General features: G+C 56.1%; 1 protein-coding gene, 1 long non-coding RNA gene and 1 pseudogene across 5 annotated transcripts; all 3 read right to left on the bottom strand.

Moving 5' to 3' along the window:
- Window positions 1-34,062: 34,062 nt before the first annotated feature.
- Window positions 34,063-38,316, bottom strand: LOC134433425 (low affinity immunoglobulin gamma Fc region receptor II-like). Of its 3 annotated transcripts, XM_063182271.1 has the most exons (8): window positions 38,245-38,316; window positions 37,651-37,763; window positions 37,332-37,562; window positions 36,806-37,063; window positions 35,731-35,814; window positions 35,324-35,345; window positions 35,157-35,236; window positions 34,063-35,070 (listed from the first exon to the last, which is right to left on the bottom strand). In XM_063182271.1, exons 3-8 carry the CDS (start codon window positions 37,522-37,524, stop codon window positions 34,961-34,963), a joined length of 747 nt encoding a protein of 248 aa, XP_063038341.1. In that variant the 5' UTR covers window positions 37,525-37,562; window positions 37,651-37,763; window positions 38,245-38,316; the 3' UTR covers window positions 34,063-34,960. The 3 variants fall into 3 exon arrangements, 2 of the variants coding, with proteins under 2 accessions (XP_063038341.1, XP_063038340.1); XR_010031554.1 differs by lacking the exon at window positions 34,063-35,070 and having other exon boundaries at window positions 35,219-35,236; window positions 35,731-36,200; XM_063182270.1 differs by lacking the exons at window positions 34,063-35,070; window positions 35,157-35,236; window positions 35,324-35,345 and having other exon boundaries at window positions 35,642-36,200.
- Window positions 38,317-39,913: 1,597 nt separating this feature from the next.
- Window positions 39,914-97,266, bottom strand: LOC134433328 (titin-like; annotated as a pseudogene).
- Window positions 41,593-42,776, bottom strand: LOC134433480 (uncharacterized). Of its 2 annotated transcripts, none has more exons than XR_010031564.1 (3): window positions 42,711-42,776; window positions 42,437-42,530; window positions 41,593-41,816 (listed from the first exon to the last, which is right to left on the bottom strand). It is a non-coding gene; the product is annotated as an uncharacterized LOC134433480 (long non-coding RNA). The 2 variants fall into 2 exon arrangements; XR_010031563.1 differs by lacking the exon at window positions 42,437-42,530 and adding an exon at window positions 42,058-42,138 and having other exon boundaries at window positions 42,711-42,774.
- Window positions 97,267-141,817: the final 44,551 nt, after the last annotated feature.

Genomic DNA, 141,817 nt, shown 5'->3' on the forward strand with positions numbered 1-141,817 from the left:
ACTGAGAAGAGCTCTGGGAGGGAGAGTGGGGGGGGATTTGTGAGCCCGAGTCCCTGAGGAGGTGCTGTGGGGGGTGTTGGGGTGGGGGCTGTATGGTGCTCACCCTGCACTGTCAGTGTCACAGGCGCTGACTTCTTCCACCCCCAGGATTCCACCCAACCCCTGCATCTGTAGTGGCCACTGTGGCCCAGCTGCAGAGGGGACTGGGACAGCTCTGTGGCTTTGGGGAACACCTCCAGCTCCGTCTTCTCACGGTAGAAGGACACCGAGTTGACCGTGCTGTTCCAAGACTCTGGCAGTACAGTGTCACCGTGTCCCCCTCCAGCAGCACCCGTGCCGGCACCTGCAGCACCAGCCAGTCTTAGGGACAGAGGGGTCCTGTCACACCCAATGGCACCAGCATCCCCTCACTGGTTCACATCCAGAGCACCAGGGATCCCCAAATCCAACTTGGGGATCCCTCCAAACCAGGATACTCTGGGATGTCCCCAGAGAAGGGGACAGGCTCTGGTTACGGAGGAGGTGACCCATGGAGCGGAGCCCATTCAGAGCCCTCGGGGTCCCTGCGAGTGCCAGGTTGGGGATTCCCAAACATCCCCTCACCATCTAAGATGCTCACGGGATGTCTGAGCCCAGTGCCAGGTCTGTCACACATGTAGGTTCCTCTCTTGAAGACAGTGAAGTGATCAGGATGCTGCTACCACCAGGTCTGCATGTCCTTGTACCAGGTGGCGGCACCAGCAGTCCCCGAGCCCTGGCAGGTCAGTGTCACCCAGTCCCACAGCACTGCCGGCCTCCAGGGGGGCTCCACAAGGAGCTGGGTGGTCTGGGCACCTGTGGGTGACAGGGGACACCAGCCTACCAGGGCCAGCATGGGGCTGGGGACAGCAGGGTGGGGCCATGGCCTCCCCCGAGGACTCACCAGCGAGGCCGAGGGTCTGGGCTGGAAGGGAGAAGGGAGAGGGCTCAGTGAGTGTGGCACCATGGGAACAGAGGCAAAGGGATGCAGAGTGTGGGGACTATCCCTAACTCTCCCCATCGGGTCAGCAGTTCTTGTGAGAAAGTGTGTGTCAGTGGTCCCCAAGAGATTTGGAGTGGCAGGGGGACATGTCTGTGCCACAGTCACCCATGCACCACATCCCTGTGGCACAGACACCTTGGAACAGGGACACTGAGGCCACCCTGGGCTGAGGCTGAACAAGGGGACACTGTGGAGACAAGCCCTCTATGGACACAGCCCATACTGGCCCAGGTCACCGCCACCAGCTCATGATCCCATCCCCATGATCCCATCCCCATGATCCCATCCCCATGATCCCATCCCCATGGCCACATCCTCACTGTTGTTGTCCACTTCTGTCCCTGCATCCCAGTTCCCTTTTGCCTATGCCCAGAGCCACCTGAACCCAAAGGTGCCAGTCCCCACATCCCTGTCCCCACATTTCTGACTCCTCTTCCTGTCCCCAAAGCCACCCTATATGTCCAGTCCCACCAAAGTCCACTCTAGGTATCATGGACTGGCACTGCTGGCATTGGAGACCTCAGGGGACCCCACAATCCCCTTGTGCCCCCTCCCCTCCTTATCCCTGGGGTATCAGGCCCGTGCCCGGGGCATTCACCCCACAGGAGCAGCACCACCTTCCCAGCCATCCCGGTGTCCCCAGCCATGTGCACTGGCTATTACTCACTGCTGTGGCCACTGCTCCCCTGGCTGGCGGCTCTTTGGACGAAGGGGAAGGAAGTGAGGTCAGGTCTTTCCCCATGTGTAGGTGGCCCTTGGTGGGGATGAGGTGGGCACAGGATGGGCACAGGCTGGGGACAAGGCTGCATAGTCTGGGGACATGGTGGGTGATGGTGTTTGCAGGAGTGGGGGGCTCAGGGGATGTGGGGAACCAGGGATGGGTGTCCAGGAGAATGAGGGTCCAGGGGAATTGGGGTCTCCATGCCTGGAGGGATTAAGGGTTGGGTGTGCTGTGGGAACATGGTCCCCAGGGATCTGGGGTCATGGCATGTTGGTGCCAGGTTTGGGGGTGCAGGAGGAAAAAGGGGACCCTTGGGAATAGGGGTTTAGGGGGAAGAAGCAGCTCATGGGATGGGCTCAAGTCAATGGTGGTGCTGGGAAATGGCAGTCCTGGGATGGGGGTCCCTGGGAGGAGAGACCAAGGCAATGGGGGTCCCATGGTTGGGTTCCCAGGGGAATGAGGGTGCCAGGGATTGGGCAGTTGATGGGTGGGCACAGGGGAAAACAGCTTCTTCCCTGGGTGCTGCAGATTTTGAGCTGACCCAGAGCCCAGCAAAGCCCCCACCCCGAGGCACCTCAGGGCTGTCCTGGGAGCCTCTGTTCCCCTGCCCCACACAACGCTGGGTCAGGTCCCCCAATTTCCTGGCTCAGCCATCCCAGACAACACTTGATGCCCAATTGGTTGAGACAAAATTACACATCCATAGAATAAAAGCAAACATCTTTCCCACACCATTATTTTCCCAATAAAGGACAAACTCATCAGAAATCAAACTGACAAGGTATAAAATTACCTGGGTTTGTAGAATCCATTGATTTCCCAACAAGTCACTCACAATAAAAACACAAACAAACCACAATGGAATGAGACTTTTTCATTCCGTTTAGCAGCCCCTTGGTGCATTCCCCAGTAGCATTTGCTTGTGGATAACAGAGTGTGGATTCTCCCTGAGTGTCCAACAGCTCCATGGAATTGCTCCCTGCCTGCTGAGCAGCAACCCAGCCCAGAAGGAAGCCTTTTCTTCGGCTTTTAGGAACTCTCCTCATTTTGCTCATTCCCACCCTGAAACTTGATTGACTTCCCATGGAGGAAGGCGAGAAGCTCTGTCCATCCTTGGGACAGTGCATAGGAATCTGTGGAAATGCCTGTGTGTGCCCCAGGGTCTGATTCCCTGGTAAATCCACTCCAGCCTGCCCTGAATTCCCCTGCCTGGGCACTCCCTACTCCTGCTGTGACACCCCTGTTCCCCAGCCCCTTGTGTGCAGCCCCTGCTCAATATTTCCACATTTTCCCTCTCTTCTGCTGTGAACATCCAGATCACAAACATTCTCTCTGTGAGGTTCCAAAGGGCTGCAGGTTTTGTTCAAGAAGGAGGGTCCAGGTCAGGTTGTTGAGCAGATTGTTCTGGTATTTGCAGTAGTGCTAGGGCTCTCTCAGTCCCTTGCTGAGAGGGACAAAATTATCAATTGCTGCATTTCCGGGCAGGTTCCCACACAGCTGCCTTTGCATGGGGAATTTCCAACCAGCCCTGCTCTGAAAAGCATGAAAGGCCCTCACAGAGCCACTGCTTGGGCTCCCTTTGAGGTTTGTGCTTCTTGCAGGGCTGAGCAAACCACAGGCAGGCCTTTTTCCCCAACAGAATTCTCACCTTTGCAGCAGCTCTAAAGTTCCCAGAATCAAAGCCAGGGGGGCAGAGGGGAACACTCAGGTGCTGGCTGCCCCCTGGGGCTGGCCAGAGCAGAGCTGGGCAATGGCCATCCCTGTGCAGTGGAGCTGGGCCATGGCTGGGCCCCACCCTAGCATTGACAGGGCTCCCCAGGACGTGCCACTGCTGGGACAGGCACCCGGCCAGGAATGTGCAGGGACATTTCTGGAACCGCCACCCCCTGGGACAGGACCCCCCCACAACAGGATGTGTCACCCCCTGGACTGGTTTCCCCCAGCTGAACTCTGGAACAGAGACCTTAGAGGACGGGATGCCCCTGGATGTGCCCCCAGGAACAGAGACTGAACGCTCCATTTCCCATCTGACTCTCAGCACAAATGGCCTCTTCCCTCTTGTCCAGGATAATGAAAGTGTTGAGGGAGCACAGCCCAACACCTCCATACCTCAAATCCTCCTCACCCTTCCATGCGCCCCCTGCTCCCCAATTCCTCCCTCCCCTGGGTGCCCCAACCCCTTCCTGCTCAGGTGCACCCCAGGATTCCTGAGCCAGTAACTGGGGGTGAGGAAATGTGGCAAAAAGTAAGGAGAATAAGGAAAAAAGAGAAATAAAGAGAGGAAAAAGTCCAGGGCAGGGGAGGACACAGATGCAGAGGTACCCAGGACCCCCATGCAATGCCTGTCCAGGAAACGAACACTACAGGGGTGATTTTGTGGAGCCCCACCTTAACCCAAAATCTGAGGCACTCAGGGAAGGAGCTGTGACCCCCGTGCCCCCCCAGCACCTGCCCAGCCCTGGCACCCCCATTCCCCTGGGACCCCAACCTTGGGACCCAATTTCCTTCAGCCCCCTGTTCCCTGGGACCCCCATCCCTAGACTGCAATTCCCATGATCTCCAACCCCAAGGAATCCCGTCCCAGTAATTCCACTTCCTGGGACACCCCTTCCCTTAGGGACATTGATTTCCCCAGGGCCCCCATTCTCACAGGGCGCCTCTTTCCACTAGCACCTCCATGCCGTGGCCCCCATCTCATGATCACAAATCCCTGAAGGCCACAATGTTTTGGGACCCTCATCCCCTAGTCTGAGTCCACCCAATCCTTGCGACCCCATTCCCCTGGGACCTTGACCCTGGGCATCCCATTCCCCTGGACACCCATCCCTGGCTCCCTATACCACCTCAGACTCCAAATTCTGGCAACACCATGTCCCCACAATGTCCCACCAGCACCCCCATGTGTCACAAGGTCCCCAAAGCCTGCCCCCATCCTGTCCCCACCCTGCCCCCACCAAGGGCCACCTACACATGGGGACAGGATGGGACCTCGCTTCCTTCACCTTCATCCGAACAGTCACCAGCCAGGGGAGCGGTGGCCACAGCAGCGAGTGACAGCCAGTGCACATGGCTGGGGACACCGGGATGGCTGGGAAGGTGGCACTGCTCCTGTGGGGTGAGTGCCCCAGGCACGGGCCTGAAACCCCTGGGATGGGCCCTGGTGAGGCACAGACTGGTGGGGAGGGGGCACAGGGGGTCTGCAGGGTCCTCTGAGGTCCCCAATGCCAGCAGTGCCAGAGCAGGGCATGGAGCCAAGTGTGACCAGAGTTTTGGGGTGGCTGTAGAGACAGAAAGAGGGGAACTGGGATGTGGGAACAGGAACAGGAGGATAGAGATGTGGGGACAAGGATGTGGCAGAAGGAGCCTTGGGGCTTGGGTAGGTGTGGGGACAGGGACAGGGGAACAGGGATGCAGGGACAGGGACAAGGACCACGTAGCATGGGGATGGGCCAGGAGGACAGGTACCATTGGAATGGGATCATGGGTACAGGGCCATGGGGATGTGGCCGTGGGGACAGGTTCTGTAGGGCTGGTGGAGGTGGCCAGTGCAAACATGGGATGTCCACAGTGTCCCCATGACCCTCACCCAGCCCTGTCCCTTGTCCCTTCCAGCTCAGACCCTTGGCTTTGCTGGTGAGTCCTCAGGGGATACCATGGCCCCACCCTGCTGTCTCCAGCCCCATGCTGGCCCTGGCGGACTGGTGTCCCCTGTCACCCACAGGTGCCCAGACCACCCAGCTTCTCGTGGAGCCCCTGTGGATGCCGGCGGTGCTGTGGGACCGGGTGACAATGACCTGCCAGGGCTCAGGGACCGCTGGTGCCACCACCTGGCACAAGGATGGGCAGCGCTGGGGGCGACAGGGACGGGGCTACTTCACTGTCAGTGAAAGTGACTCCTATGAGTGTGACAGACCCAACAGTGGGCTCAGCTCCCCCGTGAGAGTCTTAAATGGTGAGGGAGGTTTGGATGTGACCAACCTGGCACCCATGGGAACCCTAAGGGCTCTGGGTGTGCTGCACTCCATGGGTCACCTGCTGTGTGACCAGTACCAGTCCCCTGCTCTAGGGACGTCCCAGAGCATCCCAATGTGGGGAAAACCATGCTGGAATTGGGGATCCCTGGTGCAATTGGTGTGACACAATGGGGGGATCCCCATCAAAAGAGGATACCCTGGTGTGACAGGATCCCTCGGTCCCGCAGCCCACTTGGTGCTGCAGGTGCTGGTGCAGGAGCTGCTGGAGGGGGACACCGTGAAACTGTGCTGCCGGTGCTGGGAGAACATGTCAGTCACCGGGGTGCCATTCTACCATGGGGACAAGGAGGTGGAGAGGTCCCTCAATGGGACCGAGTCATCCCTGGCCCCTCTGCGGCTGCACCACAGCAGCAGTTACATTTGCAAGGGCTGGGTGGACTCTGAGATGTCATCATGGGCACATTCGGCACCAGTGACAGTGCACAGTGAGAACCCCCACACCTGGAACTCCAATCTCCTGACAGCCCCAAAGCCACTTCTCAGCAGATTCAGAGCCACAGTCCTCATCTCCCCTCTCCTTCCCTGAGCTTTTCATGGTGCCGGTGCTGGAGGGTCCCTCTGAGCCCACCGAGGAGGCCCCCCTGACTCTCAGCTGCCTCAGCACTCCCAGCCCCCTGCGGCCCCGAGCCCCCCTCCTGCACGTGTTCTAAAGGGATGGGCAGGAGGTGGGGGGCCCACAGGGGTCCCTCCAGCTGCTGGTGCCCACCGTGGGGGTCTCCCACTCGGGGAATTACAGCTGCCAGGTGCGCTCTGAGGGGGGGGCCATGTGGAAGAGCAGCACCTGGCTCCGCGTCACGGTGTGCAGTGAGTGCAGGGATGGGCACAAGGGGCCACCACAGCTTCCTCGGGTATCCTGCCTGTGTACATCCATGACCCCCAGATGCCTTTCTCGTGTCCCCCCACCTCTGTCCTGTGTCCCCGCACCCCTCCTTGGTGTGACCCCATCCCCGACATCATCCATCACACCCACTCCTTCCATCCCTATCCCTCCACAATGCCTGCCAGCCCATACCATTGCCCTCAGCCCTGTCTGTGTCCCCACAATGCCACCATCACGCCTGGTCCCCTGGCACACCAGATGCATGCAGGTGACAACATGACCCTGTGCTGCTCAGTGCAGGTGGGCTCAGCCCCGTCACCTTCACCTGGCTGCACAACGGGCAGGAGGTGGCCCGGGGTCCCCTCTTGGAGTTCAGGGACATTGATGTGGGACATTCAGGCACCTACCAGTGCATGGCCAACAACCAGCTGGGACAAGACGGGCACCGTGTGTTCCAGGCACTCAGCCCTGATCTGGCCCTGGAGGTGAAAACATGGGGACACAGGGACACAGGTGGGGTCACACAGGGTCACCAGGGAATGCAGGCCCCCTGGGTTGATGAGGGACCCTGATGTGTCCCCCTCTGTTTCTTGCAGTCACTGCAGGGGTTGCTGGGGTGCTTTTGTTCCTGCTCCTGGTCGTGGGTGTCATTGTGGCCTGGCACTGGTGGCACCGTGTGGGTGGGTGACAAATGGGGGAATGGGGGTCCCAGGGAGCAGTAGAGGGTCCCAGAGTTGGACAGTGATTGGGCAGCACCCACAGCCCAAGAATTGTGGCATTGCCTGGGGGTCCTTTAGGGTTTGGGGAGGTTCTGGATGGTCTTGAAAGGATGTTGGAGATTCTTCCAGGGGCCCTGGGGGGGTTTTGGTGGGTCTCTGTCTTGCTGGGCTTTGGTTTCTTGAGGCTGAACTGGGGAGGTTCGTGAATTCTGGGGGGCTTCAGGGATGCTTGAGAGTTCTGTTGTAAATTGAGGGTCAATTGAGGGGTCAGGAATCCTGGGAGGGTTCATGGTTCTGCAACCCCAAAGTCACATCTCCCCTCCTTCCTCTGCAGCCACCAGAAAGAACCAGGAAAGGTGAGTGGGGGGCTCCAGACATGAGTCCCCTTTTACCCCACCCCACAGCACTTCATTCCCTCCCCCACATTCCCTTTATTACCACAGGGCCCCCCCGGATCGCCTGCCCCCCCAGAGGAGGGTGAGGTGCTGTACACCCACCTCGTGGTCACCAAGAGGGCAGGGGGTGAGTACAGGGGGGGACACACACAGAGGGACACAACACCCACGAGTGTCACCCCACCCAGATCCCACAGCCCGTGTCTCTCGCAGTGTCCCCCCATGCCACCACCCTCCAGGATCCCCAGGTGACCTACACGGAGCTGCGGGGACCCCAGTGGTGACTGTAGGAACCTGGTGACATCTACGGGAATGTGCTGTGACACTGGGGGGAACTGGAGGGCACTGGGGGTCCCCACCCATGGGCACCCACTCGTGTGTGTGCTGCCACTAAAAACTGCCCCCCTCCTTCCCCATGAGGGCACAAAGATGCCAAAGGGCTGAGAGAAGAACAATTTCCTGCAACAGCAATGAGAGAGAATAAAACCAACAGTAACAACAACAAGGTTCAGCGTCCAAATGGTCCCACAAGGAATGATTTCCAGCGAAAGCCACCCAAAAAGGAATAAACCCCAGACATTTCCCCCAACACGTTTCCTCCACCAGAGGAACCCAGAAGGGTCCTGGACCTGCATTACTCTGATGGCCAAATCAGCTTTCAAAAGGCTCTAGATTTTCTTTTCCCCTCTCCCAAACCCCTCCTCTGCCATGCTCCCCACACAAAGATGTCAGAAATGCTCTGTGGGGATTCCAGAGCCCATCGCTTTTCCAAGGCTGTCAGGATCAGGCCATGACAGAGAGTGGGGTGTGAGAGACAGGAAAAGTTTGATGTCTGGAGACATTTTGGAGCACCTGTGTGTCGCTGGGGTGGGTCAGGCCTTGCTTTTGATGAGACAGTGCCCCATCTGTCCATCAGTCTGTCAGCCATGGAACACTGGGGACAGGGTGATGCTCTGCCAAAGCCAACTTCTGCGTGGCCAGGTGACCAGAAGTGCCAGCTGGGGAGAGGGCCCTTGGTGTCCCAACTGGCTTAAAAGGCAGAGCATGATGTGACAAAGTCCCTGACCCTGCCTCCTCTTGGGGTGTGTGTCGCATCCAAGCTGGAACCCAGGAGTTGGCAACTCATTTAAATGCAAAATATCTGCCAAGGAAATTGGGAATGTTCCTGGAATGGAAAGAAGACCCATCCCTAAATTGATTTTTAATTTCAAAAATGATGGGGCTTCCAGGCCAAAGTGTTGGATAATGAATAACAGCTAATTACTGGGAAATTTATGATCCAGAACACAACAAACAATACAAACCCAGAACTGTCCCTTCCGCTCAGCACTGTTGGTTTTTGTGGCAGTTATAAACGCGGCCAGCAGTGGGCGCAGCAGGGAGCAATCCCGACCAGCAGGGGGCGCCGCGGTCCAGCTCCATCCCCTCAGGGGCCATGGCGGCCTTGGACGGGAGGGAGGAGGGGAAATCGCTCTTTTTGCAAACTCACGGGCACCAATTGGTCCCGACACCACCACCTGCAGCGGGCAGAAGCCGCCAAGGCAGCAGGTTGCATCCCAGTGCCCACTGGCAGTGTAGCAGTGTCCTGGGGCCAGGCACACACCCTACACAACACCTGTGACTGCTCTCCATTATCCCGAATGAAAGGAAGGCAGTGCCTGACCCCAGGCAGGTCTCGGGTCCACAGCAGCATCTCTGGTGGCTTTACAATTCCTGCAAACCCTCAGCCTTTCACTCAGGTGAGTAGGGTATGGATGGAGCAGCTTTGGGGACACCTGGAATCCAGACAGGGTCACTCCCCACAGCTAACTCATGTCCCGGGGCAGAGCCCCAACTCAGTATTCCCACAGTTTTCCCTCTTATCTGGCGAACACATCCCAAGCCCAAACATTCTTTCCATGGATTTCAAGAAGGCTGCAGGTTTTGTGCAAGAAGGTGGGTCCGGGTCAGGTTGTTTAGTGGATTGTTGTGGATTGTGCAGTAGTTTTGTGGTTCTCTCTGTCCCTTACAAAGAAGAAAAAATGATCAATTGCTGTATTTCTGGACTGGTTCCCTCACAGCTGCCCCTGCAGGGGGTGTTTCAAGCAAGCCCTGCTCTGAAAACCATCAAAGGCCTTCCCAGAGCCACTGCTTGGGCTCCCTTTGGCTTTTGTACTTCTTGCAGGGCTGAGCAAACCACAGGCCGGCCTTTTCCCCCACATAATTCTCACCTCTGCAGCCGATTCACAGACCCAGAGCCCCTCAGAATTTATCTGGGGTGACCCCCAGGCCACAGGCACCTTGTGGGGGCTCTTCTGGGCTCTGGTCACCCCAAAATCTGAGGCACCCAGGGAAGGAGCTGAGACCTATGGGTCCACCCAGCCATCGCCCATCCCTTGGACTTCCATTCCACTGGAAATCAAATCATGGGAGTCTCATTCCTTATGATCCACCTTGCCTGAGACCCCCATCCCAGTACTGACATTCCCCAGGATCTTTATTACCCAGCATCCCATTCCCAAGGAACCCTCTCCTGTCCATTCCATCCCTTGTAATCTCTCTTCCCCCAGCACCTTGATTCTCCCAGGACCCCCATTCCCATGGGAACCCTCATTCCCCCAGCATACCCATCCCATGACCCCAGTCCATGGAGCCCACGTTCCCCTGGGACTCCCATCCCTGTGGCCCTCCTGCCCTAGGGACCCCCATTCCCATGGCCCCCCCATCGTCAGTGATTCCCCATTGCCAAGGACCCCATTCCTCTGCGACCCCCCCATTCTCCTGACCCCCTCCCCAGTTCCCCAAACCCTCTGAGCCCCCCACTCCTGGGAACCCCATGTACTACTGTGTGCAGCCCAGCCTTGTCCCCACACTGTTCCCACCCTTCCCACAGCCTGTCCCCAAGGTCACATCCCCGTAATCCTGTGCTTGTGGCCACCCTGCTCCCACCAAGGGCCACCAACACGTGAGGACAGACATGACTTCGCTTCCTTCCCCTTAATCCAAAAGCCACCACCCAGGGGACAGCCACCCCTGGCAGCAAGTGACAGCCTGTCCACATGGCTGGGGACACCGGGATGGTCGGGAGGGTGGTGCTGCTCTTGTGGGGTGAGTGCCCCGGGTATGGGCCTGACATCCCAGGGATGGGGAGGGGGCACAGGGGGTGGAGGGGTCCCCTGAGGTCCCCAATGCCAGCAGTGGCAGTCCATGTTACCCACAGTGGACTTTGGTGGGACTGGGGATGTAGGGTGGGTTTGGGGACTGATACAGGGGGCAGGAATTGGGGATGGGGATGTGGGGACAGAAATGGGGGACTGGCACCTTTGGGCTCAGGGAGCTCTGGGGATGGGGACAAGGGAACGGGGATGAAGGGACAGAAGGGGACAAGAACAGTGAGGATGTGGCCTTGGGGATGGGATCATGAGCTGGTGGGGGATGACCTAGGCCAGCATGGGCTGTGTCCGTGGTGCCCTCGTGCCCAGAGTGTCCACAGTGTCCCCATGTTCTGTCTGCCTCAGCCCAGGGTGGCCTCAGTGTCCCTGTTCCCAAGGTGTCTGTGCCACACAGATGTGGTGCACAGGTGGCTGTGACACAGACATGTCCCCCTGACTCTCCAAATCTTTTGGGGACCACCCACACACAATTTCCCACAAGAACTGCTGACTCCATGGGGACAGTTAGGGACAGTCCGTGCACCCCATGTCCCTGTGCCTCTGTCCCTGCAGTGCCACCCCCACCCAGCCCTGTCCCTTCTCCCTTCCAGCCCAGACCCTCGGCCTTGCTGGTGAGTCCTCAGAGGATGCCATGTCCCCACCCTGCTGTCCCCAGCCCCATGGTGGCTCTGGCAGGCTGTTGTCCCCTGTCACCCACAGGTGCCAAGAGCACTCAGCTCTTCATGGTGCCCCCCTGAAGACCAGCATTGCTGTGGGACCTGGTGACACTGACCTGCCAGGGCTTGGGAACCGCCGCTGCCACCACCTGGTGCAGGGATGGGCAGCGCTGGTGGCAGGAGGGACCTGAGAAACTCACTGTCACCCAGAGTGGCACCTACACATGTGACAGACCCGGGACTGGGCTCAGCCCCCCTGTGACAGTCTCAGACGGTGAGCGGGGTTTGGGTGTCCCCAGCCTGGCACCCACAGAGACCCCAAGGGCTCTGGGTGGGCTCAGCTCCATGGGTCACCTCCTGTAAGAGCAGAGCCCATCCTCTGCTCTGGGGACATCCCAGAGTTTCTCAGTATGGTGCACCCCTGTGTTGAAACTTGGGACCCATGATGGGCTGGGTGTGACCCAATGGAACCAATGTCCCGGTGATATGGGCACCCTCCAGATCTCTGTGATGTGTCAGGACCCCTCTGTCCCCAGACTGGGTTGTGTTGCAGTTGCCAGCGTGGGTGCTGCTGGAGGGGGACACGGTGACACTGCGCTGCTGGGGCAGGTGGAACAGCTTGGTCAGCTTGGTGTCCTTCTACCACAAGGGGAAGAAAGTAGCGTGGCTCCGCAATGGGACAGAGCTGTCCCTGTCCCATCTGTAGCTGAGCCAAGGCGGCAACTACCACTGTAGGGGCTGAGTGAGGTCCTGGGGCTGGAAGGAGCCAGTGCCGGTGAAAGTGACAGTCCATGGTGAGCATCCCAGTGTACCCCGGGGTGGGGGGAGCCCTGTGTTGGAATTGGGAATCCCTGTTGATTTGGATGTGACCCCACGGGTGGATCCCCATGCAAACGGGACACCCGGTTTGAAAGGATCCCTCTCTCCTGCAGCCCGGTTGGTGCTGCAGGTGTCGACATGGGAGCTGCTGGAGGGGGACACGGTGACACTGTGCTTCCAGCACTGGCAGGACATGCCGGTCACTGGAGTGAGATTCTACCATTGGGACAAGGATGTGGAGAGGTCCCTCAGTGGGACTGAGCTGTCACTGTCTCCTCTGCAGCTGCACCACAGCGGCCACTACTGCTGCAGGGGCTTGGTGGTTTCTGAAGTGTCATCATGGGTACTTTCAGCGCCAGTGACTCTGACAGTGCACGGTGAGCATCCCTGCGGTTGGAACATCAATCTCCTGAAACATCCAAAGCCACTTCCCAATGGACTCAGAGTCACAGCCCTCACCTCCCCTCTCCTTCCCAGAGCTCTTCTCGGTCCTGGTCCTGGAGGGTCCCCCCAAGCCCACTGTGGGGTCCCTCCTGACTCTCAGCTGCCTCAGCACCCCCAGGCCCAGTCCCCCTCCTGCACATGTTCTACCAGGACAGGAAGGTGGTGGGGGGCCCACAGGGGTCCCGCAGCTACTGGTGCCCACCGTAGGGGTCTCCCACTCGGGGAATTACAGCTGCCAGGTGCACTCCGAGGCGGGAACCGTGCAGAAGAGCAGTGCCCGGCTCCACGTCACGGTGTGCCGTAAGAGTGGGGACAGGCACGGGGAACCCCCACAGCCTCCTCAGGTCCCCTTCCTGGGCACCTCCATGTGCCCCTGACATCTTGCTTGTGTTGCTTCACCTCTGCCCTGTGTCCCCTCACCCCTTCCTGAGGTGCCCCCATCCCCAACATCCCCCATCACACCAACCACCCCGTCCCTATCCCCTCACACCACCTGCCAGCCCTTCCCTGTGGCCTCAGCCCCATCTCTGTCCCCACAGTGCCCATGGCCAATGCCATCATCACCCCCGGTCCCCTGGCACACCAAGTGTGTGCAGGTGACCCCATGACCCTGCGCTGCTGGTTGCAGGTGGGTTCAGCCCCTGTCACCTTCATCTGGCTGGACAACGGGAACGAGGTGGCCCAGGGTCCCCTCCTGGAGCTCAGGGCCGTCAATGTGGAACATTCAGGCACCTACCAGTGCGTGGCCACCAACCAGCTGGGACAGGACGGGCACCGCTTGTTCCGGGCACTCACCCCTGGGTTGGCCCTGGTGGTGACACCTGGCTCACCCTGCCTCACAGGTGGGGTCACATGGGGTCACCAGGGTGTTCAGGACTCCTGCAGTTCAGGATGACCCCAATGTGTCCCACTCTGTCCCCAGCAGTGGCTGTGAATGTCGGCAGGACCCTCCTGTTCCTGCTCCTGCTCCTGGCTGTCATCGGGGGCTGTCGCTGGTGGCACCGCCGGGGTGGGTGACAATGGAGGGGATGGGGGTCCTGGAATGAGGGGAAGCCCCCAGAGTGGGGTCAGAGATTGGCAGCCCCCAGGGCCTCTGAGCTGGGGGAAACTGAGCCTGCAGTGACCTCGGCTGGGGGTCCTGAGGGATTTCTGGGGAATTTGGAGGGTCTTAGTTGGGCTCCAGGGCCTTCCCTAGGTGGATTTTGAGGAACATTGTGGTGGGACAGGGAGCTCCTGGAGGGCTTGGTGAGGTCCTGGAGGGCAGTGCAGGGATGTTGGGGGATCTTTCTAGGGTCCTGGTGGAGTTTGGGGGTGCCTGTCCCTGCCAGGCTTGAGGTTCTGGGGACCCAGACACTTGGGGGCACCAGGGGGCGTTGGGGATCCTGCGGTGGTGCAGAGGTTCAGGGGGGGGAGGTTCAGGTGTGCTCAGAGTGTCCGGGGGTTATCAGGGTTCCATTGGGAATCAGGGCTGCAGTGGGGATTTGGGGATCCCATGGGTGGTTGGAGCTGCTGAGGTCCCAGGAAGGTTCAGGGGTCCCGGTGTCCCCACGGTCACCCCCTCCCCTTTCCCTTGCAGCTGCCAGAAAGCTGCAGAACAGGTGAGTGGGGGGTTGGGCTGGGACTCCCCTTTCCCCTTCCCCAGACACCACCCAGACCCCCCCATCCTCCTCAAGACCCCCCCAGAGGAGGGGACAGTGCTCAACACCCACATCATGGGCACCAAGTGGGCAGGGGATGAGTACAGGGGGGGACAGGGACACATCACCTGCAGGTGTCACCCCCCCAACTAGGTCCCCAGAACCAGTGTCACTCTCGGGGCCCCCATGGGTGTCCCCCAGCCTTGCGCCACCTCATGATCCACAAGTGAGAAACATGGAGCTGTCAGAACCCCATGAGGGACAGTGGGACCCCCGTGAATACGAGAGCATGCTGTGACTCTGGGTGCACTGGGGGGCATCGATTCCCCTCAGGGGTCTCTTTTTCCTCTTCACAGGATCCCGCGGGGCTCCTCCATCCCTCTCCCAGTGCCACGGAAGCACACGACATTTTTCCCCTCTTACTGTACCCAAAATGACACTTTTTCATTAAACTATTTGAGAAACAAGGCTCACTCTTCATATGTAAAAAATGTTTAATAAGTGATAAAAGGGACAGTAAATAGCGTACTGGGTTCTTGGCAACTGCCAGAGGCACACGGTTAACCACAACAATTCTTCTTACATAGCTTTTCATTGTATTTGTTAAATACATACTCAGGAGGGTTATACATATTGAAACATTCTTTCAGTTCACACGTTCTGGAAATTCTTTCATTTGGTTTGACCCTTGATTAATTTTTTTAAAGTCCATGCAATATTACAGATGAAATTTATATATTTTATTCCCTCACAAGGTCCCCCTGTTCTATGGTTTGACAGTTCTTGATAGCCAAAGAGTCAGTGGCAAATTCCTCTTTGCGGTCTTTCTTTTATTGTTTGTTTACTTGTTTCTTTTCAATGTGTTCTTCTTATACAGATGAGATAGTCCACCAGTACATTAAATCAACATTAGCTATTTCACAAAATTATCTGAGTTATTATCACCATTGTCACTTAGTTACACAAATAAAGGCTTTAGCTACTTCTGCAACAGTTAATGTTGTAATAAACAGCACATTGTCTCTATCTTGATATTTTGGGTGAGGCTAAACTATAATATATTTATCACATTGAAATATATATTCTACACAGGGATTAGGGTAAAAAGGCTGACAAATTGTATCAAAAGCAGTTAAAAAGTGATTACAAACTTTATTGTATCAAAAAATTTACAAACACAAATATAATAGTGAAAACCAATGACTACATAGCTATTCATAACAGGGGGAAGCTGGATTGAAGGGTTTGACTTCTCCGTATCCTGCTCTGATTTCATCAGCAATAAATTCAATTCATATCTCTAATTCCGAGGCAGTTTTGCCCGTGACAGGATTTGATGATTGATCTCTCCTGGTCCTTGTCTCAACCCAGGAACCTTTTGCTCAATTTTCTCTCCCCATCCAGGTGCGGAGGGCAGTGAGAGAGCAGCTGTGGTGGGTGCGGGGCTTTCGGCCACTGTCCATCCATGGCAAGGCAGGGGAGAGGAGGAGGGTCCAGGTCAGGCTGTTGAGCAGATTGTTGTGGGATTTGCGGTAGTGCTGGGGCTCTCTCAGACCCTTGGGCAAAGGAACAAAGGGATCAGTTGCTGCATTTCCACACTGGGTCCCCCACAGCAGCCCCTGCAGGGGTGGTTTCCAGCCAGCCCTCCTTTGAAAACCATCAAAGGCCCATGCAGAGCCACTGCTTGGGCTCCCTTTGGGTTTTGTGCTTCTTGCAGGGCTGAATAAACCACAGGTCTTTTACCCCACATAATTCTCACCTCTGCAGGAGCTCTAAAGCTGACAGAATCAAAGCCAAGGGGGCAGGGGGAACATCCATCCCTGGCTCCCTACACAGCCTCAGACTCGAAATTCTGGCAACACCATGTCCACGCCACCTCCCACCTTCACGCCCGTGTCCCACAAGGTCCCCACACTTGCTCCATCCTGACCCTGCCCTGCCCCCACCAAGGGCCACCTACATGTGCAGACAGATGTGAGATCCCTTCCTTCCCCTTCATCCAAAGAGCCGCCAGCCAGGGCAGCGGTGGCCACAGCAGTGAGTGACAGCCAGTGCACATGGTAGGGGACACCGGGATGGCTGGGAAGGTGGCACTGCTCCTTTGGGGTGAGTGCCCAGGGAATGGGCCCTGGTGAGGCACAGACTGGTGGGAAGGGGGTAGAGGGGGCATGCAGGGTCCCCTGAGGTCCCCAATGGCAGCAGAGCAAGTGCATAGGCATGGAGCCCAGTATGACCAGAGATTTAGGGTGGCTTTAGAGACAGAAATAGGGAAACTGGGATGTGGAGACAAGAACAGGGGGATAGAGATGTGAGGACAAGGATGTGGCAGAAAGAGCCCTGGGGCTTGGGTAGCTGTGGGGATGGGGACAGGGGAACAGGCATGCAGGGACAGGGACAAGGGCCACTTTGCTTGGGGATGGGCTGTGAGGACAGGTGCCATTGGAATGGGATCATGGGCACAGTGCCATGGGGATGTGGCCATGGGGCAGGTGCTGTAGGGCTGGTGGAGGTGGCCAGTGCAAACATAAGGTGTCCAGAGTGTCCCCATGAACCTCACCTGGCTCTGTCCCTTCTCCCTTCCAGCCCAGACCATCAGCCTCGTTGGTGAGTCCTCACAGGATGCCATGGTACCACCTCACTGTCCCCAGCCCCATGCTGGCCCTGGCAGGCTGGTGTCCTGGGAGAAATGGGGGTCTCAGGGAGCTGTAGAGGCCCCCAGAGTTGGGGAGCGAAAGGGCAGCACCCACAGACCCAGAACTGTGACCTTCTCTGGGCGTCCTGTAGGGTTTGGGGAGGTGCTGGGGTGTCCTGTAGGGATGTTGGGGGTTCTTTCAGGGGCCCTGTGGTTCTTTGGGGGTTCTCCGTCCAGCTGGGCTTGGGTTCTTGATGCTGACTTTGTTAGGGGCACTGGAGAGGTCCACAGATTCTGGGGGGCTTCAGAAATGCTTGGGCATACCATGGGGGTTCAGGAATGCTGAGAGGGGTCAGGACCCTGGGACCACACAGTGACTTCTTCCCTCTTTCTTTTGCAGCTGCCAGGAAGTAAGAGGAAATGTGAATGAGGGGCTCAAACCACACTCTCCCCTCTGCCCCAACCCCCAAGCCCTTCCATCCCCTCCCCCACATCCCCTATATACCCTCAGGGCCCCCCACCCCCCGATCCCCTGGCCCCCTCAGAGGAGGGGGAGGTGCTGTATGCCCACGTCGTGGTCACCAAGAGGGCAGGGGGTGAGTAGAGTACGGGAGGGACACACGCAGAGGGACACATCACCCACGAGTGTCACCCCATCCAGATCCCACAGCCTGGGTCTCTCGCAGTGTCTCCCCTTGCCACCACACTCCAGGATCACCAGGTGGCATACGTGGAGCTGTGGGGACACCAGGAGTGACCACGGGAGTCCAGGGACATCAATGAGGTTGTGCCATGATACTGTGGGGAACTGGGGGGCACTGGGGGTCCCCACCCATGGGCACCAACTCGTGTGTGTGCTGCCACTAAAAAGTGCCCCTCCCCATGGAGGCACAAAGATCCCAAAGGGCTGACAGAAGAACAATTTCCTGAAACAGCAACCAGAGAAAAAAACCAACAGCAGCAAGGTTCAGAGTCCAAATTGTCAAAAAAGAAACAGTTTCCAGGGATATCCAGTGAAAAAGAGCAAACCCCAGACATTTCCCTCAGCACGTTTCCTCCACCAGAGGAACCTGGCAGGATCTACTTTGCTCTGATGGCCAAAGTGGCCTTCAGGAGGCTCTGGATTCTCTTGTCCCCTGTCTCAAATCCCTCCTCTGCCCTGTTCCCCACACAATGGTGTCACAAAGGCCCTGTGGGGATTCCAGAGCCTCCCCCTTTGCCCTGGCAGTCAGGATCAGGCCATGGCACAGGGTGGGGTATCAGAGATAGGAAAAGATTGATGTCTGGAGTCATTTTGGAACAGCTGCGTTTGGCAGGGGTGGGTCAGGCCTTGCTTTTGGTGAGACAGTGCTCCATCTGTCCATCAGTCTGTCAACCATTGTACACCGGGGACAGGGTGACGCTCTGCCAAAGCCAGCTCCTGAGTGGCCAGGTGGCCAGAAATGCCAGCTGGGGAGAGGGCTCTTGGTTGCCCAACTGACTTTTAAGAGCATGAGGTGGTCAAGTCCTTGACCCTGACTTTCTTGGTGTGTGTGTCCCATTCATGCTGGAACCCAGGAACTGAAAACTCATTTAAATGAGGAATATCTGTCAAAGAAAGTGTGAATCTTCCAAGAATAGAAAGAAGACCCATGCCTAAAAGTCTCCTTAATTTCAAACATTACAGGGTTTCTAGGCAGAACTGTAGGAAAAGGAAGAACAGCTCTTTACTGAGAAATTTATAAACCAGAACAGAACAAACAACACAAACAACACAAACCCAGAACTTTCCGTCCTGCTCAGCACTGTTGTTTTTTGTGGCAATTATAACCACGGTCAGTAGGGGGCGCTGCAGGCAGCACTCCCGGCCAGCAGGGGGCGCTGCAGGGAGCACTCCCGGCCAGCGGGGGGCGCCCCGGTCCAGCTCCCTCTCCTCAGGGGCCATGGCTGCCTCAGACGGGAGGCAGGAAGGGAAATCACTCCTTTTGCAAACTCACGGGCACCAATTGGTCCCAGCACCACCACCGGCAGCAGGCAGAAGCCACCAAGGCAGCAGGTTGGATCCCAGTGCCCACTGACAGCGTAGCAGTGTCCCGGGGCCAGACACACGCTCTGCACAACATCTGTGACTGCTCTCCATGATCCCGAATGGAAGGAAGGCAGTGCCTGACCCCAGGCAGGTCTCAGGTCCACAGCAGCACCTCTGATGGCTTTATGCCACAATTCCTGCAAACCATCTGCCTATAACTCAGGTGAGTAGGGCAGGGATGGAGCAGCTTTGGGGACACCTGGAATCTACACAGGGTCACTCCCCACAGCCCCACCATGGGTGCAGGCAGAGCCCCTGCACAGTATTTCCACAATTTTCAATCTTGTCTGGTGGCCACGACCTGAACCCAAGCATTCTTTCCATGAGGTTGCAGAAGGCTGCAGGTTTAGTTCAAAGAAGACAGTCTGAGTCAAGTTGCTGAGCTCAGTGTGGTGGATTGCACAGTAGTTTTATGGTTCTCTGGGTCCCTTACCAAGAGGAACAAATGAACAATTGCTGCATATTCGGGTTGATTCCCTCTCAGCTGCCACTGCATGGGCAGTTTCCAGCCAGCCCTGCTCTGAAAACCATCAAAGACTCTCAAAAGAGCCACTCCTTGGGGTCTCTTTGGGTTTTGTGCTCCTTGCAGGGCTGAGCAAACCACAGGCTGGGCTTTTTCTCCGATAGAATTCTCAACTCTGCAGCAGCTCCACAGGCCTAGAGCCCCTTAGAATCTGTCTGGAGTCACATCCAGTCTGCTAGCAACTTCTGGGGTTGTGCTGAGCCCTGGATCACCCAAAATCTGAGGCACTCTGGGAAGGAGCTGGGATGTATGGGTCCATCCAGCCACTGCCTATCCCTGGGACCTCCATACCCCTGGAAATCAAATCAAGGGTACCCAATTTCTTAGGTCCCACCTTGCCTGGGACCTCTATCCCAATATTTACATTCTCCGGGATCTCCATGGCCCAGAGCCTCCCTCCTAAGGAACTCTCTCTGGTTCATTCCATCCCCTGAAATCCTCCTTTCCCCAGGACCTTGATTTTCCCAGGACCCTCATTACTATAGGACCCCTCATTCCCCCAGTATCCTCATCCCATGACCCCAAATCCCTGGAGCCCACATTCCCCTGGGACTCCCATCCCTGAGTCCCCACATGCCTGGGGAACCCCATTCCCATGGCAACCCCATCCCTGGTGACTCCCCCTCTTCAGGACCTCCATTCCCAGGGACCTCATCCCTGGGACTCCCCATTCCCCTGGACACCCAGCCCTGGCTCCCTAAAGTCACTGAGCCCCTCATTCCTAGGAACCCCATGTCCCACTGTGTCCCATCCAGCCTTGTCCCCATCCTGTCCCTACCCTTCCCACAGCCTGTCCTCAGCTTGTGGCCACCCTGCCCCCACCAGGTGCTACCTATGCATGAGGATCAGACCTGACCTTGCTTCCTTCCGCTTTGGCCAAAGAGCCACCACCCAGGGGACAGCCGCACCGGTAAGGAGTGACAGCCAGTCCACATGGCTGGGGACACCAGCATGGCCAGGAAGGTGGCGCTGCTCCTGTGGGGTGAGTGCCCCGGGCATGGGCCTGACATCCCGGGGATGGGGTACAGGGGGGCTGCAGTTCCCCAATGCCAGCAATGCCAGTCCATGTTACCCACAGTGGACACTGGTAGGACTGGGGATGCAGGGTGGCTTTGGGGACTGGAAGAGGGGGCAGGAATTTGGGGATGGGGACAGGAATGTGCGCACTGGCACCTTTGGGCTCAGGTAGCTCTGGGCATAGGGACAAGGGAACTGGGATGAAGGGACAGAAGGGGACAAGAAAGGTGAAGATGTGGCCATGGGGATGGGATCATGAGCTGGTGGGGGTGACCTGGGCCAGCATAGGCTGTGTCTGTGGTGTCCTTGTGCCCAGGGTGTCCACAGTGTCCCCATGTTCTGCCTCAGCCCAGAGTGGCCTCGGTGTCCCTGTTCCCAAGGTGTCTGTGCCACAGGGATGTGGTGCAAGGGTGGCTGTGACACAGACATGTCCCCCTGACTCTCCAAATCTTTTGGGGACCACCCAGACACACTTTCCCACAACAACTGCTGACTCCATGGGGACAGTTAGGGACAGTCCCCGCACCCTGTGCCCCATGTGTCTCTGTCCCTGCAGTGCCACCCCCACCCAGCCCTGTCCCTTCTCCTTTCCAGCCCAGACCCTCAGCCTCGCTAATGAGTCCTCAGGGGATGCCATGGCCCCACCCTGCTGTCCCCAGACCCATGGTGGCCCTGGCAGGCTGTTGTCCCCTGTCACCCACAGGTGCCCAGACCACCCAGCTCCTGGTGGAGCCCCCCTGGAGGCCGGCGGTGCTGTGGGACCGGGTGACACTGAGACAGAGTAGAGATCCATTCTGAATTAGGTGAAGTGTCTAGGAGAGGTGAAAAGTCTGTGAGGCCAAAGCTGAGGGAAAAACTCACATGCCGGAGACAGCGAGGAGACAGAGAAAGAAAAACAGAAACGAGGAGACAGAGAAAGAAAAACAGAAACGACCACATGGTCGATTTTCCCCCGACCTAGGAATTCCTTTGATAAAGAAGAACTGGCGAAAAATGTCACGCGGAATGAATATGTATGAACCAATTGTGAAACTGTATGCATATGTATTTGGAAGGGGGATAAAAGGAGACTTGAAATCCTCAGGGGTATGCATGCCTTTTGGGGAGGCTTACATCTGATGACGCACGCGCGTCATAACAAAGGCATACCGGGCTTTACAACTTTTATAAAGTTGTGAAGTTTCTTCTTTTCTCCGCAAAACAGAGCAACAAGGCTGGTGAGGGGCTTGGAGCACAAGCCGTATGAGGAACAACTGAGGGAGCTGGGGTTGTTCAGCCTGGAGAAAAGGAGACTCAGAGGTGATCGTATCACCCTCTTCAACTTCCTGAAGGGTGGCTGTGGTGAGCTGGGGGTCGGTCTCTTTCTCCAGGCAACAACAGACAGAACAAGAGGACACAGTCTCAAGCTGCACCAAGGGAGATATAGGCTAGAATTCAGGAGGAAGTTTTTCACAGAAAGAGTGGTCAAATACTGGAATCATCTACCCAGGGAGGTGGTGGAGTCACCATCCCTCAATGTGTTTATAAAAGAACTAGATGTGGCACTTGGTGCCATGATCTAGTTGAGGTGTTAGAACATGGGTTGGACTTGTTGATCTTAAAGGTCTCTTCGAACCTAGAAATTCTGTGATTCTGTGATTCTGTAATTTCTTGCATCCTTCATGCACACCTTCCATCCCCAGGGATCTCCATCTCCAGGATGCTCCTTGCCCAGTTCCTCAGAGTGAACTCCCTTGACGGACCCCAAGTCAGGGAATTTTCCCAAATCCTGGTGGGAAATGATTCAATCCCTGTCAGAACAGGAACCCCAGAATGTTTTCCGTGTCATGGGGCCCTTGCTCATCCATGTTGGAGTGATGGGAATTCTGCTTCATCCTCACGCTTTGCCAGCAGCTCTGCTCTTCCCAATGGAAGATTCCTAGATTCCAGGATGTGCCATCCTTTGCCAGCAGCTCTGTTTTTCCCAATAGAAGAATTTCAGATCCCGGCCCAGCTGGTGGATGAGATGTTTTCCACACTGCCTTCATTATATCGAGGTGTCAGGGTCCATCCTAGTGGACAGATGACCTGATGGTTCGTAGGAATGATTTCAGAGTGCAAAAAACCAACACGGTACAAGGGTGTTTGCAGTGATAATCAAAACAAATGCAGTTTTATTGAAATAATCACAGCAAAAATGCGATAGAGAGATTAAGGGAGAGAAAAAGATATATATAGAGAGAGAGAGAGGGAGAGAGAGAGGGGATATAGCTACCAACACAGTGACAAAGTCCTTTGGTGCAGTCCAGTCGAGGGTCCATCTGCTACGCTGGGGAGATCTCAAAGGCTCTAGCTAACTCAGAGGTTTTTATTATTGAAAATTGTGAGGGGGGGAAACAGATACAATAGGGAACAGATGTAACAGGTAGTCCATGTTCTCAACAGTAAATGAGAGCCATTGTTTTCTTGCTCCAGTGGTCACAATCTGCAGGCAAACATCTCGCTTTGGTCAGCTTGCCTCCCCCACACACCTCCCCCGGGCTGGGGTTTCCGTCCCAGTCCTAGGAAGGAGAAGAGGAGCCTTTTAGGAGTTTCATGTCTCAGTCCTTGATGGAAAAGCTTCTCACATCTCTGTCTGTCTGTCATGGTGGTTGTAAAACAGATGAGGGTCTTCTGTGGGAGACCACCCGAAACTCAGGAGAAGTCCAGCCAGGGCGAGAGGTTGGACAGCTTCCAAAGCTGCTATTGTTGCAAACAGAGCATGGTGCCCTCTTCTTAGCACACAGCAAACACACTTGTGAAAACAATAGCTTAACACTGAGCTTTCAGGTCTCAAGGCCCATGGCATGTGACTTTTCTCCTTCAGAACCAGATATAGACGGGCGGGTCTTCTCTTCAGTGATCTCCCAAGGACAATTGTGAGGCAGATGAGGGAAAATTCTGACAAACTCTCACACCAGGGAATATTGCACTGGGCTGAGGAGTTTCTTCCCAACTCCCTGGAAAAGGGGTGGTAGAGGAATTCCATAAGAAAGACAACCTCCAGCTTCCACCCACTGAATCCAAAGCTTTTCCCATGGTAACCTTCCCATGGAATGAAGTAAAAAGAGGCTCTTCTATCCTGTAGTGGGAAATGTCAGAACTTCCTGCTCTGGGTAGAGCCCCTTCCACATTCCCAAAAAAAGGGATTTATCAGAGGAAGTTGCTTCTGGAATGCTGCTGGGAATGGCTCTCCTCAATTTCCCATCCAGCCCTAAAGCTGCCAGAATCAAAGGCAAGGGGGCAGGGGGGGACCCTCAGGTGCTGGCTGCCACCTGGGGCTGGCCAGAGGAGGGCTGGGCAATGGCCATCCCTGTGCAGTGGGGCTGGGCCATGGCTGGGCCCCACCCTTGGATGGCCACCCCAACATCAGCCACGCCACAATGCACATCACTGTCCCAATAACATCACAATATTTAATCAACAATAAAATCAATAATGCAATATCAATTTGTATAATATCACATGAAAGTCAACTTACATTAACTTGTTTCTCACAGCACATACTAGTAAAGAACTGTTATTCCTGTTCCCACATCTTTGCTGAAAAGCCCCATAATTTCAAAGTTACAATAGTTCAGAGAGAAGGTGTTTGTATTTTCCATTTCAAGGAACATTCCTACTTTGTTCAGCTTCCTTGACAGAGCTGAATATAGAAACACCATTTCTGCCAGTTTAACCAAAAACTGCATTTTTTTCCCAGGAGCAGGGAACCAGGTGCTGTGCCACCTTGGATCTGGGATGGGCACCAGTAAGCCACCTTAGTGGGAGCACTGGGAGGGGGACTGCAGAGCCACTAAGCACATGGGGGTTAGGAGGAACAAATCTGATTTGGATTTATGTTTCAACATGTGCTACACAGGAGGTGAAAAATGACTCTGTGGATTGTACATGTGCTAAGAACCCTGTCCCTGGCAAGGCTTCACACAACAGAGAATCGGGAGAGAAAGCTTCAGTGATTGGGCTGTTGGTGACCCCCACTGGCTGGTGGGAGAGATGCCCGGGAAAAATGTGTGGGAAAAATGGCTGGGAAATTGTGCTGTGGGAGGAGCCGTTGCAAATAAAAGCAGCAAACTGTGACACAACAGGAGCGTTTTGCTTTCGGTTTCTTGGAGGGATCAGGGGCTCGCTCAGAGGGTCAGCTTGGCCATCCTCCCCTGTGGGATTGACATTCTCTGAACCTGGGAGAAAGCAGTGAGAGAGGCAAAGCATGATCCAAACAATTCTTATCTCATTTACTGCGCCTGTGTTGTTCCCAAGTTGAATGCATTGTGGAAGATTGTTTACCTGAAGGGAATTGTTAATTGGATTCTGTTGGGAGTGCTTTGATTCAGTGACCAATTGAATCCAGGTCTGTGTGTGTCTGGACTGTCAGCTGACAGTCATGAGATTTTGTGCAGTGGAGTGCAGTTGAGTGCTTGGCAGATTCAGTTTAGATGTATTGTAGTAAAGTATAGAATAACATAGTATAATAAAGTACTTAATAAGCCTTCTGATAAGATGGGGTAAGTTGCATCATTCCTCCTGGACATCAGGTAAAAATATCATCGACACTCCACTCCCTTGCCTTTTCCTCTGGTGGTCCTTCTTCCCTGCCTGCATCCATTCTTCCCTGCTTTGCTGCTTCCCCAAGGCAGCTCATGCTTGCATGTCCTGGACGTTCCTTCATTGCTCCCCAATGGAGCGGATGCTGCCTGCACCCCCCCCCCGCCGCCTCTGCCATGTTTCCCACTCTGCCCACAGCACCGAGCCTGCTGCACCTGCCCACCGCAGCCCCAGCCCCCACAGCCAGCCCAGACCCACCAGTGCCGCAGCACCAGCCCGCAGCCAGCCTGCAGCAGCCAGCCTGCAGCCATCGCTCACCCGTGCCAGAGACACGCAGGTGCCATCCTTGGAAATCACACCCAGACAATCACAAAAGCAATGTGGGCTCACCCTGGCTTGCAGCACACACACTCCATCTGCTGAGCTGGTGCCCACAGAGCACCCGGGCTCCTTGTGGTAACGCTGTCCCCGTCTTTTGTTTCTCTCTCTATCCTTTTCCCTTTCTACTCCCTTCCCTCCTCCTTCAGTACGAATGCTTATCTTCCTTTATCAATAAACAGTTCTCAGATATAATATTGCCAAGTTTTTACTTCATTTTCATCTCAGAAACCTTTCAGCAAGAATCCTCCCCAGTTCCCCCTTTTACAGCAGGATGGGACAGGGGTAGTGGGAGGGGGAATGGGGAAGCCCTGGGTGTACTGCAAGCAGTGTGGGGAGAGAATGGGGCACCCCCTGAGGGTACTTGGGCACTTGGATGGGGCTGGGGAGCCCCTGCAGGTACCAGAAAAGAGATGGGGGAGCCCTTGTGGGTACTGGGAGAGGAAATGGGGAGCACAGGGTGCCCTGTGTAGCCTTCCCCTGACCCATGACCACCTCCCTTGGAAGGATGGGCAACCACAGGAGGCATGGAGGGAGCACCCCCAGAGTCACCCAGTTCCTCCCGCTTCCCAGAGCATCACAACTTTTGGTGTAGATTGTCATAGATGTCACTGGGTTCCCATGGTTGCCTGTGCAGCTCCATGTACGTCGGCTGAGGATCCTTCACTGGGGGTGCCAGGGGGTCTGAGGGGGGCCTGTGGGAACAAGGGGGTGTGTGGAAGGGGATGGGAGGTGCTGGGGGTTTGAGTAAAAGGTGTATCATGGCTGGAGGCTGCACTCACCTTTCCTGGTGCTTCCTGGCATCTGCAAAGAAAACCGGACAGGTAACTTTGGAGACCCAGGGGCCTCCATCCACCCTTGGCAATGCTGAACCACCACCAGACAAACAATTCCCCCCAAGCCCCCCCAGTATACCTGTAGGCCCCCCAGTATCCCTGACCCACCCCACTTGCACCAACACCCTGAGCCCCCAGAACTCTGAGCCTGGCAGGGAGGGGTACCCCTGATATAACCCCTAAAATCCCTGCAGGACCCTCCAACAGCTCCCCAGGCCTCTGAGCCATGGTCACTGGGGGCTGAGCCCCTCCCTGGTCAGGGGCTGTGGGTGCTGCCCTATGGCCCCCTTTCTCTGGGGGCCTTCCAATGTCTCTCCATGACCCCCGTCCCCCCATTGTCACCCACCCACACGGTGCCACCGGTGCCAGGCTACAATGACACCCACAAGCAGGAGCAGGAACAAAAGGGCTCCACCGACTCCTGTGGTCACTGCAAGAAACAGAAGGGGACAAAATGAGGTTACCCATCACCTCAGGGGTCCTACACTCCCTGGTGACCAGGTGTGATCCCACCTGTGACCCAGGGTGAGCCAGGTGTTACCACCAGGGCCAGCTCAGGGCTGAGTGCCCGGAACACGCGGTGCCCGTCCTGTCCCAGCTGGTTGGTGGCCATGCACTGGTAGGTGCCTGAATGTCCAACATCAATGTCCCTAATCTCCAGGACAGGACCCTGGGCCACCTCCTTCCTGTTGTGCAGCCAGGTGAAGGTGACAGGGGCTGAGCCCACCTGTACCGAGCAGTGCATGGTCACGTTGTCACCTGCATGCACCTGGTGTGCCAGGGGACTGGGGGTGATGGTGGCATTGGCCACAGGCACTGTGGGGAAAGAGACAGGGTTGGCACCTGGCAAGGTGTGATGGGGGTGCAGTGGGTGGAGTCACCCCCAGCCCGAGCATCCCGCTCACCCAGGACAGTGACATTCAGGGGGTCACTCTCAGCCACGCTGTCCCCATCACTGACGCGGCACCGGTACTGGCCGCTGTCATTGCCCCCAACGTGGTTCAGCTCCAGGTGGGGGCCAGTGCCCAGCGTTTCCGCTGTGCCCTCCCGGTGCCAGGAGAAGGACAGGGGACCTGTCCCCGCAGCCACCATGCAGCTCAGCACCAGGGGGTCCCCGAGTGCCACCTGTTCTGCGGGGGGCTGCCCCAACAGTGACATCCCTGAGAGTGGGACACCTGTGGGGATACAGGAGGGGTGGGAGACATGGGAGGGGAAACAGGGGGATGGGAGGGGAGCCGAGAGGATCCCAATGAGCAGAAGGAGACCCTGGAAGGCATTTGGGACCTGGGGACAATGGCGAGACCCTGAGGGAAGGGGGAGAGACCCAGGCAGTGATGGAGAACCAGATGAGAGGCTGAGGAGACGCGGAGAAGGATTTGGGGTTTAGAGAGGGGTGGGAGGAGCCAGGGAGGGAAGGGAGAGCAGAGGGTGGAGCAGAGACCTTGGAAGGGGTGGGGAATCCAGGGAGGAATCGGGAGGACAAAGAGAGGGAGGAGGGATCTGCAGGGGGAACTGGGCAGGCCTGGGGGTAACCAAGAGGGACTTGGGAAATTTTGGGTGAGCCAGGGAGGAGAAAAGGGAGGGATAAAGGATTCAGGCAGTGGTGGGGAAACCCTTGGAGGATGTTGGGCTTCCCTGTCCCCATCCCTGCACTCACTGTGCACTGTCACTGAGACCAGCTCCGACTCCTTCCACAGTGACACCACCTGACCCCTGCAGCTGTAGCGGCCGCTGTGGTGGAGCTGCAGAGGAGACAGGGACAGCTCAGTCCCATCATGGGGCCAGTCCAGTTTCTTCCCATCATGGTAGAAGGACACATCCGTGAGCTCTTTGTTCTGCCAGCCCCGGCAGCGCAGTGTCACAATATCCCCCTCCAGCAGCACCTGTGCTGGCACCTGCAGCACCACCAGATCTAGGGGAGAGAGGGGTCCTGTCACACCAGGGGCATCAGGAGAGTGATGATGGCACCGGAAGGCACCAGGGGCCACCCATTTTTAGAGAGAGGTCTCCTTGCACATTGATCCTCTGTGATGTCACCAGAGCAGGGGATAGGCTCTGGTCACACAGGAGGTGACCCATGGAGCAGAGCCCACCCAGAGCCCTTGGGGTCCCTGTGGGTGTCAGACTGGGGACACCCAAACACCCCTCACCATCTGAGACTCTCACAAGTGGGCTGTGCCCAGTGTCCCTTCTGAAACAGGCGTAGGTGCCACTCTCGGTGACGTTGAAATGTTTGAGTCTCTTCTGCCACCAGCTCCACCCGTCCCTGACCCAGATAGTGTCACCGGGGGTCTCTGAGCCCTTGCACATCAGTGTCACCTTGTCCCACAGCACCGCCGGCCTCCAGGGTGGCTCCATGAGGATCTGGGTGGTCTGGGCACCTCCGGATGACAGGGGATACCAGCCTGCCAGGGCCAGTGTGGGGCTGGGAACAGCGGGGTGGGGCCATGGCATCCCCTGAGGACTCACCGGTGAGGCCAAGGGTCTGGGCTGGAAGGGTGAAGGGACAGGGCTTAGTGGGGGTGGCACTGCAGGGACAGAGGCACGGGGGCATGGGGTATGGTGGCTGTCCCCAAAGTGCTTTTGTGTGACATGGACCCCTTGTGGATAGAGACACTGCAGCCAACTCTTCTCAGGCACAACACCAATCACACTGCGGACACCACTGAACTGGGGATACCACAGGCACCCCATGCTGGCACAGGTCACCCCCACCAGCCCCATGATGCCTCCCAAAATCTTTGCCCCAACATTTTTGTCCACATATTCCTGTCCCCAAAGTCACCCTATGGCTTCGGTCATCTCATGCACTGACTCTGCTGGCCTTGGGGATCTCAGGGGACCCCTCAGCCCCCCTGTGCCCCCTCCCCTCTCCATCCCCATCCCTGGGGTGTCAGGCCCGTGCCCAGGGCACTCACCCCACAGGAGCAGCGCCACCTTCCCAGCCATCCTGGTGTCCCCAGCCATGTGGACTGGCTGTCACTCACTGCTGGGGGTGGCTGCCCCCTCACTGGTGGCTTTTTGGATAAAGGCGAAGGAAACGAGGTCAGGTCTTGTCCTCACGTGTTGGTTGCCCCTGGTGGGGGCAGGGTGGCCACAAGCACAGGGTCATGGGGATGTGGCTGTGGGGACAGACTGTGCAAAGGGTGGGAACAGGATGGGGACAAGGCTGGGTGGGACACAGTGGGATGAGAGGTTCTCACGAGTGGGGGACTCAAGGGGTTTGGGGACCCTGGGATGGGTGTCTGAACAAATGGGGGTCCCAGGGATGGGGACCCTGAAAATGGGGATCCTACGTAGGGGGAGTCACCAGGGATGGGGGGGCCATGGGAATGGGGGTGCCCAGGGCTGGGGTGCCTCAGAGATGGGAATCCCAGGGGAGCATGGGCTCCAGGATTTGGGGTCAGAGGATGGGGATGCTGGGGGAATGGGGGTCCCTTTGGGATTGGCGGTCCTGAGAGAATCAAGGTCCTGAGTGAAGGGAGATTTCAGGAGATGGAATGAATAGGAGAGGGTTCCTTGGGAATGGGATGCTGGGCCATGGAGATCCAGGGGAATGGCATTACTGGCATGGGGGTCTCAGGCAAGGTGGGACATAAGGAATGGTGTTCTGAATATTTGATTTCAAGGGGAATGGGGTGCCAGGCATGGGCGGTGGCTTGGTGAGCCTCTGGGTCAAAGCTTCTTCCCTGGGTGCCTCAGATTTTTGGGTGATCCAGGGTCCAGCAAAGTCTCCTCAGGGTACTTACGGTTTAGGAGCATAGGAGCATCACTGCAGGTAGATTCCAAGAAGGTCTGGGTCTGCGATCAGAGACCTTTCGCCTCTTTATTTCCATTTCCATCATTTTACCCCTCAATTTCACAAGCTCCCAGTTCGTGCCTTGATGGACCCGTGGATGCCTTGAGCAGGGAACCGGCTGGGGGAAACCCAGGATGGGGGAAGCAGGGATGAGGGGTCTGCAGGGAGGGCTGGGGAGGCTGTGGGGTATGGGGGTGACTGACAGTGCCCCCCCAACATTTTCACTTTCTCTCTCCTGCAGCAGAAGGCAGAGGCCATTTGTGCTGAGTGTCACATGGGGGGGGAGGGGTCTGCCCTGGGAGGGGGCACATCCAGGGGGCTCCTGTCCTGGAGGGATCCTTTCTCGGGGGGACACATGCTGGACAAGGGGGTCCTGTCCTGGGGCATGGCAGCTCCTGGTGTTTCCAGACTTCTCCATTCTTGCTCATCCCCTGCAGGATCTGAGCCAGCGAGAGCAGCTGGGAAATGGAGCCCTGGCCAGGAAGGAGCTCCCAAACTCCTGCCCCTTGAAGCCAGTGGCCATCCAAGGGTGGGGCCCAGCCATGGCCCGGCCCCACTGCACAGGGATGGCCATTGCGCAGCCCTGCTCTGACCAGCCCCAGGTGGCAGCCAGCACCTGAGGGTCTCCCTGCCCCCTTGGCTTTGATTCTGGCAGCTCTAGAGCTGCTGCCAAGGTGAGAATTCTGTGGGTAGAAAAATGCCTGCCTGTGGTTTGCTTGCAAGAAGCACAAACCTCAAAGGGAGCCCAAGCAGTGGCTCTGCATATGCCTTTGATGGTTTTCAGAGCAGGGGTGACTGGAAACTCCCCTGCAGAGGCAGTTGAGAGGGAATCAGTCCAGAAATGCAGCAATTTATCACTTTGTCCCTTTGCCCAAGTATTGTAAATACATATTATATTACTGGAATTTTACAAATTTTAAAATGGAATTTATATATGTAATGTTAAAGTAACTTTGTTACAAAGATATAGTTTTTATTTCTGTTGTTCATTAAGCTTTGTGAAATAGCTGAAATAAGTATGCTTGTCTTTAAATGCCTGCTTGGATGGGATACATCTGATGAAGACAGGATGAGGACATCTGCTACAGATATGCCAGCTATCAGCTGAAGACAGTGTGGACCAAAGCCCAGAAATGAAGATGATGACAAGAAAGGACTAAAAGCACAACCAAGGAATAATTCTCTAAAAAGGCAGATCCAAGGATGAGCCATGTTAAACAATTCATGGAATATAAATTAGTTTGGGGAAAAAGTTTTCTATGCATAAGGGTATATGAATATGCATCAGGCTTAACTAAGGCAAAAGGTATCTAAGAGGTAAACCAGAAGAGAACAGTGTGCTCTTGGCTGAGTGCCAGGATGCACCCACCCATAACAACGTTTGCTCTATGGTCCTTGTCTCCTATTGTCCTTTATTAAACTTTAAAATTTTCCACAGGAGACAGAATGTGTTTATCACATGCTTCAAAGATTAGAATTCTGTGGGGGGAAAAGGCCTGCCTGTGGTTTACTCAGCCCTGCAAGAAGCACAAAATCCAAAGGGAGCCAAAGCAGTGGCTCTGAGGCGGCCTTTGATGGTTTTCAGAGCAGGGCTGGCTGGAAACTCCCCCTAAAAAAGCAGCTGTGGGGGAACCAGTCCAGAAATGCAGCAATTGATCATTTTGTCTTTCTAGGGAAGGGACTGAGAGAGATCAAAAAATCCTGCAAAGACAACAACAATCTGCTCAACACGCAGACCCGGACCCTGCTCCTCCTTCCTGTCTCAAACCTGCAGCCCTTTAGAACATCCTGAAAAGTATTTTTGGGTTCTGGTTCGGTTGTGAGACAAGAGAGAAAAGGATGGAAATGTCAAGCAGGGGCTCTACTCCGCGGCTGTGCGGGGGCTGTGAGCAGGGAACCTGTCTCAATTCCAGATGTCCCCAAAACTGCTCCTTCCCTGCCCTCATCACCCGCACAGGGCACTGGGAATAGACAGGGCTCTTCCCTGCCCCTGCCCTGCTTCACTTCCCAGAGCTGTGAGGGCCTTACCCTGGCAACGCTTGGTCCTGACACATCGCGACAGTGGCTTCGGGCACGCTGTCACAGTCAGTTTGGACACCCCGTGTCCGTCCCGGCACTCGCAGCACAATGGCAGCTGGGCCCCTTCCCGGTGCTCCGGGACCACCATTGCGGTCCCTCCTTTCCGCAGACCCCACCGCAGGGTCTCTGCTCTCCCCTGTCCCGGGGTCTCCCCTCCGCCGTTTCGCTCTCTCCACGCTCAGGGCTCCCCAGTGGGGTCCCGGTCCCTCCATCCCGGCCCCTCCCACCCGCTGCCCCCCGGCCCCTCCAGCCGCGCCCCCCGACAGCCCCGGGGCCGGCACCAGCAGAGGCTGCCGAGCCCCTGAAGGATGAGACGTTCTTGGGGCCGCGCCAGCTGAGCGGGGCCCGGGTCCCTCATGCCGTCCTTGCCCACAGCACTCGGGCTCCAGCAGCTCCGGGCTGCTCCTTCGGGATGTGCCGACCGCTCCCGGAGCGCTGCTCTTTGTCAGGAATGAGCCCAGGAGCACCTGAATCACCCCAGGACCTCCTGTGAGGCTGTGCCCGAGCCCTGAGGGGTTTGGGAGCCAATGGATGTCACTGTTCTGTCCCAAAATCTGGGGGGAGCAGGAATGGCAAGTGGTGCCCCAACATGAGCGCCTGTGGGCCTCACCAGAGCACCCTGCGGAATTCCCGGGGCTCCAGCTCCACCTGCATGGCCAAGTGATGTTCCTGTGGGCCACCTTATCCAGCCGCTCCCACCTCAGCCCCTGCTCCAGCTCGGCCTTCCTGGCCGATCAGTGGGAAGCAGTGGCCACATGGCACAGGCACTGAATCATCTCCAGCAGGAGCAAAAACCTTCCCGGCAGCCTAAAAACTCCTTGTGGGCAGAGCTGGCAGCATCTGATCCCCAAATTGTATCCAGTGCTGCCTTGTGTAGTCCAAAATCCCCAGGAGAGGCAGCAGAGCCCTGTGTTTGTGAACCAGGATGCTTTAGGAGCATAGCTGAACTTTGGGACCCCAGTCTTAATTACAATGCCTCCTTAAGGGTCTGCAGCACCCAGAGCAGAACAGGGGCATTGGCCCAATCAGCTCCAATTTTGCCCCATTTTGCCATCCCAAGGCACTGCTCCCATCCCGGGCTGTCCCTGTGCTCCAGATACTGCTGCAGAGCCCTTCGGGCTGTGCCTCTGCTCTCTTCTTCCTCCTCCTCGTCCCCTGTGGCTTCTGTGTTGGGACCAGCAGTGGCCAGGAAGAGCAGGAACTCCAAACATGCTCTGCAGTCCCCTGAGCTCATCAACATCCCAGAGGAATTCAGTATTCCCAGAGCTGCTGTACCCAGGCTGAAAGAGGAAAAGGGAGTGAAAGGCTGAGGGTTTGCAGGAATCCTGGCATAAAGCCAGCAGAGGTGCTGTGGTGGACCTGAGACCTGCCTGGGGTCAGGTTCTGCCTTCCTTCCATTTGGGATCATGGAGAGTGCTCATGGGTGTTGTGCAGGGTGTGTGCCAGGCCCTGGGACACTGCTACACTGCCAGTGGACACTGTGATCCAACCTGCTGCCTTGGTGGCTTCTGCCCGCTGCCGGTGGTGGTGCCGGGACCGATTGGTGCCCGTGAGTTTGCAAAAGGAGCGATTTCCCCTCCTCCCTCCCGTCCGAGGCCGCCATGGCCCCTGAGGGGATGGAGCTGGACCGGAGCGCCGCCTGCTGGCCGCAGTTGTAACTGCACAAAATAGGAACAAAGCACTGAGAAGGAAATGTTCTGGTTTTGTATTATTTGTTCTATTCTTTTTTATTAATTTCCTCAAAAAGAATTCTTATTTCTTTTCCTACACTTTTGCATGCATGCCCCATCATTTTTGAAATAAAAATGCTTTTAGAGACTGGTCTTCTTATTCCAGCAAGGTTTCCACTTTCCTTGGCAGATATTTTCCCATATACCAAGATGCTTAACAACTCCTGGGCTTCAGCGTGGATAGGACAGACACTCCCAGAGGACACATGCTCAGGGTCTTGGCCACCTCATGCTCTGCTTTTTAAGCCAGTTGGGTCACCAAAGGCCCTCTCCCCAGCTGGCATTTCTGGTCACCCAGCCACTCAGAAGCTGGCTTCGGCAGAGCGTCACACTGTCCCCAGTGTACAATGGCTGACAGACTGATGGACAGACGGGGTCCTGTCTCTCCAAAAGCAAGGCCTGACCCACGCCTGCCACATGCAGCTGTTTCAAAACATCTCCAGACATCAAACTTTTCTTCTGACACCCCACCCTGTGCCATGGCCTGATCCCGACTGCCCTGGCAAAGGGGAAGCTCTGGAACGTCCACAGGGCCTTTGTGTCATCCTCGTGTGGGGAACATTGCAGAGGAGGGGTTTGGGACAGGGGACACCAGAATCCAGAGACTCTTGAAGGCCACTTTGGCCAATCGAACAAGGAAGGTCCAGGGCCCTGTCCTCAACAAACAAACCCTGGAAACTCTCCCCAGCAGGTTTCCTCCACCTTTCCAGGATTCCTCCTTCCTACCCTTGGGACTCTGAACTGTTGCTTTTGGTTTTATTCTCTCTGGTTGCTGTTTCAGGAAATTGTTCTTCTCTCAGCCCTTTGGGATCTTTGTGCCTCCATAGGGAGGGAGAGGGGCAGTTTTTAGTGGCAACACACACACGAGTGTGTGCCCATGGGTGGGGATCCCCAGTGCCCCCCAGTTCCCCCCAGTGTCACAGCACATTCCCGTAGATGTCACCGGGTTCCCATGGTCGCCTGTGGGATCCCCACAGCTCCACGTAGGTCTCCTGGGGATCCTGGGGGACAGTGACATCGGGGGACCCTGCAAAAGACATCAGTTGTAGGGACCAAGCTGGGGGTTAACACAAGTGGGCAACGTGTTACTGTCCCCCCCATCACTGTACTCACACCGTGCCTGTTTGCTGCTCACACCGTGGGTGTATGGAACCTTGCCCCCCTTGGGGGGTGCCGTTGGATCTGGGGGAGGCCTGTGGGGATAAAGACAATGTGTGGAAGGGGCTAGAGAATTGTGGGTTGGGGTAATAGGAGACGCATGGCTGGAGAGCCCCACTCACCTCTCTTGTTGCTTCCTGGCAGCTGCAAAAAAAAAGAGGAGAGGGGTGACTGTGGGGTCCCAGGGCCCTGACCCCTCTCAGGAACCCTGTAACCCCTGAGACCCTCATTTTCTCTCAGGATCCCCAAGCATGCCAGAAGCCCCTCAGAATTCATGAACCTGTCAAGTTCCCCAGGCCGATTTAGCCTCAAGAACCCAAAGCCCAACAGGAACAGAGACCCTCCAAAAGCCCCCAGGGCCCCTTAAAGAAACCCCAGCATCCCTGCAGGACACTCCAGCACCTCCCCAAACCCTACAGGACACCTGGGCAAGGTCACAATTCTGGGGCTGTGGGTGCTGCCCTATTGTTCCCCAACTCTGGGGGCCTCTACAGCTCCCTGAGACCCCCGTTCCCTCATTGTCACGCACCCACACGGTGCCACCGGTGCCAGGCCACAATGACACCCACAAGCAGGAGCAGGAACAAAAGGGCCCCACCGACCCCTGCTGCCACTGCAAGAAACAGAGGGAGACACATCAGGATCGCCCATCACCCCAGGGGTCCTGCACTCCCTGGTGACCCCGTGTGACCCCACCTGTGTCCCTGTGTCCCCATGGTGTCACCTCCAGGGCCAGCTCAGGGCTCAGTGCTTGGAACACACGGTGCCCGTCCTGTCCCAGCTGGTTGGTGGCCATGCACTGGTAGGTGCCTGAATGTTCCACATCGATGTCCCTGAGTTCCAGGAGGGGCCCCTGAGCAACCTCCTGCCCATTGTGCAGCCAGGTGAAGGTGACAGGGGCTGAGCCCACCTGCACCGAGCAGCGCAGGGTCACATTGTCACCTGCATGCACCTGGTGTGCCAGGGGACCTGGGATGATGGTGGCATTGGCCACGGGCACTGCAGGGACACAGACAGGGCTGAGGGCACAGGGAGGGGCTGGCAGCAGGTGTGAGGGGATAGGGACGGGAGGGGATGAGAGTGATGGGGGATAGTGGGGACAGGGCTAAGCGATGGATTTGTGGAGACAAGGGGAGTGGTGGAAGGACCCAAGAAAGGTCTCTGGGGGTCATGGAGTATCCCAGGCAGGGGTCCCTAGGAGCATGTGGGGGGCCCTGTGCCCATCCCCACACTCACTGCAAACTGATGCGGAGCCGGGTGCTGCTCTTACGCACGGTCCCCTTTCAGAGCGCACCTGGCAGCTGTAATTCCCTGAGTGGGAGACCCCCACGGTGGGGACCAGCAGCTGCAGGGATTCTTGAGGGCCCCCCACCACTTGCCTGTCCCTGTGGAACACGTGCAGGAGGGGGGCTCGGGGCCGCAGGGGGCTGGGGCTGCTGAGGAAGCTGAGAGTCAGGGGGAGGTGAAGGATGGCTCAGGGGGACCCTCCAGCACCTGCACTGGGAGGAGCTCAGGGCAGGAGATTGGAGGCAGTGGGGACAGTGACCCCAAGTCCTTGGGGAGGGGCTGTGGGGGTGTTGGGGTGGAAGCTGTGGGGTTCTCACCATGCACTGTCACTGTCACCGGCGCGGACATCACCCACTCCCTGTCTTTCAGCCAGCCCCTGCAGCGGTAGCGCCCACTGTGGTGCAGCTGGAGAGGGAACAGGGTCAGCTCTGTCCCATTTCGGAGCTCCACCAGCTGCTTCTCCTCATGGTAGAAGGACACCCAGGTGCCCAGGCTGTTCCGCCGGTCCCGGCAGCGCAGTGTTACCGTGTCCCCCTCCAGCAGTGGCCGTGCCGGCACCTGCAGCACCAGCCAGTCTGGGGAACAAGTGGGTCCTGTAGCATCAGGAGGCCTTGGAGGGTCCTGAAGGCACCACCCAATAGGAACCCCCCATTGGGTCACAGCCAGCACACTGGAGGTCCCCAATTCCAATACAGGGGCCCCTCCACACTGGCATGCTTTGGATTGTTCCCATATGCAGGGGATGGGCTCTGGTCACAAAGGAGGTGACCCATGGAGCGCAGCCCACCCAGAGCCCTTGGGGTCCCCGCAGGTGCCAGGCTGGGGATGCTCAACCCCTCTTACCATCAGAGACTCTCACGGGGAGGCTGAGCCCAGTGCCGGTTCTGTTACACTCATAGGTGCCATTCTCAGTGACAGTGAGGCGGTCATGTCCCTGCTGTCCCCAGCGCCGCCCATCCTTGTAGCAGGTGGTGGCACTGGAGGTCCCCAAGCCCTGGCAGGTCAGTGTCACCCGGTCCCACAGAACTGCTGGCATCCAGGGGGGCTGCACGATGATCCAGGTGGTCTGAGTGCCTGTGGGTGACAGGGGACACCAGCCTGCCAGGGCCAGCGTGGGGCTGGGGACAGCAGGGTTGGGCCATGACATCCTCTGAGGACTCACCAGCAAAGCCGAAGGTCTGGGCTGGAAGGGAGAAAGGACAGGGCCCAGTGGGGGTGGCTCTTTAGTTACAGCAGCACCAGAGCTTGGGTTTTGGCATCACTCCCAAATTTCTCCTGTGGGGACACCAGAGTGGCACAGACCTCTCAGGAACTGGGGCTCCAGAGCCACCTTAGGCTGAGGCAGGACAAAGGGAAATGATGGACACCATGGGAATGGCGATGCCAGGACCATCCCGTGCTGGCACAGGTCACCCCCACCAGTCCCATGGTCTCTGTACCCAGGGCCCATCTGCACAGTGCTTTTCCCCTAATTCCTGTCCTGGTCCCCCAGGCACCCTGTTCATGTCCCCACATCTTCACCAGTCCCACGATGCCTCCCTAAATTCCATCCCCCTGTTATTGCCCCCATGTTCCTTAACCCCCTCTCCTGTCCCTAAAGCTTCCCCACGACCCTGGTCACCTCATGCCTTGACTCTCCTGGCATTGGGGACCTCAGGGAACCCTGCAGCCCCCCTGTGCCCCCGCTCCCCTCCACTGGTCTCTGCCTCACCAGGGCCCATCCCCGTGGTGTCTGGCCCCTGCCAAAGGCACTCACCCCACAGGAGCAGCGCTACCTTCCCGGCCATCCCGGTGTCCCAGCCTTGTGCACTGGCTGTCACTCGCTGCTGTGACCACCGCTCCCCTGGCTGGCAGCTCTTCGGATGAAGGGGAAGGAAGCCAGGTCACGTCTTGTCCCCGTGTGTAGGTGGCCCTTGGTGGGGGCAGGGTGGGGACAGGATGGGGGCAGGGTGGGGACAGGATGGTGGCAGGTTGGGGAACTTCTGAGAGATGGGGGTGATGGTGCGACATGGTGTTGCCAGAATTTGGAGGCTGAGGCTGTGTAGGGAGCCAGGGATGGGCGTCCATGGGAATGGGGTGCCCAGGGATGGGGTCCCAGGGGAATGGGGATCCCAAGGGTTAGGTAGACTCAGACTCAGGAATGAGGGTCCATGAACAACGTGGCCTCCAGGTATTTCTGATCATGGGATGGTGGCCAAGGATGTGGGTGCCAGGGTAAAAGGGGGCCCTGTGAGATTGGGGGTCCTGGGGGAATCAATGTCCCCAAGGGAAGGGGTGTCCTCAGATCTGGAATTACCAGGATGGGATCCCATGGAAATTGGGGCCCCAAGTGTTGGGTGGACTCAGACTCAGGAATGAGGGTCCAAGAACAACTTGGCCTCCAGTGATCAAGAGGTGGTGGCCAAGGGATGAGGGTGTCAGGGGAAAGGAGGGCTCTGTGAGAATGGGGGCTCTGTGAGAATGGGGGTCCTGGGGGAATGAATGTCCCCAAGGGAAGGGAGGTCCCAAGGGCTGGAATTAACCAGGATGGTGTTCCTTGGTGTTGGAGATCCTGGGGAATTGCAGTCCGGAGATGGGGACTCCAGGGAAGGGGCGACTGAAAGAAATGGGATGCCCATGTTTGGGATCCCAGGGGAAAGGGGGTGCCAGGGATGGGCAGTGGCTGGAGGGGCACAGGGGTCACAACTCCTTCCCTGGGTGCCTCAGGTTTTGGGGTGACCCAGGGCCCAGCACTGCCCACCCACTCTGCTTGTTTTCTGGGCAAGCATCACATGGGGGTTCTGGATAGCTCTAACTCTGTGCCCTCCCCTGCTCTTGACTTTTACCTCTCTTTATTTCTCTATTTACATTATTTTCTTCACTTTTGTGCCTGGTCCCCTCAGCCCCAGTTCCTGGCTCAGCAATCCTGGGGAGCACCTGAGTAGGGAACAGGCTGGGGGGACCCCGGGGGGGGGGGGGGGGGAAATGGGGTGTGAGGGGTGCAGGGAAGGGTGGGGAGGCTTTGGGGGATGTCTGCTTGTGCTCCCTCAACACTTTCACTTTCCTTTTCCTGGACAAGCAGGAAGAGGCCATTTGTGCTGAGAGTCAGATGGAAAAGGAGGGGGTTCTGTCCTGGGGGGACACATCCAGGGGGGTCTTGTCCAGGGAGCATCTTGTTCTGGGGGTGACCTGGATGAAACCCATCCGGGGGGTGGCACATCCTGGGGACCCCTGTCAATGCAAGGGTGGGGCCCAGCCATGGCCCAGCCTCACTGCACAGGGATGGCCATTGCCCAGCCCTGCTCTGGCCAGCCCCAGGTGGCAGCCAGCACCTGAGGTTCCCCCCTGCCCCCTTGGCTTTGATTCTGGCAGCTTTAGAGCTGCTGCAGAGGTGAGAATTCTGTGGGTGGAAAAAGTTCTTGGGTTTTGTTCTTCTTGTGGTTTTCTCAGCCCTGCAAGAAGCACAAAAGCCAGAGTGACACTAGCAGTGAGCCTGTGAAGGCCTTTGATGGTTTTCAGAGCAGGGCTGGCTGGAAACCCACCCTGCAGGGGCAGCTGGGAGGGAACTAGACAGGAAATGCAGCAATTTATCAATTTGCCCCTGTCCCCAGGGTACTGAGAGAGCCCCAGGTCTACTGGAAAGAAAGCAACAACAATCTGCTCCTTAACCTGACAGGGACCTGGCTCCTTCCCAAGCTGAATTGACAGAGCTGAACAAACAAAACCATTTCTCCCAGTTTAATCAAAGAGCTGTATTTTGGATCCAATAGGAGGGACAAGGCTCTGGGGAAGGGAATGGGGAGCCTTTGGGGGTACTGGGAGCACTGGGAGCACTGGAATGGGGAGCTCTGGGCAGCCCCACATGGGACCCCCACTCGTGGCCACCCCACAGACACGGTGAGCACCCATGGGAGCTTGGGGGGACACATGGTGGGTGCCCTGAGGCAGGGACCCCCAGTGCCCCCAGCGTCACAGCATGTCATCGTAGTCACAGGGGTCCCGCTGTCCCTCGTTGGGTCCCGACAGCTCCGCATTGGTCACTTGTGGATCCCGAGGTGGGGCAGGGCTGGGGGAGACCCATGGGGGCCCTGAGAGTGACACTGGTTGTGGGGACCTGGGTGGGGGTGACACCCGCGGGTGACGTGTCACTGTCACCCTTTGTACTCACCGTCTGCCCATTCGGTGCCCACGATGTGGGGGGTTCAGCACTGCCCCTTACTACCAGGGGATCCTGTGGGGATGGGGGGGGGGTCTGTGTCATGTCTGGGGAGGGGGAGAGGGGAGTCCCAGCCAGAGCCCCCCACTCACCTCTCCTGGAGCTTCCTGGCAGCTGCAAGGGAAAGGGGAGGGGGTGACTGTGGGGACACCGGGACCCCTGATCCTTCCTGGGACCTCAGGAGCTCCAACCACCCACAGGATCCCCATATCCCCACTGCAGCCCCAAATTCCAATGGACTCCTGATTCCCCCAGGACACTCTGATCACTCTTGTACCTCCTGGAACTTCTGCAACACCGCAGTGCCCCCAGTCCCCCTGGTGCCCCCAACCCTCTGAGCCCCCAGAACCCCAAGCATGGCAGAGAGGAGGGCCCCCAAACTCCCACAGGACCCACAAAGATCCTCCAACATCCCAGCACAGCCCTCTAGGAGCTCTCCAAACCCTCCAGGAACTCCCAGTGTCATGCCAATGTTCCTCAAAGCCCATCCGGGGATAGCCCTAGAGCACTGCTAAGACTCTCCAAATTCCCCCCAAATCCCCAGGAACCCCAGCTGAGGTCACTGCAGGCTCAGTGTCCCCCAGCTCAGGTGCCCTCGGTGCTCCTGATCTCTGCCTCCACTCTGGGGCCTCCTCCTTACTCCAGGACCCCAATCCCCCCCCATTGTCACCCACCCTGGTGGTGCCACCAGTGAAAGCCTCCGATGACAGCCAGGAGCAGGAGCAGGAACAGGAGGGTCCTGCCAACATTCACAGCCACTGCTGGGGACAGAGGGGACACACCAGGGTCAACCTGAACCTTGGGGTTCCTGAACACCCTGGTGACCCCGTGTGACCCCACCTGTGACCCAGGATGAGCCAGGTGTCACCTCCAGGACCAGCTCTGGGCTGAGAGCCTGGTGTCCTTCTGTCCCAACTGGTTGGTGCCCACGCACTGGCAGGTGCCTGAATGTTCCACATTGACGGCCCTGAGCTCCAGGAGGGGACCTTGGGCCACCTCCTGCCCGTTGTGCAGCCAGATGAAGGTGACAGGGGCTGAGCCCACCTGCACTGAGTGGTGCAGGGTCACGTTGTCACCCGCGTGCACTTGATGATACAGGGGACTTCAAGTGATGGTGGCATTGGCCATGGGCACTGTGGGAACAGAGACAAGGCTGAGGGCACAGGGAGGGGCTGGCAGCCAGTTTGAGGGGATAGGGATGAGGGGGATGGGTGTGATGGGGGACTTTGGGTATTGGGTCACACCACAGAGGAGTGAAGGGTCTGAGGGTGGAGGCAAAGGGGCACAATAAAGGTGTCAGGGGGACATGGAGGTACCAAGGAAGGGGACCCGGGGGGTCTCTGGTGACTTCCCTGTGCACATCCCCACACTCACTGTGCACTGTGATGCGGAGCCAGGCGCTGCATTTCCGCACTGATCCCTCCTCTTGGGGTGCACCTGGCAGCTGTATTTGCCCTAGTGGGAGACGCCCACAGCGGGCACCCGCAGCTGCAGGGACCCCTGTGGGCCCCCCAGTACCTGCCCGTCCTGGCAGAACGCGTGCAGGAGGGGGGCGCGGGGCCACAGGGGGCTGGGAGTGCTGAGGCAGCTGAGAGTCAGGAGGGACCCCACAGTGGGCTTGGGGAACCCTCCAGCACTGGCACCGAGAAGTGCTCAGGGCAGGAGAGGGGAGCTAAGGACTGTGACTCTGAGTCTGCTGGGAGGTGGGTTTGGGGGTGTCAGGAGATTGCAGTTCTAGCCGTGGGGTGCTCACCGTGCACTGTCACTGTCACCGGCGCTGAGAGCACCCACGAGGACACGTTGGAGCTCACCCAGCCCCCACAGCAGTAGCGGCCACTGTGGTTCAGCTGCAGAGGGGAAAGGGACAGCACAGTCCCATTGAGGGACCTCTACACCTCCTTGTCCTCATAGCAGAATCGCACCTCAGTGACCGACATGTTCTCCCACTCCCTGTGCCGCCTCCCCACTGGTCTCTGTCTCACAGAGGTCAATCCCCAGGGTGTCAGGTCTATGCCCAGGGCACTCACCCCACAGGAGCAGCTCCACCTTCCCGGCCATCCTGTGTCCCCAGCCATGTGCACTGGCTGTCACTCACTGCCAGGGTGGCTGTCCCCTGGGTGGTGGCTCTATGACCAAAGGGGAAGGAAGCGAGGTCAGGTCTCTTCCTCATGTGTAGGTGGCACCAGGTGGTGGCAGGGTGACCACAAGCTGGGGACAGGCTGTGGGCAGGGAGGGGACAGGATGGGGACAAGACAGAGTGGCAGAAGGTGGGACATGGGCCTGGCAGGAGTGAGGGGCACAGGGTGTTTGGAGAGCCAGGGATCGGTTCCAGGAGAATGGGGAGCCCAAGGTATTGGGTCCCTGGGAATGGGGGTTCTGAGGAGGGGGAGTCACCAGGGATGGAGGTGCCATGGGAATGGGGGTGCCCAGGGCTGGGGGAACTAAAGGATGGAAGTCCCAGAACAATGAGGGCTCCAGGGATTTGGGGTCAGGGGATGGTTGTCCTAGGGATGAGGGTACCAGGGGAATGAGGGATCCAGTGGGCATGAGGGTTTCTGGGAGAATCAAAGTTCTGGGGGAAGAGGAATTTCTGGGGATGAAATGAATGGGAGAGGGTTCCTTGGGAATGAGGTTCTGGGCCATGGAGATCCTGGGGAATGTGAGTACTGGGATGGGGTCCCCAGGACAGGGGGACTGAAGGAATGGGGGTCCCATGGTTGGGTTCCCAGGGGAATGAGGGTGCCAGAGATGGGCAGTGGCTCGGTGGGTCCGTGGCTTGGAGCCCCTTCCCTGAGTGCCTCAGATTTTGGGGTGACCCACAGCCCAGCACAGGGCTTGAAGTGTGCCAATGGCCTGGGGGTGACGCCAAGGAAATTCTGAAGGGCTCTGAGTCTGTGTGCCTCCAGCTCCCAGGGGCTTTTTCCACTCTTCATTTCCATTTCCTCCCTTTGATCCCTAAATTTCACAATGCCCCAGTTTGTTCCTTGATTATTCTGGGAAACAACAGAGCGGCGAATGAGTTGGGGGAACCCCAGAGTGGGGCTAGTAAGGGTTAGGGGTCTGCAGGCAGGGCTGGGGAGGCTGTGGGGCATGGGGGTGTCTGGCTGTGTCTCCCAACACTTTCACTTTTTCTGTCCTGCAGAAGAAGGAAGAGGCCGTTTGTGCTAAGTGTCAGATGGGGGGGAGGGGAGTTTTCTGCGATGGGGGGATCCTGTCCCAGGGGGGACACATGCTGGACAAGGGGGTCCTGTCCTGGGGAATGGCAGCTCCGGGGGGCTCCAGATTTCTCCATTCTTGCTCGTCTTCTGCAGGATCTGAGCCACCAAGAGCAGCTGGGGTATGGAGCCCCAGCCAGGAAGGGGCTCCCAAATTCCTGCTCCTTGAAGCCAGTGGCCATCCAAGGGTGGGGCCCAGCCATGGCCCAGCCCCACTGCACAGGGATGGCCATTGTCCAGCCCTGCTCTGGCCAGCCCCAGGTGGCAGCCAGCACCTGAGGGTCCCCCTGCCCCCTTGGCTTTGATTCTGGCAGCTCTAGAGCTGCTGCAGAGGTGAGAATTCTGTGGGTGGAAAAAGGCCTGCCTGTGGTTAGCTCAGCCCTGCAAGAAGGACAAAACCCAAACGGAGCTCAAGCAGTGGCTCTGAGAGGGCTTTTGATGGTTTCCAGAGCAGGGCTGGCTGGAAACCACCTCTGCAGAGGCAGCTGTGAGGGAACCAGTCTGGAAATGCAGCAATTGATCATGTAATCCCTGTCTCCAAGGGACTAAGAGAACCCCATAACTACTGCAAATGCCACAACAATCTGCTCAACAACCTGACTGGATCCTCCTTCTTGAACAAAACCAGCAGCCCTTTGGAACCTCATGGAAAGAAAGTTCGGGTTCTGGTTTAGCTGCCAGACAAGAGGGAAATGTGGGAAATATTGAGCAGTGGCTCTGCCCTATGGCCATGATGGGGCTGTGGGGAGCGATCCTGTTTGGATTCCAGGTGTTCCCAAAGCTCCTCCTTCCCTGCCCTCCTCATCTGCACAAGGCATAGGGAATAGACAGGGCTCTGCCCTGCCCCTTCTGCACACCTTCCAGGGTACCCCTCCACTTCCCGGAGCTGTCCGAGCCTTACCCTGGCAACGCTCGGTCCCGACACATCTCCACAGTGGCTTCGGGCACGCTGTCACAGTCAGTTTGGACACCCCGTGTCCGTCCCGGCACTCGCAGCACAATGGCAGCTGAGCCCCTTCCCGGTGCTCCGGGACCACCATTGCGGTCACTCCTTTCTGCAGACCCCACTGCAGGGTCTCTACTCCCCCCTGTCCCGGGGTCTCCCCTCTGCCGTTTCGCTCTCTCCACGTTTGGGGCTCCCCAGTGGGGTCCCAGTCCCTCCATCCTGGCCCCTCCCAGCCGCTGCCCCCCGGCCCCTCCGGCCGCGCCCCCCTGAAAGCCCCGGGGCCGGCACCGGCAGAGGCTGCCGAGCTCCTGCAGGATGAGACGTTCTTGTGGAAGTGCCGGCTGTGCGGGGCCTGGCTCCTTCACACCGTCCTTGCTCGCAGCACTCGGGCTCCAGCAGGCCCGGGCTGCTCTTTTGGGATGTGCCGATCGCTCCTGGAGCCCTGCCCTTTGTTGGGAACGAGCCTGGGAGCATCCGAATCATCCCCGGGTCCTCCTGTGAGGCTGTGCCTGAGCACTGAGAGATTTGGGAGCCGATGGGTGTCACTGTTCTGTCTCAAAATCTGGGGGAAGCTGGAATGGCAAGTGGTGCCCCACTGTGGCCCAGCCCCTGGGGGCCTCATCTGACCACCCTGCAAAATTTTCGGCACTCTTGCTCCACCTGCATGGCCAGATGCTTTTCCCATGGGAAACCTCCTCCTCCAGCTGCTCCCGCCTCGGCCACTGCTCCAGCTCGGCCTTCCTGGAAGGCTAGCAGGAAGCACCAGCCACAAGGCACAGGCACTGAATCATCCCCAGCACCAGCAAAAATCTTCCGGGCAGTAAAGAAAGGTCCTTGTGGGCAGAGCTGGCAGCATCTGACGCCCAAATGGTATCAAATATTGCCTTGTGTAGCCCAAAATCCCTGGAAGACGCAGCAAAGCCATCTGTTTGTGCACCAGGATGATTTAGGAGCACAGCTGAACTTCAGTAACTCCAGCTATAATTACAACACCTCCTTAAGAGTCTGAGCTTCCAGAGCAGAACAGGGGCATTGGCTCAACCAGCTCCAGTTTTGCCCCATTTTGGCCTCCCAAGGCACTGCTTCCAGCCTCGGCTCTCCCTGTGCTCTAGCTGCAGCTCCAGAGCCCTCAGGGCTGTGGCTTTGCTTTCCTCCTCTTCCTCCTCCCCCTGTGGCTTCTGTGTCAGGACCAGCAGTGGCCCAGGAAGAGCAGGAACTCCAAAAGTGCTCTGGAGCCCCCTGAGGAGCCCAGGCAGAGTCAGCACTGAGTACCAGCTTTCCTCAACATCCCAGGGCAATTCAACGTTTCCAGAGCGGCTGTGACAGGACTGAAAGAGGAAAAGGAAGAGAAAGGCTGAGGACTTGCAGGAATTGTGGTTTAAAACCACCAGAGCTGCTGCTGTGGACCCGAGACCTGCCTGGGGTCAGGCACTGCCTTCCTTCCATTTGGGATCATGGAGAGTGGTGGCGAGTGTTCTGCAGGGCGTGTGCCTGGCCCCAGGACACTGCTACGCTGCCACTGGGCACTGGGATCCAACCTGCTGCCTTGGCAGCTTCTGCTCGCTGCCGGTAGTGGTGTCGGGACCGATTGGTGCCCTTGAGTTTGCAAAAGGAGTGATTTCCCCTCCTCCCTCCCGTCCGAGGCCGCCATGGCCCCTGAGGGGATGGAGCTGGACCGGGGCGCCCCCTGCTGGCTGGCAGTGCTCCTTGCATCGCCCCCTGCTGGTCGGGAGTGTCCCTGCAAAGTCCCCTGCTGGCCGCAGTTATAACTGCCACAAAAAACAACAGCACTGAGTGGAAGGGAAAGTTCTGGGTTTGTGTTGTTTGTTCTGTTCTGGTTTATCAATTTCCCAGGAAACCGCTGTTATTCCTTTTCCAACATTTTGGCCTGAGAGTCCCACAATCTTTGAAATTAAAGCAAGCTTTAGATATGGGTCTTCTTTCCATTTCAGGAATATCCCACTTTCCTTGGCAGATATTTCTCATTTAAATGGGTTGCCAACTCCTGGGTTCCAGTATGGATGGGTCAGAAACCCCAAGAGAAGACCCGATCAGGGACTTGGCCACCTCATGCTCTGCCTTTTAAGCCAGTTGGGACACCAAGGGCCCTTCTCCCCAGGTGGCATTTCTGGTCACCCAGCCGCTCAGGAGCTGGCTTTGCCAGAGCATCACCCTGTCCCCAGTGTGCCATGGCTGACAGACTGATGGACAGACAGGGCCCTGTCTCACCAAAAGCAAGGCCTGACCCATCATACACAGGAGTTCCAAAATGTCTCCAGACATCAAAATTTCCTGTCGCTGACACCCTGGCCTGTGCCATGGTCTGATTCCGTGTGCCCTGGAAAAGGGGGAGGCTCTGGAATCCCCACAGGACCTTTGTAAGTTCCTCGTTTGGGGAACACAGCAGAGGAGGGGTTTGGGACAGGGGACAAGAGAATACAGAGCTCCTGAAGGCCGCTTTGGCCATCAGAGCAAGGAAGGTCCCGGAACCTGCCAGGTTCCTCTGGTGGAGGAAAACTAGAGGAAATATTTGAGGTTTATTCGTTTTTGGTGACTTTCCCCGGAAATCGTTCCTTTTGTGACAATTCAGACTCTGAACTTTGTTTCCGTTGCTGTTGTTTTTATTCTATCTCATTGCCGTTTCTGGAAATTTTTCATTTCTCAGCCCTTTGGGATCTTTGTGCCTCCACAGAGAGGGGAGGGGCAGTTTTTAGTGGCAGCACACACACGAGTGGGTGCCCATGGGTGGGGACCCCCAGTGCCCCCCAGTTCCCCCCACTGTCACAGAACATTCCTGTGGATGTCACTGGGTTCCTGTGGTCGCCCCTGGGGTCCCCGCAGCTCCATGTAGGTCACCTGGGGATCCTGGAGGGTGGTGGCACGCAGGGACCCTGCGAGAGACACGGGCTGTGGGATCTGGATGGGGTGACACTCGTGGGTGATGTGTCCCTCTGTGTGTGTCCCCCCCGTACTCACCCCCTGCCCTCTTGGTGACCACGACATGCGTGTACATGCGTGTACACCTCCCCCTCATCTTGGGGGGCTGGGGCATCCGGGGGGGGCCCTGAGGGAATAACAGGAATGTGGGGGAGGGAATGGGAGGTCTTGGGGGTTGGGGTAAAAGGGGAGACTGTAGTTTGAGCCCCCCACTCACCTTTCCTTCTCCGTCCTGGAGTCTGCTGAGGCAAAAGTGGTAGGGTGACTGAGGGGACCCTGGGCCCTGACCACTCTCAGGATTTCTGAGCTCCCAAAGGACCCTAAATTTTCCACAGGACCTCCAAGCATCCCTGATGCCCCAGATGAACATCCCCAGTGCCCCCGACCAACTCAACCTCAAGAACCCAAAGCCCAGGAGGGACAAAGACCCCCCAAACGCCCCCAGGGCCCTTGAAAGAACCCCCAATATCCCTGCAGAACCCTCCAGCACGTCCCCAATCCCTACAGGACCCCCACCAATGTCACAATTTTGGGCCTGTGGGTGCCAACCTATTGCACCCTCTTCTTTGTAGGCCTCTACAGTTGAATGGGACCCCCGTCCCCCCATTGCCACCCACCCACACGGTGCCATTGGTTCCAGGCCACAATGACACCCACGAGCAGAAGCAGGAAGGAAAGGGCCCCACCGACCCCTGCGGCCACTGCAAGAAACAGAGGGGGACACATCAGGCTCACCCATTACCCCAGGGGTCCTGAACACCGCGGTGACCCCATGTGACCCCACCTGTGACCCAGAGTGAGCCAGCTGTCACCTCCAGGGCCAGCTCAGGGCTGAGTGCCCGGAACGCTCGATGCCCGTCCTGTCCCAGCTGGTTGGTGGCCATGCACTGGTAGGTGCCCAAATGTCTGCCATTGATGTTCCCAAGATCCAGGAGGGGACCCCGGGCCACCTCCAGCCCGTTGTGCCGCCAGGTGAAGGTGACAGGTGCTGAGCCCACCTGCACCGAGCAATGCAGTGTCACGTTGTCACCTGTGCCCATCTGGTGTGACCGGGGGTGATGGTGACATTGGCCATGGGCACTGTGGGGACAGAGATGCGACTGGCACTGGGCAAGATGGGATGGGGATGCAGATACTGTGGGTGGGGTCATCCTTAGCCCAAGGGCTCTGGTCTCCCAGGACAGCGACATTCAGGGTGACACTCTCTTCCACGCTGTCCCCGCACTAGTGCTGGCCGCTGTCATTTTCGCCATGTACCCCATCTCCAGGTGGGGGCCAGTTCCCAGTGGTGCCCCCGAGCCCCCCAGTTCCAGGAGAAGGACAAGGGACCTGTCCCCATGGCCATTGTGTAGCTCAGCACCAGGCAGTCCTCGAGTGCCACCTGTCCCCTTGGGGGCTGTGCCCACAGTGACACCCCTGAGAGCAGGACTCCTGCAGGAGGGGGGGCACCGGAGGACAATGAGGGACCCATAGAGGGTGGGTGGGAACGGGGAAGGGGGATCTCACTGAGGGAGAGGGGGTCAGAGATTGAAGGGGGCTTGGAAAGGCACCCCCAGGAAGGATGGAGGGTTCAGGGACCTGTTAACTGGAGAGGAAGATGGGGAAACACCAAGAAGGGTATGGGGACCTAGGAAGGGGATGGTGGAACCTGAAGACCATGGGAGAAATCAGAGAGGGCTGTGGTTGAACCAGGGACAGATGAAGGGACCCCAGTGAGGAATGGGGGGACACAGAGGGTGACCCCAGCAGTAACGGAGGGACATGGAAAAGGATTAAAGGGAAAATCGGGGCGCCCACGTAGGAGTGGGGCATCTGGTGATGTACCCAGGAAAGGATGGGGGACCCGGGCATTTATGGGGGAACCAGACCGTGATGGGGGACCCAAGGAGGCTGTGGGGGCTCCCCATGCCCATCTCCACACTCACAGTGCACCGTGATGTGGAGCCAGGTGCTGCTCTTCTGCACGGCCCCGCCCTCAGAGCGCACCTGGCAGCTGTAATTCCCCGAGTGGGGGACCCCAACGGAAGGCACCAGCAGCTGCAGGGACCCCTGCGGGCCCCCCACCACCTGCCCGTCCCAGTAGAACACGTGCAGGAGGGGGGCTCGGGGCCACAGGGGGCTGGGGGTGCTGAGGCAGCTGAGAGTCAGGGGGAACCCTGGATGAGCTTGGTGGAACACTCCAGCATCAGCACCGAGAAGAGCTCTGGGAAGGAGAGGAGAGGGAGATTTATGAGCCCAAGTCCCTGGGGAGGGGCTGTGGGGTCGTCGGGGTGGAGGCTGTGGAGTGCTCACCGTGCAGTCACTGGCACTGGCACTGACTCTGGGGTTATTGGGGACCTCAGGGGACCCCACAGCCCCCCTCTGCCCCCTCCCCATCTCTGGGTTTCAGGCCCGTGCCCAGGGCACTCACCCCACAGGAGCAGTGCCACCTTCCCAGCCATCCCGGTGTCCCCAGCCATGTGCACTGGCTGTCACTCGCTGCTGTGGCCACCGCTCCCCTGGCTGGCGGCTCTTCAGATGAAGGGGAAGGAAGCGAGGTCATGTCTGTCCCCACGTGTAGGTGGCCCTTGGTGGGGGTAGGGTGGGGACAGGATGGGGCAGAGAGGGACCTTGTGGGACATGGTGGGGACATGGTGTTGCCAGAATTTGGCGTCTGAGGTGGTGTAGGGAGCCAGGGATGGGTGTCCAGTGGAATTGGGTGCCCCGGAATGGGGTCTCATGGGAATGATGGTCCCAAGGGTTGGATGGACTCAGAGTCAGGAAGGAGGGTCCCAGAAAAACTTGGCCTCCAGGGATGTGTGGTCATGGGATGGTGGCCAAGGGATGGGTGTGCAAGGGGAAAGGGGAATCCTGTGAGAATGGGAGGTCCTGGCGAATCAAGGTCCCAAAGGGAAGGGGGATCCCAGGGACTGGAATTACCAGGATGGGGTTCCTTGGTCTTAGATATCCTGGGGAATTGCAGTCCAGGGATGGGGGCCCCAGGGAAGAGGGACTGAAGGAATTGGGATCTCATGGTTAAGTTCCCAGGGGAATGGGGGTGCCTGGGATGGGCAATGGCTGGGTGGGCACAGATGTCACAGCTCCTTCTCTGGGTGCCTCAGATTTGGGCATGACACAGAGCTCAGCAAAGCCCCCTTGGGATGCCCGTTTTCTGTGCAGGCATCACAGGGGGGTCCTGGGTAGTAATTCTGTGCCTGCCCCTATCCTTGACTTTTCCCTCTATTTCGCTTTTTTCCTTGTTTTTTGCACTTTTTGCCATATTTCCTCAACCCCAGTTCCTGGCTCAGCAATCCTGGGGAGCACCTGAGCAGGGAAGGGGTTGGGGCACCCAGGGGAGGGGGGAAATGGGGAGCAGGGGGCGCATGGAAGGGTGAGGAGGATTTGAGGTATGGAGGTGTTGGGCTGTGCTCCCTCAACACTTTCATTATTCTGGACAAGAGGGAAGAGGCCATTTGTGCTGAGAGTCAGATGGGAAAGGGAGCGTTCAGTCTCTGTTCCTGGGGGGGCACATCCAGGGGCATCCTGTCCTCTAAGGTCTCTGTTCCAGAGTTCAGCTGGGGGAAACCAGTCCAGGGGGTGACACATCCTGTTGTGGGGGGTCCTGTCCCAGGGGGTGGCGGTTCCAGAAATGTCCCTGCACATTCCTGGCCAGGTGCCTTTCCCAGGGGTGGCACATCCTGGGGAGCCCTGTCAACGCTAGGGTGGGGCCCAGCCATGGCCCAGCCCCACTGCACAGGGATGGCCATTGCCCAGCCCTGCTCTGGCCAGTCCCAGGGGGCAGCCAGCACCTGAGTGTTCCCCTCTGCCCCCCTGGCTTTGATTCTGGCAGCTTTAGAGCTGCTGCAAAGGTGAGAATTCTGTTGGGGAAAAAGGCCTGCCTGTGGTTTGCTCAGCCCTGCAAGAAGCACAAACCTCAAAGGGAGCCCAAGCAGTGGCTCTGTGAGGGCCTTTCATGGTTTTCAGAGCAGGGCTGGCTGGAAACTGGCCATGCAAGGGCAGCTGTGTGGGAACCTGTCTGGAAATGCAACAATTGATCATTTTGTCCCTCTCAGCAAGGGACTGAGAGAGCCCTAGCACTACTGCAAATACCAGAACAATCTGCTCAACAACCTGACCTGGACCCTCCTTCTTGAACAAAACCTGCAGCCCTTTGGAACCTCACAGAGAGAATGTTTGTGATCTGGATGTTCACAGCAGAAGAGAGGGAAAATGTGGAAATATTGAGCAGGGGCTGCACACAAGGGGCTGGGGAACAGGGGTGTCACAGCAGGAGTAGGGAGTGCCCAGGCAAGGGAATTCAGGGCAGGCTGGAGTGGATTTACCAGGGAATCAGACCCTGAGGCACACACAGGCATTTCCACAGATTCCTATGCACTGTCCCAAGGATGGACAGAGCTTCTCCCCTTCCTCCATGGGAAGTCAATCAAGTTTCAGGGTGGGAATGAGCAAAATGAGGAGAGTTCCTAAAAGCCAAAGAAAGGCTTCCTTCTGGGCTGGGTTGCTGCTCAGCAGGCAGGGAGCAATGCCATGGAGCTGTTGGACACTCAGGGAGAATCCACACTCTGTTATCCACAAGCAAATGCTACTGGGGAATGCACCAAGGGGCTGCTAAACGGAATGAAAAAGTCTCATTCCATTGTGGTTTGTTTGTGTTTTTATTGTGAGTGACTTGTTGGGAAATCAATGGATTCTACAAACCCAGGTAATTTTATACCTTGTCAGTTTGATTTCTGATGAGTTTGTCCTTTATTGGGAAAATAATGGTGTGGGAAAGATGTTTGCTTTTATTCTATGGATGTGTAATTTTGTCTCAACCAATTGGGCATCAAGTGTTGTCTGGGATGGCTGAGCCAGGAAATTGGGGGACCTGACCCAGCGTTGTGTGGGGCAGGGGAACAGAGGCTCCCAGGACAGCCCTGAGGTGCCTCGGGGTGGGGGCTTTGCTGGGCTCTGGGTCAGCTCAAAATCTGCAGCACCCAGGGAAGAAGCTGTTTTCCCCTGTGCCCACCCATCAACTGCCCAATCCCTGGCACCCTCATTCCCCTGGGAACCCAACCATGGGACCCCCATTGCCTTGGTCTCTCCTCCCAGGGACCCCCATCCCAGGACTGCCATTTCCCAGCACCACCATTGACTTGAGCCCATCCCATGAGCTGCTTCTTCCCCCTAAACCCCTATTCCCAAGGGTCCCCTTTTTCCTCCTGCACCCCCAAACCTGGCACCAACATGCCATGACCCCAGATCCCTGGGGACCATGTTCCCACAGCACACCCAACCCTTAATCCCTCCAGGCATGGAGACCCCAATTCCCCTGGACCCTCATTCTCCTGGACACCCATCCCTGGTTCCCCACATCCCCTGAGCCCCCCACTCCTGCAAACACCATCACCCACCATGTCCCCAGACTATGCAGCCTTGTCCCCAGCCTGTGCCCATCCTGTGCCCACCTCGTCCCCACCAAGGGCCACCTACACATGGGGACAGACCTGACCTCACTTCCTTCCCCTTCGTCCAAAGAGCCGCCAGCCAGGGGAGCAGTGGCCACAGCAGCGAGTGACAGCCAGTGCACATGGCTGAGGACACCGGGATGGCTGGGAAGGTGGTGCTGCTCCTGTGGGGTGAATGCCCCGGGCACGGGCCTGACACCCCAGGGATAGGGAGGGGAGGGGGCACAAGGGGGTTGTGGGGTCCCCTGAGGTCTCCAATGCCAGCAGTGCCAGTCCATGTTACCTACAGTGGACTTTGGTGGGACTGGACATATAGGGTGGCTTTGGGGACAGGAAGAGGAGTCAGAAATGTGGGGACAGGGATGTGGGGACAGGGATGTGGGGACTGGCACCTTTGGGTTCAGGTGGCTCTGGGCATAGGCAAAAGGGAACTGGGATGCAGGGACAGAAGTGGATAACAACAGTGAGGATGTGGCCGTGGGGATGGGATCATGGGGATGGGATCATGGGGATGGGATCATGGGGATGGGATCATGAGCTGGTGGCGGTGACCTGGGCCAGTATGGGCTGTGTCCATAGAGGGCTTGTCTCCACAGTGTCCCCTTGTTCAGCCTCAGCCCGGGGTCGCCTCAGTGTCCCTGTTCCAAGGTGTCTGTGCCACAGGGATGTGGTGCATGGGTGGCTGTGACACAGACATGTCCCCCTGACTCTCCAAATCTCTTGGGGACCACCGACACACACTTTCTCACAAGAACTGCTGACCCGATGGGGAGAGTTAGGGACAGTCCCCACAGTCTGCATCCCTTTGCCTCTGTTCCCATGGTGCCACACTCACTGAGCCCTGTCCCTTCTCCCTTCCAGCCCAGACCCTCAGCCTCACTGGTGAGTCCTCAGGGGATGCCATGGCCCCACCCTGCTGTCCCCAGCCTTATGCTGGCCCTGGCAGGCTGGTGTCCCCTGTCACCCACAGGTGCCCAGACCACCCAGCTCCTTGTGGAGCCCCCCTGGAGGCCGGCAGTGCTGTGGGACTGGGTGACACTGACCTGCCAGGGCTCGGGGACTGCTGGTGCCGCCACCTGGTACAAGGACATGCAGACCTGGTGGTAGCAGCATCCTGATCACTTCACTGTCTTCAAGAGAGGCACCTACATGTGTGACAGTCCTGGCACTGGGCTCAGCCACCCCGTGAGCATCTTAGATGGTGAGGGGATGTTTGGGTGTCCCCAACCTGGCACTCGCAGGGACCCTGAGGGCTCTGAATGGGCTCCGCTCCATGGGTCACCTCCTCCGTAACCAGAGCCTGTCCCCTGCTCTGGGAACATCCCAGAGTATCCTGGTTTGGAGGGATCCCCAAGTTGGATTTGGGGATCCCTGGTGCTCTGGATGTGAACCAGTGAGGGGATGCTGGTGCCATTGGGTGTGACAGGACCTCTCTGTCCCTAAGACTGGCTGGTGCTGCAGGTGCCGGCACGGGTGCTGCTGGAGGGGGACACGGTGACACTGTGCTGCCAGAGTCTTGGAACAGCACAGTCAACTCGGTGTCCTTCTACCGTGAGAAGACGGAGCTGGAGGTGTTCCCCAAAGCCACAGAGCTGTCCCAGTCCCCTCTGCAGCTGGGCCACAGTGGCCACTACAGATGCAGGGGTTGGGTGGAATCCTGGGGGTGGAAGAAGTCAGCGCCTGTGACAGTGACAGTGCAGGGTGAGCACCATACAGCCCCCACCCCAACACCCCCCACAGCACCTCCTCAGGGACTCGGGCTCACAAATCCCCCTCCACTCTCCTTCCCAGAGCTCTTCTCAGTGCCAGTGCTGGAGGGTCCCCCTGAACACATCGTGGGGTCACCCCTGACTCTCAGCTGCCTCAGGACCCCCAACCCCCTGCGGCCCGGAGCCCCCTCTCCTGCACGTGTTCTACCGGGACGGGCAGGTGGTGGGGGGCCAGCAGGGCTCCCTGCAGCTGCTGGTGTCCGTGGGGGTCTCCCACTCGGGGAATTACAGCTGCCAGTTGCTTACGGAGAGGGGGGGTGGGGGTGGGGAGGATGTGCAGAAGAGCAGCACCCGGCTCCGCATCACCGTGCACAGTGAGTGCGGGGATGGGCACGGGGAGCCCCCACAGCCACCTCCCTTCCCCTGGCAGGGCTTCTCCATTTCCTCCACACAAATTTCCTTGGTCCTTCTATTACTCCCCTTTTCCCCTCACCCATCTGTGGTGTGACCCCATCCCCAACATCCCCTACCACACCCATCCCTCCCCCATCCCTATTCCCCCACACTGGCTCCAACCCCTCCCTGTGGTCTCATCCCTGTCTGTGTCCCTGCAGTGCCCGCGGACAATGCCACCATCACACCCGGTGTCCTGGAGGTGACACTGCGGGACACAGGGACACAAAGGGACACAGGTGGGGTCACACAGGGTCACCAGGGAGTGCAGGACCTCCATGCTGATGGGTGATCCTGATGTGTCCCTCTCTGTTTCTAGCAGTGGCCGCAGGTGTCAGTGGGGCCCTTTTGTTCCTGCTCCTGCTTGTGGGTGTCATTGTGGCCTGGCACCAGTGGCACTGTGTGGGTGGATGACAATGGGGAGGCACGGGGTCATAGCAAGCTGTAGAGGCTGCCAGAGTTGGGGAACGATTGGGCAGCACGCACATCCACAGAATATTGACCTTAGCCTGGAGTTGGAATGGTTTGGGGATGTCCTGGAGGGTCCTGCAGGGATGTTTGGGTTCTTTCAGGGGCCCATGGGGCGTTTGGGGGGTCTCAGTACCTACCTGGATTTGGGTTCTTGATGCTGAGTTGGTCAGGGCCACTGGGGATGTTTATGAATTCTGGGAGATCCAGGGATGCTTGGAAGTCCTGAGCGGAATTAGGGTCTTGTGGGGGTTCAGGAATCATGAGAGGGATCAGGTCCTTGGGACCTCACAGTCATGCCTTCCCGCTTTCCTTTGCAGCTGCCAGGAAGAACCAGGAAAGGTAAGGGGAGGGGGCTAAAACCACACTCTAAACTTTTACCCCAATCCCCAGGACCTCCCATTCCTTCCCACACATCCCCTTTATTCCCTCAGGGCCCCCCTGGATCCCCCAGCCCCCCCAGAGGAGGGGGAGGTGCTGTGTGCCCACGTCGTGGTCACCAAGAGAGCAGGGGGTAAGTATGCGGAGGACACACGCAGGGGGACATGTCACCAATGAGTGTCACCCCACCCAGATCCCACAGCCCGTGTCTCTCGCAGCATCCCCCCGTGCCACCACCCTTCAGGATCCCCAGGTGACCTACGCTGAGCACCAGGGACCCCAGGGGCGACTGCGAGAACCTGGTGACATCTACGGGAATGTGCTGTGACACTGGGGGGAACTGGGGGCACTGGGGGTCCCCACCCATGGGCATCCACTCGTGTGTGTGCTGCCACCAAAAATTTGCCCCTTGACCGCCTTGTGAAGGCACAAAGATCCCAAAGGGCTGAGAGAAGAACAATTTCCTGAAACAGCAACCAGAGAGAATAAAATCAACAACAACAAAAACAAGGTTCAGGGTCCAAATGGTCACAAAAAAGAACAATTTATTGGGAGAGCCCCCCAAAATTGAAAATTCCTGAACATTCCCCCCAGCACGCTTCATACCCCAGAGTAACGTGGCAGGGCCCAGAGCCTTCCTTGCGCTGGTAGCCAAAGTGTCCTTCAGGAAGCTCTGGATTCTCTTGTCCCATCCCAAACACCTCCTCTGCCCTGTTCCCCACACAATGGTGTCACAAAGGCCCTGTGGGGGTTCTGGAGCCTCCCCCTTTTCCAGGACAGTCGGGATCAGGCCATGGCACAGAGTGGGGTATCAGAGAGAGGAAAAGTTTGATGTCTGGAGACATTTTGGAACAGCTATGTGTGGCAGGGATGGATCAGGCTTTGCTTTTGATGAGACAGGGCTCCGTCTGTCCATCAGTCTGTCAGCCATGGCACACTGGTGACAGTGTGACGCTCTGCCAAAGCCAGCTCCTGAGTGGTCATGTGACCAGAAGTGCCAGCTGGGGAGAGGGCCCTTGGTGGCCCCACTAGCTTAAAAGGCAGAGCATGAGGTTGCCAACTCCCTGACCCTGTCTCCTCTTGAGGGCTTGGTCCCATCCACACTGGACCCAGGATTTAGCAACTCATTTAAATGAGAAATACCTTCCAAGGAAAGTGGGAACATTCCTGGAATAGAAAGAAGACACTTGTCAAAAACTCTCTTTAATTTCAAAAATAATGGGGCTTCCTTTGGGAAATTCCTATGGGGCTCTTTACATGGAAATTTATGAACCAGAACATAACAAACAGCACAAACCCAGAACTTTCCCTCCCGCTCTGTGCTCTTGGTTTTTGTGGCAGTTACAACCGTGGGCAGCAGGGGGCGCTGCAGGGAGCAATCCCGGCCAGCAGGGGGCGCCCCGGTCCAGCTCCATCCCCTCAGGGGCCATGGCGGCCTCGGACGGGAGGGAGGAGGGGAAATCGCTCCTTTTGCAAACTCACGGGCACCAATCGCTCCCAGAACCACCACCGGTAGCAGGCAGAAGCCGCCAAGGCAGCAGGTTGGATCCCAGTGCCCAGTGGCAGTGTAGCAGTGTCCCAGGGCCAGGCACACACCCTGCGCAACACCCGCAACTGCTCTCCATGATCTCAAATGGAAGGAAGGCAGTGCCTGACCCCAGGCAGGTCTGGGGTCCACAACAGCCCCTTGCTGGCTTTACACCACAATTCCTGGAAACCCTCAGCCTTTCACTCAGGTGAGGTGGGTAGGGATGGAGCAGCTTTGGGGACACCTGGAATCCAGACAGGGTCACTCCCCACAGCCCCACCATGGGTGCAGGCAGAGCGCCTGCACAGTATTTCCACAGCTTTCCCTTTTAAAACATTCTTTCCATGAGGTTCCAGAAGGCTGCAGGTTTTGTTCAAGAAGGAGGGTCCAGGTCAGGATGTTGAGCAGAATGTTGTGGGATTTGCAGTAGTTTTGTGGTTCTGTCCCTTACAAAGAGGAACAAATTAACAATTGCTACATTTCCTGGCTGGTTCCCTCTCAGCGGCCACTGCAGGGGGTGTTTCCATCCAGCCCTGCTCTGAAAGCCATCAAAGGCCCTTCCAGAGCCACTTGCAGGCCTGAGCAAACCACAGGCAGGCCTTTTTCCCCCATAGAAATCTCACCTCTGCCACAGCTCCACAGACCCCGAGCCCTCGGAATCTGTTTTGGGTGACCCCCAGGCCGCCGGCACCCTATGTCATCCCAAAATCTGAGGCACCCAGGGAAGGAGCTGAGACATATGGGCCCATACAGCTACTGCCCATCCCATCCCTGGCACCCCTACTCCGCCGGAAATCAAATCATGGTACCCCATTTCTTATATCCGCCCCTCTCTGGAACCCGTATCCCAGTACTGATATTTCCCAGGAACTCCATGGCCCAGCACCCCTCATTCCCAAGGAACCCTCTCCAGTTCATTCCATCTCCTGAAATCTCTCTTCCTCTAGAACTATGATTCTCCCAGGACCCCCATTCCCACAGGATCCCCCTTTGCCCCAGCATCCCCATCCCATGATCCCAAATCCTGGAGCCCAAGTTCTTCTGGCACTCCCATCCCGGAGTCCCCTCCACCCTGGGAACCCCCATTCTCCATGACTCCCCCTCCACAGCACCCCCATTCCCATCCCTGGGACCCCCCATTACCCTGGACACCTATCCACGGCGCCCCAAAGCACCCTGAGCCTCCCACTCCTGGGAATCCCATATGGCACCTTGTCCCACCCAGACTTGTCCCCATCCTGTCCCCTCCCTGCCCAAAGCCTGTCCCCAGCTTGTGGCCACCCTGCCCCACCAGGTGCCACCTATGCATGAGGATGAGACCTGACCTCGCTTCCTTCCTCTTTGGCCAAAGAGCCACCACCCAGGGGACAGCCACCCCCAGCACCGAGTGACAGCCAGTCCACATGGCTGGGAACACCAGGATGGCCGGGAAGGTGGTGCTGCTCCTGTGGGGTGAGTGCCCTGGGCATGGGCCTGACACCCCGGGTATAGGGAGGGGAGGGGGCACAGGGTGGCTGTGGGGTCCCCTGAGGTCCCCAAGGCCAGCAGTGCCACTCCATGTTACCTACAGTGGACTTTGGTGGGAATGTGACTGATGTAGGGTGGCTTTGGGGAACGGAACAGAGCGCAGGAGCAGGGGATGGAAGTATGGAAGTATGGGAATGTGGGGACTGGCACCTTTGGGCTGAGGTAGCTCTGGGGATAGGGAAGAGGGAACTGGGATGCAGGGACAGAAGATGACATGAACTGTGAGGATGTGGCCATGGGGATCATGGGGATGGGATCATGAGCTCGTGGGGGTGACCTGGGCCATCATGGGCTGTGTCTGTGGTGTCCTTGTGCCCAAGATGTTCACAGTGTCCCCATGTTCTGCCTCAGCCCAGGGTGGCCTCGGTGTCCCTGTTCCCAAGGTGTCTGTGCCACAGGAATGTGCCCGTGGTGGACTGGTGGCAGTGACACAGACATGGCCCCCTGCCTTGCCAACTCGTTTGGGCACCACTCCCATGCACTTTCTTAAAAGAACTGCTGACTCTATGGGGACAGTTAGGGACAGTCCCCAGACCCTGTGCCCCCTGCTGCTGCCCCCACAGTGCCACCCCCACCCAGCTCTGTCCCTTCTCCCTTCCAGCCCAGACCCTTGGCCTCACTGGTGAGTCCTCGAGGGATGCCATGGCCCCACCCTGCTGTACCCAGCCCTATGTTGGCCCTAGCAGGTTGGTGTCCCCTGTCACCCACAGGTGCCCAGACCACCCAGCTCCTGGTGGAGCCCCCCTTGAGGCCGGCGGTGCTGTGGGACCGAGTGACACTGACCTGCTCGGGCTCGGGGACCGCAGGTGTCACCACCTGGCACAAGGACGGGCAGCGCTGGTGGCAGAAGAGACTTGATCACTTCACTGTCACCGAGAGTGCCACCTACACACATGACAGTCCTGGAAGTAGCACAGCCCCTCTGTGAGAGTCTCAAACAGGGAGGGGGGTTTGGGTGTCCCCAACCTGGCACCCGCAGGGACCCCGAGGGCTCTGGGTGGGCTCCGCTCCATGGGTTACCTCCTGTGTGGCCAGAGCCGATCCCCTGCTCTGGGGAAATCGCAGAGCATCCCAGTTTGGGTGGAACTAGTTTTGTAATTGGAGAGCCTGGTGCATGGGTTGTGACCCAATGGGGGTGTTCCCGTGCTCTCCCCAAGACTGTCTGGTGCTGCAGGTGCCGGCACAGGCACTACTAGAGGGGGACATGGTGACACTGCACTGCCAGGGCTGACAGGACAGCATGATCAACTCCGTGTTCTTTTTACCACGAGGGTAAGAAACTGGAGTGGCTCTGAAAAGGGAAGGAGCTGTCTCTGTCCCCCCTGCAGCTGAACCACAGCGGCCAGTACGGCTGCGAGGGCTGGGTGAAATTTGGGATAGTAGGGGAGTTTTGGTGGTCATCACAGGTGACAGTGATAGTGCAGGGTGAGCACCCCAACGGCTGCCACCCCGACAGCCCCACAGCCCCTCCCCAGGGATTCGGTTCAGAAACCCCCCTCCAATCTCCTTCCCACAGCTCTTCTCGGTGCCGGTGCTGGACGGTCCCCCTGAGCCCACCCAGGGGTCCCCCCTGACTCTCAGCTGCCTCAGCACCCCCAGCCCCCTGCAGACCCGAGCCCCACTCCTGCACGTGTTCTGCCAGGACGGGCAGGTGGTGGGGCGCCTGCAGGGGTCCCTGCAGCTGCTGGTGCCCGCCATGGGGGTCTCCCATTCGGGGAATTACAGCTGCCAGGTGCGCTCTGAGGGAGGGCCGTGCGGAAGAGCATCGACCTGCTCCGTGTCACGGTGCACAGTGAGTGCAGGGATGGGCACAGGGAACTCCCACATGCTCCTCCGGTCCCCTGCCTTGGTACGTCCATGTTCCCCAGACACCTTTCTTCTGTCACTCCACCTCCTCCCTGTGTCCGCTCATCCCTCCATGGTGTGACCCCTTCCCCAACATGCCCCATCACAACCTTTCCTGCCAATCCCTATCCCCTCACTGGCTGCCAGCCCTAGCCTGTGCCCTCTGCCGTGTCTCTGTCCCCACAGTGCCCGTGGCCAATGCCACCATCACTCCTGGTCTCCCGTCACACCAGGTGCATGCGGGTGACAATGTGACCCTGCGCTGCTTGGTGCAGGTGGGCTCAGCCCCTGTCACCTTCACCTGGCCAGATGGGCAGGAGGTGGCCCAGGGTCCCCTTCTGGAGCTTGGCAACATCGATGTGGGACATTCTGGCACCTACCAGTGCGTGGCCACCAAGCAGCTGGGACAAGATGGGCATCGGATGTTCCAGGCACTCAGCCCTGAGCTGGCCCTGGAGGTGACACCTGGCTCACCCTGGCTCACAGGTGGGGTCCCACAGGGTTTCTGGGGTTTCAGAACACCTACAGTTCAGGGTGACCCTGGTGTGTCCCCTCTGCTCCCAGCAGTGGCTGTGAATGTCAGCAGGACCCTCCTGTTCCTGCTCCGGGCTGTCATCAGGGTGGCACTGCTGGGGTGGGTGACAGTGGATGTGATAAGAGGATCCTGGAGAGAGGGGAAGCCCCCTGATTGGGGGCAGAGATCAGCAGCACCCAGGGCCCCTGAGTTGGGGCACACTGCGCCTGCAGTGACCTCAGCTGGGCGTCCTGGGGGATTTGGGCGGAATTTTGAGAGTCTTGGTTGGGCCCCAAGGCCTTCCCTGGGTGGGCTTTGAGGAACATTGGGGTGACACTGGGAGTTCCTGGAGGATCTGGGGAGCTCCTGCATGGATGTGCAGGGATGTTTGGGGATCTTTTTGGGGTCTTGGAGGAGTTTGGGGGTACCCCTCTCTGCTTGGGGTTCTGGGGACCCAGAGAGTTCGGGGCATCAGGGGGACTGGGTGCACTTCAGTGATGCAGAAGTTCTGGGGGCTTCAGGTGTGCTCAGAGTGTCCGGGGGAGTCAGGGATCCACTGGGATTCAGGGCTGCAGTGGGGATTTGGGTGTCCTGTGTGTGGTTGGAGCTGCCGAGGTCCCAGGAAGGTTCAGGGGTCCTGGTGTCCACTTGGTCACCCCCTCCCCTTTCCTTGCAGCTGCCAGGAAACTCCAGGACAGGTGAGTGGGAAGTTCGGGCTGGGACTCCACTTTCCCCCTCCCCACACACCATCCAGTCCCCCCCATCCCCTCAAGAACCCCCCGGAGCAGGGGGCTGTGCTCAACACCCACATCAGGGGCACTGAGTGGGCAGAGGGTGAGTACAGGGGGAGACAGTGGGACACGTCACACACGAGTGTCACCCTCAAGCAGGTCCCTGCTACCGATGTCACTCTCAGGGCCCCCATTGATGTCTCCCATCCCTGCCCCACCTTGGGATCCACAAGTGACCAACGTGGAGCTGTTGGAACCCTATGAGGGACAGTGGGATCCTTGTGACTATGATGATGTGCTGTGACACTGGGTGGCAGTGGGGGACATTGATTCCCCTCAGGGGTCTCTTCTTCCTCTTCACAGCACACCACAGGGCTCCTCATTCCCCCTCCCAGTGATGGGAGAGCACACGATGTTTTCCATCCTATGGTACCCAAAATTCTGTCTTTTGGTCAAACTGTGTGAGAAACAAGGCTCACTCTTTAATTTTTGTAAATGTTTACTAAAGAATAAAAGGGATAGTAAACAGTGTGCTGGGTTCTTGGCAACTGCCAGAGGCACACTTTTAACTACAGCAATTCTTCTTACATAGCTTTTCACTGTAATGGTTAAATACATACTCAGGAGGGTTAAACATATACAAACATTCTTTCCAGTTGACAAGTTCTGGGAATTCTTTTGCTTGGTTTGACCCTTGATTCATTTTCATAAAGTACATGCTATACTGCAAAGTAAAGTTATCTATTTTTGTCCTCACAAAGCCCCCCTGTTCTGTGGTTTGACAGTTCTTGAGAAAAGAAGGGTTAGTGGTAAATTCTTCTTTGCATTCTTCCTTTGATGTTTTTTCACTTGCTACTTTTCAATGTGTTCTTCTCATACAGATGAGATACTCCACCAGTACATTAAATCAACAATATCTATTTCACAAATTATCTCAGTTATTCTCACCGTTGTCACTTAGTTACACAAATAAAGGCATTAGCTACTTCTGCAACAGGTAATGCTGTAATATGCAGCACATTGTCTCTATCTTGATATTTTGGGAGAGCTTAAACTATAATGTATTTATCACACTAAAATATATATTCTACACAGGGATTAGGGTAAAAAGGCTGACAATTTGTAGTGTATCAAAAGCAGTTAAAAAGTGATTACAACCTGTATTATATAAAAATAATTTGGAAAAACCAATATAATAGTGAAAGCCAATGAATACAAAATTGTTCGTAATAGGGGGAATGTGTATGGAAGGGTTTATTTGACTTCTCCTTATCTTGCTCTGATTTTGATGGCAATAAATTCAATTCATATCGCTACTTCTGAGGCAGTTTTACCCGTGACAGGATTTGATGAGTGATCTCTCCTGGTCCTTGTCTCAACCCAGGAACCCTTTGCTCAATTTTCTCTCCCATCCAGGTGCGGAGGGCAGTGAGAGAGCGGCTGTGGTGGGTGCGGGGCATCCGGCCACTGTCCATGCATGCAAGGCAGGGGAGAGGAGGAGGGTCCAGGTCAGGTTGTTGAGCAGATTGTTGTGTGATTTGCAGTAGTGCTGGGGCTCTCTCAGACCGTTTGGCAAAGGGACAAAGGGATCAATTGCTGCATTTCCGGACTGGTTCCCACACAGCTGCCCCTGCAGGAGCAGTTTTCAGCCAGCCCTGCTCTGAAAACTATCAAAGACCCTCACAGAGCCACTGCTTGGACTGCCTTTGTGGTTTGTGCTTCTTGCAGGGCTGAGCAAACCACAGGCAGGCCTTTTTCCACCCACAGAATTCTCACCTCTGTAGCAGCTCTAAAGCTGTCAGAATCAAAGCCAGGGGGGCAGGGGGGAACACTCAGGTGCTGGCTGCCCCCTGGGGCTGGCCAGAGCAGGGCTGGGCCATGGCCATCCCTGTGCAGTGGGGCTGGGCCATGGCTGGGCCCTACCCTTGCCTTGACAGGGGTCCCCAGGATGTGCCACCGCTGGGACAGGCAACCGGCCAGGAATGTGCAGGGACATTTCTGGAACCGCCACCCCCTGGGACAGGACCCCCATGCCAGGATGTGTCACCCACTGGGACAGGATCCCCCCAGGACAGGATCCCCTGGATGTGCCACCCCAGGAACAGAGACTGCCCCCCTTTCCCATCTGATTGTCAGCACAAATGGCCTCTTCCTTCTTGCCAAGAAAAAGGAAGTGAAAACATTGTGGAGGCACAAGCCAACACCTCCATCCCCCACAGCCTCCCCACCCTTCCCTGCAACTCCTGCTTCCCATTGCCCCGTCCCTCAGTCCTCCCACCTTGGTCCCCTCTCAAGTGCTCCATGAGATTGCCGAGCTAAGGACTGGGGGTGAGGGGACCTGGCACAAAAGTGAGCAAAATAAAGAAAAAAAGCAATAAAGACACTAAAGTCAAGGGCAGGGGAGGGCACAGAGTCAGAGCTACCCAGGACGACCATGCGAAGCCTGCACAGCACATGAGCTTTCCAGGGGGGCTTGGCTGGCTCTGGGTCATCCCAAAATCTGATGCACCCAGGGAAGAAGGTGAGACCCCTGTGCCCATTCAGCAACTGCCCATCTCTGGCACCCCCATTCCCCTGGGAACCCAAGCATGGGATCCCCATTCCTTATGTCCCCTCATCCCTGGGACCCCCATCCCAGTACTGCCATTCTCCAGGATCTCCTTGGCCCAGGACCCCATTCCCAAGGAACCCTCTCCTGTTAATTCTATCCCCTGAAATCCCCCTTCCACCAGGACCTTGGTTCTCTCAGGAAACCCATTCCTATGGGAACCACCATTCCCCTAGCATCCCTATCCCATGACCCCAAATCCTGGGAGCCCCATGTTCCCCTGGGACTCCCATGATTGAGTCCCCTCAGCCCTGGCCACCCCCAGACCCATGACTCCCCCTCCTTAGGAACCTCATTCCCCTGGACACTCAGCCCTGGCACCCAAAACCAACCTAGCCCCCCACTCCTGTGAACCACATGTCCCACTTTGTTCCACCCACGCTCATTCCCTTCCTGTGCCCAGCTTGCAGCCACCCTGCCCCCACCTAGGGCCACCTACATGTGGGGACGGACATGATCTCGCTTCCTTCCCCTTCATCCGAAGAGCCGCCAGTCAGGGCAGCGGTGGCCACAGCAGCGACTGACAGCCAGTGCACATAAGCTGGGGACACCGGGATGGCTGGGAAGGTGGCGCTGCTTCTGTGGGGTGAGTGCCCAGGGCACGGGCCTGAGACCCTGGGGACGGGGAGAGGAGGAGGCACAGGGGGTCCTCAGAGGTCCTCAATGGCAGCAGTTCCAGTCTATGATACCTACAGTGGACCTTGCTGGGACTGGAGATGTAGGGTGGCTTTGGGGACAGGAAGAGGGGGCAGGAATTTAGGGTTGAGGATGTGGGTACAGGGATGTGGGGCTTTGCATCTTTGGGATCAGGGAGTTCTGGAGATAGGGACAATGGAACTGGGATGCAGGGACAGAAGTGGACAAGAAGCATGATGATGTGGCCATGGGGATGGGATCATGAGCAGATGGAGATGACCTGGGCCTGCATGGGTTTTGTCCCTGGTGTCATAGTGCCCGGGGTGTCCACAGTGTCCTCATTTTCTTCCTCAGCCAAGGCTGGCCTTGGTGTCCCTGTTCCTGAGGCGTCTGTGCCACATGGATGTGGTGCACAGGTGGCTGCGACACAGACATGTCCCCCTGCCTCTCCAAATCTTTTGGGGACCACCCAGACACACTTTCCCACAAGAATTGCTGTCCCCATGGGGACAATTTAGGGACAGCCTCCACACCCTGTGCCTCCATGCTCCTGTCCCCATGGTGCTACCCCCACCCAGATCTGTCCTTTCTCCTTTCCAGCCCAGACCCTCGGCCTCGCTGGTGAGTCCTCGGGGGATGCCATGGCCCCACCCCGCTGTCCCCAGCCCCACGCTGGCCCTGGCAGGCTGGTGTGCCCTGTCACCCACAGGTGCCCAGACCACCCAGCTCCGGGTGGAGCCTCCCTGGAGGCCAGCAGTGTTGTGGGACCGGGTGACGCTGACCTGCCAGGGCTTGGGGGCTGCCGGTGCCACCACCTGGTACAAGGGCAGGCAGCGCTGGAGGCAGCAGGGACCATGCCATGTCACTGTCACCGAGAGTGGCACCTATACGTGTTACAGACCTTGCACCGGGCGCAGCCCCCCTGTGACAGTGCTAGATGGTGAGTGGTTATCTTAAATGATCAGGGTGGCCCCTGACAGGTCTAGGTGGGATCCACTTTGTGGGTGGCCTTACACCCCCTGTGTGGCAGAGTCTGTCTACAGGACACCTGGACATCCCAGTGCACCCAGATGTCCCCAGTGCCATGGGCACCCACCATGGACCTGTCTTGAGCCCCTCAGTGAGAGGGGACCCCTCTGTCGCACAGACAATCTGGTGCTGCAGGTGCCAGCACGGGCACTGCTGGAAGGGGACACGATGACACTGCTTGCCGGGAATGGTGGAACAACACGGTCACCAGGGTGCGATTCTACCAGGACGAGAAGGATCTGAGGGGGCCTGTCAATGGGACGGAGCTGTCCCTGTCCCCCCTGCAGCTGAACCATAGTGGCCGCTACAGCTGCGGGGGCTTGGTGAGGTCCTTTCTCTCACGGTCAGAAGCAGTGACAGTGACAGTGCACGGTGAGCACCCCATGGCTGGAACTCCAATCTCCTGATATCCCCAAAGCCCCTTTTTAGTGGACTCAGAATTACAGTCCTCACCTACCCTCTCCTTCCCAGAGCTCTTCTTGGTATCGGTAATTGAATGTCCCCCTGAGCCCATTGACGGGTCCCCCCTGACTCTCAGCTGCCTCAGCACTCCCAGCCCTCTGCGGCCCCGAGCCCCCCTCCTGCACGTGTTCTACCAGGACTGGGGGGGGGGGGGGGGGGCGAGCAGGGGTCCCTGCAGCTGCTGGTGCCCACCATGGGGGTCTCCAATTTGGGAAATTATGACTGTGAGGTGCATTCCAAGGGGGGTCCATGAGGAAGAGCTGCATCCAGCTCTGCGTCATGGTGCGCAGTGAGTGCGGGGATGGGCATGGGGAGTCCACACGGCCCTCTCAGGTCCCCTGGTTGGGCACCTCCACATCTCCCAGACAGTTTTCCTGGGTCCTTCCATCCCTCCCCTTGTCCCCTCACCCCTCCATGTTGTGACCCCATTCCCAACATCCCCCATCACACCCTTCTCCCCGTCCCTATCTCCCCACACCATCTGCCAGCCCCTCCCTGTGCCCTCAGCCCTGTCTGTGTCCCTACAGTGCCTGTGGCCAATGCCACCATCACCCCTGGTCCCCTGTCACACCAGGTGCATGCAGGTGACTCCGTGACCCTGTGCTGCTCGGTGCAGGTGGGCTCAGCCCCTGTCACCTTCACCTGGCTGCAGAACGGGAAGGAGGTGGCACAGGGTCCCCTCCTGGATCTCGGGGCTGTCAATGTGGGACATTCGGGAACCTACCAGTGCATGGCCACCAACCAGCTGGGACAGGACGGGCACCGCGTGTTCCGAGCATTCAGCCCAGAGTTGGCCCTGGAGCTGAAACCGCAAAACAAAGGGACACAGAGGGACACAGGTGAGGATCACACGGGGTCACTGTGGGGTGCAGGACCCCTGGAGTGATGGCTGACTCTGATGTGTCCCCCTCCGTTTCTTGCAGTGGCCGCAGGTGTCGGTGTTCTGTTTCTGCTTCTGCTCGTGGGTGTCATTGTGGCCTGGCACTGGTGGCACCGTGTGGGTGCGTGACAATGGGCGGATGGGAGGCCCAGGGAGATGTAGAGGCCTCCTGAGTTGGGGAGCGAAAAGGAAGCACTCACAGGCCTAGAATTGTGACCTTTTCTGGGAGTCCTATCGAGTTTGTGGAGGTGCTGGAGGGTCCTGCAGGGATTTTAGTGGTTCTTTCAGGGGCCCTGGGGGCGTTTGGGGAGTCTCTGTCCTTGGCAGGCTTTGGGTTTTTGAGGCTGAGTTGGTTGGGGACACTGGGGAGGTTCATGACTTCTTGGGGACTTCAGGGATGCTACGAGGCCCCATGGGAGTTCAGGAATCCTGAGAGTGGTCAGGGCCCTGGGACCTCACAGTCACCCCTCCTCTGCTTCCATTGCAGCTGCCAGGAAGAACCAGGAAAGGTGAGTGGGGGGCTCAAACCGCACTCTTCCCTTTTACCCCAACCCCCAAGATCTCCCATTCCCCCCCCCACATTCCCTTTATTCCCTCAGGGCTCCCCTGGATCCCCCGGCGCCCCCAGAGGAGGGGGAGATGCTGTACACCCACATCGTGGTCACCAAGAGGGCAGGGGGTGAGTATGCGGAGGACACACACAGAGGGACATGTCACCAATGAGTGTCACCCCACCCAGATCCCACAGCCCGTGTCTCTCGCAGCGTCCCCCCGTTCCACCACCCTCCAGGATCCCCAGGTGACCTACGTGGAGCTGCGGGGACCCCAGGGGCGACCGCGGGAATCCGGTGACATCTACGGGAATGTGCTGTGAACTGGGGGAAACTGGGGGCACTGGGGATCCCCACCCATGGGCACCCACTCGTGTGTGTGCTGCCACTAACAACTGCCCCTCTCCCTTCCCGTGGAGGGACAAAGATCCCAAAGGGCTGAGAGAAGAACAATTTCCTGAAAGAGCAACCAGAAAGAATAAAACCAACAGCAACAGCAACAAGGTTCTGAGTCCAAATCGTCACACATGGGCATATTTCCTGGGAAAGACATAGCAAGGAACAAACCTGATTTTTCCCCCTGCACGTTTCCTCCACCAGAGGAACCTGGCAGGACGCTGGACCTTCCTTGCTCTAATGGCCAAAGCAGCCTTCAGGAGGCTCTGGATTCTCTTGTCTCCTGTACCAAACCCCTCCTCTGCCGTGTTCCCCACACCAGGATCTCACAAAGTCCCTGTGGGGATTCCAGAGCCTCCCCCTTTCATAGGGCAGTCGGGGTAAGGCCATGGCACAGGGTGGGGTGTCAGAGACAGGAAAAGTTTGATGTCTGGAGATATTTTGTAACAGCTGTGTGTGGCAGGGGTAGGTCAGGCCTTGGTTCTGGAGAGACACGGCCCCGTCTGTCCATCAGTCTTTCAGCCATGGCACACAGGGACAGTGTGACGCACCAGGTCCTGAGTGGCTATGTGACCAGAAGTGCTACCTGGGGAGATGGCCCTTGGTGGCCCAACTGGCTTAAAAGGCAGAGCATGAGGTCGCCAAGTCTGTGACACTGACTCTTCTTGGCATGTCTGTCCCATCCACGCTGGAACCCAGGAGTGTGCCACTCATTTAAATGAGAAATATCTGCCAACAAAAGTGGGAACATTCCTGGAATGGAAAATTGGCCCAAGGTCAAAAACCATTTTTTGATTTCAAAGATGATGGGGCTTCCAGGCAGAACTGTAAGAAAAGGAATAGCAGCTCTTTACTAGGAAATTTATAAACCAGAATAGAACAAACAAGACAAATGCAGAATTTTCCCTCCTCCTCAGCGCTGTTGGTTTTTGTGGCAATTATAACCACAGCCAGGCAATAATTCCCTGACAATACCCACAACAGCTCTCTATGATCCCGGATGGAAGGAAGGCAGTGCCCAGGCAGGTCTCAGGTCCACAACATCACTTCTGGTCGCTTTACAGCCTTTCATTCCCTTTTCCTCCTTCAGCATCGGCACAGCAGCTCTGGGAATGTTGAAGTTCCCTGGGATGCTGAGGAAAGCTGGCGCTCGGTGCTGACTCTGCCAGGGCTCCTCAGATGGCTGCAGAGCACATTTGGAGTTCCTGCTGTTCCTGGGCCACTGCTGGTTCTGACACAGCAGCCCCAGGGGAGGAGGAAGAAGAGAGCAGAGGCACAGCCCTGAGGGCTCTGAACCTGCAACTGGACTACAGGTACAGCCCGGGCTGAGAGCAGTGTCTTGGGAGGGCAAGATGGGGCTAAATTGGAGCTGATTGGGCCAATGTCCCTGTGCTGCTCTGGGAGCTGCAGACCCTTAAGGGAGGTGTTGTAATTAAGGCTGGGGTCCCAAAGTTCAGCTATGCTCCTAAAGCATCCCTGTTCACAAACACACGGCTCTGCTGCCTCTCCTGGGGATTTTGGACTACACAAGGCAGCACTGGATACAATTTGGGGGTCGTGCAAAACACAGAGCACCGCTGCCTCTCCTGGGGATTTTGGGATCCTGGGGCTGAGGCAGGAGCGGCTGGAGCAGGGGGCACACAGGAACAGCACCTGGCCATGCTGGTGGAGCAGGAGTGCTGGGAATTCCGCAGGGTGCTCAGGGGAGGCCCATGGGGCTGGGCCATGGTGGGACACCACTTGCCATTCCTGCTCCACCCAGATTTTGCGACAGAGCAGTGACACCCATCGGGCTCCCAAACCTCTCAGGGCTCGGGCACAGCCTCACAGGAGGTCCCGGCCCAGGCCTTGGGGATGATTCAGGTGCTCTCTGGCGCGATCCCAACAAAGAGCAGCGATCCGGGAGCGGTCGGCACATCCTGAAGAAGCAGCCCGGGGCTGCTGGAGCCTGAGTGCTGCGGGCAAGGACGGTGTGAAGGAGCCAGGCCCTGCTCAGCCGGCACTGCCCCAAGAACGTCTCATCCTGCAGGGGCTCGGCAGCCTCTGGCGGTGCCGGCCCCGGGGCTGTCAGGGGGGTGCGGCCGGAGGGGCCGGGGGGCAGCGGCTGGGAGGGGCCAGGATGGAGGGACCGGGACTCCACAGGGGAGCCCCAAACGTGGAGAGAGAGAAACAGTGGAGGGGAGACCCCGGGACAGGGGGGAGCAGAGACCCTGCGGTGGAGTCTGCGGAAAGGAGGGACCGCAATGGTGGTCCCGGAGCACCGGGAAGGGGCCCAGCTGCCATCACACTGCGAGTGCCGGGACGGTCACGGGGTGTCCAAACCGACTGTGACAGCATGTCTGAAGCCACTGTGGAGATGTGTCGGGACCGAGCGTTGCCAGGGTAAGGCTCCCACAGCTCTGGGAAGTGGAGGGGTACCCTGGAAGGTGTGCAGAAGGGGCAGGGCAGAGCCCTGTCTATTCCCTATGCCTGGTGCAGGTGAGGAGGGCAGGGAAGGAGGAGCTTTGGGAACACCTGGAATCCAAACAGGATCGCTCCCCACAGCCCCATCATGGCCATAGGGCAGAGCCACTGCTCAATATTTCCCACATTTCCCTCTTGTCTGGCAGCCGAGCCAGAACCCAAACTTTCTTTCTATGACATTCCAAAGGCCTGTTCGTTTTGTTCAAGAAGGAGGACCCAGTCAGGTTGTTGAGCAGATTGTTGTGGCATTTGCAGTAGTTATCAGGCTCGCTTAGTCCCTTGAAGACAGGGATTAAATGATCAATTGCTGCATTTCCAGACTGGTTCCCTCACAGCTGCCTCTGCAGAGGTGGTTTCCAGCCAGCCCTGCTCTGGAAACCATCAAAGGCCCTCACAGAGCCACTGCTTGAGCTCCGTTTGGGTTTTGTCCTTCTTGCAGGGCTGAGCTAACCACAGGCAGGCCTTTTTCCACCCACAGAATTCTCACCTCTGCAGCAGCTCTAAGGCTACCAGAATCAAAGCCAAGGGGGCAGAGGAACCCTCGGGTGCTGGCTGCCACCTGGGGCTGGCCAGAGCAGGGCTGCGCACTGGCCATCCCTGTGCAGTGGGGCTGGGCCATGGCTGGGCCCCACCCTTGGATGGCCACTGGCTTCAAGGAGCAGGAATTTGGGAGCCCCTTCCTGGCTGGGGCTCCATTCCCCAGCTGCTCTTGCAGGCTCAGATCCTGCAGGGGATGAGCAAGAATGGAGAAATCTGGAGCGCCCTGGAGCTGCCATCCCCCAGGACAGGACCCCCTTGTCCAGCATGTGTCCCCCCTGGGACAGGATCCCCCCATCACAGAACACTCCCCTCCCCCCCCCATCTGACACTCAGCACAAACGGCCTCTTCCTTCTTCTGCAGGACAGAAAAAGTGAAAGTGTTGGGGCACAGAGTCAGACACCCCCATCCCCCACAGCCTCCCCAGCCCTGCCTGCAGACCCCTAACCCTTACTTGCCCCACTCTGGGGTTCCCCCAACCCCTTCTCTACTCAGTTGTTTCCCAGAATAATCAAGCAACAAACTGAAGCATTGTGAAATTGAGGGATCAAAGAGAGGAAATGGAAATGAAGAGTGGAAAAAGCCCCTGGGAGCTGGGGGCACACAGACTCAGAGCCCTTCAGAATCTCCCTGGTGTCACCCCCAGGCCATCGGCACACTTCGGGGGCTGTGCTGGGCTGTGGGTCACCCCAAAATCTGAGGCACTCAGGGAAGGGGCTCCAAGCCACAGACCCACCGAGCCACTGCCCATCTCTGGCACCCTCATTCCTCTGGGAACCCAGCCATGGGACCCCCATTCCTTCAGTCCCCCTGTCCTGGGGACCCCATCCCAGTACTCACATTCCCCAGGATCTCCATGGCCCAGAACCTCATTCCCAAGGAACCCTCTCCCATTCATTTCATCCCCAGAAATTCCTCTTCCCCCAGAACCTTGATTCTCCCAGGAACCCTCATGCCCACTGGATCCCTCATTCCCCTGGTACCCTCATCCCTAGGACAACCACCCCCTGACCCCAAATCCCTGGAGCCCTCATTGTTCTGGGACTTCCATCCCTGAGTTCCCCCAGCCCTGGGCACCCCCATTCCCATGGCACCCCCATCGCTGGTTACTCTCCCTCCCTTAGACCCCCATTCCCAGGGACCCCATCCCTGGGGCTCCCCATTCTCCTGGAACCGATCCCTGGCTCTCCAAACACCCTGTGCCCCTCACTCCTGCTAAGCCTATGTCCCACCTTCTGCCACTCTACTTGTCCCCATCCTGTCCCCTCCCTGCCCACAGCCGGTCCCCAGCTTGTGGTCACCCTGCCACCACCAGGTGCCACCTACACATGAGGAAGAGACCTGACCTTGCTTCCTTCCCATTTGGCCATAGAGCCACTACCCAGGAGACAGCCACCCTGGCAGCGAGTGACAGCCAGTGCACATGGCTGGGGACACCAGGATGGCCGGGAAGGTGGAGCTGCTCCTGTGGGGTGTGTGCCCTGGGCATGGACCTGAAACCCTGGGGATTGACCTCTGTGAGACAGAGACCAGTGGGGAGGGGGCACAGGGAGTGGGAGAACATGTCGGTCACTGAGGTGCGATTCTGCTGTGAGGACAAGGAGGGGCAGGCGTCCCTCAATGGGACTGTGCTGTCCCTTTCCCCTCTGCAGCTGAACCACAGTGGGCACTACTGCTGTGGGGGCTGGGTGAGCTCCAACGTGTCCTCGTGGGTGCTCTCAGCGCCGGTGACAGTGACAGTGCACGGTGAGCACCCCACGGCTAGAACTGCAATCTCCTGACACCCCCAAACCCACCTCCCAGCAGACTCAGAGTCACAGTCCTTAGCTCCCCTCTCCTGCCCTGAGCTCTCCTTTGTGCCAGTGCTGAAGGGTCCCCCAAGCCCACTGTGGGGTCCCTCCTGACTCTCAGCTGCCTCAGCACTCCCAGCCCCCTGTGGCCCCGCGCCCCCCTCCTGTACGCGTTCTACCAGGATGGGCAGGTGGTGGAGGGCCCACAGGGGTCCCTGCAGCTGCGGGTGCCCGCTGTGGGCGTCTCCCACTCAGGGAATTATAGCTGCCAGGTGCACCCCAAGGGGAGGGATCTGTGCGAAAGAGCAGTGCCCGGCTCCACGTCACGGTGCGCAGTGAGTGTGGGGATGGGCACGGGGAGTCCCCAGAGACCCCCCGGGTCCCCTTCCTTGGTACCTCCATGTCCCCCTGACACCTTTATTGTGCCCCTTTGCCTCCACCCTCAGACCCTTCACTCCTCTGTGGTGTGACTCCAATACCCAAAGTCCCCCATCACACCCATCCCCCTCATCCCTATCCCCTCAAACTGGCTGCCAGCCCCTCCCTGTGCCCTCAGCCTTGTCTCTGTTCCCACAGCGCCCATGGCCAATGCCACCATCACTTGAAGTCCCCCGTCACATCAAGTGCACGCAGGTGACAACGTGACCCTGCACTGCAGGTGGGCTCTGACCCTGTCACCTTCACCTGTCTGCACAATGGGCAGGAGGTGGCCCAAGGTCCCCTCCTGGAGCTCAGGGCTGTTGTGGGACATTCAGGCACCTGCCAGTGCGTGGGCACCAACCAGTTGGGACAGAAGGACACCAGGCTCTCAGCCCAGAGCTGGTCCTGGAGGTGACACCTGGCTCATCCTGGGTCACAGGTGGGGTCACATGGGGTCACCAGGGTGTTCAGGAACCCCAAGGTTCAAGGTGACCCTGGTGTGTCCCCTCTGTCCCCAGCAGTGGCTGCAAATGTCAGCAAGACCCTCCTGTTCCTGCTCCTGCTCCTGGCTGTCATCGGGGGCTGTCACTGGTGGCACCGCCAGGGTGGGTGACAATGGGGGGGGGATTGGGGTCCTGGAGTAAGGAGGAGGCCCCAGAGTGGAGGCAGAGATCAGCAGCACCGAGGGCACCTGATCTGGGGGACACTGAGCCTGCAGTGACCTCAGCTGGGGTTCCTGGGGATTTGGGGGGAATTTGGAGAGTCTTAGCTGTGCTCTAGGGCCATCCCCAGATGGGCTTTGAGGAACATTGTGGTGCATTGGGAGTTCCTGGAGGGTTTGGAGAGCTCCTAGAGGGCTGTGCAGGGATGTTGGAGGATCTTTGTGGGTCCTGTGGGAGTTTGGGGGCCCCCTCTCTGCCATGCTTGGGGTTCTGGGGGCTCAGAGGGTTGGGGGCACCAGGGGGACTGGGGGCACTGCGGTGTTGCAGAAGTTCCAGGAGGTACAAGAGTGATCAGAGTGTCCTGGGGGAATCAGGAGTCCATTGGAATTTGGGGCTGCAGTGGGGATATGGGGATCCTGTGGGTGGTTGGAGCTCCTGAGGTCCCAGGAAGGATCAGGGGTCCCGGTGTCCCCACAGTCACCCCCTTCCCTTCTCCTTGCAGCTGCCAGGAAGCTCCAGGAGAGGTGAGTGGGGGGCTCTGGCTGGGACTCCCCTCTCCCCCTCCCCAGACATGACACAGACCCCCCCCCCCATCCCCACAGGATCCCCTGGTAGTAAGGGGCAGTGCTGAACCCCCCACATCGTGGGCACCGAATGGGCAGACGGTGAGTACAAAGGGTGACAGTGACACGTCACCCGCGGGTGTCACCCCCACCCAGGTCCCCACAACCAGTGTCACTCTCAGGGCCCCCATGGGTCTCCCCCAGCCCTGCCCCACCTCGGGATCCACAAGTGACCAATGCGGAGCTGTCGGGACCCAATGAGGGACAATGGGACCCCTGTGACTACGATGACATGCTGTGAGGCTGGGGGCACTGGGGGTCCCTACCTCAGGGCACCCACCATGTGTCCCCCCAAGCTCCCATGGGTGCTCACCGTGTCTGTGGGGTGGCCACGAGTGGGGGGTCCCATGTGGGGCTGCCCAGAGCTGCCCGTTCCAGTGCTCCCAGTGCTCCCAGTACCCCCAAAGGCTCCCCATTCCCTTCCCCAGAGCCAGGAGGCACAGGACCCTTGTCCCTCCTATTGGATTCAAAATACAGCACTTTGATTAAACTGGGAGAAATGGTTTTTGTTTGTCCAGCTCTGTCAGTTCAGCTCAGGAAGGAGCCAGGTCCCTGTCAGGTTAAGGAGCAGATTGTTGTTGCTTTCTTTCCAGTAGACCTGGGGCTCTCTCAGTACCCTGGGGACAGGGGCAAATTGATAAATAGCTGCATTTCCTGTCTGGCTCCCTCCCAGCTGCCCCTGCAGGGTGGGTTTCCAGCCAGCCCTGCTCTGAAAACCATCAAAGGCCTTCACAGGCTCACTGCTTGTGTCACTCTGGCTTTTGTGCTTCTTGCAGGGCTGAGAAAACCACAAGAAGAACAAAACCCAAGAATTTTTTCCACCCACAGAATTCTCACCTCTGCAGCATCTCTAAAGCTGCCAGAATCAAAGCCAAGGGGGCAGGGGGGACCCTCAGGTGCTGGCTGCCACCTGGGGCTGGCCAGAGCAGGGCTGGGCAATGACCATCCCTGTGCAGTGAGGCTGGGCCATGGCTGGGCCCCACCCTTGCATTGACAGGGGTCCCCAGGATGTGCCACCCCCTGGACTGGTTTCATCCAGGTCACCCCCAGAACAAGATCCTGCCTGTGCAAGACCCCCCTGGATGTGCCCCCCCCAGGACAGAACCCCCTTCCTTTCCCATCTGACTCTCAGCACAAATGGCCTCTTCCTGCTTGTCCAGGAAAAGGAAAGTGAAAGTGTTGAGGGAGCACAAGCAGACATCCCCCAAAGCCTCGCCACCCTTCCCTGCACCCCTCACACCCCATTTTTCCCCTCCCCTGGGTCCCCCCAACCTGTTCCCTACTCAGGTGCTCCCCAGGATTGCTGAGCCAGGAACTGGGGCTGAGGGGACCTGGCACAAAAATGAGGAAAATAATGGAAATAGAGAAATAAAGAGAGGTAAAAGTCAAGAGCAGGGGAGGGACAGAGTTAGAGCTATCCAGAACCCCCATGTGATGCTTGCCCAGAAAACAAGCAGCGTGGGTGGGCAGTGCTGGGCCCTGGGTCACCCCAAAATCTAAGGCGCCCCAGGGAAGGAGCTGTTACCCCCGTGCCCCCCCACCCCCAGCCACTGCCTGTCCCTGGCACCCCCTTTCCCCTGGGATCCCAAACATGGGCATCCCATTTCTTTCAGTCGCTCCTTCCCTGGAGTCCCCATCTCCGGACTGCAATTCCCCAGGATCTCCAACACCAAGGAACGCCCTCCTGGTTAATTCCAGCCCTTGGGACCTCCCTTCCCTTGGGGACATTCATTCCCCCAGGACCCCCATTCTCACAGAGCCCCCATTCTCACAGAGCCCTCCTTTCCCCTGACACCCTCATCCCTTGGCCACCACCTCTTGATCACTGGAGGCCAAGTTGTTCTTGGACCCTCATTCCTGAGTCTGAGTCCACCCAATACTTGGGGCGCCAATTTCCATGGGATCCCATCCTGGTAATTCCAGATCTGAGGACACCCCTTCCCTTGGGGACATTGATTCCCCCAGGACCCCCAATCTCACAGGGCCCCCATTCTCACAGGGCCCCCTTTTACCCTGGCACCTACATCCTTGGCCACCATCCCATGATCAGAAATCCCTGGAGGCCACATTGTTCATGGACCCTCATTCCCGAGTCTGAGTCTACCTAACCCTTGGGATCCCCATTCCCCTGGGACCCCATCCCTGGGCACCCCATTCCCATGGACGCCCATCCCTGGCTCCCTACACAGCCTCAGTTTCAAAATTCTGGCCACACCATGTCGCACCATCACCCCCATGTCTCACAAGGTCCCCACCCTGCCACCATCCTGTCCCCACCCTGCCCCCATCCTGTCCCCACCCTGCCCCCACCAAGGGCCACCTACACATGGGGACAAGACGTGACCTGGCTTCCTTCCCCTTAGTCCAAAGAGCTGCCAGCCAGGGGAGCGGTGGCCACAGCAGCGAGTGACAGCCAGTGCACAAGGCTGGGGACACCGGGATGGCCGGGAAGGTGGCGCTGCTCCTGTGGGATGAATGCCCCGGGCACGGGCCTGACACCACGGGGATGGGCCCTGGTGAGGCAGAGACCAGTGGAGGGGAGCGGGGGCACAGGGGAGCTGCAGGGTTCCCTGAGGTCCCCAATGCCAGGAGAGTCAAGGCATGAGGTGACCAGGGTCGTGGGGAGGCTTTAGGGACAGGAGAGGGGGTTAAGGAACATGGGGACAATAACAGGGGGATGGAATTTAGGGAGGCATCGTGGGACTGGTGAAGATGTGGGGACATGAACAGGGTGCCTGGGGGACCAGGACAGGAATTAGGGGAAAAGCACTGTGCAGATGGGCCCTGGGTACAGAGACCATGGGACTGGTGGGGGTGACCTGTGCCAGCATGAGATGGTCCTGGCATCGCCATTCCCACGGTGTCCACGGTGTCCCTTTGTCCTGCCTCAGCCTAAGGTGGCCCTGGAGCCCCAGTTCCTGAGAGGTCTGTGCCACTCTGGTGTCCCCACAGGAGAAATCTGGGAGTGATGCCAAAACCCGAGCTCTGGTGCTGCTGTAACTAAAGAGCCACCCCCACTGAGTCCTGTCCCTTCTCCCTTCCAGCCCAGACCCTCGGCTTTGCTGGTGAGTCCTCAGAGGATGCCATGGCCCAACCCTGCTGTCCCCAGCCCCACGCTGGTCCTGGCAGGCTGGTGTCCCCTGTCACCAGCAGGCACTCAGACCACCTGGATCATCGTGGAGCCCCCCTGGACGCCGGCGGTTCTGTGGGACCGGGTGACACTGACCTGCCAGGGCTCGGGGACCTCCAGTGCCACCACCTGCTACAAGGATGGGCGGCGCTGGGGACAGCAGGGACATGACCGCCTCACTGTCACTGAGAATGGCACCTATGAGTGTAACAGAACCGGCACTAGGCTCAGCCTCCCCGTGAGAGTCTCTGATGGTAAGAGGGGTTTGAGTGTCCCCAGCCTGGCACTTGCGGGGACCTCAAGGGCTCTGGGTGGGCTGCGCTCCATGGGTCACCTCCTCTGTGACCAGAGCCCATCCCCTGCATATGGGGACATCCCAAAGCATGCCAGTGTGGAGGGGCCCCTGTATTGGAATTGGGGACCTCCAGTATGCTGGCTGTGACCCACTAGGGGGGTCCCTATTGGGTGGTGCCTTCAGGACCCTCCAAGGCCTCCTGATGCTACAGGACCCACTTGTTCCCCAGACTGGCTGGTGCTGCAGGTGCCGGCACGGCCACTGCTGGAGGGGGACACGGTGACACTGCGCTGCCGGGACCGGCGGAACAACCTGGGCACCTGGGTGTCCTTCTACCATGAGGAGAAGCAGCTGGTGGAGCTCCGAAATGGGACAGAGCTGACCCTGTTCCCTCTCCAGCTGCACCACAGTGGGCGCTACCGCTGCAGGGGCTGGCTGAAAGACAGGGAGTGGGTGATGTCCGTGCCGGTGACAGTGACAGTGCATGGTGAGAACCCCACAGCTTCCACCCCAACACCCCCACAGCCCCTCCCCAAGGACTTGGGGTCACTGTCCCCACTGCCTCCAATCTCCTGCCCTGAGCTCCTCCCAGTGCAGGTGCTGGAGGGTCCCCCCGAGCCATCCTTCAGCTCCCCCTGACTCTCAGCTTCCTCAGCACCCCCAGCCCCCTGTGGCCCCAAGCCCCCCTCCTGCATGTGTTCCACAGGGACAGGCAGGTGGTGGGGGGCCCTCAGGGGTCCCTGCAGCTGCTGGTCCCCACCATGGGGGTCTCCCACTCGTGGAATTACAGCTGCCAGGTGCACTCTGAGGGGGGACCGTGCGGAAGAGCAGCACCCGGCTCCGCATCACAGTTTGCAGTGAGTGTGGGGATGGGCACAGGGCCCCCCACATGCTCCTAGGGACCCCTGCCTGGGCACCTCCATGACCCCCAGAGACCTTTCTTGGGTCCTTCCGCCACTCCCCTTGTCTCCACAAATCCATCGCTTAGCCCTGTCCCCACTATCCCCGATCACACTCATCCCCTCCCATCCCTATCCCCCCACATCGGCTGCCAGCCCCTCCCTGTGCCCTCAGCCCTGTCTGTGTCCCTGCAGTGCCTGTGGCCAATGCCACCATCATACCCGGTCCCCTGTCACACCAGGTGCATGCAGGTGACAATGTGACCCTGCGCTGCTCGGTGCAGGTGGGCTCAGCCCCTGTCACATTCACCTGGCTGCACAATGGGCAGGAGGTGGCTCAGGGGCCCCTCCTGGAGCTCAGGGACTTCGATATGGAACATTCAGGCACCTACCAGTGCATGGCCACCAACCAGCTGGGACAGGACGGGCACCGTGTGTTCCAGGCACTGAGCCCTGAGCTGGTCCTGGAGGTGACACCATGGGGACACAGGGTCACAGGTGGTGTCACACGGGGTCTCCAGGGAGTGCACGATCCCTGGGGTGATGGGCGATCCTGATGTGTCCCCCTCTGTTTCTTGCAGTGGCCGCAGGTGTCAGTGGAGCCCTTTTGTTCCTGCTCCTGTTTGTGGGTGTCATTGTAGCCTGGCACCGGTGGCACCGTGTGCGTGGGTGACAATGGGGGGGGACGGGGGTCATGGAGAGACATTGGAAGGCCCCCAGAGAAAGGGGGCCATAGGGCAGCACCCACAGCCCCTGACCAGGGAGGGGCTCAGCCCCCAGTGACCATGGCTCAGAGGCCTGGGGAGCTGTTGGAGGGTCCTGCAGGGATTTTGGGGGGTCTATCAGGGGTACCCCTCCCTGCCAGGCTCAGAGTTCTGGGGGCTAAGGGTGTTGGTGCAAGTGGGGTGGGTCAGGGATACTGGGGGGGCTACAGGTATACTGGGGGGGCTTGGGGAGAATTGTTTGTCTGGTGGTGGTTCAGCATTCCCAAGGGTGGATGGGGGCCCCTGGGTCTCCAAAGTCACCTGTCCGGTTTTCTTTGCAGATGCCAGGAAGCACCAGGAAAGGTGAGTGCAGCCTCCAGCCATGATACACCTTTTACCCAAACCCCCAGCACCTCCCATCCCCTTCCACACACCCCCTTGTTCCCACAGGCCCCCCTCAGACCTCCTGGCACCCCCAGTGAAGGATCCTCACACGACGTACATGGAGCTGCAAAGGCAACCATGGGAACCCAGCGACATCTATGGTAATCTACACCAAAAGTTGTGATCCTCTGGGAAGCGGGAGGAACTGGGTGACTCTGGGGGTGCTCCCTCCATGCCTCCTGTGGTTACCCATCCTTCCAAGGGAGGTGGTCATGGGTCAGGGGAAGGCTACACAGGGCACCCTGTGCTCCCCATTTCCTCTCCCTGTACCCACAAGGGCTCCCCCATCCCTTTGCTGGTACCTGCAGGGGCTCCCCAGCCCCGTCCAAGTGCCCAAGTACCCTCAGGGAGTGCCCCATTCTCTCCCCACACTGCTTGCAGTACACACAGGGCTTCCCCATTCCCCCTCCCACTACCCCTGTCCCATCCTGCTGTAAAAGGGGGAACTGGGGAGGATTCTTGCTGAAAGGTTTCTCAGATGAAAATGAAGCAAAAACTTGGCGATATTATATCTGAGAACTGTTTATTGATAAAGGAAGATAAGCATTCACACTGAAGGAGGAGGGAAGGGAGTAGAAAGGGAAAAGGATAGAGAGAGAAACAAAAGACAGGGACAGCGTTACCACAAGAAGCCCGGGTGCTCTGTGGGCATCAGCTCGGCGTATGGAGTGTGTGTGCTGCAAGCCAGGGCGAGCCCACATTGCTTTTGTGATTGTCTGGGCGTGATTTCCAAGGATGGCACCTGCGTGTCTCTGGCACGGGCGAGCGATGGCTGCAGGCTGGCTGCTGCAGGCTGGCGGCGGGCTGGTGCTGCGGCACTGGTGAGTCTGGGCTGGCTGTGGGGGCTGGGGCTGCGGTGGGCAGGTGCAACAGGCTCGGTGCTGTGGGCAGCGTGGGAAACGCGGCAGAGGCGGTGGTGGGGGGGGGTGCAGGCAGCATCTGCTCCATTGGGGAAAGCAATGAAGGAATGTCCAGGACATGCAAGCATGAGCTGCCTCGGGGAAGCAGCAAAGCAGGGAAGAATGGATGCAGGCAGGGAAGAAGGACCACCAGAGGAAAAGGCAAGGGAGTGGAGTGTCGATGATATTTTTACCTGATGTCCAGGAGGAATGATGCAACTTACCCCATCTTATCAGAAGGCTTATTAAGTACTTTATTATACTATATTATTCTATACTATACTACAATACATCTAAACTGAATCTGCCAAGCACTCAACTGCACTCCACTGATCACAATCTCATGACTGTCAGCTGACAGTCCAGACACACACAGACCTGGATTCAATTGGTCACTGAATCAAAGCACTCCCAACAGAATCCAATTAACAATTCCCTTCAGGTAGACAATCTCCCACAATGCATTCAACTTGGGAACAAGACAGGCGCAGTAAATGAGATAAGAATTGTTTGGATCATGCTTTGCCTCTCTCACTGCTTTCTCCCAGGTTCAGAGAATGTCAATCCCACAGGGGAGGATGGCCAAGCTGACCCTCTGAGCGTGCCCCTGATCCCTCCAAGAAACCCAAAGCAAAACACTCCTGTTGTGTCACAGTTTGCTGCTTTTATTTGCAAAGGCTCCTCCCACAGCACAATTTCCCAGCCATTTTTCCCAGCCATTTTTCCCGGGCATCTCTCCCACCAGCCAGTGGGGGTCACTCACAGCCCAATCACTGAAGCTTTCTCTCCCGATTCTCTGTTGTGTGAAGCCTTGCCAGGGACAGGGTTCTTAGCACATGTACAATCCACAGAGTCATTTTTCACCTCCTGTGTAGCATATGTTGAAACATAAATCCAAATCAGATTTGTTCCTCCTAACCCCCATGTGCTTAGTGGCTCTGCAGTCCCCCTCCCAGTGCTCCCACTAAGGTGGCTTACTGGTGCCCATCCCAGTTCCAAGGTGGCACAGCACCTGGTTCCCTGCTCCTGGGAAAAAAATGCAATTTTTTGGTTAAACTGGCAGAAATGGTGTTTCTTTGTTCAGCTCTGTCAAGGAAGCTGAACAAAGTAGGAACCTTCCTTGAAATGGAAAATACAATCACCTTCTCTCTGAACTATTGTAACTTTGAAATTATGGGGCTTTTCGGCAAAGATGTGGGAGCAGGAATAACAGTTCTTTACTAGTATGTGTTGTGAGAAACAAGTTAATGTAAGTAGACTTTCATGTGATATTATACAAATTGATATTGCATTATTGATTGTATTGTTGATTAAATATTGTGATGTTGTTGGGACAGTGATGTGTATTGTGGAGTGGCTGATGTTGGGGTGGCCATCCAAGGGTGGGCCCAGCCATGGCTCAGCCCCACTGCACAGAGATGGCCATTGCCCAGCCCTGCTCTGCCCAGCCCCAGGTGGCAGCCAGCACCTGAGGGTCCCCCCCTGCCCCCTTGGCTTTGATTCTGGCAGCTTTAGAGCTGGATGGGAAATTGAGGAGAGCCATTCCCAGCAGCATTTAAGGAGCAACTTCCTCTGATAAATCCCTTTTTTTGGGAATGTGGAAGGGGTTCCACCCAGAGCAGGAGGTTCTGACATTTCCCACTACAGGATAGAAGAGCTTCTTTTTACTTCATTCCATGGGAAGGTTACCATGGGAAAAGCTTTGGATTCAGTGGGTGGAAGCTGGAGGTTGTCTTTCTTATGGAATTCCTCTACCACCCCTTTTCCAGGGAGTTGGGAAGAAACTCCTCAGCCCAGTGCAATATTCCCTGGTGTGAGAGTTTGTCAGAATTTTCCCTCATCTGCCTCACAATTGTCCTTGGGAGATCACTGAAGAGAAGACCCCCCCGTCTATATCTGGTTCTGAAGGAGAAAAGTCACATGCCATGGGCCTTGAGACCTGAAAGCTCAGTGTTAAGCTATTGTTTCCACAAGTACGTTTGCTGTATGCTAAGAAGGGGCACCATGCTCTGTTTGCAACAATAGCAGCTTTGGAAGCTGTCCAACCTCTCGCCCTGGCTGGACTTCTCCTGAGTTTCGGGTGGTCTCCCACAGAAGACCCTCATCTGTTTTACAACCACCATGACAGACAGACAGAGATGTGAGAAGCTTTTCCATCAAGGACTGAGACATGAAACTCCTAAAAGGCTCCTCTTCTCCTTCCTAGGACTGGGACGGAAACCCCAGCCCGGGGGAGGTGTGTGGGGGAGGCAAGCTGACCAAAGTGAGATGTTTGCCTGCAGATTGTGACCACTGGAGCAAGAAAACAATGGCTCTCATTTACTGTTGAGAACATGGACTACCTGTTACATCTGTTCCCTATTGTATCTGTTTCCCCCCCTCACAATTTTCAATAATAAAAACCTCTGAATTAGCTACAGCCTTTGATATCTTCCCAGCGTAGCAGATGGACCCTCGACTGGACTGCACCAAGGGACTTTGTCACTGTGTTGGTAGCTATATCCCCTCTCTCTCTCTCTCTCTCTCTATATATATATATCTTTTTCTCTCCCTTAATCTCTCTATCACGTTTTTGCTGTGATTATTTCAATAAAACTGCATTTGTTTTGATTATCACTGCAAACACCCTCGTACCGTGTTGGTTTTTTGCACTCTGAAATCATTCCTACGAACCATCAGGTCATCTGTCCACTAGGACGGACCCTGACACCTGGATATAATGAAGGCAGTGTGGAAAACATCTCATCCACCAGCTGGGCCGGGATCTGAAATTCTTCTATTGGGAAAAACAGAGCTGCTGGCAAAGGATGGCACATCCTGGAATCTAGGAATCTTCCATTGGGAAGAGCAGAGCTGCTGGCAAAGTGTGAGGATGAAGCAGAATTCCCATCACTCCAACATGGATGAGCAAGGGCCCCATGACACGGAAAACATTCTGGGGTTCCTGTTCTGACAGGGATTGAATCATTTCCCACCAGGATTTGGGAAAATTCCCTGACTTGGGGTCCGTCAAGGGAGTTCACTCTGAGGAACTGGGCAAGGAGCATCCTGGAGATGGAGATCCCTGGGGATGGAAGGTGTGCATGAAGGATGCAAGAAATTACAGAATCACAGAATTTCTAGGTTGGAAGAGACCTTTAAGATCAACGAGTCCAACCCATGTTCTAACACCTAAACTAGATCATGGCACCAAGTGCCACATCTAGTTCTTTTATAAACACATTGAGGGATGGTGACTCCACCACCTCCCTGGGTAGATGATTCCAGTATTTGACCACTCTTTCTGTGAAAAACTTCCTCCTGAATTCTAGCCTATATCTCCCTTGGTGCAGCTTGAGACTGTGTCCTCTTGTTCTGTCCGTTGTTGCCTGGAGAAAGAGACCGACCCCCAGCTCACCACAGCCACCCTTCAGGAAGTTGAAGAGGGTGATACGATCACCTCTGAGTCTCCTTTTCTCTAGGCTGAACAACCCCAGCTCCCTCAGTTGTTCCTCATACGGCTCGTGCTCCAAGCCCCTCACCAGCCTTGTTGCTCTGTTTTGCGGAGAAAAGAAGAAACTTCACAACTTTATAAAAGTTGTAAAGCCCGGTATGCCTTTGTTATGACGCGCGTGCGTCATCAGATGTAAGCCTCCCCAAAAGGCATGCATACCCCTGAGGATTTCAAGTCTCCTTTTATCCCCCTTCCAAATACATATGCATACAGTATCACAATTGGTTGATACATATTCATTCCGCGTGACATTTTTCGCCAGTTCTTCTTTATCAAAGGAATTCCTAGGTCGGGGGCAAAACAACCATGTGGTCATTTCTGTTTTTCTTTCTCTGTCTCCTCGTTTCTGTTTTTCTTTCTCTGTCTCCTCGCTGTCTCCGGCATGCGAGTTTTTCCTTCAGCTTTGGCCTCACAGACTTTTCACCTCTCCTAGACACTTCACCTAATTCAAAATGGATCTCTACTCCGTCTCAGTGTCACCCGGTCCCACAGCACCGCCGGCCTCCAGGGGGGCTCCACCAGGAGCTGGGTGGTCTGGGCACCTGTGGGTGACAGGGGACAACAGCCTGCCAGGGCCACCATGGGTCTGGGGACAGCAGGGTGGGGCCATGGCATCCCCTGAGGACTCATTAGCGAGTCTGAGGGTCTGGGCTGGAAAGGAGAAGGGACAGGGCTGGGTGGGGGTGGCACTGCAGGGACAGAGACACATGGGGCACAGGGTGTGGGGACTGTCCCTAACTGTCCCCATGGAGTCAGCAGCTCTTGTGGGAAAGTGTGTCTGGGTGGTCCCCAAAAGATTTGGAGAGTCAGGGGGACATGTCTGTGTCACAGCCACCCTTGCACCACATCCCTGTGGCACAGACACCTTGGGAACAGGGACACCGAGGCCACTCTGGGCTGAGGCAGAACATGGGGACACTGTGGACACCCTGGGCACAAGGACACCACAGACACAGCCTATGCTGGCCCAGGTCGCCCCCACCAGCTCATGAAACCATCCCCATTAGCCCATCCCCATGGCCACATCCTCACCTTTCTTGTCCCCTTCTGTCCCTTCATCCCAGTTCCCTTGTCCCTATGCCCAGAGCTACCTGAGCCCAAAGGTGCCAGTCCCCACATTCCTGTCCCCATCCCCAAATTCCTGCCCCCTCTTCCAGTCCCCAAAGCCACCCTGCATCCCCAGTCCTACCAGTGTCCACTGTGGGTAACATGGACTGGCATTGCTGGCATTGGGGAACTGCAGCCCCCCTGTACCCCATCCCCGGGATGTCAGGCCCATGCCCGGGGCACTCACCCCACAGGAGCAGCGCCACCTTCCTGGCCATGCTGGTGTCCCCAGCCATGTGGACTGGCTGTCACTCCTTACCAGTGCGGCTGTCCCCTGGGTGGTGGCTCTTTGGCCAAAGCGGAAGGAAGCGAGGTCAGGTCTCATCCTCATGCATAGGTGGCACCTGGTGGGGGCAGGGTGGCCACAAGCTGAGGACAGGCTGTGGGAAGGGTAGGGACAGGATGGGGACAAGGCTGGATGGGACACAGTGGGACATGGGGTTCCTAGGAATGAGGGGCTCAGTGACTTTAGGGAGCCAGGGCTGGGTGTCCAGGGGAATGGGGAGTCCCAGGGATGAGGTCCCTGGGAATGGAGGTCCTGAAGAGGGGGAGTCACCAGGGATGGGGTTGCCATGGGAATGGGGTTCCCCAAGCATGTGGGGACTCAGGGATGGGAGTCCCAGGGGAATGTGGGCTCCAGGGATTTGGGGTCATGGGATGAGGATACTGGGGGAATGAGGGGTCCTATAGTAATGAGGGTCCTGGGAAAATCAAGGTCCTGGGGAAAGGAGGATTTCAGGGGATGGAATGAACCAGAGAGAGTTCCTTAGGAGGGAGGCTCTGGGCCATGGAGATCCCGGGGAATGTAAATATTGGGATAGAGGTCCCAGGCAAGGTGGGACCTAAGAAATTGGGTACCCTTGATTTGATTTCCAGGGGTATGGAGGTCCCAGGGATAGGCAGTGGCTGGATGGACCCATACATCCCAGCTCCTTCCCAGAGTGCCTCAGATTTTGGGTGATCCAGGGCTCAGCACAACCCCAGAAGTTGCTAGCAGACTGGATGTGACTCCAGACAGATTCTAAGGGGCTCCAGGCCTGTGGAGCTGCTGCAGAGTTGAGAATTCTATCGGAGAAAAAGCCCAGCCTGTGGTTTGCTCAGCCCTGCAAGGAGCACAAAACCCAAAGAGATCCCAAGGAGTGGCTCTTTTGAGCCTTTGATGGTTTTCAGAGCAGGGCTGGCTGGAAACTGCCCATGCAGTGGCAGCTGAGAGGGAATCAACCCGAATATGCAGCAATTGTTCATTTGTTCCTCTTGGTAAGGCACCCAGAGAACCATAAAACTACTGTGCAATCCACCACACTGAGCTCAGCAACTTGACTCAGACTGTCTTTGAACTAAACCTGCAGCCTTCTGCAACCTCATGGAAAGAATGCTTGGGTTCAGGTCGTGGCCACCAGACAAGATTGAAAATTGTGGAAATACTGTGCAGGGGCTCTGCCTGCACCCATGGTGGGGCTGTGGGGAGTGACCCTGTGTAGATTCCAGGTGTCCCCAAAGCTGCTCCATCCCTGCCCTACTCACCTGAGTTATAGGCAGATGGTTTGCAGGAATTGTGGCATAAAGCCATCAGAGGTGCTGCTGTGGACCTGAGACCTGCCTGGGGTCAGGCACTGCCTTCCTTCCATTCGGGATCATGGAGAGCAGTCACAGATGTTGTGCAGAGCGTGTGTCTGGCCCCGGGACACTGCTACGCTGCCAGTGGGCACTGGGATCCAACCTGCTGCCTTGGTGGCTTCTGCCTGCTGCCGGTGGTGGTGCTGGGAGCGATTAGTGCCCGTGAGTTTGCAAAAGGAGCAATTTCCCTTCCTGCCTCCCGTCTGAGGCCGCCATGGCCCCTGAGGGGATGGAGCTGGACCGGGGCGCCCCCCGCTGGCTGGGAGTACTCCCTGCAGCGCCCCCTACTGACCGTGGTTATAATTGCCACAAAAACCAACAGTGCTGAGCAGGACGGAAAGTTCTGGGTTTGTGTTGTTTGTGTTGTTTGTTCTGTTCTGGTTTATAAATTTCTCAGTAAAGAGCTGTTCTTCCTTTTCCTACAGTTCTGCCTAGAAACCCTGTAATGTTTGAAATTAAAGAGACTTTTAGGCATGGGTCTTCTTTCTATTCTTGGAAGATTCACACTTTCTTTGACAGATATTCCTCATTTAAATGAGTTTTCAGTTCCTGGGTTCCAGCATGAATGGGACACACACACCAAGAAAGTCAGGGTCAAGGACTTGACCACCTCATGCTCTTAAAAGTCAGTTGGGCAACCAAGAGCCCTCTCCCCAGCTGGCATTTCTGGCCACCTGGCCACTCAGGAGCTGGCTTTGGCAGAGCGTCACCCTGTCCCCGGTGTACAATGGCTGACAGACTGATGGACAGATGGAGCACTGTCTCACCAAAAGCAAGGCCTGACCCACCCCTGCCAAACGCAGCTGTTCCAAAATGACTCCAGACATCAATCTTTTCCTATCTCTGATACCCCACCCTGTGCCATGGCCTGATCCTGACTGCCAGGGCAAAGGGGGAGGCTCTGGAATCCCCACAGGGCCTTTGTGACACCATTGTGTGGGGAACAGGGCAGAGGAGGGATTTGAGATAGGGGACAAGAGAATCCAGAGCCTCCTGAAGGCCACTTTGGCCATCAGAGCAAAGTAGATCCTGCCAGGTTCCTCTGGTGGAGGAAACGTGCTGAGGGAAATGTCTGGGGTTTGCTCCTTTTCACTGGATATCCCTGGAAACTGTTTCTTTTTTGACAATTTGGACTCTGAACCTTGGTGCTGTTGGTTTTTTTCTCTGGTTGCTGTTTCAGGAAATTGTTCTTCTGTCAGCCCTTTGGGATCTTTGTGCCTCCATGGGGAGGGGCACTTTTTAGTGGCAGCACACACACGAGTTGGTGCCCATGGGTGGGGACCCCCAGTGCCCCCCAGTTCCCCACAGTATCATGGCACAACCTCATTGATGTCCCTGGACTCCCGTGGTCACTCCTGGTGTCCCCACAGCTCCACGTATGTCACCTGGTGATCCTGGAGTGTGGTGGCAAGGGGAGACACTGCGAGAGACCCAGGCTGTGGGATCTGGATGGGGTGACACTCGTGGGTGATGTGTCCCTCTGCGTGTGTCCCTCCCGTACTCTACTCACCCCCTGCCCTCTTGGTGACAACGACGTGGGCATACAGCACCTCCCCCTCCAGCAGCTCCCAAGTCGACACCTGCAGCACCAACCGGGCTGCAGGAGAGAGGGATCCTTTCAAACCGGGTGTCCCGTTTGCATGGGGATCCACCCGTGGAGTCACACCCAAATCAACAGGGATTCCCAATTCCAACACAGGGCTCCCCCCACCCCGGGGTACACTGGGATGCTCACAATGGACTGTCACTTTCACCGGCACTGGCTCCTTCCAGCCCCAGGACCTCACTCAGCCCCCACAGTGGTAGTTGCCGCCTTGGCTCAGCTGCAGATGGGACGGGGACAGCTCTGTCCCATTGCGGAGCCACGCTACTTTCTTCCCCTTGTGGTAGAAGGACACCAAGCTGACCAAGCTGTTCCACCTGCCCCAGCAGCGCAGTGTCACCGTGTCCCCCTCCAGCAGCACCCACGCTGGCAACTGCAACACAACCCAGTCTGGGGACAGAGGGGTCCTGACACATCACAGAGATCTGGAGGGTGCCCATATCACCGGGACATTGGTTCCATTGGGTCACACCCAGCCCATCATGGGTCCAAGGTTTCAACACAGGGGTGCACCATACTGAGAAACTCTGGGATGTCCCCAGAGCAGAGGATGGGCTCTGCTCTTACAGGAGGTGACCCATGGAGCTGAGCCCACCCAGAGCCCTTGGGGTCTCTGTGGGTGCCAGGCTGGGGACACCCAAACCCCGCTCACCGTCTGAGACTGTCACAGGGGGGCTGAGCCCAGTCCCGGGTCTGTCACATGTGTAGGTGCCACTCTGGGTGACAGTGAGTTTCTCAGGTCCCTCCTGCCACCAGCGCTGCCCATCCCTGCACCAGGTGGTGGCAGCGGCGGTTCCCAAGCCCTGGCAGGTCAGTGTCACCAGGTCCCACAGCAATGCTGGTCTTCAGGGGGGCACCATGAAGAGCTGAGTGCTCTTGGCACCTGTGGGTGACAGGGGACAACAGCCTGCCAGGGCCACCATGGGGCTGGGGACAGCAGGGTGGGGACATGGCATCCCCTGAGGACTCACCAGCGAGGCTGAGGGTCTGGGCTGGAAGGGAGAAGGGACAGAACTTGGTGGGGGTGGCACTGCAGGGACAGAGGCACAGGGACATGGGGTGCACGGACTGTCCCTAACTGTCCCCATGGAGTCAGCAGTTCTTGTGGGAAATTGTGTGTGGGTGGTCCCCAAAAGATTTGGAGAGTCAGGGGGACATGTCTGTGTCACAGCCACCTGTGCACCACATCTGTGTGGCACAGACACCTTGGGAACAGGGACACTGAGGCCACCCTGAGCTGAGGCAGACAGAACATGGGGACACTGTGGACACTCTGGGCACGAGGGCACCACAGACACAGCCCATGCTGGCCCAGGTCATCCCCCACCAGCTCATGATCCCATCCCCAAGGCCACATCCTCACTGTTCTTGTCCCCTTCTGTCCCTTCATCCCCGTTCCCTTGTCCCCATCCCCAGAGCTCCGTGAGCCCAAAGGTGCCAGTCCCCCATTTCTGTCCTCACATCCCCATTCCCAATTCCTGCCCCCTGTATCAGTCCCCAAACCCACCCTACATCCCCAGTCCCACCAAAGTCCACTGTGGGTAACATGGACTGCCTCTGCTGGCATTGGGGACCTCAGGGGACCCCTCCACCCCCTGTGCCCCCTCCCCATCCCTGGGATGTCAGGCCCATACCCGGGGCACTCACCCCACAAGAGCAGCACCACCCTCCCGACCATCCCGGTGTCCCCAGCCATGTGGACAGGCTGTCACTTGCTGCCAGGGGTGGCTGTCCCCTGGGTGGTGGCTTTTGGATTAAGGGGAAGGAAGCGAAGTTATGTCTGTCCTCACGTGTTGGTGGCCCTTGGTGGGAGCAGGGTGGCCACAAGCACAGGATTACGGGGATGTGACCTTGGGGACAGGCTGTGGGAAGGGTGGGAACAGTGTGGGGACAAGGCTGGGCTGCACACAGTAGTACATGGGGTTCCCAGGAGTGGGGGGCTCAGAGGGTTTGGGGAACTGGGGAGGGGGTCAGGGGAATGGGGGGGTCGCAGAGGAATGGGGTCCCTGGCAATGGGGAATCACTGACGATGGGGGGGCCATGGGAATGGGGGTCCCTAGGGCAGGAGGGCCACAGGGATGGGAGTCCCAGGGGAACGTGGGCTCCATGGACTGGGGTCATGGGGTGGGTATGCTGGGGGAATGAGGGTTCCCATGGGAATGGGGGTCCTGGGAGAATCAAGGTGCTGGGGGAAGAGAGATTACAAGGGATGGAATGGACAGGAGAGGGTTCCTTGGGAATGGGGTGCTGGGTAATAAAGATCCTGGGGAATGTCAGTACTGGGATGGGGGTCTCAGGCAAGGTGGATCATAAGGAATGAGACTCCCATGATTTGATTTCCAGTGGAATGGAAGTCCAAGGGATGGGCGATGGCTGGGTGGACCCATAGTCTCAGCTCCTTCCCTGGGTGCCTCAGATTTTGGGGTGACCAGAGTCCAGCAGAGCCCCCACAAGGTGCCTGTGGCCTGGGGGTCACCCCAGATAAATTCTGAGGGGCTCTGGGTCTGTGAATCGGCTGCAGAGGTGAGAATTATGTGGGGGAAAAGGCCGGCCTGTGGTTTGCTCAGCCCTGCAAGAAGTACAAAAGCCAAAGGGAGCCCAAGCAGTGGCTCTGGGAAGGCCTTTGATGGTTTTCAGAGCAGGGCTTGCTTGAAACACCCCCTGCAGGGGCAGCTGTGAGGGAACCAGTCCAGAAATACAGCAATTGATCATTTTTTCTTCTTTGTAAGGGACAGAGAGAACCACAAAACTACTGCACAATCCACAACAATCCACTAAACAACCTGACCCGGACCCACCTTCTTGCACAAAACCTGCAGCCTTCTTGAAATCCATGGAAAGAATGTTTGGGCTTGGGATGTGTCCGCCAGATAAGAGGGAAAACTGTGGGAATACTGAGTTGGGGCTCTGCCCCGGGACATGAGTTAGCTGTGGGGAGTGACCCTGTCTGGATTCCAGGTGTCCCCAAAGCTGCTCCATCCTTACCCTACTCACCTGAGTGAAAGGCTGAGGGTTTGCAGGAATTGTGGTGTAAAGCCACCAGAGATGCTGCTGTGGACCCGAGACCTGCCTGGGGTCAGGCACTGCCTTCCTTTCATTCGGGATAATGGAGAGCAGTCACAGGTGTTGTGTAGGGTGTGTGCCTGGCCCCGGGACACTGCTACACTGCCAGTGGGCACTGGGATGCAACCTGCTGCCTTGGCGGCTTCTGCCCACTGCCGGTGGTGGTGTCGGGACCAATTGGTGCCCGTGAATTTGCAAAAAGAGCGATTTCCCCTCCTCCCTCCCGTCCGAGGCCGCCATGGCCCCTGAGGGGATGGAGCTGGACCGCGGCGCCCCCTGCTGGCCGGGTGTGCTCCCTGCTGCGCCCACTGCTGGCCGCGTTTATAACTGCCACAAAAACCAACAGCCCTGAGCGGGAGGGACAGTTCTGGGTGTGTATTGTTTGTTGTGTTCTGGATCATAAATTTCCCATAATTAGCTGTTATTCATTATCCAACACTTTGGCCTGGAAGCCCCATCATTTTTGAAATTAAAAATCAATTTAGGGATGGGTCTTCTTTCCATTCCAGGAACATTCCCAATTTCCTTGGCAGATATTTTGCATTTAAATGAGTTGCCAACTCCTGGGTTCCAGCATGGATGCGACACACACCCCAAGAGGAGGCAGGGTCAGGGACTTTGTCACATCATGCTCTGCCTTTTAAGCCAGTTGGGACACCAAGGGCCCTCTCCCCAGCTGGCACTTCTGGTCACCTGGCCACGCAGAAGTTGGCTTTGGCAGAGCATCACACTGTCCCCAGTGTTCCATGGCTGACAGACTGATGGACAGATGGGGCACTGTCTCATCAAAAGCAAGGCCTGACCCACCCCAGCGACACACAGGTGCTCCAAAATGTCTCCAGACATCAAACTTTTCCTGTCTCTCACACCCCACTCTCTGTCATGGCCTGATCCTGGCAGCCTTGGAAAAGCGATGGGCTCTGGAATCCCCACAGAGCATTTCTGACATCTTTGTGTGGGGAACATGGCAGAGGAGGGGTTTGGGAGAGGGGAAAAGAAAATCTAGAGCCTTTTGAAAGCTGATTTGGCCATTGGAGTAATGCAGGTCCAGGACCCTTCTGGGTTCCTCTGGTGGAGGAAACGTGTTGGGGGAAATGTCTGGGGTTTATTCCTTTTTGGGTGGCTTTCGCTGGAAATCATTCCTTGTGGGACCATTTGGACGCTGAACCTTGTTGTTGTTACTGTTGGTTTTATTCTCTCTCATTGCTGTTGCAGGAAATTGTTCTTCTCTCAGCCCTTTGGCATCTTTGTGCCCTCATGGGGAAGGAGGGGGGCAGTTTTTAGTGGCAGCACACACACGAGTGGGTGCCCATGGGTGGGGACCCCCAGCGCCCCCCAGTTCCCCCCAGTGTCACAGCACATTCCCGTAGATGTCACCAGGTTCCTACAGTCACCACTGGGGTCCCCGCAGCTCCGTGTAGGTCACCTGGGGATCCTGGAGGGTGGTGGCACGGGGGGACACTGCGAGAGACACGGGCTGTGGGATCTGGGTGGGGTGACACTCGTGGGTGTTGTGTCCCTCTGTGTGTGTCCCCCCCTGTACTCACCCCCTGCCCTCTTGGTGACCACGAGGTGGGTGTACAGCACCTCACCCTCCTCTGGGGGGCCAGGCGATCCGGGGGGGCCCTGCGGTAATAAAGGGAATGTGGGGGAGGGAATGAAGTGCTGTGGGGTGGGGTAAAAGGGGACTCATGTCTGGAGCCCCCCACTCACCTTTCCTGGTTCTTTCTGGTGGCTGCAGAGGAAGGAGGGGAGATGTGACTTTGGGGTTGCAGAACCATGAACCCTCCCAGGATTCCTGACCCCTCAATTGACCCTCAATTTACAACAGAACTCTCAAGCATCCCTGAAGCCCCCCAGAATTCACGAACCTCCCCAGTTCAGCCTCAAGAAACCAAAGCCCAGCAAGACAGAGACCCACCAAAACCCCCCCAGGGCCCCTGAAAGAATCTCCAACATCCTTTCAAGACCATCCAGAACCTCCCCAAACCCTAAAGGACCCCCAGGCAATGCCACAATTCTGGGGCTCTGGGTGCTGCCCAATCACTGTCCAACTCTGGGACCCTCTATTGCTCCCTGGGACCCCCATTCCCCCATTTGTCACCCACCCACATGGTGCCACCAGTGCCAGGCCACAATGACACCCACGACCAGGAGCAGGAACAAAAGCACCCCAGCAACCTCTGCAGTGACTGCAAGAAACAGAGGGGGACACATCAGGGTCCCTCATCAACCCAGGGGGCCTGCATTCCCTTGTGACCCTGTGTGACCCCACCTGTGTCCCTGTGTCCCCATGTTTTCACCTCCAGGGCCAGCTCAGGGCTGAGTGCCTGGAACACACGGTGCCCATCCTGTCCCAGCTGGTTGTTGGCCATGCACTGGTAGGTGCCTGAATGTCCCACATCAATGTCCCTGAACTCCAAGAGGGGACCCCGGGCCACCTCCTGCCCGTTGTGCAGCCAGGTGAAGGTGATGGGGCTGAGCCCACCTGCACTGAGCAGCGCAGGGTCACGTTGTCACCTGCATGCATCTGGTGTGCCAGGGGACCAGGCGTGATGGTGGCATTGGCCACGGGCACTGTGGGGACACAGACAGGGCTGAGGACAATGGTATGGGCTGGCAGGCATTGTGGAGGGATAGGGATGGAAGGAATGGGTGTGATGGATGATGTCGGGGATGGGGTCACACCAAGGAGGGGTGCGGGGACACAGGACAGAGGTGGGGGGACACGATAAAGGCATCTGGGGGTCATGGATGTACACAGGCAGGATACCCGAGGAAGCTGTGGTGGCCCCTTGTGCCCATCCCTGCACTCACTGCACACCGTGACGCGGAGCCAGGCGCTGCTCTTCCACATGGCCCCCCCCTCAGAGCGCACCTGGCAGCTGTAATTCCCCGAGTGGGAGACCCCCACGGTGGGCACCAGCAGCTGCAGGGACCTCTGTGGGCCCCCCACCACCTGCCCATCCCTTTAGAACACGTGCAGGAGGGGGGCTCGGGGCCACAGGGGGCTGGGAGTGCTGAGGCAGCTGAGAGTCAGGGGGGTCTCCTCGGTGGGCTCGGAGGGACCCTCCAGCACCGGCACCATGAAAAGCTCAGGGAAGGAGAGGGGAGATGAGGACTGTGGCTCTGAGTCTGCTGAGAAGTGGCTTTGGGGCTGTCAGGAGATTGGAGTTCCAGGTGTGGGGGTTCTCACTGTGCACTGTCACTGGTGCCGAATGTGCCCATGATGACATCTCAGAGTCCACCCAGCCCTTGCAAATGTAACTGCTGCTGTGGCGCAGCCGCAGAGGGGCCAGGGATGGCTCGGTCCCATTGAGGGACCTCTCCACCTCCTTGTCCCATGGTAGAATGGCACCCCGGTGACTGACATGTTCTCCCAGCACCGGCAGCGCAGTTTCACTGTGTCTGCCTCCAGCAGCTCCTGCACCAGCACCTGCAGCACCAATTGGGCTGCGGGACCGAGGGGTCCTGTCACACCAGGGTATCCTCTTTTGATGGGGATCCCCCCATTTTGTCACACCAATTGCACCAGGGTTCCCCAATTCCAGCATGGTTTTCCCCACATTGGGATGCTCTGGGATGTCCTTAGAGCAGGGGACTGGTACTGGTCACACAGCAGGTGACCCATGGAGTGCAGCACACCCAGAGCCCTTAGGGTTCCCACGGGTGCCAGGTTGGTCACATCCAAACCTCCCTCACCATTTAAGACTCTCACGGGGGAGCTGAGCCCACTGTTGGGTCTGTCACACTCATAGGAGCCACTCTCACTGACAGTGAAGTAGCCCCGTCCCTGTCGCCCCCAGCGCTGCCCATCCTTGTACCAGGTGGTGGCACCGGCAGTCCCTGAGCCCTGGCAGGTCATTGTCACCCGGTCCCACAGCACCGCCGGCATCCACAGGGGCTCCACGAGAAGCTGGGTGGTCTGGGCACCTGTGGGTGACAGGGGACACCAGTCCGCCAGGGCCAGCATGGGGCTGGAGACAGCAGGGTGGGGCCATGGTATCCCCTGAGGACTCACCAGCAAGGCCAAGGGTCTGGGCTGGAAGGGAGAAGGGACAGGGCTGGGTGAGGGTCATGGGGACACTGTGGACATCCCATGTTTGCACTGGCCACCTCCACCAGCCCTACAGAACCTGTCCCCACGGCCACATCCCCATGGCCCTGTACCCATGATCCCATTCCAATGGTACCTGTCCTCCTGGCCCATCCCCATGCTACGTGGTCCTTGTCCCTGTCCCTGCATCCCTGTTCCCCTGTCCCTGTCCCCACACCTACCCAAGCCCCAAGGCTCCTTCTGCAACATCCTTGTCCCCACATCTCTATCCCCCTGTTCCTGTTCCCACATCCCAGTTCCCCTCTTTCTGTCTCTACAGCCACCCCAAAACTCTGGTCACACTTGGCTCCATGCCCTGCTCTGGCACTGCTGGCATTGGGGACCTCAGAGGACCCTGCAGCCCCCCTGTGCCCCCTCCCCACTAGTCTGTGCCTCACCAGGGCCCATCCCAGGGGTTTCAGGCCCGTGCCTGGGGCACTCACCCCACAGGAGCAGTGCCACCTTCCCAGCCATCCCGGTGTCCCCAGCCATGTGCACTGGCTGTCACTTGCTGCTGTGGCCACCGCTCCCCTGGCTGGCGGCTCTTCGGATGAAGGGGAAGGAAGCGAGGTCCCATCCTGTCCCCACGTGTAGGTGGCCCTTGGTGGGGGCAGGGTGGGGACAGGATGGGGGCAGGCTTTGGGGACCTTGTGACACATGGGGGTGCTGGTGGGACATGGTGGGGACATGGTGTTGCCAGAATTTGGAGTCTGAGGTGGTATAGGGAGCCAGGGATGAGTGTCCAGGGGAATGGGATGCCCAGGGTCAGGGTCCCAGGGGAATGGGGTCGCAAGGATTGGGTGGACTCAGACTAGGGGATGAGGGTCCCAAAACAATGTGGCCTTCAGGGATTTGTGATCATGAGATGGGGGCCATGGCATGGAGGTGCTAGTGGAAAGAGGAGCCCTGTGAGAATGGGGGCCCTGGGGAAATCAGTGTCCCTAAGGGAAGGGGTGTCTCAGGAAGTGCAATTACTGGGACAGGATTCCTTGGGGTTGGAGATCATGGGAATTGCAGTCTAGGGATGGGGGTCCCAGGGAACGGGGGCTGAAGGAAATTGGGTCCCAAGGTTGGGGTCCCAGGGGAATGGGGGTGCCAGGGTTGGGCAGTTGCTGGGGGGGCACGGGGGTCACAGCTCCTTCCCTGAGTGCCTCAGATTTTGGGTTAAGGCGGGGCTCCACAAAATCACCCCTGTAGTGTTCGTTTCCTGGACAGGCATTGCATGGGGGTCCTGGGTACCTCTGCATCTGTGTCCTCCCCTGCACTGGACTTTTTCCTCTCTTTATTTCTCTTTTTTCCTTATTCTCCTTACTTTTTGCCACATTCCCTCACCCCCAGTTACTGGCTCAGCAATCCTGGGGTGCCCCTGAGCAAGAAGGGGTTGGGGCACCCAGGGGAGGGGGGAAATGGGGAGCAGGGGGCGCATGGAAGGGTGAGGAGGATTTGAGGTACGGAGGTGTTGGGCTGTGCTCCCTCAACACTTTCATTATCCTGGACAAGAGGGAAGAGGCCATTTGTGCTGAGAGTCAGATGGGAAAGGGAGCGTTCAGTCTCTGTTCCTGGGGGGGCACATCCAGGGGCATCCTGTCCTCTAAGGTCTCTGTTCCAGAGTTCAGCTGGGGGAAACCAGTCCAGGGGGTGACACATCCTGTTGTGGGGGGTCCTGTCCCAGGGGGTGGCGGTTCCAGAAATGTCCCTGCACATTCCTGGCCAGGTGCCTGTCCCAGGGGTGGCACGTCCTGGGGAGCCCTGTCAACGCTAGGGTGGGGCCCAGCCATGGCCCAGCCCCACTGCACAGGGATGGCCATTGCCCAGCCCTGCTCTGGCCAGCCCCAGGGGGCAGCCAGCACCTGAGTGTTCCCCTCTGCCCCCCTGGCTTTGATTCTGGCAGCTTTAGAGCTGCTGCAGAGGTGAGAATTCTGTTGGGGAAAAAGGCCTGCCTGTGGTTTGCTCAGCCCTGCAAGAAGCACAAACCACAAAGGGAGCCCAAGCAGTGGCTCTGTGAGGGCCTTTCATGGTTTTCAGAGCAGGGCTGGCTGGAAACTGGCCATGCAAGGGCAGCTGTGTGGGAACCTGTCTGGAAATGCAACAATTGATCATTTTGTTCCTCTCAGCAAGGGACTGAGAGAGCCCTAGCACTACTGCAAATACCAGAACAATCTGCTCAACAACCTGACCTGGACCCTCCTTCTTGAACAAAACCTGCAGCCCTTTGGAACCTCATGGAAAGAATGTTTGTGATCTGGATGTTCACAGCAGAAGAGAGGGAAAATGTGGAAATATTGAGCAGGGGCTGCACACAAGGGGCTGGGGAACAGGGGTGTCACAGCAGGAGTAGGGAGTGCCCAGGCAGGGGAATTCAGGGCAGGCTGGAGTGGATTTACCAGGGAATCAGACCCTGGGGCACACACAGGCATTTCCACAGATTCCTATGCACTGTCCCAAGGATGGACAGAGCTTCTAGCCTTCCTCCATGGGAAGTCAATCAAGTTTCAGGGTGGGAATGAGCAAAATGAGGAGAGTTCCTAAAAGCCAAAGAAAGGCTTCCTTCTGGGCTGGGTTGCTGCTCAGCAGGCAGGGAGCAATTCCATGGAGCTGTTGGACACTCAGGGAGAATCCACACTCTGTTATCCACAAGCAAATGCTACTGGGGAATGCACCAAGGGGCTGCTAAATGGAATGAAAAAGTCTCATTCCATTGTGGTTTGTTTGTGTTTTTATTGTGAGTGACTTGTTTGGAAATCAATGGATTCTACAAACCCAGGTAATTTTATACCTTGTCAGTTTGATTTCTGATGAGTTTGTCCTTTATTGGGAAAATAATGGTGTGGGAAAGATGTTTGCTTTTATTCTATGGATGTGTAATTTTGTCTCAACCAATTGTGCATCAAGTGTTGTCTGGGATGGCTGAGCCAGGAAATTGAGGGGACCTGACCCAGGGTTGTGTGGGGCAGGGGAACAGAGACTCCCAGAACAGCCCTGAGGTGCCTCAGGGTGGGGGCTTTGCTGTGCTCTGGGTCAGCTCAAAATCTGCAGCACCCAGGGAAGGAGCTGTTTTCCCCTGTGCCCACCCATCAACTGCCCAATCCCTGGCACCCTCATTCCCCTGGGAACCCAACCATGGGACCCCCATGGCCTTGGTCTCTCCTCCCAGGGACCCCCATCCCAGGACTGCCATTTCCCAGCACCACCATTGCCTTGAGCCCATCCCATGAGCTGCTTCTTCCCCCTAAACCCCTATTCCCAAGGGTCCCCTTTTTCCTCCTGCACCCCCAAACCTGGCACCAACATGCCATGACCCCAGATCCCTGGGGACCATGTTCCCAAAGCACACCCAACCCTTAATCCCTCCAGGCATGGAGACCCCAATTCCCCTGGACCCTCATTCTCCTGGACACCCATCCCTGGTTCCCCACATCCCCTGAGCCCCCCACTCCTGCAAACACCATCACCCACCATGTCCCCAGACTATGCAGCCTTGTCCCTAGCCTGTGCCCATCCTGTGCCCACCTCGTCCCCACCAAGGGCCACCTACACATGGGGACAGACCTGACCTCACTTCCTTCCCCTTCGTCCAAAGAGCTGCCAGCCAGGGGAGCAGTGGCCACAGCAGCGAGTGACAGCCAGTGCACATGGCTGAGGACACCGGGATGGCTGGGAAGGTGGTGCTGCTCCTGTGGGGTGAATGCCCCGGGCACGGGCCTGACACCCCAGGGATAGGGAGGGGAGGGGGCACAAGGGGATTGTGGGGTCCCCTGAGGTCTCCAATGCCAGCAGTGCCAGTCCATGTTACCTACAGTGGACTTTGGTGGGACTGGACATACAGGGTGGCTTTGGGGACAGGAAGAGGGGTCAGAAATGTGGGGACAGGGATGTGGGGACAGGGATGTGGGGACTGGCACCTTTGGGTTCAGGTGGCTCTGGGCATAGGCAAAAGGGAACTGGGATGCAGGGCCAGAAGTGGACAACAACAGTGAGGATGTGGCCGTGGGGATGGGATCATGGGGATGGGATCATGGGGATGGGATCATGGGGATGAGATCATGAGCTGGTGGGGGTGACCTGGGCCAGTATGGGCTGTGCCCATAGAGGGCTTGTCTCCACAGTGTCCCCTTGTTCAGCCTCAGCCCAGGGTGGCCTCAGTTTCCCTGTTCCAAGGTGTCTGTGCCACAGGGATGTGGTGCATGGGTGGCTGTGACACAGACATGTCCCCCTACCACTCCAAATCTCTTGGGGACCACCGACACACACTTTTTCACAAGAACTGCTGACCCGATGGGGAGAGTTAGGGACAGTCCACACAGTCTGCATCCCTTTGCCTCTGTTCCCATGGTGCCACACTCACTGAGCCCTCTCCCTTCTCCCTTCCAGCCCAGACCCTCAGCCTCACTGGTGAGTCCTCGGGGGATACCATGGCCCCACCCCGCTGTTCCCAGCCCCATGCTGGCCCTGGTAGGCTGGTGTCCCCTGTCACCCACAGGTGCCCAGACCACCCAGCTCTTTGTGGAGCCCCCCTGGAGGCCGGCAGTGCTGTAGGACTGGGTGACACTGACCTGCCAGGGCTCAAGGACTGCTGGTGCCGCCACCTGGTACAAGGACATGCAGACCTGGTGGTAGCAGCATCCTGATCACTTCACTGTCTTCAAGAGAGGCATCTACATGTGTGACAGTCCTGGCACTGGGCTCAGCCACCCCGTGAGCATCTTAGATGGTGAGGGGATGTTTGGGTGTCCCCAACCTGGCACTCGCAGGGACCCTGAGGGCTCTGAATGGGCTCCGCTCCATGGGTCACCTCCTCCGTAACCAGAGCCTGTCCCCTGCTCTGGGGACATCCCAGAGTATCCTGGTTTGGAGGGATCCCCAAGTTGGATTTGGGGATCCCTGGTGCTCTGGATGTGAACCAGTGAGGGGATGCTGGTGCCATTGGGTGTGACTGGACCTCTCTGTCCCTAAGACTGGCTGGTGCTGCAGGTGCCGGCACGGGTGCTGCTGGAGGGGGACACGGTGACACTGTGCTGCCAGAGTCTTGGAACAGCACAGTCAACTCAGTGTCCTTCTACCGTGAGAAGACGGAGCTGGAGGTGTTCCCCAAAGCCACAGAGCTGTCCCAGTCCCCTCTGCAGCTGGGCCACAGTGGCCACTACAGATGCAGGGGTTGGGTGGAATCCTGGGGGTGGAAGAAGTCAGCGCCTGTGACAGTGACAGTGCAGGGTGAGCACCATACAGCCCCCACCCCAACACCCCCCACAGCACCTCCTCAGGGACTCGGGCTCACAAATCCCCCCCCACTCTCCTTCCCAGAGCTCTTCTCAGTGCCAGTGCTGGAGGGTCCCCCTGAACACATCGTGGGGTCACCCCTGACTCTCAGCTGCCTCAGGACCCCCAGCCCCCTGCGGCCCTGAGCCCCCCTCCTGCACGTGTTCTACCGGGACGGGCAGGTGGTGGGGGGCCAGCAGGGCTCCCTGCAGCTGCTGGTGTCCGTGGGGGTCTCCCACTCGGGGAATTACAGCTGCCAGTTGCTTACGGAGAGGGGGCGTGGGGGTGGTGGGGATATGCAGAAGAGCAGCACCCGGCTCCGCATCACCGTGCACAGTGAGTGCGGGGATGGGCACGGGGAGCCCCCACAGCCACCTCCCTTCCCCTGGCAGGGCATCTCCATTTCCTCCACACAAATTTCCTTGGTCCTTCTTTACTCCCCTTTTCCCCTCACCCATCTGTGGTGTGACCCCATCCCCAACATCCCCTACCACACCCATCCCTCCCCCATCCCTTTTCCCCCACACTGGCTCCAACCCCTCCCTGTGGTCTCATCCCTGTCTGTGTCCCTGCAGTGCCCACGGACAATGCCACCATCACACCCAGTGTCCTGGAGGTGACACTGCGGGACACAGGGACACAAAGGGACACAGGTAGGGTCACACAGGGTCACCAGGGAGTGCAGGACCTCCATGCTGATGGGTGATCCTGATGTGTCCGTCTCTGTTTCTAGCAGTGGCCGCAGGTGTCAGTGGGGCCCTTTTGTTCCTGCTCCTGCTTGTGGGTGTCATTGTGGCCTGGCACCAGTGGCACCGTGTGGGTGGGTGACAATGGGGAGGCACGGGGTCACAGCAAGCTGTAGAGGCTGCCAGAGTTGGGGAGCGATTGGGTAGCACGCACATCCACAGAATATTGGCCTTAGCCTGGAGTCGGAATGGTTTGGGGAGGTCCTGGAGGGTCCTGCAGGGATGTTTGGGTTCTTTCAGGGGGCCTGGGGGTGTTTGGGGGGTCTCAGTGCCTACCTGGATTTGGGTTCTTGATGCTGAGTTGGTCAGGGCCACTGGGGATGTTTATGAATTCTGGGAGATCCAGGGATGCTTGGAAGTCCTGAGAGGAATTAGGGTCTCGTGGGGGTTCAGGAATCATGAGAGGGATCAGGTCCCTGGGACCTCACAGTCATGCCTTCCCGCTTTCCTTTGCAGCTGCCAGGAAGAACCAGGAAAGGTAAGGGGGAGGGCTAAAACCACACTCTACCCTTTTACCCCAACCCCCAGGACCTCCCATTCCTTCCCACACATCCCCTTTATTCCCTCAGGGCCCCCCTGGATCCCCCAGCCCCCCTAGAGGAGAGGGAGGTGCTGTATGCCCACGTCGTGGTCACCAAGAGGGCAGGGGGTGAGTATGCGGAGGACACACGCAGGGGGACATGTCACCAATGAGTGTCACCCCACCCAGATCCCACAGCCCGTGTCTCTCGCAGTGTCCCCCTGTGCCACCACCCTTCAGGATCCCCAGGTGACCTACGCTGAGCACCAGGGACCCCAGGGGCGACCACAGGAACCCGGTGACATCTACGGGAATGTGCTGTGACACTGGGGGGCACTGGGGGTGCCCACCCATTGGCATCCACTCGTGTGTGTGCTGCCACCAAAAATTTGCCCCTTGACCGCCTTGTGAAGGCACAAAGATCCCAAAGGGCTGAGAGAAGAACAATTTCCTGAAACAGCAACCAGAGAGAATAAAATCAACAACAACAAAAACAAGGTTCAGGGTCCAAATGGTCACAAAAAGAACAATTTATTGGGAGAGCCCCCCAAAATTGACAATTCCTGAACATTCCCCCCAGCACGCTTCATACCCCAGAGTAACGTGGCAGGGCCCAGAGCCTTCCTTGCGCTGGTAGCCAAAGTGGCCTTCAGGAAGCTCTGGATTCTCTTGTCCCATCCCAAACACCTCCTCTGCCCTGTTCCCCACACAATGGTGTCACAAAGGCCCTGTGGGGGTTCTGGAGCCTCCCCCTTTTCCAGGACAGTCGGGATCAGGCCATGGCACAGAGTGGGGTGTCAGAGAGAGGAAAAGTTTGATGTCTGGAGACATTTTGGAACAGCTATGTGTGGCAGGGATGGATCAGACTTTGCTTATGATGAGACAGGGCTCCGTCTGTCCATCAGTCTGTCAGCCATGACACACTGGTGACAGTGTGATGCTCTGCCAAAGCCAGCTCCTGAGTGGCCGTGTGACCAGAAGTGCCAGCTGGGGAGAGGGCCCTTGGTGGCCCCACTAGCTTAAAAGGCAGAGCATGAGGTTGCCAACTCCCTGACCCTGTCTCCTCTTGAGGGCTTGGTCCCATCCACACTGGACCAGGGATTTGGCAACTCATTTAAATGAGAAATACCTTCCAAGGAAAGTGGGAATGTTCCTGGAATAGAAAGAACACACTTGTCAAAAACTCTAATTTCAAAAATAATGGGGCTTCCTTTGGGAAATTCCTATGGGGTTCTTTACATGGAAATTTATGAACCAGAACATAACAAACAACACAAACCCAGAACATTCCGTCCCACTCTGTGCTCTTGGTTTTTGTGGCAGTTACAACCGTGGGCAGCAGGGGGCGCTGCAGGGAGCAATCCCGGCCAGCGGGGGGCGCCCCGGTCCAGCTCCATCCCCTCAGGGGCCATGGCGGCCTCGGACGGGAAGGAGGAGGGGAAATCGCTCCTTTTGCAAACTCACGGGCACCAATCGCTCCCAGAACCACCACCGGCAGCAGGCAGAAGCTGCCATGGCAGCAGGTTGGATCCCAGTGCCCACTGGCAGCGTAGCAGTGTCCTGGGGCCAGGCACACGCCCTGCACAACACCCGCAACTGCTCTCCATGATCTCAAATGGAAGGAAGGCAGTGCCTGACCCCAGGCAGGTCTGGGGTCCACAACAGCCCCTTGCTGGCTTTACACCACAATTCCTGGAAACCCTCAGCCTTTCACTCAGGTGAGGTGGGTAGGGATGGAGCAGCTTTGGGGACACCTGGAATCCAGACAGGGTCACTCCCCACAGCCCCACCATGGGTGCAGGCAGAGCGCCTGCACAGTATTTCCACAGCTTTCCCTTTTAAAACATTCTTTCCATGAGGTTCCAGAAGGCTGCAGGTTTTGTTCAAGAAGGAGGGTCCAGGTCAGGATGTTGAGCAGAATGTTGTGGGATTTGCAGTAGTTTTGTGGTTCTGTCCCTTACAAAGAGGAACAAATTAACAATTGCTACATTTCCTGGCTGGTTCCCTCTCAGCGGCCACTGCAGGGGGTGTTTCCATCCAGCCCTGCTCTGAAAGCCATCAAAGGCCCTTCCAGAGCCACTTGCAGGCCTGAGCAAACCACAGGCAGGCCTTTTTCCCCCATAGAAATCTCACCTCTGCCACAGCTCCACAGACCCCGAGCCCTCGGAATCTGTTTTGGGTGATCCCCAGGCCACCGGCATCTTATGTCACCCCACAATCTGAGGCACCCAGGGAAGGAGCTGAGACATATGGGCCCATACAGCTACTGCCCATCCCATCCCTGGCACCCCTACTCCGCCGGAAATCAAATCATGGTACCCCATTTCTTATATCCTCCCCTCTCTGGAACCCGTATCCCAGTACTGATATTTCCCAGGAACTCCATGGCCCAGCACCCCTCATTCCCAAGGAACCCTCTCCAGTTCATTCCATCTCCTGAAATCTCTCTTCCTCTAGAACTATGATTCTCCCAGGACCCCCATTCCCACAGGATCCCCCTTTGCCCCAGCATCCCCATCCCATGACCCCAAATCCTGGAGCCCAAGTTCCTCTGGCACTCCCATCCCAGAGTGCCCTCCAACCTGGGAACCCCCATTCTCCATGACTCCCCCTCCACAGCACCCCCATTCCCATCCCTGGGACCCCCCATTACCCTGGACACCTATCCACGGCGCCCCAAAGCACCCTGAGCCTCCCACTCCTGGGAATCCCATATGGCACCTTGTCCCACCCAGACTTGTCCCCGTCCTGTCCCCTCCCTGCCCACAGCCTGTCCCCAGCTTGTGGCCACCCTGCCCCACCAGGTGCCACCTATGCATGAGGATGAGACCTGACCTCGCTTCCTTCCTCTTTGGCCAAAGAGCCACCACCCAGGGGACAGCCACCCCCAGCACCGAGTGACAGCCAGTCCACATGGCTGGGAACACCAGGATGGCCGGGAAGGTGGTGCTGCTCCTGTGGGGTGAGTGCCCTGGGCATGGGCCTGACACCCCCGGTATAGGGAGGGGAGGGGGCACAGGGTGGCTGTGGGGTCCCCTGAGGTCCCCAAGGCCAGCAGTGCTACTCCATGTTACCTACAGTGGACTTTGGTGGGAATGTGACTGATGTAGGGTGTCTTTGGGGAACGGAACAGAGCGCAGGAACAGGGGATGGAAGTATGGAAGTATGGGAATGTGGGGACTGGCACCTTTGGGCTGAGGTAGCTCTGGGGATAGGGAAGAGGGAACTGGGATGCAGGGACAGAAGATGACATGAACTGTGAGGATGTGGCCATGGGGATCATGGGGATGGGATCATGAGCTCGTGGGGGTGACCTGGGCCAGCATGGGCTGTGTCCGTGGTGTCCTTGTGCCCAAGATGTTCACAGTGTCCCCATGTTCTCCCTCAGCCCAGGGTGGCCTCGGTGTCCCTGTTCCCAAGGTGTCTGTGCCACAGGAATGTGCCGTGGTGGACTGGTGGCAGTGACACAGACATGGCCCCCTGCCTTGCCAACTCGTTTGGGCACCACTCCCATGCACTTTCTTAAAAGAACTGCTGACTCCATGGGGACAGTTAGGGACAGTCCCCAGACCCTGTGCCCCGTGCTGCTGTCCCCACAGTGCCACCGCCACCCAGCTCTGTCCCTTCTCCCTTCCAGCCCAGACCCTTGGCCTCGCTGGTGAGTCCTCAGGGGATGCCATGGCCCCACCCTGCTGTACCCAGCCCTATGTTGGCCCTAGCAGGTTGGTGTCCCCTGTCACCCACAGGTGCCCAGACCACCCAGCTCCTGGTGGAGCCCCCCTGGAGGCCGGCGGTGCTGTGGGACCGAGTGACACTGACCTGCCAGGGCTCGGGGACCGCAGGTGTCACCACCTGGCACAAGGACGGGCAGCACTGGTGGCAGAAGAGACTTGATCACTTCACTGTCACCGAGAGTGCCACCTACACACATGACAGTCCTGGAAGTAGCAGAGCCCCTCTGTGAGAGTCTCAAACAGGGAGGGGGGTTTGGGTGTCCCCAACCTGGCACCCGCAGGGACCCCGAGGGCTCTGGGTGGGCTCCGCTCCATGGGTACCCTCCTGTGTGGCGAGAGCCCATCCCCTGCTCTGGGGAAATTGCAGAGCATCCCAGTTTGGGTGGAACTAGTTTTGGAATCGGAGAGCCTGGTGCATGGGTTGTGACCCAATGGGGGTGTTCCCGTGCTCTCCCCAAGACTGTCTGGTGCTGAAGGTGCCGGCACAGGCACTACTGGAGGGGTACATGGTGACACTGCACTGCCAGGGCTGGCAGGACAGCATGATCAACTCCGTGTTCTTTTTACCACGAGGGTAAGAAACTGGAGTGGCTCTGAAAAGGGAAGGAGCTGTCTCTGTCCCCCCTGCTGCTGAACCACAGCGGCCAGTACGGCTGCGAGGGCTGGGTGAAATTTGGGATATTAGGGGAGTTTTGGTGGTCATCACAGGTGACAGTGATAGTGCAGGGTGAGCACCCCAACGACTGCCACCCCGACAGCCCCACAGCCCCTCCCCAGGGATTCGGTTCAGAAACCCCCCTCCAATCTCCTTCCCACAGCTCTTCTCGGTGCCGGTGCTGGACGGTCCCCCTGAGCCCACCCAGGGGTCCCCCCTGACTCTCAGCTGCCTCAGCACCCCCAGCCCCCTGCGGACCCGAGCCCCCCTCCTGCACATGTTCTACCAGGACGGGCAGGTGGTGGGGGGCCCGCAGGGGTCCCTGCAGCTGCTGGTGCCCACCGTGGGGGTCTCCCACTCGGGGAATTACAGCTGCCAGGTGCGCTCTGAGGGGGGGCTGTGCGGAAGAGCAGCAACATGCTCCGTGTCACAGTGCACTGTGAGTGCAGGGATGGGCACAGGGAACTCCCACATGCTCCTCCGGTCCCCTGCCTCGGTACGTCCATGTTCCTCAGACACCTTTCTTCTGTCCCTCCACCTCCTCCCTGTGTCCCCTCATCCCTCCATGGTGTGACCCCTTCCCCAACATGCCCCATCACAACCTTTCCTGCCAATCCCTATCCCCTCACTGGCTGCCAGCCCTAGCCTGTGCCCTCTGCCGTGTCTCTGTCCCCACAGTGCCCGTGGCCAATGCCACCATCACTCCTGGTCTCCCGTCACACCAGGTGCATGCGGGTGACAATGTGACCCTGCGCTGCTTGGTGCAGGTGGGCTTAGCCCCTGCCACCTTCACCTGGCCAGATGGGCAGGAGGTGGCCCAGGGTCCCCTTCTGGAGCTTGGCAACATCGATTTGGGACATTCTGGCACCTACCAGTGCGTGGCCACCAATCAGCTGGGACAAGATGGGCATCGGATGTTCCAGGCACTCAGCCCTGAGCTGGCCCTGGAGGTGACACCTGGCTCACCCTGGCTCACAGGTGGGGTCCCACAGGGTTTCTGGAGTTTCAGAACACCTACAGTTCAGGGTGACCCCGATGTGTCCCCTCTGCTCCCAGCAGTGGCTGTGAATGTCAGCAGGACCCTCCTGTTCCTGCTCCTGCTCCTGGCTGTCATCAGGGTGGCACTGCTGGGGTGGGTGACAGTGGATGTGATAAGAGGATCCTGGAGAGAGGGGAAGCCCCCTGATTGGGGGCAGAGATCAGCAGCACCCAGGGCCCCTGAGCTGGGGGACACTGAGCCTGCAGTGACCTCAGCTGGGCGTCCTGGGGGATTTGGGGGGAATTTTGAGAGTCTTGGTTGGGCCCCAAGGCCTTCCCTGGGTGGGCTTTGAGGAACATTGGGGTGACACTGGGAGTTCCTGGAGGATCTGGGGAGCTCCTGCATGGATGTGCAGGGATGTTTGGGGATCTTTTTGGGGTCTTGGAGGAGTTTGGGGGTACCCCTCTCTGCTTGGGGTTCTGGGGACCCAGAGAGTTCGGGGCATCAGGGGGACTGGGTGCACTTCAGTGATGCAGAAGTTCTGGGGGCTTCAGGTGTGCTCAGAGTGTCCGGGGGAGTCAGGGATCCACTGGGATTCAGGGCTGCAGTGGGGATTTGGGTGTCCTGTGTGTGGTTGGAGCTGCCGAGGTCCCAGGAAGGTTCAGGGGTCCTGGTGTCCACTTGGTCACCCCCTCCCCTTTCCTTGCAGCTGCCAGGAAACTCCAGGACAGGTGAGTGGGAAGTTCGGGCTGGGACTCCACTTTCCCCCTCCCCACACACCATCCAGTCCCCCCCATCCCCTCAAGAACCCCCCGGAGCAGGGTGTTGTGCTCAACACCCACATCAGGGGCACTGAGTGGGAAGAGGGTGAGTACAGGGGGAGACAGTGGGACACGTCACACACGAGTGTCACCCTCAAGCAGGTCCCCGCAACAGATGTCACTCTCAGGGCCCCCATTGATGTCCCCCAGCCCTGCCCCACCTTGGGATCTGCAAGTGACCAACACGGAGCTGTTGGAACCCTATGAGGGACAGTGGGATCCTTGTGACTATGATGATGTGCTGTGACACTGGGTGGCAGTGGGGGGCATTGATTCCCCTCAGGGGTCTCTTCTTCCTCTTCACAGCACCCCACAGGGCTCCTCATTCCGCCTCCCAGTGATGGGAGAGCACACAACGTTTTTCCATCCTATGGTACCCAAAATTCTGTCTTTTGGTCAAACTCTGTGAGAAACAAGGCTCACTCTTTAAATTTTGTAAATGTTTAATAAGGAATAAAAGGGATAGTAAACAGTGTGCTGGGTGCTTGGCAACTGCCAGAGGCACACTTTTAACTACAGCAATTCTTCTTACATAGCTTTTCACTGTAATGGTTAAATACATACTCAGGAGGGTTAAACATATACAAACATTCTTTCCAGTTGACATGTTCTGGGAATTCTTTTGCTTGGTTTGACCCTTCATTCATTTTCATAAAGTACATGCTATACTGCAAAGTAAAGTTATCTATTTTTGTCCTCACAAAGCCCCCATGTTCTGTGGTTTGACAGTTCTTGAGAAAAGAAGGGTCAGTGGTAAATTCCTCTTTGCATTCTTCCTTTTGATGTTTTTTCACTTGCTACTTTTCAATGTGTTCTTCTCATACAGATGAGATACTCCACCAGTACATTAAATCAACAATATCTATTTCACAAATTATCTCAGTTATTCTCACCGTTGTCACTTAGTTACACAAATAAAGGCATTAGCTACTTCTGCAACAGGTAATGCTGTAATACGCAGCGCATTGTCTCTATCTTGATATTTTGGGAGAGCTTAAACTATAATGTATTTATCACACTAAAATATATATTCTACACAGGGATTAGGGTAAAAAGGCTGACAATTTGTAGTGTATCAAAATCAGTTAAAATTTATTACAACCTGTATTATATAAAAATAATTTGGAAAAACCAATATAATAGTGAAAGCCAATGAATACAAAATTGTTCGTAACAGGGGGAATGTGTATGGAAGGGTTTATTTGACTTCTCCTTATCTTGCTCTGATTTTGATGGCAATAAATTCAATTCATATCGCTAATTCTGAGGCAATTTACCCGTGACAGGATTTGATGAGCGATCTCTCCTGGTCCTTGTCTCAACCCAGGAACCCTTTTCTCAATTTTCTCTCCCCATTCAGGTGTGGAGGGCAGTGAGAGAGCGGCTGTGGTGGGTGTGGGGCATCCAGCCGCTGTCCATCCACAGCAAGGCAGGAAGGAGGAGGAGGGTCCAGGTCAGCTTGTTGAGCAGATTGTTGTGGGATTTGCAGTAGTGCTGGGGCTCTCTCAGACCATTTGGCAAAGGGACAAAGGGATCAATTGCATTTCCGGACTGGTTCCCACACAGCTGCCCCTGCAGGAGCGGTTTCCAGCCAGCCCTGCTCTGAAAACTATCAAAGACCCTCACAGAGCCACTGCTTGGACTGCCTTTGTGGTTTGTGCTTCTTGCAGGGCTGAGCAAACCACAGGCAGGCCTTTTTCCACCCACAGAATTCTCACCTCTGCAGCAGCTCTAAAGCTGCCAGAATCAAAGCCAGGGAGGCAGAGGGGAACACTCAGGTGCTGGCTGCCCCCTGGGGCTGGCCAGAGCAGGGCTGGGCAATGGCCATCCTTGTGCAGTGGGGCTGAACCATGGCTGGGCCCCACGGTTGCCTTGACAGGGGTCCCCAGGATGTGCCACCGCTGGGACAGGCACCCGGCCAGGAATGTGCAGGGACATTTCTGGAACCGCCACGCCCTGGGACAGGATCCCCCCTGCCAGGATGTGTAACCCCCTGGGACAGGATCCCCCCAGGACAGGACCCCCTGGATTTGCCACCCCAGGAACAGAGACTGCCCCCCTTTCCCATCTGATTGTCAGCACAAATGGCCTCTTCCTTCTTGCCAAGAAAAAGGAAATGAAAACATTGTGGAGGCACAAGCCAACACCTCCATCCCCCACAGCCTCCCCACCCTTCCCTGCAACTCCTGCTTCCCATTCCCCCTTCCCTCAGTCCCCCCACCTTGGTCCCCTCTCAGGTGCTCCATGAGATTGCCGAGCTAAGGACTGGGGGTGAGGGGACCTGACACAAAAGTGAGCAAAATAAAGAAAAAAAGCAATAAAGACACTAAAGTCAAGGGCAGGGGAGGGCACAGAGTCAGAGCTACCCAGGACGACCATGTGAAGCCTGCACAGCACATGAGCTTCCCAGGGGACTTGGCTGGCTCTGGCTCATCCCAAAATCTGATGCACCCAGGGAAGAAGGTGAGACCCCTGTGCCCATTCAGCAACTGCCCATCTCTGGCACCCCCATTCCCCTGGGAACCCAAGCATGGGATCCCCATTCCTTATGTCCCCTCATCCCTGGGACTCCCATCCCAGTACTGCCATTCTCCAGGATCTCCATGGCCCAGGACCCCACTCCCAAAGAACCCTCTCCTGTTAATTCTATCCCCTGAAATCCCCCTTCCACCAGGACCTTGGTTCTCTCAGGAAACCCATTCCCATGGGAACCACCATTCCCCTAGCATCCCTATCCCATGACCCCAAATCCCTGGAGCCCCATGTTCCCCTGGGACTCCCATGATTGAGTCCCCTCAGCCCTGGCCACCCCCAGACCCATGACTCCCCCTCCTTAGGAACCCCATTCCCCTGGACACTCAGCCCTGGCACCCAAAACCAATCCTAGCGCCCCACTCCTGTGAAACACACGTCCCACTTTGTTCCACCCACGCTCATCCCCTTCCTGTGCCCAGCTTGTAGCCACCCTGCCCCCACCTAGGGCCCCTTACATGTGGGGACGGACATGACCTCGCTTCCTTCCCCTTCATCCGAAGAGCCGCCAGCCAGGGGAGCGGTGGCCACAGCAGTGAGTGACAGCCAGTGCACATGGCTGGGGACACTGGGATGGCTGGGAAGGTGGCGCTGCTTCTGTGGGGTGAGTGCCCAGGGCACGGGCCTGAGACCCTGGGGACGGGGAGAGGAGGAGGCACAGGGGGTCATCAGAGGTCCTCAATGGCAGCAGTTCCAGTCCATGGTACCCACAGTGGATCTTGCTGGGACTGGAGATGTAGGGTGGCTTTGGGGACAGGAAGAGGGGGCAGGAATTTAGGGATGAGGATGTGGGTACAGGGATGTGGGGATTGGCACCTTTGGGATCAGGGAGTTCTGGGGATAGGAACAATGGAACTGGGATGCAGGGACAGAAGTGGACAAGAAGCATGATGATGGGGATGGCCATGGGGATGGGATCATGAGCAGATGGAGATGACCTGGGCCTGCATGGGTTGTGTCCCTAGTGTCATAGTGCCCGGGGTGTCCACAGTGTCCTCATTTTCTGCCTCAGCCAAGGCTGGCCTTGGTGTCCCTGTTCCTGAGGCGTCTGTGCCACAGGGATGTGGTGCACAGGTGGCTGCGACACAGACATGTCCCCCTGCCTCTCCAAATCTTTTGGGGACCACCCAGACACACTTTCCCACAAGAATTGCTGTCCCCATGGGGACAATTTAGGGACTGCCTCCACACCCTGTGCCTCCATGCTCCTGTCCCAATGGTGCCACCCCCACCCAGATCTGTCCCTTCTCCCTTCCAGCCCAGACCCTCGGCCTCGCTGGTGAGTCCTCGGGGGATGCCATGGCCCCACCCCGCTGTCCCCAGCCCCACGCTGGCCCTGGCAGGCTGGTGTCCCCTGTCACCCACAGGTGCCCAGACCACCCAGCTCCGGGTGGAGCCTCCCTGGAGGCCAGCAGTGTTGTGGGACCGGGTGACGCTGACCTGCCAGGGCTTGGGGGCTGCCGGTGCCACCACCTGGTACAAGGGCAGGCAGCGCTGGAGGGAGCAGGGACCATGCCACGTCACTGTCACCGAGAGTGGCACCTATACGTGTTACAGACCTGGCACCGGGCACAGCCCCCGTGTGACAGTGCTAGATGGTGAGTGGTTATCTTAAATGATCAGGGTGGCCCCTGACAGGTCTGGGTGGGATCCACTTTGTGGGTGGCCTTACACCCCCTGTGCGGCAGAGTCTGTCTACAGGACACCTGGACATCCCAGTGCACCCAGATGTCCCCAGTGCCATGGGCACCCACCATGGACCTGTCTTGAGCCCCTCAGTGAGAGGGGATCCCTCTGTCGCACAGACAATCTGGTGCTGCAGGTGCCAGCACAGGCACTGCTGGAAGGGGACACGGTGACACTGCGTTGCCGTGGATGGTGGAACAACACGGTCACCAGGGTGCGATTCTACCAGGACGAGAAGGATCTGAGGGGGCCTGTCAATGGGACGGAGCTGTCCCTGTCCCCCCTGCAGCTGAACCATAGTGGCCGCTACAGCTGCGGGGGCTTGGTGAGGTCCTTTCTCTCACGGTCAGAAGCAGTGACAGTGACAGTGCACGGTGAGCACCCCATGGCTGGAACTCCAATCTCCTGATATCCCCAAAGCCCCTTTTTAGTGGACTCAGAATTACAGTCCTCACCTACCCTCTCCTTCCCAGAGCTCTTCTTGGTACCGGTAATTGAATGTCCCCTTGAGCCCATTGACGGGTCCCCCCTGACTCTCAGCTGCCTCAGCACCCCCCGCCCTCTGCGGCCCCGAGCCCCCCTCCTGCAAGTGTTCTACTGGGACTGGCGAGGAGGGGGGGCGAGCAGGGGTCCCTGCAGCTGCTGGTGCCCACCATGGGGGTCTCCCATTTGGGAAATTATGACTGTGAGGTGCATTCCAAGGGGGGTCTATGAAGAAGAGCAGCACCCAGCTCCGTGTCATGCTGCGCAGTGAGTGCGGGGATGGGCACGGGGAGTACACACGGCCCTCTCAGGTCCCCTGGTTGGGCACCTCCACATCTCCCAGACAGTTTTCCCGGGTCCTTCCATCCCTCCCCTTATCTCCTCACCCCTCCATGTTGTGACCCCATTCCCAAAATCCCCCATCATACCCTTCTCCCCGTACCTATCCCCCCACACCATCTGCCAGCCCCTCCCTTTGCCCTCAGCCCTGTCTGTGTCCCCACAGTGCCTGTGGCCAATGCCACCATCACCCCTGGTCCCCTGTCACACCAGGTGCATGCAGGTGACCCCGTGACCCTGCACTGCTCAGTGCAGGTGGGCTCAGCCACTGTCACCTTCACCTGGCTGCAGAACGGGAAGGAGGTGGCACAGGGTCCCCTCCTGGACCTTGGGGCTGTCAATGTGGGACATTCGGGAACCTACCAGTGCATGGCCACCAACCAGCTGGGACAGGATGAGCACCGCGTGTTCCGAGCATTCAGCCCAGAGTTGGCCCTGGAGCTGAAACCGCAAAACAAAGGGACACAGAGGGGCACAGGTGGGGTCACACGGGGTCACTGTGGGGTGCAGGACCCCTGGAGTGATGGTTGACTCTGATGTGTCCCCCTCCATTTCTTGCAGTGGCCGCAGGGGTCGGTGGGGCCCTTCTGTTCTTGCTTCTGCTCGTGGGTGTCATTGTGGCCTGGTACCAGTGGCACCACCTGGGTGCGTGACAACGGGGGCCGGGGGTCCTAGAGATCAGTGGGAAGGCCCCCAGAGAAGGGGGCCATAGGGCGGCACCCACAGCCCCTGGCTTGGGAGGGGCAGAGCCTCTAGTGACCATGGCTCAGAGCCCGGGGGAGCTGTTTGAGGGTCATGCAGGGATGTTGGGTGTTCTATCAGAGGTCCCCCTCCCTGCTGGGCTCGGGGCTATATGGGCTCAGGGTTTTGGTGCAAGTGTGGTGGGTCAGGGACACTGGGGGGCATCAGGGATACTCAGGGGGCTGGGTAGTATTGTGTGCCTGGTGGTGGTTCAGCATTGCCAAGGGTGGATGGAGGCCCCTGGGTCTCCAAAGTCACCTGTCCAGTTTTCTTTGCAGATGCCAGGAAGCACCAGGAAAGGTGAGTGCAGCCTCCAGCCATGGTTAACCTTTTACCCAAACCCCCAGCACCTCCCATCCCCTTCCACACACCCCCTTATTCCAACAGGGCCCTCCCAGACCCCCTGGCACTCCCAGTGGAGGATCCTCACACGACGTACATGGAGCTGCAAAGGCAACCATGGGAACTCAGCGACATCTATGACAACCTACACCAAAAGTTGTGATGCTCTGGGAAGCGGGAGGCACTGGGTGACACTGGGGGTGCTCCCTCCATGCCTCCTGTGGTTGCCCAGCCTTCCAAGGGATGTGGCCATGAGTCAGGGGGAGGCTACACAGGGCACCCTGTGCTCCCCATTTCCTCTCCCAGTACCCACAAGGGCTCCCCCATCCCTTTGCTTGTTCCTGCGGGGGCTCCCCAGCCCCATCCAAGTGCCCAGGTATCCTCAGGGCCTGCCCCATTCTCTCCCCACTGTGCTTGCAGTACACCCAGGGCTTCCCCATTCCCCCTCCCACTACCCCTGTCCCATCCTGCTGTAAAAGGGGGAGGCGGGGAGGATTCTTGCTGAAAGGTTTCTCGGATGACAATGAAGTACAAAAGTGGCAATATTATATCTGAGAACTGTTTATTGGTAAAGGAGGGTAAGTGTTCTTTCCAAAGGGGGAGAGAAGGGAGTAGAAAGGGAAAAGGATAGAGAGAGAAACAGAAGACAGGACAGTGTTAACGCAAGGAGCCCGGGTGCTCTGTGGGCACCAGCTGGGCAGATGGAGTGTGTGTGCTGCAAGCCAGGGCGAGCCCACATGGCTTTTGTGGGTGTCTGGGCGTGATTTCCAAGGATGGCACCTGCGTGTGTCTGGCATTGGCTATCGATGGCTGCAGGCTGGCTGCTGCGGGCTGGCTGCGGGCTGGTGCTGTGGCTGGTGGCTGGTGGCTCTGGGCTGGCTGTGGGGGCTGGGGCTGCGGTGGGCAGGTGCAGCAGGCTTGGTGCTGTGGGCAGCACGGGAAACGCGGCAGAGGCGGCGGGTGGGTGCAGGCAGCATCCTCTCCATTGGGGAGGCAATGAAGGAACGTCCAGGACGAGCAGGAATGAGCTGCCTCGGGGAAGCAGTGAAGCAGGGAAGAACGGGTGCGGACAGGGAAGAAGGACCACTGGACAAAAAGGCAAGGGAGTGGAGAGTCGATGATATTTTCACTCGACGTCCAGCAGGAATGATACATCTGACTCCATCTTATCAGAAGGCCTATTAAATACTTTATTATACTATATTATTCTATATTATATTCCTAATATCTAAACTGAATCTGCCAAGCACTCAACAGCACTCCACTGAACACAATCTCATGATAGTCTGCTTACTGTCCCCCCACACACACCTGGATTCAATTGGTCAGTGAATCAAAACACTCACAGCAGAATCCAATTACCAATTCCGTTCAGGTAAACAATCTCCCACAATGCATTCCTTATGTGAAAAACACAGGAGCAAAAAATGAGATGAGAATTGTTTGGATTGTTTTTTTCTTCTCCTACTGCTTCTCCAAGGTTCAGAGAATGTGAATCTCACAGGGAAGGAGGGCCAAACTGACCCTCTGCGCAAGACCCTGATCCTCCAAGAAACTCAAAGCAAAACGCTCCCGTAGTGTCACAGTTTGCTGCTTTTCTTTGCAAAGGTTCCTCCCACAGCCCGATTTCCTGGACATTTTTTCCCACACATTTTTTCCCAGATATTTTTCCCAGGCAACTGTTCCACCAGCCAATGGGGGTCACTCACAGCCCCATCACTGCAGCTTTCTCTCGCCTCATTCTGTGTTGCCAGAAGCCTCACTGTGGACAGGTTTCCCAACACATATACAACCCACAGAGTAATTTTTCACCTCATGTGTAGCATATGTTACGGCATAAATCCAAATCAGATTTGTTCCTCTTAACCCTCATGTGCTTAGTGGCTCTGCAATCCCCCTCAGAGTGCACCCACCAAAGTGTCTTACTGGTGCCCATCCCAGTTCCAAAGGGGCACAGGACCTGGTTCCCTGCTCCTGGGACAAAAATGCAGCTCTTTGGTTAAACTAGGCAGAAATGGTGTTTCTTTGTTCAGCTCTGTCAAGGAAGCTGAACAAGGTGGGAACCTCCCTTTCATTGGAAAATACAACCCCAATCTCTCTGAATTATTGCTACTTTGAAATTACAGGCCTTGTAGGCAACGATGTGGGAACAGGAATAACACTTCTTAACTAATACATATTGTGAGAAACAAGTAAATGGAAGTTGACTTTTGCTGGATATTATGTGAAATGATATAAAATTATTGATTATATTGTTGATTAAATATTGTGATACTGTTTCTGCTGTGACAGTGATGTGTATTGTGGAGTGGCTGGTGTTGTTGGGGTGGCCATCCAAGGGTGGGGCCCAGCCATGGCCCAGCCCCGCTGCACAGGGATGGCCATTGCCCAGCCCTGCTCTGGCCAGCTCCAGGTGGCAGTCAGGACCTGAGGGTCTCCCCTGCCCCCTTGGCTTAGATTCAGACAGCCTTAGAGCTGCTGCAGAGGTGAGAATTCTGTGGGGGAGAAAGGCCTGCCTGTGGTTTGTTCAGCCCTGCAAGAAGCAGAAAACGCAAAGGGAGCCAAGCAGGGTCTCTGGGAGGGCCTTTGGTGGTTTTCAGAGCAGAGCTGGCTGGAAACCCCCTATGCAGGTGTAGCTTTGAGGGAACCAGTCAGGAAATGCTGCAATTGATAATTTTGTGCCTTTGCCCAAGGGATTGAGAGAGCCCCAGCACTATGGCAAATCACACAACAATCTGCTCAACAACCTGACCAGCACCCTCTTGAACAAAACCTGCAGCCCTTTGGAACATCATGGAAAGAATGTTTGAATTCTGGATGTGAACAGCAGAATAGAGGGAAAAAGTGTGGAAATACTGAGCCGGAGATGCACACGAGGGGCTGGGCAACAGGGGTGTCACACCAGAAGCAGGGAGTGCCCAGGCAGGGGAATTCAGGGCAGGCTGGAGTGGATTTACCAGGGAATCAGACCCTGAGGAACACACGGGCATTTCCACAGATTCCTGTGCACTGTCCCAAGGATGGACAGAGCTTCTCCCCTTCTTCCATGGGAAGTCAATCAAGTTTCAGGGTGGGAATGAGCAAAATGGGGAGATTTCCTAAATATGGCTCAACAAAAGGTGTGGAGAGTATTATTAATAATTGGTTAGCTGAGAAAGGCCACACTGATATAATGCCACTGGTTAAGCTGAAGGAGAAAAGTCAGCAGTCAGCAAGCTGAAAGGAAGAGTCAGCAGCGACCTTGCTGCAACATGAGGATAGGGAGTTGAGATTAGTCCTGAATATATCCTAAGAATATGTAGAAAGTATCAAAAGTAGAACCATAGGAATGCAGAAGTAGGCGTAGGTGCTGATATGTAAGCTGACCAATCCTGAGCTCAACTTTTGCAATATGTATGAAGCTCATTATTAACTGTATTTAACCCGCCGTACTCATCAATAAAATTGAGCCTGTGATGATCAAACTGATGTCCTGGTTCCCTTCCGCCGACAAAAAGGCTTCCTTAGGGGCTGGGTTACTCCCAAGCAGGCAGGGAACAATGTCATGGAGCTGCTGGACACTCAGGGAGATTCCACGCACTCTGTGGTATCCACCACCAAAGGCTGCTGTTGGATGTAGCAAGGGGCTCCTAAAGGGAGAAAAAACAATCTCATTTCATTATGATTTGTTTGTGTTTTTATTGTTAGGGACTTGTTGGGAAAGCAATGGATTTAATAAAGCAGAGCATTTTATACCTTGTCAGTTTGATTTTTGCTGAGTTTGTTATTTATTGGGAAAATAATGGTGACGGAAAGATTTTTGCTTATATTCTATGGATGTGTAATTTTGTCTAAAGCAATTGAGCATCAAGTGTTGCCTGGGATGGCTGAGCCAGGAAATTGGGCGACCACACCCATCTGCGTGTGGGGCAGGGACACAGAGACTCCCAGGACAGCCCTGGGGTGCCCCAGGGTGGGGGCTGTGCTGGGCTCTGATTCACCACAAACTCTGAGGCACCCCAGGAAGGAGCTGTGACCCCCTGTGCCCACCCAGCCACTGCCCATCCCTGGCACCCCCATTCCCCTGGCAACCCAACCATGGGACCCCCATTGCCTTGGTTGCTCCTCCCTGGGCACCCCCATCCCAGGACCACCATTGCCCAGCACCACCATTGCACTGATCCCATCCCATGGGCTGCTTCTCCCTCCAGAACCCCTATTCCTGAGAGTCCCATTTTTTCCCCGGCACCCCTAACCCTGCCACCCACATGCCATGACTTAAAATCCCTGGGGACCATATTCCCGCAGCACCCCCATCCCTGAATTCCCCCAGGCATGGAGACCCCAATTTCCCTGGTGCCCCATTCTCCTGGACACCCATCCTGGGTTCCCCACATTCCCACTCCTGGCAACACCATCACCCACCATGTCCCCAGACTATCCCATAATGTCCCCAGCCTGTGCCCAGCTTCTGACCACCCTGCCCCCACCAGGTGCCACCTACGCATGGGGACGGACCTGACCTCGCTTCCTTCCCCTTCATTCTAAGAGCTGCCAGCCAGGGGAGCGGTGGCCACAGCAATGAGTGACAGCCAGTGCCCATGGCTGGGGACACCGGGATGGCCGGGAAGGTGGCGCTGCTCCTGTGGGGTGAGTGCCCTGGGCAGGGGCCTGACACAGCAGGGATGTGGAGGGGAGGGGACATAGAGGGGCTGTGCGGTCCCCTGAGATCCCCAATTCCAGCAGAACCAGTCCATGTTACCCACAGTGGACCTTGTTGTGAGTGGGCATACAGGGTAGCTTTGGGGACAGGGAGAGGGGGGCAGGAATTCAGGGATGGGGATGTGGGGACAGACAAGGACAGACAAGGGAAAGTGAGAGTCCTATGGGGGACCAGGAATCCTGAGAGGGTTCAGGGCCTTGGGACCCCACATTCACCCTTCTCCTCTTTCCTTTGCAGCCACCAGAAAGAAACAGGAAAAGTGACTTGGGGGCTCAAACCTCATTCTCCCCTTTTACCCCAAACCTCAAACACTGCAATTCCCTCCCTCACATCCCCTTTATTTCTTCAGGCCCCCCCCCCACCCCACGCAGAGGAGGGGGAGGCGCTGTGTACCCACGCTGTGGTCACCAAGAGAGCAGGGGTAAGTGCGGGGGGGACACATGCAGAGGAACACGTCACCCACGAGTTTCAGCCAACCCAGATCCCACAGCCCGTGACTCTCACAGTGTCCCCCCGTGCCACCACCCTCCAGGATCCCCAGGTGACCTACGCGGAGCTGCGGGGACCCCAGGGGCGACTGCGGGAACTCGGTGACATCTACGGGAATGTGCTGTGACACTGGGGGCCACAGGGGGGCAGTGGGGATCCCCACCCATGGGCACCCACTCGTGTGTGTGCTGCCACTAAAAACTGCCCCTCTCCCTCCCCGTGGAGGGACAAAGATCCCAAAGGGCTGAGAGAAGAACAATTTCCTGAAATAGCAACGAGAGAGAATAGATCCACAAGCAACAGCAACAAGGTTGGGAGTCTAGAGAGTCACAAAGGAATGATTTCAAGGGAAAGCCCCCAAAACAGAGGCAAATCCCAGATGATTCCCCCAGCATAATTCCTCCACCAGGGGAACCTTTCAGAACCCTGGACCTTCCTCATTCTGATGGCCAAAGCGGCCTTCAGGAAAATCTGGATTCTCTTCTCCCCTGTCCCAGGGAATAACACTTCTTAACTAATACATATTGTGAGAAACAAGTTAATGGAAGCTGAGTTTCACTGGATATTATATGAATTGGTATTACATTATTGATTATATTGTTGATTAAATATTGTGATGTTACTGCTGTGACAGTGATGTGTATTGTGGAGTGGCTGGTGTTGTTGGGGTGGCCATCCAAGGGTGGGGGCCAGCCATGGCCCAGCCCCACTGCACAGGGATGGCCATTGCCCAGCCCTGCTCTGGCCAGCCCCAGGTGGCAGTCAGGACCTGAGGGTCCCCCCTGCCCCCTTTGCTTTCATTCTGGCAGCTTTAGAGCTGCTGCAGAGGTGAGAATTCTGTGGGTGGAAAAAGGACTGCCTGTGGTTTGCTCAGCTCTGCAAGAGGCACAAAACCCAAAGGGTGCCCAAGCAGTGTCTCTGGGAGGGCCTTTGGTGGTTTTCAGAGCAGGGCTGCCTGGAAACCCCCCCTGCAGGGGAGGCTGTGGGTGACCCAGTCCGGAAATACAGCACTTGATCATCTGTTCCTCTTTGTAAGGGACTTAGAGAGCTCCAGCACTACTGCACGTCCCGCAACAATCTGCTCTACAAGCTCACCTGGACCCTCCTTCTTGAACAAAACCTGCAGCCTTCTGGAACCTCATGGAAGGAATGTTTCAGCTCAGGCTGTGGCCAGCAAAAAAGAGGGAAAGGTTTGGAAATATCGCACCGGGGCTCTGGCCCCAGCCGTGGCAGAGGTCTGGGGAGTGACCCTGTGTGGATTCCAGGTGTCTCCAAAGATGCTCCATCCCTGCCCTCGTATCCTGAGGGAAAGGCTGAGAGTTTGCAGGATTTGTGGTGTGAAGCCACCACAGGGTTTTTTTGTGTACCTGAGACCTGCCTGTGGTCAGGCGCTGCCTTCCTTCCATTTGGGAGCATGGAGAGCGGACATGAGTGTTGCGCAGCGTGTGTGCGTGGCCCTGGAAAACTGCTACGCTGCCAGTGGGTACTGAGATCCAACCTGCTGCCTTGGCAGCTTCTGCCTGCTGCAGGTGGTGGTGCTGGGACCAATTGGTGGCCCTGAGTTTGCAAAAGGAGCGATTTCCCCTCCTCCCTCCTGTCCGAGGCCGCCACGGCCCCTGAGGGGATGGAACTGGACCGGGGTGCCTCCTGGTGGCCGGGAGTGCTCCGCCCCCTGCTGGCCGGGAGTGCTCCCTGCAGCGCCCCCTGCTGGCTGTGGTTATAACTGCCACAAAACCAACAGCGCTGAGTGGTAGGGAAATTTTGTGTTGTTTGTTCTGTTCTGGTTTATAAATTTCCCAGGAAAGAGCTGTTATTCCTTTTCTTACACTTTTGCCTTTTGGCCCCATCATTTTTGAAATTAAAAAACCTTTTTGACATGTGTCTTCTTTACATTCTAGGACAGTTCCCACTTTTCCTGGCAGATATTTCTCATTTAAATGAGTTGCCAACTTCTGGGTTGTAGCGTGGATGGGACAGACACTCCCAGTGGAGACAGAGTCAGAGACATGGCCATCTCATGCTCTGTCTTTTAAGCCAGCTGAGACACCAAGGGCCCTCTCCCCAGCTGGTACTTCTGGTCACACGGCCACTCAGGAGCTGGCTTTGGCAGAGCATCACACTGTCCCCAGTGTGCCATGGCTGACAGACTGATGGACAGACGGGGCCTGTCTCAGCAAAAGCAAGGCCTGACTCACTCCTGTCACTCACAGGTGTTCCACAATGTCTCCAGATGTTGCGGTGTGTTGTAATAACCTGTCGTAAATTTTCGGGTCCCTTCCCCAGGTATGCCAATACCCCTCTTCCCCTTCCCCCCTCGCCCCCTGCTGGGCTGTCAATCAGTTTTAACATTCCAGCAAGGCGTTGTGTGGTTCATCACTTTCAAAAGATGCCCCTCAGGCCTGGGGGTCATTGGCCTGTCTAGGTGTCATCCTCGTCCCTTGAGACCCTGCCCCTCCCACCCGGTTGGTGGCTCACCTGCCCCTCCCCTTCCCCTGTCCCTGAGCTTAAAAGCTGAATCAAGCCATGCCGTCGGGATTCTGTTGGAGCTGTTGCTGACATTCAGACCTCTGCGACCATGGAATAAAGCTCTGGATATAACCCTCCGGCAGAATCCGTCTCCTTCTTCCTCACAATTAGCCTGAAGCCTTCTCTCCTGAGGTAAACGGAGTTCCTACCAAGCCTGGACTTGTTCAGCTGCCCAGCTGCAACCTCCAGCAAGCTAAAGGTGTCTCTGGGGTGATACACCACAGCTTCTCCCTTTGGCCCAGCAGCAAGGGTCAGACTGGCCCAGGCACAATCTACCTGGCACTATTGGGATTCATATTCCAATATTTTGGCATCTCTGGGTGGGCAAAGTGACTCTGCAGCCCCAGAAGGACTCTCAGTACCTCGGGCAGGCTTCGGCTGCCGTGCATCCAGCTGAAAGAGCCTTGGTTGCAATGCTCTCAGTTAGAGACTTTGGGATTTTATCCCAGAAGAAGTTTCGTGGACTGTTCGGTGCCTCAGGAAACCCCAGCTCCTTTCTGGTGAGAAGATTTTCCAGAGGAAGAACAGGGTAGCCTCTCCTGCCCATAGAGGGATCCTGTTCTGGTGAGGAGACCTAGCCAGCTACAGCTTCCATTTTGGGTGAGTATCTCTGCTCTTGGTGGAGCAGAAGCTCAAAAACAGACTCTGCCGTGAGTTCTGTTCCTTTTTTGCCTTAGCATTTTGGCTGCGCAGCCCCACAGAGGGAATCCATTGCGTTCTAGGCTTTAGCTTTCAGCCGCGTGTGTTGCTGTCTCTTGGAATTATTTCCAGAGCGGGATTGCTCTCTGCCCTTCCCCCCGGCTCAGCAGCGCAGCGTTCTCGGCTCTCTCCGCGGGGGACTCTCTCTCTGTGCGGGGAAGGGGGGCTCTCTACATGTGGCCGCGGGGATCTCTCTCTCTGTGGGGCGGGGGTGCCCTCTACACGCGGGGTGGCCCCGGTATCGGCTGGCCATGTGATGTGGGGGAAAGCTGCTCTCTCTCAGCTCCGCAGGGGAGGCTTTGTCTGCCTTGGCTTGGCAGGGCGTGTCTCAGCTCCCTGCAGCTGCTGCCCGGGAATTTTAAAAGCAGTATATACAGCTGCATTGTAAAGCTTTTGTCTGTTCGTTATCGCCTTCCTATCTGTGTTTTTTTTTTAGAAATCGGTAGCTGATTTTGGCTTTGTTTTTGATCAGGCAGGATTTAGTACTTTGCCTTTTACATTTTACATGGGTTCGAATCTCATCATTGTACAAAAAGGAGTGTATTATCATATTGTTAGCATTTTAGTCAGTGGTAATGTGAAGTTCTCAAAAGGAAAATTGAAGCAGTTTACAAGATGGCTTTTTCTGCACTTCCCACAAACCTCCCCTGAAGAAATCCACAATATTCAATTCTGGGAAAAAGTTGGAAATGAATTGATAACCTTAGGACAGTCTGGGAATACACCCTCAGCTAAATTTGTGTTCTGGAGTTCACAAATTCCAACAGCCTTGCACAAACAAAAGGAATTGGAGAAAAAGCCAAATGCCAAGCCATGTACCTCTGCTCTCCCTGTTTCTCCCTCTCCTAGCTCTAAACCCCCTAAACCTCTTACCCCAAAACTTGGTATTTTAAAGAGAGCACACTCATTGGGAAGTCGACTCCCAGAATTTGTTAAAATGCCTGAGTTGTCCTGTTCACAAGGCCCTGGCCAGGCTGCGTGGAACCTTTCCCAATCCCCTGTGTCCCCTCCTCTGAAACCCAGAGCACGTGTCAGCTTTCCAGAGAGCAGTGATGCCCAAAATGGCCCCCAGTCCCTAGGGGGTCCACAAGATGGTGGATGCCACGTGGCATCTTCCCAAACCTGGTCTTCTTCTCAAAATCCTCTTAAGCATTTCAAAATTCCATACCCATCCCCCTCTCCTCCTGTTCCTCGTGACACCTTCCCCCCTCCCCCTCCCTTTCCTGCAGTACCCTCAGCTCCTCCACTCTACTCCTCCCAGGGGGCATCTGCTGACGTGATGTCACCAGGTGTCCCCGCCCCCTGCCAGCCCCTTGACCCCGCCCTCTGTTCCCATGATGTCCCCGCCCCCTGCCTGCCCCTTGACCCCGCCCCCTGTTCCCATGGTATCCCCACCCCTTGCCAGCTCCTTGTCCCTGCCCCCTGTGCCCATTGTGTCCCCGCCCCCTCCCCGAGTTCCCACGGTGGGGACACAACCACTGCCTGTCCCCAGACCTGTATCTGTCATCCCAATGCTTCTGATCCAAGGGATACAGAGCTAGGAACAGCAGACCCAATGCATAGTCCCATGTTGTCACTGGCTCCTGTTACCTTTCAGCCTGCAGCTCAGGGAGGGGCAGCCCCAACTGCTAATTGGAGTTCTTTTGGATGACAATTGATTAAGGAGATCTGTAAATCTCATAAAGAATATGGTCCACACAGTCCATATTCCCGTGGCCTTTTAAATTCTGAACTGAGTATGACTGTGGTGATCCCACATGATTTAAAACAGCTTTTTTCCTGTCTCATGACCTCCATGGAATTCAAATTATGGGAATTAGCATGGAAACAACTGCTAAAAGATGCTCTCCCAGGCTTGCATGCTGATCCAAACACAGCGAAGGACAACAGTGGTAACCCTATCACCATTGAGCACCTCTGTGGTGAGGGCCAATGGTCTTTACCCTCAATCCAAGCTACGGCAATTCCTGCAGAAACACTCGAGAAAGTAAAAGAAGCAGCTGAAAAAGCATTCTTTTCCCTCCAACCTGAGGGGCCTTTTGAGCCCTATAGTAAAATTAAACAGCTATCATCAGAGCCTTTTTTGACATTTGTAGAAAGGTTAACTAGAGCCATTGAAATACAAGTTTAAAAAGTGAATGCTAGGGAAGCGGTTTCAGAGGAAATGGCATTTACGAATGCAAATGAACAGTGTCGAGTGGCAATCCTGAGCCTTCCTTTAGAACCTCCCCCAACCTTAAAAGATATGCTTCTAGTGTGTAACAGGAAAGTGCCTCTGATGAGTGTGGCTGAAGACACCAGACCAAGGCTGCTGCCAAGACCACCTCAGCGTGTCACCGTTGCCAGCCCTGCACCTTTCCCCTCAGCACAGCAGTACCCTGGGCAGCAGTGGAGACCAGCAATGGCTGAGCCCACAAAACCATGCCTGCTTTGTAAGAACCTAGGGCACTGGAGTAACCAGTGCCCCCTGAAAAGGCAATTTGATGAATTCAGAAATAGCAGGGGAAAAGAACTACAAGCCCTCCCTGGGGGTCAACAACAACAAAAAAACTGAAAAGGGAGCGCCCGCCTGCCAGACGTGCAGACACAAAAAGAGCAGGCCAAGGGAATAAGGGTAGCAAAACCAATCAAGCGCGCAATAATATTAATGTTTGTGTAAGTGAAGCAGGTGCTTCAAAGACTATGTCTGCTGGTCTGTTGCAGTCGAGGCGGTCACGACATTAAAGCAGAGACCACAAGCACACTCAGTCTTAGTCTCAGTTTTCAACTGTTAGCACCATTTGCAACGGTTAGCAACCGTTGGCAACAGTTTGCAACACTTTATTAGTGAAAATGGCTGATACACTTTCCAGTTTTTTCCCCTCCAGTCGCAGAAGGCTCCCATCTTTCCTCTCTCAATCTCCTTGGTTCAGCTTCTTCCTCTTACTTCTTGCTCCTTTAGCCAACAGGCCTGCTGCTAGCCCCTTCCACAATTCCCCCTTTTTTGTTTTTGAACTGTAAATACAGTTGCTATGGATTTTTGCAGGGCCCTTTGCAAAAATCCAAGCAGAGAGGGGACACACAAAATCACAATCACAACCATCAACAGAATTCCCATTCTTAATGCAATCATTCCTGTCCTTCATCCATCTTTAATTACTGATATATGGTCTTAGCCAGTGTCCTCTGCACGTTCTGCTTCAGCTGCGGAACCATCGATCCTGTCCTTTCCCGCACGGTCTAGGTAAGGTTTGACACAGCGAGCAGGAACCCATCGAAGACCATTATCTGTCAAAACACAAGCATAACCCCTCCCCCAGGTTATCAATTCTTCTGGACCAGACCATATACCAGTAATCAAATCCTTGACCCACACCTTGACATTTCTATGGAAATGTGGTTGCTTAGAATTCAAAGAAGAAAAATGGCAAAAGATTGGAGATAACTGTGAGTCAGGTAGGGGACGCAAGAAGTTTAACACATAAACAGCTTTATCTAATCTCACTTGAGGTGACTCATGTTGCATACCCCCTTTTTTGTTTTTGAACCTGACATTTAAGAAGTCCGTGAGCTCTTTCAATAATTGCTTGGCCCGTGGGGACATGTGGAATACCTGTTGAATGTCCAATGCCCCAGGCACTAAGGAATGCTTGCATTTTCTGCGAAGCATATGCTGGGCCGTTATCTGTTTTTACGTGACACGAAACACCTAAAATAGAAAAAGCATGATAAAAATGACGAATAGCATCTCGAGTTTTTTCTCCTGTGAATGCTGAAGCAACCATTGCATGAGAAAAAGTATCAACTGTAACATGAACATACTTGAAGCGACCAAATTCTGGCATTTTTGTAACATCAGTTTGCCATTCTTCTAATGCAGAAAGACCTCTAGGGTTGGTACCATAATACTGAGTGACATGAGTCATATGACAGTCAGGACAAGAGGAAAGAATAGATTTTGCCTTGGCAGTAGACAATTTGAATTGCTGCTGTAAAGCTTGAGCATTCTGATGAAAAAATTGATGGGATAAAATTACCTGCTGCAACACATTGGGTACAGTTTTGATTGCAGCAGCAGCTACTAAAGAGTCTACATAGGCATTGCCTTCAGCAAAAAATCCTGGCAATGATGTATGGCTGCGAATGTGCATGATGAAGTAAGGATGTTTTCGAGCACCAATAACTGTCCATAACTTCACTAATATGGTAAAAAATGGTTTCTCTTGAATATTATACAACACTGTTTGATCTAAATGCTTAACCAAATTGGCAACATAAACTGAATCAGTAACTATATTTACAGAACCAGGAAACAAAGTAAAAGCCAAAAGAACAGCAGAAAGTTCAACCAGTTGAGGAGATCCTGCTGAATCACTGTCTGATATTCCCAGTGATCATCCTTTCTCCAAGCCACAGCTGCTTTTCTGGTTTTCCCAGACCCATCTGTAAAAACCGTTATACCTTACACTGGAACAGGAGAACAAATTTGCTTGCCTTCAAAAGGAATCTCTTTAGTCAGTGTTAGAACAGGATGAGAAGGCAAATGATATGAGATTTGGCCTGTAAAACAAGATAAGGCAGATTGCAATTCATGATTATTTTGAAAGCACCATTCAAAATACCACTGTGTAGAGGTATCACAATGGTCACAGGGTCCTGTCCTAAAATCTCATGACAACGCCTGCGGCCCTTGATGATAATATCTGCAAAAAGCTCATAAAGTCCTGGAGCTGTTTTCCGGGATCTGAAAGATAAAAATATCCATTCCAGAATATGCAATTGACCTTCCCAATTATCATTCCATTGACATAGTATTCCACATGGTATTTCACGGTCTTTCAAAATAAACAATTGAACACCAACAGAGGTATCTATCCTGTTAACAAATTTGTGTGCTAGGGCTAATTCAACTTCTTCCAAGGTCTTTTTTGCTGCTGAGGTCAGTTGCCTCTTATCAGTAGAGGAAGTGATGCCTGAAAGCAAATCAAACAATGGCTGCAACTGATGATTAGTTCTGCCTAAATATGATCGAATCCAACCTAATAAACCAACCAATTTCTGTACATCAGTAGCAGTTTTAACATCAATGTCTAGCTTTACAGGTTGAGGCATAACTTGAGTGTTGGTCACCAACATACCTAGGTATTTCCAAGGCATGTGTTCCTGCACTTTCTCTTGAGCAACGATCAGGCCAAAAGCTTTCAAATTTGTCACAGCACATTGTTTAAGAGCTGACAACTGTTGTTTGTTGTCAGATGCCAACAAGATATCATCCATGTAATGATAGCAGTAGCAGTTTTTAAATTGCTCCCGGACTTTTGACAAGGCCTGTGCCACAAACCATTGACAAATAGTTGGCAAATTTTTCATGCCTTGTGGGAGTACCTTCCACTGTTATCTTTTATCAGGTTCAGCATGATTTATAGAAGGCACCGTAAAAGCAAATTTTTCTTTGTCCTGCTCAGCCAATGGAATAGTGAAGAAACAATCTTTTAGATCAATGACAACTATTTGCCATTCCTGTGGAATCATCGTAGGTGTAGGAAGGCCTGGTTGTAAAGCTCCCATTGTTGCCATTACAGTATTTATCTGCTGTAAATCATGTAAAAGTCTCCATTTTCCCGATTTCTTTTTTATTACAAAAACAGGGGTGTTCCAGGGACTGAATGATTCCTCAATGTGTCCCGCTTGCAATTGTTCTGTAACTAATTCTTGCAGGGCAGTAAGCTTTTCAGTAGTCAGGGGCCACTGGCGAACCCAGACAGGCTTATCTGTCAACCATGTCAGGGGTACAACTGGACGTTCATTGCCCTGCAACACAGTGGCCCCCATTAAAAATCCACAGTAATTTTGACCCCCCATTGAGATAAACAATCTCGTCCCCACAAACTTTGAGGAGAATCGGCAACATAGGGTCTGATGTTAGCTTGTTGGCCATCAGGATGTTTCACATTAATTACAATGGCTGACAGGCCACCTGTTTTAGCACCACCTAATCCCAGGAGACCAAAACTTGTATGAGTGAGAGGCCACAATTGAGGCCAGCAAAGTCGCGAGAGTATTGTGACATCTGCTCCAGTATCAATCAAACCTGTTACTGATATAGTTCCTGGATGACATCCACTGGCGGTGAGAGTGCATGTCTTTTCTGGACGGCTCTCTGTTACTTTCTCCGTCCAGAACACTTGAGGTACTCCTGTCGATCCAAAGCTTCCGGTGCCTCGACTTCAGTCCACTGTATTTGGAACAGAACTCACAAAAGGTACAATTTGAGGAATGCAAGTTCCTTTCTGAATAGTGACAGGAGGATCATCAATGGATACCATGGCATGAATCTGCCCTAAATAATCAGTGTCAATAGGCCCTAGATGCACATGAATACCTCTAAGTGTAGTACTCGATCTCCCTATCAAAAATGCACTCAATCTCCATCCTATTGGACCATCGGCATCAAGGGGTACCTTACATATTTCTTTTGTTAAAATGGTTGCTGTGTCAGCGGTGGGTATATCAATGCCTGCGGACCCGCTTGTTGCCCCTGAGTATTGTTCACAAATGGGTAGTTTTGCAGGGCTGGGAAGGCCCGCATTTGCTGTTGCGGTTGTTGGGGTATTTGTTTCCCCACACGCCCCTTTGCAGTCCTCTTTGGGTTTCCCGGCAATAGCTGACCATTTGCATGATATTTACTCCTGCATTGCTTAGCATAGTGCCCAGATTTAGCACAACGATTGCATACAACATTGTTGCTTGCACTTGGCCTAAATGTTGTTTTCTGGACAGTACACTGTGACTTAACATGCCCCTGTTGTCCACAATTATAACACTTTGCTGAAGGTCTTAGCACTGCAGCAAGAGCTGCCATTTTATGCTCAACTGAACCAACTTTTGAGCAAGCAGTAACCATTTCAGACAAGGTGGGTTCCCCAGGCAAAGTGTCAATAATCTTTCTGCAATCTGGGTTTGCATTTTCTTTAGCCAACTCTATGCACAATTTGTCTCGCAAAGTTTAATCATCTACCTGTTTCTCAATAGCAGCAGCAAGTTTTTCTGCAAACTGCAAAAATGGTTCTCTCATCCCTTGTTGTATAGTGATATATTTCTGTTTTGGAGCTGCCATTTCCATTGTTTTAGTTAAAGCACCCATGCCAATTTGCTGAGCTTGTGCCAAAATCGAAGGATGCCACCTTGCCTGTAAATCTGGATTAGCAAAAGGCCCAGTGCCCAGTAGGGCATCAACACCCACAGCACGACGAGGGTCGTGTTGAGGCAACTGCATATTTCTTAAAGCGGTGCGCTCAGCCACTCGCCTCCAAGTTTCTTGAAATACACCATATTGTACTGGTTGGAATAGAATTGTAGCAAGATGAGTGATGTCATAAGGTGCAAGCAAATCTGCATTAATCACACGTATTAATTGCATTACCTCTGAGGAATTAATACCATACTGAGCTACTTTCGATTGGATGTCTTGCACAACCCTCCAGGCGAAGACGTGATGACTGTTGTTCTGTCTTGTTCCAGGAACTGCTTTGAAAACTGGAAAAGCCATAGGGTTATCACAAGCAACATTTGCATTGGCACTGCTCTCCTGAGGTACTCTTGGAGCACCTAACCTTTCTATTATGTCCCACTTATTTTCTTCAACTGCTTTCCTCCTAACAAATTCCCAGAACTCCTGAGGGTGTCGAGGAAGCACAGTTACTTGACATGGAGGCAAAGTCCATGGGGCAGTAAGGCTAGAGCTCTTAGGAGATGAAGGGACCAGAGCTCCTTGCCCCAGCTTAGATGTTACTGCGGGCGACTCATCACTTGACTCACTGTTGCTGTCACTGTCAAGTAACGGAGGATACGGCCTTGCAGATTGTTTAAGCCACTCAGAGGGAAGCGGGGGGGCGGACGGCTGGACCAGAGAGGAGGGAAGCGGGGGGGCAGATGGCTGGGTTTCTCTCTCTGCTAGAGACATTTCAGCTAACTGGCATAGCGGTGTAATATATACAGGCACCATCGTGAGCTGCTGCACAGGTGTGAGATAAGGAGGCTTAGGGGCCTGATAAGAAGAGGCTAGGGCAGATTGTCCAGAAGTTTAGGCAGCTTTCCCAGAAGCCTTGGCAACCAGCCCAGAAGCTCTGGTAGCCTTCCCATCAGAGCCCCCTTCTACCTCAGAGGGCCTCCCATCAGGTTCTGTTATCAGGCCCGACTCTTCATCCGCATCTTTCTCCGTTTCTCTCTCTATTTTCCATTCCTTTAAAGCCTCAAAGAGCGAGTTCCAAGTAACTGCTAGATCAACAACTGTTTTATCTCCCGCTCGAATGACTTGCCAAAGTCTGTCCCCGACCTTTTTCCATGCCTTAACACTAAATGCTGTGTCAGGATCAGTGCCAATATTCTGTGATTTAGCCCACAGCATTATAATACGAAGTGCATAGTCTGACGTATAAATTCCCTTATTTCTTAACAAAATTTTCCATGCAGATAGAACATTTTCTTCCTCTTTAGATAAATTTTGTCCCATTATTACTAGTTGGTGGCTCACTTACTTCCAGGTGTCTTGATTTGAGAGAATCAGGTCCGGACCTCCCTGTGGCTTCCACCTGCCACTCTCAGCTGCACCAACGCCGCCTCCCCCACTACGTCCCAGTGGGTCACGTATGCCAATTGCTAGAACCCTGTGTTATGGTTTGGGCCTGGCAAAGCCAGAGCCCCCATGAGTACACCTTCTCCCCGGTGTCTGCTGCGAGATGTGACCAGGAATAAACAAAGCAGGCTCCAACTTCAACATACAGAAAAGTTTATTAACTAAGCTACACACAAACAATTACTAAACTACAAAACTACACACAAAAGAGGAAAAAAAAAACCACAAGGAAAATGAAAACCTCACAAAAACACTCTCCCCCTCCTCCCCCCTAAATTCCCAATACAATACATCCTCCAAAATCACCAATTCTAGGTCCAACACCACCCTTTAGATTGCTCAAACTTTCAACTCCTCAAGAGGAGAGGCAGTCCTTCCACGTGTCATGGTGGCCTCTTCCGTCCTTGTTCCGGTGCTCTGACCAACGAACAGGGATCAGGGCTGCTCCCAGGGTTGTCTTTTTTTAAGGATGCTTTGTCCAGTTCCAGAAAAACACAGTATCTCACCTTCTCACCTCTGGGACATCCGTCCCCCCCATATTTTATATACCCCCTGGGGCTGAGGGGTACCCACACTGAATCTTCTCTGGCACTGGGACATTTCTCCCCCTGGACTCAGTCTCTGTATCTCATGGAAACATAGCTCTGTCCATGGCTACACAAAAGAGTCCAGCATAAAATGCCACTCCATCTTCTCCATTCTTTCAACATCTCTCACTCTCTCTCTCTGGTCCAGACCTCCATCACTCGTTCATTTCCTTTGTCCTCCTCCACTCTTATCACTCGTCTAGGAAGGGTTAATGTTCTGTAAGGCTTTCATTGTCCAAAAAGGGTTAAAAAACTCCTCCAGGCGGCTGGACTCCTGGCTGCACCCCCCCCCCATCTCCTCAGCCGGGCTGCCTGCTGCCAGCACATATTTACTGAATTTCAAGGTAACACAGGCTGCACTCTCTCTCTCTCTCTCTCTCTCTCTCAAAAGGCGGGGGGGGGGGGGGGGGGGGGAATGGCTGTCCGATGTCTCTTGGGGCTTTCCACCCTTTCATCCTCCAAGGCCTCCTTACTCCCATCTCTGTCCAGGCCCAGGCCTACCGCATGGCTGCCCCTCCCCCGCCCAGCAGCAGCGGCTGGACGGGGGAGAGATCCGAACTCCGTCCCTCGAAGTCCCAAGAGAGCCTCCCAGGGCCAAAGCTCTGCTTTTAACCCCTGGGTGTTCTCGGAGGTGTGTCCTAAAACCCACTGGCTACCCCAGGTGCCAATATCAAAATCCAAGCACCCATTGGTTTGACCACAACATCCCAGAATTCCCGCTTCTTCCTGGTCAAACCACCACATTCCACCCTTCATCTCCGAGAACACCCTTTCTAAAATTGTCAACAAAATTGCAAAACACTTCTACACAATATACCAACTTAATACATGCTTTGTTCTTATTCCTCTTTGGTCCCATCTCACAGTTTCATCCCATCACTCTCTTAAAACTCGATTCCCCGTCAGGGAACCAAACAAATGTTATGGTTTGGGCCTGGCAAAGCCAGAGCCCCCATGAGTACACCTTCTCCCCGGTGTCTGCTGCGAGATGTGACCAGGAATAAACAAAGCAGGCTCCAACTTCAACATACAGAAAAGTTTATTAACTAAGCTACACACAAACAATTACTAAACTACAAAACTACACACAAAAGAGGAAAAAAAAAACCACAAGGAAAATGAAAACCTCACAAAAACACTCTCCCCCTCCTCCCTCCTAAATTCCCAATACAATACATCCTCCAAAATCACCAATTCTAGGTCCAACACCACCCTTTAGATTGCTCAAACTTTCAACTCCTCAAGAGGAGAGGCAGTCCTTCCATGTGTCATGGTGGCCTCTTCCGTCCTTGTTCCGGTGCTCTGACCAACGAACAGGGATCAGGGCTGCTCCCAGGGTTGTCTTTTTTTAAGGATGCTTTGTCCAGTTCCAGAAAAACACAGTATCTCACCTTCTCACCTCTGGGATATCCGTCCCCCCCATATTTTATATACCCCCTGGGGCCGAGGGGTACCCACACTGAATCTTCTCTGGCACTGGGACATTTCTCCCCCTGGACTCAGTCTCTGTATCTCACGGAAACATAGCTCTGTCCATGGCTACACAAAAGAGTCCAGCATAAAACGCCACTCCATCTTCTCCATTCTTTCAACATCTCTCACTCTCTCTCTCTGGTCCAGACCTCCATCACTCGTTCATTTCCTTTGTCCTCCTCCACTCTTATCACTCGTCTAGGAAGGGTTAATGTTCTGTAAGGCTTTCATTGTCCAAAAAGGGTTAAAAAACTCCTCCAGGCAGCTGGACTCCTGGCTGCACCCCCCCCCCCCATCTCCTCAGCTGGGCTGCCTGCTGCCAGCACATATTTACTGAATTTCAAGGTAACACAGGCTGCACTCTCTCTCTCTCTCTCTCTCTCTCTCTCAAAAGGCGGGGGGGGGGGGGGGGGGGGAATGGCTGTCCGATGTCTCTTGGGGCTTTCCACCCTTTCATCCTCCAAGGCCTCCTTACTCCCATCTCTGTCCAGGCCCAGGCCTACCGCATGGCTGCCCCTCCCCCGCCCAGCAGCAGCGGCTGGACGGGGGAGAGATCCGAACTCCGTCCCTCGAAGTCCCAAGAGAGCCTCCCAGGGCCAAAGCTCTGCTTTTAACCCCTGGGTGTTCTCGGAGGTGTGTCCTAAAACCCACTGGCTACCCCAGGTGCCAATATCAAAATCCAAGCACCCATTGGTTTGACCACAACATCCCAGAATTCCCGCTTCTTCCTGGTCAAACCACCACATTCCACCCTTCATCTCCGAGAACACCCTTTCTAAAATTGTCAACAAAATTGCAAAACACTTCTACACAATATACCAACTTAATACATGCTTTGTTCTTATTCCTCTTTGGTCCCATCTCACAGTTTCATCCCATCACTCTCTTAAAACTCGATTCCCCGTCAGGGAACCAAACAAATGTTATGGTTTGGGCCTGGCAAAGCCAGAGCCCCCATGAGTACACCTTCTCCCCGGTGTCTGCTGCGAGATGTGACCAGGAATAAACAAAGCAGGCTCCAACTTCAACATACAGAAAAGTTTATTAACTAAGCTACACACAAACAATTACTAAACTACAAAACTACACACAAAAGAGGAAAAAAAAAACCACAAGGAAAATGAAAACCTCACAAAAACACTCTCCCCCTCCTCCCTCCTAAATTCCCAATACAATACATCCTCCAAAATCACCAATTCTAGGTCCAACACCACCCTTTAGATTGCTCAAACTTTCAACTCCTCAAGAGGAGAGGCAGTCCTTCCATGTGTCATGGTGGCCTCTTCCGTCCTTGTTCCGGTGCTCTGACCAACGAACAGGGATCAGGGCTGCTCCCAGGGTTGTCTTTTTTTAAGGATGCTTTGTCCAGTTCCAGAAAAACACAGTATCTCACCTTCTCACCTCTGGGACATCCGTCCCCCCCATATTTTATATACCCCCTGGGGCCGAGGGGTACCCACACTGAATCTTCTCTGGCACTGGGACATTTCTCCCCCTGGACTCAGTCTCTGTATCTCACGGAAACATAGCTCTGTCCATGGCTACACAAAAGAGTCCAGCATAAAACGCCACTCCATCTTCTCCATTCTTTCAACATCTCTCACTCTCTCTCTCTGGTCCAGACCTCCATCACTCGTTCATTTCCTTTGTCCTCCTCCACTCTTATCACTCGTCTAGGAAGGGTTAATGTTCTGTAAGGCTTTCATTGTCCAAAAAGGGTTAAAAAACTCCTCCAGGCAGCTGGACTCCTGGCTGCACCCCCCCCCCCCATCTCCTCAGCTGGGCTGCCTGCTGCCAGCACATATTTACTGAATTTCAAGGTAACACAGGCTGCACTCTCTCTCTCTCTCTCTCTCTCTCTCTCAAAAGGCGGGGGGGGGGGGGGGGGGGAATGGCTGTCCGATGTCTCTTGGGGCTTTCCACCCTTTCATCCTCCAAGGCCTCCTTACTCCCATCTCTGTCCAGGCCCAGGCCTACCGCATGGCTGCCCCTCCCCCGCCCAGCAGCAGCGGCTGGACGGGGGAGAGATCCGAACTCCGTCCCTCGAAGTCCCAAGAGAGCCTCCCAGGGCCAAAGCTCTGCTTTTAACCCCTGGGTGTTCTCGGAGGTGTGTCCTAAAACCCACTGGCTACCCCAGGTGCCAATATCAAAATCCAAGCACCCATTGGTTTGACCACAACATCCCAGAATTCCCGCTTCTTCCTGGTCAAACCACCACACCCTGTATGGGCCCCCGCCGACTATTTTCTTATCACATCGGCGGTCACCAAAATGTCGCAGTCGAGGTGGTCACGACATTAAAGCGGAGACCACAAGCACACTCAGTCTTAGTCTCAGTTGTCAACCGTTAGCACCGTTTGCCACCATTAGCAACCGTTGGCAACAGTTTGCAACACTTTATTAGTGAAAATGGCTGATACACTTTCCAGTTTTTTCCCCTCCAGTCGCAGAAGGCTCCCATCTTTCCTCTCTTGATCTCCTTGGTTCAACTTCTTCCTCTTACTTCTCGCTCCTTTAGCCAACAGGCCCGCTGCTAGCCCCTTCCACACTGGTCCACTGCTGAAAGTGAAAAAAAAATTACCTTTGTTATGATTTAGGTGATCCTGTGTTAACCACGTCTTCTGTCAATGAGCCTTACAGGCTGCAGCTGACAGAGTCACTCCACCTGAAGGACACTGACTGGCATTTTGTCTCTGTAAATCCTGAACAGAAGGGAACTTGGAACCGAATTCGTTGTAAGTACATCGTCACTGGGGACACCAAACACACACCACAAGAGATTGAAATTGCTCGGGGAATGACAACATCAGATCCTGAGCAATTCGTTCTCGGCCTGCACTGTTTCCACCCGCCCCTGTTTCTTCCCAAGGGACAAATTGTTGCACAAGCTATCCCTGTGCCATCTTTACCTGAAAATATCGAAAAACAAGGGCCCACAATCGCCCGGGTCCAAGCTATTGGGAAAGACAAACCCAAATTATGGTGTAATGTCAGTGGGGGTGGGGAGTCAAAACGCATTGAGATGCTTGTAGACACGGGTGCAGACTGCATAGTGATTCCAGTACAAGACTGGCCAGCACATTGGCCTTTGCAAAATGTTGCTGGTCACCTTCGAGGTGTAGGAGGTCTGCAATTGGCAAGACAATCCAAAAACATTATTCAAATTGAGGGACCAAACAGACAATTGGCAAATATCCGTCCATTTGTGTTAGATTATTCGGAACCTTTTTTAGGGAGAGATTTAATGGCCCAGTGGGGTGTCACAATTGATATTCCAGACTCTCCACAGCATTTTTGTGCAGCAGTCATTGAACAACAGCACCCCACCCAAAAACTGAAGTGGAAAACAGACAAACCAGTTGACGTGAAACAGTGGCCGCTCAGTAAACAAAAAATAAAGGTGCTTGAGGTACTAGTGGAAGAGCAACTAAAAAAGTGCCACATTGTGGAGACCATGTCCCCATGGAACACTCCAGTGTTTGTCATCCAAAAAGCTGACAAAAACAGAAGGAGACTTCTTCACGACCTCTGACAAATTAATAATGTAATTGAAGATATGGGTTCTCCCCAACCTGGTATGCCATCCCCAACAATTCTTCCCCAAGATTAGATTTAGCTGTTATTGATATTAAAGACTGCTTTTTCCAAATCCCCTTGCACCCTGACAATGCACCGCGTGTTGCATTCTCGGTCCCTTCCATCAACATGGAAGCCCCTATGAAAAGGTACCATTGGACCGTTCTTCCTCAGGGATTGAAGGTATCTCCAGCTCTCTGCCAGTGGTATGTCTCTTCCCTGCTTTCCCCAGTGCGTGCAGCCGCAGAGAAGGCCATCATCTATCATTACATGGATGATATCCTCGTGTGTGCCCCCAATGATGATTTACTCACCCATGCGCTTGACCTAACAATCGATGCATTGATTGTTGCAGGGTTCGAGCTCCAAGAAAAGAAAATTCAAAAGATGCCACCTTGGAAGTATTTGGGCTTAGAAATTGGAAATAGGACCATTGTTCCTCAAAAACTAGAAATCAATCCAAGGATCAAGACCCTTGTGGATGTCCACAAGTTGTGTGGGTCTTTGAATTGGGTAAGGCCATGGCTCGGTCTGACTAATGAAGACCTTGCCCCTCTTTTCAATTTATTGAAAGGGGGAGAGGACCCAGGTGCTCCTAGGTCTATTACCCCAGAGGCACGGAAAGCTCTAGAAAAGGTTCAGATTGCAATGTCCACAAGACAGGCCAACCGATGCTGGCCTGACCTGCCATTCAAATTTATCATCCTAGGTAAGTTTCCACACCTCCATGGAATTATTTTCCAGTGGGAGGAAAAACAAACACCTAAGGCAAAGGACACACCAAAAAAGGACCAGGACCAGAGGGACTCTCTCTTGATCATAGAATGGGTTTTCCTCAGTCATAAAAGGTCCAAGAGATTGACAAAACCTCAGGAGCTGGTAGCAGAACTGATCCGGAAAGCAAGGACCCGGATCAGGGAGTTAGCAGGATGTGATTTTAAGTGCATTCACATTCCAGTTGAGTTAAAATCGGGTCAAAATACTATGAAAATACTGGAACAATTGTTTCAAGAAAATGAAGTGTTGCAGTTCACTCTGGATTCCTACTCAGGACAAATTTTGGTAGCGTGGCCCGCTCACAAGTTGTTCGAACAAGATTCTCAATTCACTTTGAAATTGAGAAGTGCTCTAAGTAGGAGACCTTTAAAAAAGGCTCTGACTGTCTTTACAGATGCGTCCGGGAGGTCCCACAAGTCCGTTATGACTTGGAAGGATCCTCAAACCCAGCAGTGGGAGACAGACATTGCTGAGGTGGAAGGTTCACCTCAGGTTGCTGAATTGGCTGCGATTGTTAGGGCTTTAGAAAGGTTCTCAGAACCATTTAATCTGATTACAGACTCTGCATACGTGGCAGGAGTAGTATCCAGGGCAGATCAAGCAATACTGCAAGAAGTGTCTAACATCACACTTTTTGAATTGCTCTCAAAACTGGTAAAGTTAGTCACTGACCGAGAGCAACCATTTTATGTGATGCATGTCAGGTCACACACTGACTTGCCAGGGTTTATCGCTGAAGGCAACAGAAGGGCAGATGCTCTTGCTGCACCTGCAGTGATGGCCACTCTCCCAAATGTTTTTGAACAGGCAAAAATCAGCCACCAGCTTTTCCAAAATGCACCTGGCCTGGTTCGTCAGTTTAACATCACTCGAGAACAGGCCAAAGCGATTGTGGCCACATGCCCAAATTGCCAACAACATGCACTCCCTACAGTGAGTACGGGAGCAAACCCAAGGGGACTGAACAGTTGTGAACTGTGGCAAACAGATTTAACACACATACAGTCTTTTGGATGGCAGAAATATGTTCACGTTAGTGTAGATACCTTTTCTGGAGCGGTCTATGCTTCTGCCCACACAGGAGAATCATCTATTGATGCTATTAAGCACCTCTTACAGGCTTTTTCTTTCATGGGCATCCCCAAGGAGCTGAAAACTGATAATGAGCCTGTTTATAAATCCAAGGAATTCGGGAGCTTCCTGCAGCAATGGGGAGTAGAGCACAAAACTGGCATCCCCTACTCCCCTACAGGTCAAGCCATTGTGAGAAAGAACTCACCGTGATATTAAAAGAGTCCTGGACCAGCAACAACAGGTTCTGAAGGTGGAACCTCCCCACATCCGGTTATCCAGGGTGCTATTCATAATCAATTTTCTGAATTGTTCTTTTGACAGCCTGAACCCACCCATCCTACACCACTTTGGGGGGAGCAGTCATAGGTTGATGAAAGAAAAACCTCCAGTTTTAGTAAAGGACCCTGAGACTAGGAAAACAGTGGGACCTTACAAATTGGTTACTTGGGGACGTTGATACGCCTGTGTGTCCACCCCCTCTGGTTTAAGGTGGGTTCCTTCCAAATGGGTAAAGCCCTATGTTCCCAAAGTCTCAGAGAAATCTACAGAAGCACCCCAGGTTGCTCATGCTGCCTGGAGAAGGAAACGTTGCACGCGTTCTCTGGAGGAAATTCTATTTAAGCCTCCTATCTGGAATAGTTTGTAATATATGTTTGTCTCAAGTTCCTTGTACCAGTTTAGATCCCGCTGTTCATGTGTAGCCTCGAGACGCCATGAGACCTTGCCTGCTTCTCGTCCTACTCGTGATCATCCCACCTGCGATCTCCTGCATAGTGCCGCAGCCCAAACCACATATGGACTACCTTGACAAAGGTTCTCGGACATCAACAGAGAAACTGACAACTGGCTGAATGGACTGTTCAAAGGCTGGGGACTCTCGGGCTGGTTGGGATCTATTCTGAAAACTGTGTTTTTAGTGCTGTTTATTTTAGTTATAGTTATTGTAGTTGTAACCATTGTTTTTGGACTAATCAAACGCATGGTTCTCAAGTTAATTTCAAGCTCATACCCCCCTCCTGAGGTCTACCATTTGGAAACCCTCAGTGCTCCAATGGATGACCTGGAAGCCTCAGTGGAAAACACTGACCCTCTTGTAGAGGAAGAACCGATTTACCAACTATGGTTTGGCAAGCATTCCGCATCACAAAACCAGTCCTCTTCTTTTTAAACGAAACTAGAGGGAGATGTTGCAGTGTATTGTAATGTCCTGTTTTAAACTTCCGGGTCCCTTCCCAGGTGTGCCTATACCTCTCTCCCTTCCCCCTTGCCCCCTTGCTGAGTGAGTCCTGTCAATCAGGCTTAACATTCCAGCAAGGTCTTCGTGTGGTTGGTCAAGTTCAAAAAATGCCCTATGCCCAGAGGTCATTGGCCTGTCTAGGTGTCATCCTCCCCTGAGACCATGCCCCTCCAACCTGGTTGGTAGCTCACCTGCCCCTTCCCTCCCCCTCCCCCGGGAGCTTTAAAAGGTAATCAGACCATGTGCTCGGGATTCTGTTGGAGCTGTTACTGACATTCAGACCTCTGTGACCACGGAATAAAGCCCTGGATATACCCCTCCGTCAGAATCCGTCTCCTTTTCCTCCTCACCATCGCCGGAAGCCTTCCCCTCCGTAGGTAAATGGAGTTCCTACCAAGCCTGGACTTGTTTCAGCTGCCCAGCTGCAACCAGGAGCA

The sequence above is a fragment of the Melospiza melodia genome, unplaced genomic scaffold (assembly GCF_035770615.1).
Source record: "Melospiza melodia melodia isolate bMelMel2 unplaced genomic scaffold, bMelMel2.pri scaffold_18, whole genome shotgun sequence".
Taxonomy (NCBI): domain Eukaryota; kingdom Metazoa; phylum Chordata; class Aves; order Passeriformes; family Passerellidae; genus Melospiza; species Melospiza melodia.

Bases quoted from the DNA above. Each gene is read 5' to 3' on its own strand.
- LOC134433425 (XM_063182270.1), bottom strand. From the start codon at position 37,524: ATGCCAGCAGTTCTGTGGGACCGGGTGACACTGACCTGCCAGGGCTTG. The intron at 37,064-37,331 runs GTAAGAGGGGTT...CTTGTTCCCCAG, and splicing joins CCCCGTGAGAGTCTCTGATG to ACTGGCTGGTGCTGCAGGTG. The intron at 36,201-36,805 runs GTGAGAACCCCA...GTGTCCCTGCAG, and splicing joins GGTGACAGTGACAGTGCATG to TGCCCGTGGCCAATGCCACC.